This window comes from Capra hircus, chromosome 3, assembly GCF_001704415.2.
Source record: "Capra hircus breed San Clemente chromosome 3, ASM170441v1, whole genome shotgun sequence".
Taxonomy (NCBI): domain Eukaryota; kingdom Metazoa; phylum Chordata; class Mammalia; order Artiodactyla; family Bovidae; genus Capra; species Capra hircus.
The window spans coordinates 335,172-467,192 of record NC_030810.1 but is presented as its reverse complement, the minus strand read 5'-3'; the positions used below and the strand labels follow the sequence as shown (position 1 = coordinate 467,192).

The 132,021-nt window shown below is 59.8% G+C and overlaps 6 protein-coding genes and 1 long non-coding RNA gene across 19 annotated transcripts; 4 read left to right on the top strand and 3 right to left on the bottom strand.

The window, feature by feature from the left end:
- On the top strand, nucleotides 11,658-23,604 carry BOK (BOK, BCL2 family apoptosis regulator). Of its 4 annotated transcripts, none has more exons than XM_018039803.1 (5): nucleotides 11,658-11,911; nucleotides 12,415-12,666; nucleotides 15,180-15,308; nucleotides 22,028-22,191; nucleotides 22,931-23,602. In XM_018039803.1, the coding sequence occupies exons 2-5, from the start codon at nucleotides 12,444-12,446 to the stop codon at nucleotides 23,054-23,056; spliced, it is 642 nt and encodes a 213-aa protein (XP_017895292.1). In that variant the 5' UTR covers nucleotides 11,658-11,911; nucleotides 12,415-12,443; the 3' UTR covers nucleotides 23,057-23,602. The 4 variants fall into 4 exon arrangements, with proteins under 4 accessions (XP_017895292.1, XP_017895298.1, XP_017895297.1 ...); XM_018039809.1 differs by having other exon boundaries at nucleotides 11,719-11,911; nucleotides 15,251-15,308; nucleotides 22,007-22,191; nucleotides 22,935-23,604; XM_018039808.1 differs by having other exon boundaries at nucleotides 11,719-11,911; nucleotides 22,007-22,191; nucleotides 22,935-23,604.
- Nucleotides 25,969-32,082, bottom strand: LOC106502005. Its single transcript, XR_001295563.2, has 3 exons — nucleotides 31,910-32,082; nucleotides 31,510-31,773; nucleotides 25,969-27,141 (listed from the first exon to the last, which is right to left on the bottom strand). It is a non-coding gene; the product is annotated as an uncharacterized LOC106502005 (long non-coding RNA).
- THAP4 (THAP domain containing 4) lies at nucleotides 32,323-67,107 on the bottom strand. Of its 3 annotated transcripts, none has more exons than XM_018039786.1 (6): nucleotides 66,907-67,107; nucleotides 63,820-65,003; nucleotides 46,322-46,481; nucleotides 45,044-45,153; nucleotides 44,251-44,354; nucleotides 32,323-32,579 (listed from the first exon to the last, which is right to left on the bottom strand). In XM_018039786.1, the coding sequence occupies exons 1-6, from the start codon at nucleotides 66,981-66,983 to the stop codon at nucleotides 32,460-32,462; spliced, it is 1,755 nt and encodes a 584-aa protein (XP_017895275.1). In that variant the 5' UTR covers nucleotides 66,984-67,107; the 3' UTR covers nucleotides 32,323-32,459. The 3 variants fall into 3 exon arrangements, with proteins under 3 accessions (XP_017895275.1, XP_017895278.1, XP_017895281.1); XM_018039789.1 differs by lacking the exon at nucleotides 66,907-67,107 and adding an exon at nucleotides 66,181-66,345; XM_018039792.1 differs by lacking the exons at nucleotides 63,820-65,003; nucleotides 66,907-67,107 and adding an exon at nucleotides 52,525-52,643.
- ATG4B (autophagy related 4B cysteine peptidase) lies at nucleotides 67,562-83,806 on the top strand. Its single transcript, XM_018039742.1, has 13 exons — nucleotides 67,562-67,658; nucleotides 74,688-74,789; nucleotides 74,917-74,988; nucleotides 76,062-76,160; nucleotides 76,522-76,623; nucleotides 77,111-77,183; nucleotides 77,681-77,760; nucleotides 79,939-80,132; nucleotides 80,416-80,494; nucleotides 80,647-80,792; nucleotides 81,704-81,760; nucleotides 82,022-82,115; nucleotides 82,729-83,806. The coding sequence occupies exons 1-13, from the start codon at nucleotides 67,649-67,651 to the stop codon at nucleotides 82,800-82,802; spliced, it is 1,182 nt and encodes a 393-aa protein (XP_017895231.1). The 5' UTR covers nucleotides 67,562-67,648; the 3' UTR covers nucleotides 82,803-83,806.
- On the bottom strand, nucleotides 85,696-93,176 carry DTYMK (deoxythymidylate kinase). Of its 4 annotated transcripts, none has more exons than XM_018039762.1 (5): nucleotides 92,998-93,176; nucleotides 91,938-91,993; nucleotides 89,772-89,862; nucleotides 88,197-88,394; nucleotides 85,696-86,168 (listed from the first exon to the last, which is right to left on the bottom strand). In XM_018039762.1, exons 1-5 carry the CDS (start codon nucleotides 93,160-93,162, stop codon nucleotides 86,058-86,060), a joined length of 621 nt encoding a protein of 206 aa, XP_017895251.1. In that variant the 5' UTR covers nucleotides 93,163-93,176; the 3' UTR covers nucleotides 85,696-86,057. The 4 variants fall into 4 exon arrangements, with proteins under 4 accessions (XP_017895251.1, XP_017895265.1, XP_017895244.1 ...); XM_018039776.1 differs by having other exon boundaries at nucleotides 88,197-88,322; XM_018039755.1 differs by having other exon boundaries at nucleotides 91,885-91,993; nucleotides 92,998-93,151.
- On the top strand, nucleotides 100,215-115,178 carry ING5 (inhibitor of growth family member 5). The gene is made up of 8 exons (XM_018039728.1): nucleotides 100,215-100,305; nucleotides 102,402-102,473; nucleotides 107,672-107,838; nucleotides 109,741-109,852; nucleotides 110,015-110,108; nucleotides 112,493-112,628; nucleotides 113,332-113,393; nucleotides 115,024-115,178. The coding sequence occupies exons 1-8, from the start codon at nucleotides 100,269-100,271 to the stop codon at nucleotides 115,064-115,066; spliced, it is 723 nt and encodes a 240-aa protein (XP_017895217.1). The 5' UTR covers nucleotides 100,215-100,268; the 3' UTR covers nucleotides 115,067-115,178.
- LOC108633807 (D-2-hydroxyglutarate dehydrogenase, mitochondrial) lies at nucleotides 120,487-129,600 on the top strand (the record flags this gene model as incomplete). 5 transcript variants are annotated; one of them, XM_018039713.1, is given in 5 exon segments in its annotated part: nucleotides 120,487-120,529; nucleotides 122,023-122,390; nucleotides 127,103-127,160; nucleotides 128,305-128,444; nucleotides 129,407-129,600. In XM_018039713.1, coding segments are annotated over 4 exon segments (750 nt in total), but the record flags the coding sequence as incomplete, so codon positions are not given.

Below are 132,021 nucleotides of genomic sequence, written 5' to 3'. Positions count from 1 at the left end.
CCTGCAGCAGGCTCAAATCTAGAGCCTGGGCAGACCTGGCCTTGCCAAGGGTGATATGGTGCGCCAACTCTCAGAGCTGGGGGGCACTGCCCGCAGAGGCAGGGCTCTCCCAGGAAGGCTCGCCTCGTGGGTGAGGCAGGAGCCTCTGGTTATGGGACCGGAAGCCCACAGCCTCCAGGCACTAAAGGGGTGCCGGCGGTGCTGGCGCCCTGGGGGCAAAGCAAGGTTTCAGAGCCATTGGCAGCGTGTGTGCTGCTTGGACGTGAGGGCAGGCCGAAATCAGACCTGGTCTCTAACAGCAGCGCAGACCGAAACCTTTCTTTCTCTGCACTTTCCTTGTTTTCCAAGCATACTTACTGACCAGGATTCACTGTTACAGTGAATCAGAAAAGTATGTTGTCTTTGGCTGCTGGCCGTGACTTTGAAATCTCAGAACAATGCAGAGTGCTTCAAAATAGCATATTTGTGCATAAAGAGGGCCTCCAGACCTCAGGAAGGGGGAAAAAACGGAAGAAAAAGAACTTTTCTTGGGAAAAGGGATTGTCCCGAGAGGAGGAAGAAGGCCCCGTGGTTGTCCGGCCCTCAGTGCCTGCCCCTGCTGCCGGGGCTGCCCGAGGACCCTGCTTTCTGTGCCGGGTGGGCTGCGGGCCGGGGGCCCCTGGCTGCCCCTGGCCCCACGGGGGTAGGCTTCACATGCGGGCTACCCCCAACCCATTCACCCTGCTGGCGCCTGGCGGGCAGGTCCACACCTGTGGTTAATTTGTTTATCACAGACGAGAGGAAAATCATCCACAGTTTATGGCCTCAGTGGAGCGGGTGTGAGGCTGGCTGCAGGGTCAAGGCCAGAGTCGGGGGAGGGGGGTGCCCTGGTCTCCAGCTCCACAAGGAGGTGGGCAGCGGCAGAGGCGCCCCCCGGCGTGCCCTGCTGCCCCTGGAGCCAGGGGTGGGGGTGGTCAGGGCCCCTCTTCACTGGATCCTCCCATGTGTGGAAACTGAAAGGGAAGGAGGCAGCCCGTGCCCCTGGCAGAGCCCTGCCCCGGGGCCTGCCCTCCGCCTGCCCATCCCTGGGCCCCCTCCCACTCTGCAGGCGCCCCACCTCCTCCCACCTCTAACCCTCCCTGAGAAGGTGCAGAGGTCACCAGCTGCCCCCTGCCCACCTCCCAGAGCCCCTCCTCACCCTAGCCCGACCCTGGGCAGGTGGGCAGAGTTGAGACCTGACCCTTGGGACGCCCCTGAGGGCTGCCTGCCTATTTCTCTCTCTGGAGCTCGGCCTGGGCCCAGCCTCGAAGCAGCCTGGAGTCCTCACTCTGAGACCGGGGCTGGGCGGGGTCCCGAGGGCAGGTCTTCCCTCCCCACCGGCCTCAGCTGGCCTCTCCTAGGAGCCGTTGAACCAGGAGTGTCCACTCTGGCCAAAGGTCAGCCAGTATGTGTGGGAGCTCAGCACCCAGCCTGCAGGGCCCAGGGTGGCCCTGGGTGAACACCCAGGACAAGCTGGATGAAGGGTGGGGTGCAGGGGACAACCTGGCCTCCTGGAGACCGGGACTGACCTGAGCCGCGCTCCTCTCTGCCCACATAGGCGCTGCGTCTGGAGCGCTGGGGGCACACGGTGTTTCCTGAGCCTGCACCCCAGGGAATCCTGCCCCGGGCAGGCGGCCTGCAGACCTGTCAGGACAAGCGCCCAGGATGGCCAAGAGGCAAGCAGCACCGCCGGCCACTTCCACAGGTGTCCCCGGGGCCTGGGCCGCCTTCTCCAGCCTCAGGCAGCCAGCTTCACCTTCCAACGCTGAAGAATGTTGCTGTTCAGTCGCTAGTCGTGTCTGACTCTCTGTGGCCCCACGGACTGCAGCACGCAAGGCTTCCCTGTCCATTTCTTAGAGTTTGCTCAGATTCATGTCTATTAAGGCAGTGACACCATCCAACCATCTCATCCTCTGTCACCCTCTTCTCCTCCTGCCCTCAATCTTTCCCAGCATCACGGTCTTTTCCAGTGAGTTGGCTCTTTGCATCAGGTGGCCAAAGTATTGAAGGATGTTTGGAGATGGTCAAACCCAGTTTGGTGAAGCCGGTGCTTTCTGACTAGCACCAGCCTCTGCCTCCTGAACGCTGCCAGCACCATCTCTCTGGAGAAAGATGGTCGGGCTCCAGCCCGAGGGCCTGCTGTCCCGTGCCCGCTGGACAGAGCCCCACCTGCTGGCCCTGTTTGGGCTCAGATCCTGGTACAGACCTCCCAGGGGGTCCCACAGCACGGCCCAGAGGCGGAGCTTTCAAATTGCCCCTTCCTGCTGGCGCAGGGATGCTGGGCATCAAGGCCAAGAAAGTGACCAGAGACGCGCGATCTAGCTCAACCGTGAAAAAATGTGAACTTCAAAACCCAGTGACATGACTGAGGGAGTAAAAGGCCCATCCAGGGGAATGAAAGTGGTACAGACGCCAAGCTGCTGCTGGGATGGTACAGTGAGGCTTAGGCTGAATGCCCGCAGGGGAAACAGACAGAACCCCTCCCGGCAGGGCTTTCCCCTCCCCCTAGGCCCTCTCTCCTTCCCCCAGGCCTCTCCCCTCCCCCCAGACCCTCTCCCCTCCCCCCAGGCCTCTCCTCTCCCACGGGCCCCTCTCCCCTCCTCCTCCGTGGCTGCCCTTGAGCCAGAGCATGAGTCTTCAGTGCAAAATTTTAACATGTTTTCTATATTTTCCAGACTGTATCAAATGAACCAGTGTGAGTTTTATGACTAAGCTCCTATGGTCAGAGGCCTGCAGTGCAGAGCTCTAAGCCCCCTCCCCCAGCAGGCTGAGGAAGGCAGGGTCTAAACACCAAGATGAAGCCACAGTGCCGTGTTTCCTGCACGTCCTGGGGCCGCAAACCACCACAAACTGAGCTCAAGACCAAGACAAGCCAGCCTTATCAGACAGCCATCCGTGGCGGGGGACGGGGGGCTTTAAAACTGCCAGCAGGGTCAGTTTTCCTGGAGACTCCGGGGAGAGTCTGCTCACTGGCTCTTCCAGCCTCTAGACGTGCCAGCGTCCCCTGGTTTGCACCCTCCCCCCGCCCCCGCCCCCGCCCCCCACCCCCCACCCCCGTGACGGGGTTTCTGTCATACATCCTCCCGCCCTCTGAGCCGACCCCTCCTCCCCACCTGACCATCAGGATGCTCTCCCATTCAAGACCCTCATTCAGTCCCACCTGCTCGGGGCCGTGCCCAGTGGGTGCTGTGGATTGGAGGTGTACCCCCGACAAGGAAGCTGCAGCCCTAGCCCCAGCACCAGTGGGCCTGACTTCATTCGGAAGTGGAGACAGCGGATGTGACCGAGTTAGGATAGGGTCGCCCTGATGTCCTACATACAGTGATCAGCATGCTGGTGAGGAGGACGCTGAGGGGCCACGGGATGGGCCGGGCAGACAGAGCCGTGACTCGGTGCCAGACCGTGGCAGCGGGCACAGCACACCCCTGCCCCAGCGCCCATAGGGCACGGTCCTGCCTCGCCTGGGTGTTCAGATGTCCGGTCTCCAGACCTGGGGGAGAACAGGCGTGTGCCGTTCTCGGCCAGCAGCGTCGGCTCTGTGAAGCTGAGGAAGGGGTGAAGGGCAGGGCAGGGCGGGGGTGGGCGTGAGGGGGAGGGCACAAAAGTCAGGCTGGCGGGCACACCTGGAGTGTGGGAGTGTGAAGCCAGCGGGCGGCGCTCCGGAGTCCACTCTAGCCACAAGCTTTCGAGCAGCCCAGGAAGAGGACCCTCTTTCAGGGACCCCAAGGAAGAGGCCGCCAGTCCCCAGGCTCTGCTCAGACCCCACGGGGACCTGCTGCACCCTCTTTATTCTCGTGGAAGGACAGCCGAGGGTGCCACCCCCGCCCCCAAAGGGAGGGACCAGATCACGCGGAACAGCTGGAGAAACGGGGACCAAGCAGGAGGCCTGGGACGCCGGCCGAGGGCAAGCCCCTGGATCCACAGTCCCATGAGTCCCCCAGACGGAGCCCAGGGTCCTCTGCTGAGGCAGCAATCGAGGAGTAGGAGGAGGCGTCAGAGGCCAGGGGACCGCGGGAGGTGATGCTGCCCGACTGTCTGGAAAAGCGGCTGACACGTTTCTGCAGGGCCGCGATGTGCCTGGCGCATGGATGCAGGGGGGAGGCGGCGACTATACCCCCGGGCAGGGAGCGCGTCTAATCCGCTCAGCAGCGAACAGCACAGACACGGGGGCAGCCAAGGCTAACGGGGGGTCGCTCTGGGAGGACAGGGGACGTGGGGGGGTGGGGAGACTCCATCCTCGCCCACTGTGGGGGCTGTCATCTTCAGCTCAGTTCAGCTCGGTCATGTCCGACTCTTTGCGACCCCATGGACTGCAGCACACCAGGCCTCCCTGTCCATCACCAACTCCCGGAGCTTGCTCAAACTCATGTCCATTGAGTTGGTGATGCCATCCAACCATCTCATCCTGTCGTCCCCTTCTCCTCCCGCCTTCAGTCTTTCCCAGCATGAGGGTCTTTTCCAATCAGGTGGCCAAAGTATTGGAGTTTCAGCTTTAGGATCAGTCCTTCCGATCTTTAGGATGGACTGGTTGGGTCCCCTTGTAGTCCAGGGCACACCTTCAGTGTGGATGATTAAAGGGCACCATTGCACGTGCTTGCTCTGTGTTGCCCTGTCTTTCATTGGATGGGGTAAGGGGCTTCCCTGGTGGTCCAGTGGTTAAGCATTTGCCTTGCGAGTCAGGGTCACCAGTGTGACCCCTGCTCCCGGAGGACCCCACACGCCTGTGCTCTAGGCCTGGAAGCTCGGTGCTCCGCCGGAGAGGCCGCTGCAATGAGAAGCCTCCTCAGGACAAGGAAGAGCAGCCCTCCCCTCCCACAGAGGGAAAGCCTGTGCATCAGCGAAGACCCACCACAGCCAAGAAATTCACACAAAAATAAATCTTAGGGGGAAAAAGCATGGTGGGGTAACAGCAGCCCACAACACTGTGGTCCTGAGGGAGTCCCGAGGAAGTGAGGGGCCGTGGGATGAGGGCCCATGGACGCTGGGTGTCGTCACCTGAGTCCTGGGAAGCCTGGGTGCTCGGACACGCCTGGGGGGACTGTGGGGTGCGTGGAAGGCCCCGAGAAAATTAGAGCTATGAGCATGACTCCAAATTATTACACAGAGCAGAACCCTCCAGCAGCCTACGGGAAAGAAGCAGCTGGAAATTTTAAAAAGAAAGAGAGACCAACAAGAAATAAACCCACACACCTACAGACAACTAGTCCTTCTCAAACAGGCAAGAATATGCAAGAGGAAAAAGACCTTCTCTTCAGCAGGTGGTGCTGGGAAAGCTGGACAGCTGCATGTAAACGAGTGATTCCCTCCCACCATACACAAAAATAAACTCAAAATGGGTTAAAGGCTTAAATATAAGACAAGACACCATAAAACTCTAGAGGAAAGAAAGTGAAGTTGCTCAGTCGCTCTTTGCGACCCCATGGACACCAGGCTCCTCCGTCCATGAGATTTTCTAGGCGAGAGTACTGGAGTGGGTTGCCATTTCCTTCTCCAGGGAACTTCCCGAACCCAGGGATCGAACCCAGGCCTCCCACATTGTAGACAGACGCTTTCCGTCTGAGCCACCAGGGAAGTCCCTTAAATATAAGACAAGACACCATGAAACTCTAGAGGAAACCACAGGCAAGACATGCTCTGACGTAAATACACCAAATGCTGAAATCTGTCTGAGCTGAGCCGCCCGAGGCAGCAGAGACAGAAGCGAAAGTAAACAAGCGGGAAACAAACAAGGGAAAGTGATCCACCTCACAAGCTTCTGCACGAGAAAAGGAATCTGTGCGCAGAAGAGGAGGCCAGCTACAGACTGGGAGAAAATGACTGCAAGTGACTTGACCAGCGAAGCCTTAATCTCCAAAACACACAAGCAGCGCGCGGGACTCAGCGACAGGAAAACAAGCAGCCCAACTGAACGATGGGCAGAAGACCCGACCAGAATTTCTCCAAAGAAGGGATCCAGGTGGCCAGTCGGGTGCCAGTGAAAAGACGCTCAACATTGGTGACGATTAAAGAAATGCAAGTCAAAACCCGCAGTGAGCTACCCCCACCCCACACCGGTCAGAATGGCCATCATTAAAAAGTCCATCAGCAGTAAAAGCTGGAGAGGGTGTGGAGAAAAGGGAGGCACCGTCGGTGGGGAGATAAACGGGCACGTCCACTGAGGCACACAGTCCCTGAAAGAAGCGAGAGCGAGCGCTTCCAGCCGACCCAGCAGCTCCATTCCCGCCCGTGCTCTGCCGCTGTTGCCTGTCGGTCACTGCATCGTGTCCGACTCCTTGTGACCCCAGGGATTGCCGCCCGCCAGGCTCCTCTGTTCACGGACTCCTCCAGGCAAGAGTACTGGACTGGGTTGCCATTCTCTTCTTCAGAGGATCTTCCTGACCCAGGGATCGACCCCAGGTCTCCTGCACTGTAGGCAGATTCTTTACACTGAACCACCAGGAAAGCCTGGCATATATCCGGACAAAACTATAATTCAAAAGGAAGCATGCATCCCAGTGTTCACAGCAGCAGTATTTATAATAGCCAAGACAAGATGCAACCCAAAAGTCCATTGACAGATGCATGGAAGAATAAGGTGCAGTCTGTATTCTGTGTGTGTGTATGTGTATATGAAGTGGAATATTACTAATCCGTTCAAAAAGAGTAAGAACAATGCCATTTGTAGCCGCATACTAAGTGAAGTAAGTCAGAGAAAGACAAACACCTTACGCTATCACATATACGCTATCACATATACGAGGACTCTGAAATACACACCAAAGATCTCCCGACGAAGCAGAAACACTCACAGGCACAGAGAACAAGCTGCTGTTGCCCGGGGGTGGGGGACGGTGGAGTGGGAGTCTGGGATCAGCAGGTGCAAACTATTGAAGGGAGAAGCTCGGTCCCCAAAGAACAGGGAGCACTGCAGTGCGCTGGGCTAAACCGTCACGGAAGGGAGCACAGAGGAGCACGTGGTGAAGCAGCTCGAGGCCAGTACAGGTGAAACTGTTCTTTATCTGCTTGGCTGTACCGGGTCTTAGCTGTGGCCTGGAGGAGCCAGTTCCCAGGGACTGAACCCAGCGCCCCTGCGCCGGGAGCATGGAGTCTCAGCCACTGGTCCACCAGGGAACTCCCTCAATAAAAGATTCTTGAGAAAGAGAGCGAGGGGCCAGGAGGTAGGAGTGTGGCTGGGGGAGCTAGTTCCTTCCCCACCCTGCACCCCGCCCCATAGGCACCCCGCTGGAGAATGGCACAGTGGAAGCAGAGTCACTCAGAGGAGGCGCCTGGAGGAGCCGTGGTTTGCAGAGTGCTTGCCTGGGACGTGGTCTCCGGACGCCTGCTGGTCGTGGAAAAACCCTCCCCAGCCGCTGGATTCTTTCGATTATGGACACGAGAAATGCACACAAAAATGCCTGGAGTTGAAATTCCTGTGCCAGATATCAATCCACACAATAAGGGTATAGGAAGGGCGACGGCCTGAAGCCGGGGTAGGTCAGCTCGGGGGTGAAGCCCTGGAAAAGCACAGGCGTCTCCAGCAGGAAACGCACGACCAACTGCCAGCCTGATTTGGGGCAGAAAAAGAAACAAGCCTCTTTTCAACAATCACAAAAATGGATTTTTAAAAAGCACAGCAGAAGGCCAGGAACAAAGCCTGGGTGGCTGGTTTAGGAGTCCTGGAGGCGGGATGGGGGTGGGGGACATTTGCAGGCAAGAGATTAACACCCAGAAAGTAAAGAACAGGGCCCAGCCAATAAGAGAAAGAGGCCAGGCTGGAGAAACCGAGAAGACCACTCCCGGGGCCTCAGAAGGGCGACGGAAGGGAAGATGCTGGGCCCCATCGGCTGCTGGGGGCCTGCAAGCGCGCCACAGAGCACGGCACCCGTCCACACTGCAGACAGACGACTTCACCTTACTGCTACACCTCACAACTACCCTAGGGTGCTGCCGAAGCGGGCAGGCACGGCCTGGCTGGTCCAGGGGGCCCGGGGCAGGAGGCCACACCGCCCCAGAGCCCACCCTGCCAGCCTCCCCTGCGCACGGCGGGGTGCGCTGGAAAGCTGGGCACGTGGGCCCCTCCCTTGGCCATTCTGCCCTGCATGCTGCAGGCTCCAGGCTGTTTATCTCACTCTCCTCCAAGCTTATACAAAACCCTCTCTCTGGCCTGGGCTCTGACTTCCCGTGAAGAATGAGCTTCGGGCAGAAAACAGACAGGGAGGGGCTGGCCCTGGACAGTTCTGAGCCAGTGATGCTGAAGCCCCCAGGCACACCCCGCCCCCAAGCCCAAAGCCTGGAGGGGCTGCCTGTGCTCCGGCCCCAAGGGGCAGCCCATTGCTGTCAGCCCCTCCGACCCCCGGGAAAGCGGGACTGACACCCCCAGGCAGCATCCTCGGGAGCAGGGCCCGCTCCGCGCCCACACAGCTCTGCAGAGGGGACAGTGGGGGTTCCGCAGCGGGACCCCCAGCACACCAGGAGCTGCGTGGGAGCCAGACTGCGGCCCCACCTCTTAGTCCCTGGGGTGGGTGGGGGCTGCAGAGGCACGAGAGGAGACCCCTGAGAGTCAGCCCACTCTGATCCCGCAACCCTGCGTGTCCCCTGTAAGGCTCTCAGCGGGTGAGGGCTGGATCTGCCAGGGCAGCGGGGTGGGGGTGACCCTGTCAGGGGGGTTGACGCCTCCCACTTCTGTGATTCTTTAAGAGTCTCAGGGTTCGAGGATGCCGTGAACAAGCTCAGGGTCGGGCTTCTCCATCCCTGGGCACGTGGCTCCTGTCCTGAAGGGGCCGTGCTGCACAGACGTGCCCACGGCTCCCGGGTCAGGGCCCGCGTCCCTCCTCAGGATCCCATTTCTGGCAAGAGGAAACAGGCTTAGAGCAGGGCAGGAAACTGCCCGAGGCCACATGCTGGGGGAGGCACTGGTTCCTCCCGGTCAAAGGTCCAGTCCATCGGCCCTGGAATCACGTCTGGCTCTGCTCAGTCCTGCACTGGCGCCTTGGCGAGTCCCTCCCCACTCTGAGCTTCCGTATTTTCATCTATAAAATACGGGTAATCCCAAATCTCACTATGTACTCAGTCACTCAGTCATGTCCGACTCTTTGCAACCCCAGGGACTGGGGCGCACCAGGCTCCTCTGTCTATGGAATTTTCCAGGCAGGAATACTGGAGTGGGTTGCCATTTCCTCCTCCATCCAAATCTTAGGGGTCTTCAGAAATGCCACAGGCAGACTCTGTCCTGCTCCAGGCTCTGTATTAGAGAGTGTGTTAAATGCACACTCACATTTCAGGGTTTTTTCTGAAAAAAACAGCTGACAGTTACTGAGCCCCTGCTCTTCAGTCGATAAGTCGCGACCGAGTCTTGGGCCCCATGGACGTCAGCACGCCAGGCCTCCCTGTCCTCCACTATCTCCTGGAGCCTACTCAAACTCATGTCCGTTGAGTCAGTGATGCCATCCAACCACCTCATCCTCTGTCGTCCCCTTCTCCTCCTGCCTTCAGTCTTTCCCAGCATCAGGGGCTTTTCCAATGAGTCACTTCTTCGCATCAGGCGGCCAAAGTATTGGAGCTTCAGCTTCAGCACCAGTCCTTCCAGTGAATATTCAGGGCTGATTTCCTGAGCCGTTCCTATATGACGAGTTCCTTCATGCACGGGTTCACTGGCTCTGTCCGCAGAATGTAGGTGTTATCATTTTCTCTGCTCTGCAGATCAAGGCAGACAGGCTCAGCGCCTTCCAGCAGCATCAGGGTCAGCGTCGTGACGGGCTCACAAAATGAGGCGGGGAAGGCTCCCTCATTTTCTATAACTTATACAGGTTTGCACAAGGTCAGTGATACTTCTTCAACTGTTTAGAGAAATTCCTCAGTGAAACCATCTGAACCTAGAAGTTTCTTTGTGGGAAGTTTTAAATTGTGAATTAAATTTATTTAAGTGCTATAGGACTATCCAGAATTTTCTATTGCTTCTAGTGTCAGTTTTGGTGAATCATTTCATTTACGTTTTGAATTACTTCTGTGAAGTTGCTCACACTGTCCTCTCGTCACCTTTGAAGAGTGCTTTGACTGTGCCTGGCCTTAGCTGCGGCATGGGACTCTGAGTTGCAGCACGTGGGATCTCGCTTCTCGAGCAGCGATTGAGCGGCAGCTGAGGCAGCTTGTACTGCGACCAGCGGATCCCCAGGGGAGCCTCCTGCCTTTTTAATGTTTGCTATGCCTGTGGTCATGTCCTCTTTTTCATTCCTGACATTGGAATTTATGGTTCCTTTTTTTAATCCATTATTTCCAGGGGTTTATCCATTGCATTCTCTTCAAAGTACCAACTTTTGGCTTGATTGATTTCCCCTGAGTTTTGCTTTTTTTCCCACCAATTTCTGCTTTTATTTCCTCTCACGTTGGACTTTAATTTGTTATTCTTTTTCTAGCTTCTTGAGTTGCAGCTTAGAGCATTAATTTTCAAACTTTTTTCTAAAGCTATAAGTTTTCCTCAAAGGACTGCTCTATCTGCCTTCCACAGCATTTAATGCGCCATATTTTCACTACTGTGCATTTCAAATTATTCCACAACTTTTCCTGTGGTTTATCATTTGGCTCATTGATGATTTAGAAGTGTGATATTCAATTCCACGTCCTTGGAGGCTTTCTGGTAGTTTTCCTGTTTTTGAGGTTTAATTTATTTCAGAGAGGACACACGTGCATAATTTCAATCCTTTGGAATTTGTTGAGACTCCCTGGCCCAGGACATGATCTATTTTGTTTAACATCCTATGCACACATGGAAAGAACATGCGTTCACAGATACCAGGTGCAGTGTTGTACACATGTGAATTCAGGCACATCCTGTTTGTTGTTTGAACTGTGGGATGCTGACTTGTGGATAGAGAAACAGGGATGTCCCTGGCTGCCCACTGGTTAAAGCCACTCTTCCACAGTGTGGGTTCGATCCCTGACCTGGGAAATAAGAACCCACATACCAAGAGAGAGAAATGGGACAGGGGGACAGAAAAGCACCCAGAACAGAGCCTCACGCACACTGTTGCTTGGTTTATCCTGCCGACTGCTCTCCACATCAGTGGGAAGAGCATGGTCTTTGCAATAAACAGTGATGGTCCACTGGACATCCATATGGAAAAGAGGAGCTCTGACCCCTACCACAATATTCACAAGAATTAATCTGCAATCCATCACAGAAATAAATGTGAATGCTAAAACAATTAAGCTTCTAAAACAGGGGAGAATGTCCTAATGAAAAATCACTGAAGGTGAGAAAAGTGATAAATTGGATGTCATGGAGAAAACTGTTCAACATAGCAGCACCAAAGATGGCAGAGGAGAATGGCATTAACTCCAGTCAAAGCGCGCACAAATGTGCGTCTGTCGGTACGATGCCCAGCCACGCGCAAGGCCAGGGACACAGCTCCCGGAATATATAGAGGCTCTCTAGAAATCAATAAGCTAATGGAGCCGGGTGCGAGCCCACGCGGCTGGGGCCCGCGCTAGGTCCTGCTCACCGGGCCGGGCGGGGACAGCTCCCGCCCCCAGGCCCTCCCAGAGCGCGCCCTGGGAACTAGCCCGGTCCTCCTTAAGCGGGGAGGCGGCGGGGAAGCTCCGGCCGCGGCTCCGCCCCGGGGTTGCCTTTCCCTTAGAAGGCAAAGCCCCAAGCCTCGCCTCTAGCCGGAGGAGAGTCGCGCAGTGCTACCCAAGCTCCCCTCGCCCCCGACGGCGCCGCCAGAGCCCCGGGAGGGCCCGAGGCCCCGCGCACTCGGCGCTCCAGCCGGCTCGGCGTAGACTGGGCGGGCACCGGGGCGGGGCGCGCGGCCTCGCCGGTTTGAATGGAAGGATCCCGAGCGGCGGGGGCGGCGGCTCGCAGGTCCTGAAGCCAGCAGTCGTCCCCCCCACCCCGCGCCCGAGACATGCGGCGGGAGAGGTGAGCGGGCGGGCGGAGCCATGGGGACGGCGAGGCCGGGAACAGGCACCGAGGATCGCGAGGCGCGGAGGCGGGCGGCCCAGGACGCGGGGCTGGGCCGGGGTCCCGGCGGCCGCCGGCTGGGCGCAGGTCGGGCCGTGCCCACGCCTCCGTCGCCCGCGCACTAGTCTTCGCGCGCGGGTGCGGCGGCCCCGGAGCACATCGCCATTTCGCCGCGGTCCCTCCTATCCTCGGCGGCCGCGAGGATCCTTGTGGTTGAGCTTGGCATCTGAAAGAATGTGACTCCGCGCTTTTAAAGATCTGGAGCACCAACCGGAGCGCTCACCCGCAGCCGGCCGGAGCCCTGCCCCGGAGCCCAGCCCCGCCCGGCCTCCCGGTGCGCCCCGGCGCGCGCCGCGCCCCCTCCCCGCGCCCCACTGCCCGCCCTCCGCGCGGCCGGCCTTCCCCTTCGCAGCCCGGCCGGGGCGACAGGGTGGGCCCGTCTGAGCGCCGTCTGCCCGCAGGTGCGGCGTCCCCCGCCCTCGTCCCCGCCATGGAGGTGCTGCGGCGCTCCTCGGTCCTCGCCGCCGAGATCATGGACGCCTTTGACCGCTCGCCCACCGACAAGGAGCTGGTGGCCCAGGCCAAGGCGCTCGGCCGCGAGTTCGTGCACGCGCGGCTGCTACGCGCTGGCCTCTCCTGGAGCGCGCCCGAGCGCGCCGCGCCGGTCCCCGGCGGCCGCCTGGCGGAGGTGTGCGCCGTGCTGCTGCGCCTGGGTGAGTGCGGGCGCCGGCCGGCCGGCGGGGTCCCCAGGATGCCCCTTCCAGCCGGTCCGGCGGACACGCAGCGCCTCGGGTACAGCTGTCCTTGCACTGGCAGCCCAGCGGGTGGCCGGGCCTCTGTCTTCCCTCCGGGGCAGGGAGGGGACTGGTCCTGGTGCCCTGAGGAATCTATCGCGCAAGGCGGGCGGGGGTTCCCTCCAGCACCCCCCTCTCCTAGCTCCCCAGTCAGCTGGCCTGTGCTCCCGCCAGACCTCCCATCTGCCTGCTGAGCCCAGATTGCACACATCCTGGCCATAAAGAATAGAAAACTCCGGGAGGAATGATGTTTTCGTGGCTAAATTTCCAGAGTGACCCTTGTACTCAGCTGGGCACAAAAATCCTTTGTCGGACCACGTGTCCTGATGTTTGTTTTGGAAAATAGGTCCTCACAGTTACTGGCTGCAGTCCTGCGTGGGCTGCTCTTTTCTCTGGGTTTGGAGGCCTCCGCCGGCTCCTGCGGAAATTAGCGCCTAGGAGAGCAGAGATGGTGCGAGGCTGGGCCGCTGCGAACCCCGCCTGCACAGCTTGCTGTGTAGGCGTGGGTGGGTCATCGGCTTAACTGGCTCCATCTTCTCCAAGTACCGCAGAGAGGGAGGGACCCTTTCAGCTGACTCATTCAACCCATCTCGCCGCGGGGACTAAGGTTGCCCAGTTCTACACCGCGCGGTGTGACCTTCCACGTGGGGAGTGTGCACTGAGGGGTGTGGGGCTCAGCTGGCACCCTGACTGGGTGGCTCTCCAGGCAGAGTGGGTTGAGAGACTGGCCCAGGACCCTGGGTTGGAGGCAGCGCCCTGTGGAAAGGGACGCCCGCCTCTTCTCGGGTGGGCCTTTGTGTTCTGCGGACCCTGGGGGCAAGGCTGTGCAGACCTGGTCTGCCCAGGAGTGGTGGTGTGCAGCTGAGGGCTGCAGGAGGGTGCTGCCCGCCTGGGTCTTGGGGAGCACGCGAGGCTTGAGGTTTTAGCTGAAGGTCCAGACTGTGTGTGCTCCCCTGAGGCCAGGGCCCAAACCGTTTCTTCCAGCTGGGCTGTAGGGACAAGCCTGGGCTGAGCGTTCCAGAGGGCCCTGGGGAATTCGGTATCTCGGGCTGCTGAGAGGCCCCTGCGGTGGCCGGGAGGAAGTGCTTCCTTTGTCCTGGCCTGCCCTGCAGCCCTGCTGGCCCCCAGCTCCACGGCCTTGCCTGGAACAGGGCCTTAGGCCAGGGTCCCTGTTGTTTGAACTTGTCTGGAAAGCCCCGCTGTGGGCTCCGCTAATCACTGTCCCTTCCGAACTGTGACCTCGGATCCAGGGAGCCTGGGATGCTTCCGGCCTGGACTGGGGGAGCAGAGTCCAGCCAAGTGCCCCACGCTGGCCCTCCGAAGGGCCAGGCCTCAGGGCCCTCCCCAAGCTGCTTTCACGGCCAGTCCCTGGGCTCAGCATCTGTCAGGCGGCCGAGGGGCCCCCAGAGGGAGGTCGCTTGGACTCCCAATGTGTGGCCCTTGTGAGCTGCTCCACGTGAGCCCCCCCCGCCCCCACCGCCTCTTGTCACGGCCTGGAGCCGTCCCTTGCCCCCAGCACCTCCAGCCCCTCCCCGCACAGATGCCCCGCTCTGAGAGCAGCAGCAAACAGGAAGAGGCGGGGGCGCGCCCCCGCGCCTGGTCTCTTGGGGCCAGCCCCCGGTCGCCCCCCGGGTCTGTGCGTGGGAACGGCTGGCCAGGCCCGCCCTGGGAGTTTCCATGCCACTGCCCCCGTGGCCCCACCAGCCTCAGTCCCGCTCTGGCTTCAGATCTTCCTGAATTGGATGGAGTGCAGCTGGCTCCAGGGCTGACGCGTCGCCCTTATCACCGGGACCTCCAGTGGGAAGCATTTCCCTGTTTGCTTTGGCTGGAGAGGCGGCCGGGCTGGGGGACACCCAGTGCGTGGGCCGAGAGGGGTTCCGGCGCGTCCCTGCGGACATGGTGTAGACGGGGCCCTGCGAGGGCGTTCCTCCACTGACGGGCATCCCTGCTGGGCACCAGGAGCCCAGGCCTGGCGCCTCCGGGCAGTGGCTGGGTCTCTGGTTTCCTGAATGATGCTGGGCCTGGCGAGGCTGCCCCTCCCCGAGGCAGCCTCGGGTTCCCCACCTGTGTGGGGTCGCTGGCCCCCACCCTGCCCACGTTGGGGCTGGCTGCCTGCCCGCCCGGGCAGCTTGGTGTGTGCTGTGAGTCACTGAGCAGGCACGCCCGGGATTCCCGCCGCACCGGCCCAGCCGGCTCTGCCCCGGGGAGGGGGGGGGGGCGTGGCTGACTTGTCAGAAGGACAGCCCTCAGGCAGGTCTGGGGTGCCCACACCTCCCTAGCCTTGTCCCTGGGGACCCTGGGGGTGGTGTCAAGTGGGTGGGCATGGGACAGGTCGGGGGTCAGGGATCAGGCTGGGGTCAGGGCCCCTGCTGCGGCTGTGGGCTGGCCCCCGGCCCATGGGACCCCTCTGACCCACCCCTGTGCCTGAGCAGCGGACGAGCTGGAGCTGATCCGGCCCAGCGTCTACCGCAACGTGGCCCGCCAGCTGAACCTCTCCTTGCAGTCGGAGACCGTGGTGACCGACGCCTTCCTGGCTGTGGCGACCCAGATCTTCTCTGCAGGTGAGGCTTCGTGTCCAGGCCGGGGACCCTCGGTGCCAGCGGGGCCTGGGGCCTGGGAGTTGTCGGGGCCGGGGCTGCAGCGCAGGTGGGCTTGTCAGGGAACCTTCCTGGGTCCGAGGGCGGTGGGCCCCTCGCAGGGTTCTGGGGCTGCACTGGCTGGAAGTCCTGGCTGGCGGCGTGTGTCAGGCCGCCAGCTGGCACTGCTGCTCACCTGGGCTTCTCGCAGTGCGATGCCCACTCCCTGGCAGCCTGAGTGGGCGCTGCCAGGCTCCTGGAACCTGAAAAGTCACGGGGTTGCTGCACCGGAGTCTGCTGGGCAGAGGCACATTGCCAGCCGGTCCCCCCACCCCCGCCACAGGAGTGGCTCTCTGCAGTGGGGGTGCCTCACCTGGGTCACCTGGCTGGCCCACAGCCCCTGTGGGTTTCCCAGAGCCTCCCTCTGGGCCCTGGCGGTGGGTGACATCTATCCCTGTCACCTCCTTCCCTCCCTTCCTCACCTGAGAGCACCTCCTGCTGCTCTTGTCCACACACCTGCTTCCAGGCTCGCGGGAGACCCCCGGACTCGTCCCCAGCATCTCCCCCCCATCCCCACGTCCCCTCCTGGGAAGCCCGTGGGCTCCCTGTGGTCCACCTGTGACCCGGTGCCCAGCTCGGTGCAGCCACCGCGGTCCCGGGTCCTGGTACGGAGCAGGTGCCAGGCGTTGCCAGGTGTCCAGGAGCAGAGCCCCACCCGGGACAGCACCTTCTCCTTGGACGACCTGGCGTGCCCCCCGGCGCCTGGAGCCGCATCGGCCGGGGACCCTGAGGCACGGATGGTGGTCCCAGCCTCGGGGAGGGGTCCATGCGGGCCCACAGCTGAGTGCTCCGGGCTGCATCCTGGCTGGAGGACAGGTGTGAGTGGCCAGGCAGCATTGAGAGTGGGGAGAGCCCCCTTCCCCCTGGGGCTTTGGGGCCACAACCTGCTGCAGAGGAGGGCCCCAGGCAGCCGGGAGGCCTCGAGCCCTTAGCTGGCTGGTGGTGGGGCCTGGTGCTCTCCTTGCTTTTGCCCAGCCGAGGCGTGCTTAGCTCCAAAGGGCTTCGGGGCAGAGGCGCCAGGACCACCATCCCTGCCCTGAGAGGGGCCCTCCGCTCACCCACTGAAGATGGGGCCAGATGGCGGGGCTGCAGGCCCGTCAGAGGCCCGGTCTGCTGACCCCACCCTCAGAGTGTTGCCTTCCCGTGTCCCCCTCTGAGGGGCCTCCCGACCCCTGGCGGGCAGGCCGGCACTGAAGGTGCAGGACTCGGGCCCGCCAGCTGTGGGCCAGCCTCATAGGGTCAGCGCACCACGGCAGGACCCCGAGGGGTGAGGAGAGACCAGGGTGCCCTCGGGTGGGGCTCGGGGGCATCCAGGCTGGCCTGGTGGAGAAGGCGGCTGGAGGGGCCAGCCAGGAAGGGGCACGGCGGGCACCCAGGGCTGCCCGCCATACTGGGCTCCCCTCCATCCCCCGGGCCGTCCCTGCCTGACGCCGGCGTGTGGGTGGCCGCCTGTGTGTGTCTCCGAGCTGTCGGGCGGGCAGCTGGTTTATGAGCCGAGGGCTGGCTTTAAAAGGAAGGGTCATTTCTGGGAATGCGGCCGGGCAGGCGCGGGCCAGGGCCCAGGGCGGTGGCGGGAGGGTGGGGGCCCGGCCGGAGCGTCCAGCCCTGCCTGCCCAGACCACTCAGGGCCGGCGACCAGAGGCGAGCCCAGAAAGGCTGTGGGTTCCAGGAGGGCCGGGGAGGCCAGGAGGGAGGCGTGTCCTGCGGACAGAGCGCGGGCGTGTGGCGGCAGTGGCTCCTGGGGCCCGGGCTGAAACCGCCCAAGCTCCCTCCGCCCCCGCCGCCCCCCCCCGCCGGCTGCCGGCACACCCACCCCGGGCCGGGCTCTGCCCCCTCCTCGCGGCAGCCCCCATGTCCACCTGCGCTCTCATCGCTGTGTGTATTGCAGGCAGTTTCTCGACCTCTCTGGACCCCAGAACCCCTGCGGCCTCAGAACCGCAGCGGGGCCTGACCTGCTGACCCAGGGGCTGGACCCGCGTCCCCGTCACCCTCCTGGGCCAGCCCCTCTCCTCTGTGGCTGTGGCCGGTGGGGTGGGCGGCTCGAGGACTGCAGGGTAGGGCTTGGGTGCCCCCCACGTGCCGGCACCCTGATGCTGCTGAGCCCCCCACACTGCGTCTTGGCTGAAGGGGCTTCTCGGTTCCCTTACGTGGGAAAACATAAAGTTGGCAAGTATTTTCATTTTTTTACTTTTCATTACAAGAAGAAAGTATTTTACCATGGAAAGATCAAAAAACACATGAAAGAAACACTCAGAAATCTGTGCTGAAAAGGCAGCCTCATTTAAACATGCGCAAAGGAGCTGAATAGTCATCTCTTCTGAGATGTCCGTGAGAGGTCGCTGACCTTCGTCAGTCGTCAGGGAAATGCACGCCCAGCCACGAGGCTCCAGCTCGCACCCCTTGGGGGTGGAGGCAGGCCGTTGGAGCCCAGCACGCAGGAGGCAGAGCCGCCGCGGTGGACCTCCTGTCAGCGTCTTCAGTGGGGTGACCGATGGCGTCCCCACCTGACCCTGCAGCTCCATGCCCTGGGGTTCGCCCTGAGAAGGGAAGCCACATGTCCATATGAGGGTGTGTCCATGAGCCTTCAGACCCTCCGCCAGCAGCAGAGGGACCCCCGCCCAGGCTCGTCTCCTGGTGGGCGGTCGGTCCACGCGATGGAGCCTTGCTCCGTCGTAACGAGCGCGGTGGTGATGCACAGGATGATATGAGGAACCTGGAAAACGTTTTGCTCCCTGGCTGGAGTCAGACACAAAATGGGACCTACTGAGTGATTTGATTCATGTGAAATGTCCAGAACAGGTCCTCCACAGAGGCGAGTAGAGGAGAGAGTGCCAGGAGGTGGGGTGACAGGGACGCTGTTCTCATGGGGACAGGGATTTGGAGTAAAAATGCCTGGAATTCAGCAGCGGTGGTGGTTGTGGAACATTGTCAACATGCTAAGAACACTGGATCTCACTCTTTTCTTTGTGCTGAAAGTGAAGTCTTGACCATTGGACCACCAGGGAAGTCCCATCTGGGTCTTCTTTTTGAGATTTTTGGATCTCACGCTTCAGAAGGATGAATTGACGGTACTGAGACTGCTGTGTGCCTAGTTGCTTGGTTGTGTCCACCTCTTTTTGACCCGATGGACTGCAGCCTGCCAGGCTCCTCTGTCCATGGGGTTCTTCAGGCAAGAATACTGGAGTGGGTTGCCGTTTCCTCCTCCAGGGGATCTTCCCGACCCAGGGATCCAACCCAGGTCTCCCACGTGGCTGGTGGGTTCTTTACCACCTGAGCCACCAGGGAAGCCCGGTAGCGAGACCCTATCTCCATAAAAAACAACGCTAAGAGCTCAGAGAAAATAGGACATACCCAGGACCCATGTGGGAGACCAGCCTGCTGGCAGCTCCCAGACCAGAGCTTTTCTCTCCAGGTCCAATGTGGCGGTCGCGTGGAGCCCACATGTCCACCTGGGGTGCCAAGTCCGGGAGGGCCTGCCCGGGCTCGTGTGCCGTGAGCAGCTGGTGAACGGGGAGCACGGCGTGATGGCGCCATCCCCAGGACGTGGTGCCCCCGCGGCCTGGGTGCCCCCTGGAGGGGGCCTGTGAGCAGAGCCCTGAGGGTGGGCAGCACTGCGGGCGGTGCTAAGGCTGGCGGAGTGAGTCCTGGGGGCCAGGGGCCGGCACGGGGGCTTCAGACGTTGACCTGCTTGGAAGGGGGTGGGAGTCAAAGCAACAGGTGGGCCTGGGGTGCGACACGGCCCGGTCCATGGGGTTTTTACATTTTCGTTTAATTGAGGTGAAATTCATGTGGTGTCTGATTAACCGTTTCGTTCATTGTTTGACCTCACCACGGGGTGCGTGTGGTCGAGCTCCCCGACACCTGGGCCTGCGCTGGGACCTTGGCGTCTGGGTCACTGAACCCTGCGAGAAGCCCCAGTTAAGCGTCTAGAGTGTGCGACCCGGTGGCATCGGTCCACCCGCAGGGCTGCGCAGCCACTGCTACCCAGGCCCTCTAAGCTGTCCCTGCCGGCCCCGGGGCCCACCGCTCTGCCCGCCGTCTCACGGCCCGGCTGGCCCCGCCACGTCAGGGATGGACTCACACTCGAGTCTGCATCCTTCAGGGACGTGTTGTCTCAGCAGGCGTGGCCCTGGCCCCATCAGCGCTCCAGCCTCTGGAGGCCAGATGGCCTTCTGTTGTGCAGGGGACCCACCTCACGCTCTTCCACTCCTGTATCTTCCCGTCTCGCCCTTTCCGCCTCTTGGTGACTGTGAGCAAGCGTTCATTTGGCTCACTTGTGCCCCTGTGACCGACTGTCCCCGGCAACAGGGGTCCGGGGCCTGCTCTTCCCGCCTGTGCTGTTCCTGCCAGACCAGGGCCCGGCCCCCAGGGGGTGTCCTCTCAGCGGTGATGGCAGGTGCCCGGAGCTGTCCTTCCCATCACGGGGGCCAGGCTGCACAGTTCCCTGGGTCCGCGCATTGCCACTCTGAACTTTCAGCCTGGTAGACGACCCTTTACACCTCGTTTTAATTGGCGCTTCTTTGAGTATCAGTGAGGGTTAGCGGTTTTCACATGTCTAGTGTATGCAGTTCAGTGCAGTTCAGTCGCTCAGTCCGGGGCTCGTGTGCCGTGAGTTTGCTAAAACTCATGTCCATTGAGCCGGTGATGCCATCCAACCATCTCATCCTCTGTCATCTCCTTCTCCTCCCACCTTCAATCTTTCTCAGGAGCAGGGTCTTTTCCAATGAGTCAGCTCTTTCCATTAGGTTGCCAAAGTAATTGGAGCTTCAGCTTCAGCATCAGTCCCTCCAATGAATATTCAGGAATGATTTCCTTTAGGATTGACTGGTTGGATCTCCTTGCATTTCAAGGGACTCTCAAGAGTCTTCTCCAACACCACAGTTCAAAAGCATCAATTCTTTGGCAGTCAGCTTTCTTTATAGTCCACCTTTCACATCCACACATGAGTACTTGAAAAACTATAGTTTTCACTAGATGGAACTTAGTTGGCAAAGTAATGTCTCTGCTTTTTAATATGCTGTCAAGGTTGGTCATAGCTTTTCTTCCAAGGAGCAAGTGTCTTTCAATTTCATGGCTGCAGTCACCATCTGCAGTGATTTTGGAGCCCAAGAAAAGTCTTTCACTGTTTCCACTGTTTCCCCATCTATTTGCCATGAAGTGATGGGACCAGATGCCATGATCTTAGTTTTCTGAAAGCTGAGTTTTAAGCCAACTTTTTCACTTTCCTCTTTCACTTTCATCAAGAGGCTCTTTAGTTCTTTGCTTTCTGCCATAAGGGTGCTTTCATCTGCATAGCTGAGGTTATTGATATTTCTGCTGGCAATCTTGTTCTTCATCCAGCCCAGCATTTCGCATGATATATTCTGCATGTAAGTTAAATAAGCAGGGTGACAATATTCAGCCTTGACGTACTCCTTTCCCAATTTGGAACCAATCTGTTGTTCCATGTCCAGTTCTAACTGTTGCTTCTTGACCTGCATACAGATTTCTCAGTGGCCACAGGACTGGAAAAGGTCAGTTTTCATTCCAATCCCAAAGAAAGGCCATGCCAAAGGCTGTTCAAACTACTGAACAATTACACTCATCTCACAGGCTAGCAAAGTAATGCTCAAAATTCTCCAAGCCAGGCTTCAACAGTATGTGAACAGTGAACTTCCAGATGTTCAAGCTGGATTTAGAAAAGGCAGAGGAACCAGAGATCAAGTTGCCAACATCTATTGGATCATCGAAAAAGCAAGAGAGTTCCAGAAAAACGTCTACTTCTGCTTTATCGACTATGTCTATCGTGTTGTTAGTGTTTTTTATTTTGTGAATCAGCTATTCATAATTTGTGTTCCTATTTCTTTGGAAAATGTTGAAAGTGAAAGTGTTAGCTGCTCCGTCATGTCTGACTCTTTGGGACCCCATGGAGTGTAGACCGCCAGCCTCCTCTGTTTGAATTTCCCAGACAAGAATACTGGAGTGGGTAGCCATTCCCGTCTCCGGCGGATCTTTTTTTCCCCCTTGATGTACAGAACCTCTTTCTGTGTTAAGGAGCTTTTTATGGCTGACAGGCGTTCGTCCCCAGGTTGGCACGCGTCTGTCCTTCCCCCAGGGAGGCTCCGTCTTAGTTCTGCCCTCAGCAGCTTGGTGCCTGGGGATGGCCCTTCCTGCTGGGCCTTAGCTTCTTTCCATGGCGAGCGCCCCGCTCTGTTCCGGGGACAACCAGGCTGGGGCAGGTGCAGCTCAAAGCTGCTTGCTGTTCAGTGCCTCCAGCACCAGGTCCCTGAGCCCCGTTGACCAGCTCAGGTCCCTCTTTGCCGAACTGCTTTTCTCCAGCGGAGGTGGGCTGGGTCCTCGCCAGGCTCTGGCCCAGGTGTGCAGGTGTGGAACAGAAGCTTAGGACACCTAGGAATGGCCCATGGGGCTGGCAGAGCTGACCTGAGCAGGTGGTGGCCGGGACTTGCACGGCAACCAGGTGACGTAGCTCCCTGTCTGACTGGGAGCTGGTGGTCAAGGCTAGCCCTGGGTGCTGACCCCAGTCACCTTTGGGGTGGTGGGCGCATGGCTCCGGGAGGCTCGTCCCTTTCAGGTGGCGCTGAGGGCTGGCCTTAAGCGGGGTCTTGGTGGCCTGTGGTGGCCAGTGTCCCTCTCTCTCGCTGCAGGCATCACATGGGGCAAGGTTGTGTCTCTGTACTCGGTGGCCGCGGGGCTGGCCGTGGACTGTGTGCGGCAGGCCCAGCCCGCCCTGGTGCACGCCCTCGTCGACTGTCTCGGGGAGTTTGTGCGGAAGACGCTGGCAACCTGGCTGCGGAGGCGTGGTGGATGGGTGAGGGCCCCCGCGGGGTAGGGGGGAGGTAACGGGCTGGAGGGGAGGGGGTCGCGGCTGGGGCTGCATCCCTGCCTCAAGGCTGACCCGGGGCGTGCCCACCCCCCAGAGCTAAGCCTGCTGCCCTGCCCACTGGGGGGTCAGAGCCATGTCCCACCTCTGTCTCTGGATCCCCCGTCACCTGCCCAGCGCTGGCCTGGCCAGGGGGCTGCTGGGAGGGGTGCCTTCTTTGTAGAGTGGTGGTGGCAGAGGTGTGTGCAGCCCACCGGCCATGGGGGCGGCGGCCAGCCCTGGGCTGGGGTTGGGGCCCTGGTGGAGGCAGGGCGGCGGGGGCAGGGAGGGTCTGACTGCCAGGGCGACTCATGGCAGGTGGGACACAGGCAGCTCCGTCCCCTGCCTGTCCTGTCCTCGGGCCCGGCGGGGCTGGGCACCGGGGCAGCCAGGACGCTGACTGCCCGCGCGGCCAGAGGTCAGGCTCCGGGGCTGCGCTCCTTGGCAGGACTAGGGAGAAACAGGGACGTGAGGAGTGGCTGTCCGCGGGGCCCCTGTTCTAAGGGGTCGTCCCCCACGGCGTCCGCAAGGGGACACGGGGAGCGCCCTGCGCAGGCTCCTGCCTCTTCACGTCCAACCTCGGGCCTTCGTCCAGCTGGACTGCAGGCACCCCGTCAAGTGGCGTGGCCGCCTCAGATGGGGCGGGACTGCGCCCCGCAAGGCCTGACTGTGCCCTCTCCCCTCCCAGACAGATGTGCTCAAGTGTGTGGTCAGCACCGACCCAGGCCTGCGCTCTCACTGGCTGGTGGCCGCGCTCTGCAGCTTTGGCCGCTTCCTGAAGGCTGCCTTCTTCATGCTGTTGCCGGAGAGATGAGATGCTGGCTCAGGCAGGAGCCCAGGGGGCCCTCCGCCCCACCCCAGCTGGGAAGACCCTCGGAGCCGCCCCTGAGCGGACGCTGGAGGCCCTGCCCTGAGCCCCTCCTCCAAAGCCCAGGCCCTCTGCACAGAGGCGTGAGGGTCTCCCCCAGGCCTGGAGCTGGGCTTCAGTGCCGACCCTTCCGCCTCGCTGCCCCTGGAAGCCCCGCCCGCCCCGTTCTTCCTGGGCCAGAAGGCTGCACCGCGTCCTGGCCCTGAAGCAGGAAGTGGGAGCCCCATCCATGTCGGGACCACATCAGGACTGGAGCTGGCCTCGGTCCTCAAGGGAGGCGCCTCTAGCTTGGCCGAAGCCTGAGGCGCCGTGGGGCCGGCTGACCCTGCACACCGAGTGTGATGCTGCTGCGGTGACTCCTGACCCACTTCCGGGGGAATGTGTGCCCCACGCGTGTGTCAGGGTCCCCGTGTGGCAGGGAACCATGGATGTGAGAGCCCGTGGATGAGGACGATGGTGTGTGTCTGACCCCAATAAAGTGCAGTGGCCGTGGAGGGCGCCCGTCTGCCTGCCTGCAGCCCCCTCCCGGGATGGACGGCGGCAGCCCCGCCATGACTGATCAGCACGGCAGAGCCGCCCCGGGCCCCTCAGGGAGGCCGCCTCACTGCCCTGTGCCTTGCCGGGCCCACGCGGACACGCACGTGCGCATGCTGGCGCCTGCCTGCACGCAGCCCTGCCCTCCATGGTGGCCAGCCTCCCCCGCCCGTGCCTCCCCACGCCCTCCCACTGCAATGTCCTGGCCCTGATGGGGGCGGCCCGGCCGCAGGCACACGGCTGCATGTGGCCTCTCTGCCCTGGCTCCCTTTCTGTACCAGGCAGGGGGCAGCAGACGGCTACCCCGGCCGCCTGGCCCGCCTCCTGCGGGAAGAGCCAGAGGCCAGCTCCTGTGCACATGGGCAGCCCTGCGCCCCCCTCGGGGCCCACCTCCTGGCCCCAGGCTCCCCGGGACCACTCTCCTCAGCTCCCTTCCTGCGGAGCGGATGGGGGGCCAGCACCACCTCCCAGCTCTGCCTGCTCCATCCGTGGGGAGAGGGCGTCTCATGGGTGCCCAAGGCAGGAAGTCGGGGGGGTGGGACGGGGTAGAGGAAGGGTCCCCCAGCGCCCGGCTTCCCGTCACTGGGATCAGCCCCCTGGGACATTTCCAGCCCTGGGAGCTGGTGCCACAGGCACAGAGTCAGAAAAGCAGGTTTCAGTCCCCGTGGGGAGACTGGCCGCGGGGGCGTGCTGGGCAGAAGACAAGGGGGATGCGCCCTTTCCGGCAACACAGAAGGTGACTTTGCGAGGGAGAGACGGAGAAGAAAGGTGAACCCGTGTGAGGCAAACTCAAGCTTCCTCAAGGACACCTTGGACTTGGTCAGACGGAGGGAACCCTTCATTCTAGAAGAAAACAGTCTCATAAAGCCATTTCTCTACAAGCAAGGAAGTTTATAAATTTAACATCATTATGAAACTACCTGTTCCCGCAGATGGTGAGGACTCTGCCTGCAGAGTGGGGGACGCGGGCTAGATCCCTGGGTCGGGAAGATCCCCCCGAGAAGGAAATGGCAACCCACTCCAGTATTCTTGCCTGGAGAATCCATGGACAGGGGAGCCCGGTGGGCCGCAGTGCATGTGGTCACAAAAGAGGGGGACGTGACTGAGCAAAGCATCTTCCCCTTAAGGAAGTACTAGAGTGTGTTTCCCCGTCTGGATCTAAAGCTAATTATAAAGTTCACATGAGGAGGGGAAGGACAAAAACAGCTGAGGAAACCTTTCCAAGAAGAGAAAGGAGGAAGGTCTGGGCCTCCCTGCCTCTGGGTCTGCCCCTGGACCCCGAGGCCCCGGGCACATGCAGACACGCGAGCACAGGGACGCGGGGCCCGCAGAGACAGACCCTGGAGCCTGGAGCACCAAGTCCACGATGAGGTGGAGGAGACCAGGTCGTCAGCAAGCGATGGGACGAGCAGTCAGCACCCGGAAGAAGACCAGACCAAACCCAGGCAACACACCAGACGAGACAAGTCACACGTGGGTCCAAGAGCAAGTGTGAAAAGTGAAGCAAGTGCCAGGAGCCATGTGTGAGTTTCTTTGTAACTGGGGAGTGGGCAAACCTTCCTAAATGTGTTTTGAAATCCGAGAACAAGAGGATGTCCCTGGTGGTACAGCGGGTGAGTATCCGCCTGCCAGCGCAGGGGACAGGGGTCTGATCCCGTCTGGGAGGGTCCCACACGCCGCAGTGGGGCAGCTACTGAGCGCAGGCTCCGCAACAAGAGAAGCTGCCTTAACGAGAAGCCCGGCCTCTGCAGTGAAGAACAGCCCCTGCTCACTGTAGAGAGAGCCTCTGCAACGAGGGAGACGAAGGGCCACTGTGAAACAATACATGAGGGTTTAAGAAATAATGAAACATAAAATCCAGGAACAAGAAAAGACAATATATTTGATGGGAAAAGTGTTTAGGACATTTATATAGATGCTTATAACATATATATCAACATACTTGATGGGAAAAGTGTTTATGACGTTTACCATTTTCAAAAGCTGCTGCAGCCTGAGGCGGGAAGCAGAGGGTGGTGTGCGGGGTGGGGAGGGGAGTGACTGGGGGCCATGGGGCTTCTTCCCGGGGTGACAGGCTATCCTGGAAGCAGACAGAGGTGGCAGCTGCACGCACGCGAGTGTACAAAGTGCTGCTCAGCCGCACACTCGTGTGGACGCTGTGGAACCGTGAACTTCATGTTGTAACCATGTGTTTCACCTCCATTAAAGGCTGTAGTTGAAAATCAGGAAGATTATTTATAAGTCAAAAGAACTTACTCAGCCTCAAAAGTCAAGAAGGAAAGACAAAGTTGAAATGCAGACCCAAACTGCCCCAGGACCCCAGCACCCCAGTCCTCACCTACCAGGTCGGCCGCGCCCAGATCTGACCACAGACTCGCTGGGGGCAGGGCACCTCACACTTGCTGTGGGAGGCGAGACAGCACAGTGCCCGTCGGGAAGGGCACCACCTGGACCAGCCCCGCACGTGCTCGCCCTTGGGCTGGTAACGCTACTTTGAGAAATCTGTCCTGAAGATACACTGGCAGAAGCCCAGAGTGACATGTATGTAGTTATTCATCGTGACGGTATTTGATTAGCAAAAGACTGAGACAGCCCAGAGACCCAGCGTCAGGGCGTCTGCTGACAGAGCGTGGCAGGCCGGCCTGGGCGGGCTCTGCACGCCCGTGAAGCGGGACGAACCTGGATTTACAGGGTTTCTGTCCTTATTTCTCTGTCTGGCTGCGCTGGGCCCTTGCGGTGGCCGGGCTTTGATCCTCCTCGTGGCGTGTGGGACCTTTGGCCGCAACATTCGGGTTCCCACTTGCAGCGTGTGAGGTCCAGCTCCCTGACCAGGGACAGAACCCAGGCCCTCCGCACCGGGAGCGCAGAGTCCCAGCCCCTTGGCCACCCGGGAAGTCCCTGTTTTACACTGTTGACCACAGGGTCCCATCTGTGTTTTGCATAAGCAAAGCTAACTGAAACAGTCAACATTAGAGATAAATGAGTTTGTAGGCTGACTTGGTGACATAAGCAGCCAGAGAAATCAGTTATTCCAACTATAATATTTTTTAACATTATATACTCAGTGTGCAAGCTGTAGAAACAATAGCAAGACACTGACTTCAGTTAGTAGTTTATCGACAGTATCACTGTTCTGAGTTAGCCATATGTGTCCCGCGGTGGTGTGGCCGCTCAGGGGTGCCCAACTCTGGGGCCGCTCAGGGGTGCCCAACTCTGGGGCCGCTCAGGGGTGCCCAACTCTGGGGCCCACGCGCTGCAGCCCCAGGCTCCAGTCCTTAGCACTAGTCACTCAGTCGTGTCTAACTCTTTGCAGCATCATGGAGTATAGCTTGCCAGGCTCTTCTGTCCATAGACTTTTTCAAGCAAAGGTACTGGAGCTGGTTGCCTTCTCTTTCTGTGGGGGACCTTTCCAACTCGGCATTTAACCTGGGTCTCCTGTGTCTCCTGCACTGCGGGTGGATTCTTGACCACTGAGCCATCAGGAAGTCCTAAGTATCCTGTAGGAGGAAGTAAACAATGATAAAGAAGATTTTTTCTTAAAAGAGGTGAAATAGAAGAATTTAAGTAAGAAATTGCATAATCTAAGAATCAGATTGGGAAATGTCAGTGTGGACGCAGTTTTTTCTCTTTCTTAAAGAATACACGTGTCCCATGCTGAAGCACTAGGGAGTGAAGGGCCGTGTGATGGCAGATGGTTCAGTGGAGGCACCTGAGGAAACTGTGTGAAGGGAGCTGATCCTGCCCAGGCCTCTCACCCCCACCCCTGCAGGAGAGAAGGGAGGAGCCGGGCAGGAAGTGGGCACAGAGGCCATCAGGGTCTCCGTCCGGCTAACCGTAGGGTCACGTGGGCCCCTGCTTCTGCCACAGAAAGACTGGACTGAGAGTGTTGGGTTTGTAGCAGAAGCAGGAGAGGGAGGCATGGCGCGAGAAGGCTGGTCCCGGGCCAGCCCCAGCGTCCCTGCACGCTTGCTCTAACACTGGACATCAGAGGGAAGACACGAGCGTTTCCACTGGCTCCAGCGTGAACTGTTTCAGAGGAACTGAACCTGAGCCTAACTGGATGGAGGGAAGATTTTCTAAGAGAATTCTGCCACCGAACGTAGGTATGAGGACAGGCTTAGGAGACGGCCCCTGGGCAGCTCTGCTGAGGTGCTGGTCCAGGCGGGTGGGGTGATCAGCCCCGTGAGGCGGGCGGACGCCGCACAGGCGAGCCGCTGGGCAGCCCTCGGGAAAGGCGACCCAGCCTCCAGGCTGCAGGAAGCAGGGCAGAGGAACGAGGGGGCTGGGAACGCCCTCCAGGTCCCCAGCCCGCCAGCGGCACGAGTGGGGCATGGAGGGGAGGACAGCCAGCGGGCCGTGTGCACTACCTGCGTCTGTCTCTTATGCCCCAGCTTCTCTGCTCTGCTCTGGGGCTGCCCACCCCTCCCGCACCCAGCTGTGAGAAGGGAGGAGCCTGCAGTGTAGGGGGAGGAAGTGGACTTCCTTGGTGCTCCCAGGTGCTCTTAGCATCATTCCAGCAACAGAGATGGCTCTGGCCTTAGCCTCCAGGCTGAGCTTGGTCTGACCTTGGAGCTGTGGTCTGGATGTCTGTCTTCCCTGAAATTCACATGTTGAAGTGCTCCCTCCTTCATGGGAGGAGAAGGTGTGGCCTTGGGGGGGGACTATGTCCTAAAGTCACCTTGTGACTGGGGCGAGCACCTGCCTGGGTGATCCCAGAGAGCCAGCCCAGCCTTTCCGCACGTGAGGTCCAGTGGGCAGCTGTCCAGGAGAAAAGTCCCTTGTCAGCCGGTCACCAGCACTGTGGTCCTGGGCCTCTAGGACGCTGACAAGTAAATTCCTGTTGCTTAAAATCCAGCCAGTCTGTGGTATTCTTGTTAAAGCAGTCTGAATGGACCAAGTCAGAAAGTTGTTACTGAGACGTAGTTCAGTTCAGTTCAGTCGCTCAGTCGTGTCCGACTCTTTGCGACCCCATGAACTGCAGCACGCCAGGCCTACCTGTCCATCACCATCTCCCGGAGTTCACTCAGAGTCACGTCCATACAGTCAGTGATGCCCTCCAGCCATCTCATCCTCGGTCGTCCCCTTCTCCTCCTGCCCTCAATCCCTCCCAGCATCAGAGTTCTTTCCAATGAGTCAACTCTTCTCATGAGGTGGCCAAAGTACTGGAGTCTTGGCTTCAGCATCATTCCTTCCAAAGAAATCCCAGGGTTGATCTCCTTTAGAATGGACTGGTTGGATCTCCTTGCAGTCCAAGGGACTCTCAAGAGTCTTCTCCAACACCACAGTTCAAAAGCATCCATTCTTCGGCGCTCAGCCTTCTTCACAGTCCAACTCTCACATCCATACATGACCACAGGAAAAACCATAGCCTTGACTAGACGGACCTTAGTCGGCAAAGTAATGTGTCTCTGCTTTTGAATATACTATCTAGGTTGGTCATAACTTTTCTTCCAAGGAGTAAGCGTCTTTTAATTTCATGGCTGCAGTCACCATCTGCAGTGATTTTGGAGCCCCCCAAAATAAAGTCTGACACTGTTTCCCCATCTATTTGCCATGAAGTGACGGGACCGGATGCCATGATCTTCATTTTCTGAATGTTGAGCTTTAAGCCAACTTTTTCACTCTCCACTTTCACTTTCATCAAGAGGCTTTTTAGTTCCTCCTCACTTTCTGCTATAGGTGTGGTGTCATCTGCATATCTGAGGTTACTGATATTTCTCCCAGCAATCTCGATTCCAGTTTGTGCTTCCTCCAGCCCAGCATTTCTCATGATGTACTCTGCATAGAAGTTAAATAAGCAGGGTGACAATATACAGCCTTGACATATTCCTTTTCCTATTTGGAACCAGTCTGTTATTCCATGTCCAATTCTAACTGTTGCTTCCTGACCTGGATATAGGTTTCTCAAGAGGCAGGTCAAGTGGTCTGGTATTCCCATCTCTTTTAGAATTTTCCACAGTTTACTGTGATCCACACAGTCAAAGGCTCAATTATCTAAGCATGTGGAGGTGGCTGTGAGCTCAGAGCTGTGAGTGGACGGTTGGGGCGATGCTGGGGACGCAGGAAGAGAGGAGAGCTGTGCAGGAAGCCTCTGCCTTCTTAGAGGAAACCCGAGTGGCCGGAGCCAAGCGCGAGGAGAAACGTGGATGTGTGGACCTGAAACCATCAACAGCAACTTTTTATCGACAAAATGGGTTCATTCAGGAACAGCAAAGCATCGGGTTTCAGGTCAGAAGCTGGTGAACCACAGGCAAGCCCAGGGAAGAGGAGAGGAAGCTCTTTCACCAGAGACAGAGGTCGGCGCGGCTGCTGTGAACAGTCCACTGGAGGCGCGCGGGCCTGAAGCCTGGAGACTTCTCGTTGGCTGGGCTGTTGCCGGGCAGGGAGAAACTCTTCCCCCTGCGGGCGGTGGCCGGCTTCTGGCTGGAGGCCAGGTGGTCCCCTCCTGTGGGGACATCCAGTAGGGCTGGCTGAGAGCGCCCCCTGGGGGCCTGCCCACTCGACATTTTTTTAACTAACTGTTTTGCCCATGCTGTGCAGCTTCTGCGGTTTGAGCTTCCTGCCCAGGGACTGGCCCCAGAACCTGGGCAGTGCCAGTGGGGTCCTAACCCCCTGGACCACAAGGGAATCCCTCCCGGCTCCAGCTCAGCATGGCTTCCGTTTACCGACTTGGACAGGTGTAAAGGCCAGTCTGATGAGATCTCAGATGGAAGCGGGGACTTCTGTCAAGAGCTTGGCTGCAGTGTGTCCTAGGCTGCAGGAAGGCAGAGCGTGTGGACAGTGGCCTGGGTGCCTGGCTGGGCATTCCAAGCAAAGCGCCAGCGCCTTGTTCCCCTCGGACAGTCAGAGCCAAGAAGTGTGAAGACAGAGCTGTGAGCCAAGAAGAAGAGTGAAAGTGAAACGGGAGGTGCTCAGTCGTGACTCTGCGGCCCCGCGGACTGCAGCCCACCAGGCTCCTCCGTCCATGGGATTCTCCAGGCAGGAGTACTGGAGTGGGGTGCCATTTCTTCCTCCAGGGGATCTTCCCGACCCAGGGATTGAACCCAGGTCTCCCGCATTGCAGGCAGACGCTTTAACCTGTGAGCCACCTGGGAAGCCCGTCAGCCAAGAGGAACCAGACCTGGAATTTGGAAAACCTCCAGCCTACTGACATCGAGAGCTCGTTCAGACAGATCACAGTGTGGCCCAACTTGATGAGGAGGTTGGTGCTGGTCAGCGACAAACAAGTCCCCCAGACGGCAGGGTGACAAGCAGCCACCTAACCCGAAGTCAGGGCCTAACATCCAGACTATGGAGAAATGATTCCCGAGGCATGTCGGAGACTGTGCGGTGGGGTGTCCGTCCACGGGGCCCAGAGCATAAGGCTGTGCCTGTCCCCCATAGTCCTGTGGACGGCAAAGGAGGCTGCCCCCGGCGGGGGTGTCTGTCTCCGCCAGTGTGCAGGGCGCAGCAGCCCTGGGGCCTTGCTGGTTGCTGTTGTGTTGTTACGTTGTGTCTGACTCTTTGCGACCCCACGGACGGCCTTGCTACCTTCCCTGGACCCTGAAGGATGGGGCCTCCTGGAGCCTCAGGTTCACGACCTTGGCAGAGCCCCACCAGGGGGACCCCAGATGGGGGCTCGGGGAGGACAGGACCCCACGAAGGGAGGGGGAGCTGCTCTGGCCCAGCCGTGGGGCGGGACCAGAGTGGGGCCCGGGGGACAGGCCTGGGCCAGGGGGGACCCCTGCAGCCTTGAGTTCCTCGCACACCAGGCATTGGCAACTCCAGCGCCCGCGACGCCTATGCCCCTGGGTGTGTGACAGCCGTGTGGCTGCAGCGCGGACCCCCGCCCTCGGCATCGCCGCCCTTGCCCCGTGTCTACTTACGCTCCTGGTGAAACCGGCTGTGCCCCCGCCCCCTCCAAGAGGGCGAAACAGGAAGGAGGAGGGTGCGGCGGAGGCCGAGCCATGGAGAAGAAGAGAGAGGCTTTTTTCGCTTTTGCACACAGGCTGAAGCGTTTCAAACAGCACAGTGTGGAATTCACCGTGAGACGCTTCAGCCACCAGATGGGAGAGAGCACACGCGCCACGGGCGTGGGGCCCGTGCTGGTGGGCGTGGGGCGAGGGCCAGTGTGTGTGTGGAAGATTCCACTGTAAATTAGACACAGGAAGAAACGAAGGTGTGTGTTAGTGAGAATCAGCTCACATCTATGTAACGACGCTTAGGCTCACAGCCACCCTCATGCCTTGGGAACGCCCTCTGTCCACTAGGAAATGGGGGTCTTACTTGCTCAGCTCTTAAACATAACCTCTGTCTTCAGCTTATTACTGACTACCAAATGCTCGTAAGTGTTTTGGCGGTGGTGTAGCTGCTAAGTTGTGTCCGGCTCTGGCAATCCCGTGGACTGCAGCCCACCAGCTCCTCTGTCCATGCGATTTTCCAGGCAAGAATACTGGAGTGAGTTGCCATCTCCGTCTCCAGGGGACCTTCCCGACCCAGGAATTGAACCCAGGCCTCCTGCATCGCAGGCAGGCTCTTTACTGACTGAGCTATGACGGAAGCATACTGTCAAAACTGCAGGAAAAAATGAGAACGTCACCCTTTCTAAAGTTTTTAGGGAAGACTCTGGAAACAAAGAATCACCAGCAGATGAAAGAAATGTAGTCTGCGCAAGTGACAACATTGACGGTGCTCACCCATAAAAATAAAGGCCTTTTATTTGGTTTCTCTACGTCATTACAGGAGCCGAGGCCACACCCTCGACCCACGGTGCCCGACCTGTGGCCACACCCACGCCTGCAGTGCAGCGTCCCCAGGCAGGCAGCTCCACCCGGGGTCACGGGGTCACCTTCTTGTATGTGACGTGCAGGTGTTGAGTCAAGGGCTGCGTAGTGGTTGCCATGGAGACTGTCTGTTCAAGTTTGCCTTCGGAATTCAGCCTGAATTTTCGGGTAATCTGAGCAGAAGAAAACAAACATTTTGGTTTTTATCGTCCAAAGATTCCACAAGGGCTGCCGGGCCAGCACAGGCCACGTGCTCCTGCAGTGGCCGCGACACCCACCTCGGCGGTCAGGGGCCCGCGAGCCGGGCAGTGGCCCTGCCAGGGGGCAACAGACCCTCAGCTGGCAGCCCCGACGGGCGTCCTGACCCCCGGCTTGTGCCCTCCGCCGCCCCCCCAGCTGCCCCGGGACAGTGGAGGTAGGCACGGGCACTGTCCTGCTGTCTGGCCACAGGCTGACCCCAGGGTGTCCTTTCAGCTCCTCCTGCCTTCTCCGCACAGCTGCCACGGAAGCTGGAGGTGGGAACCCGCTCCACCAGCGCCAGACCTCCAACAAGAACACAGAGCCGAGGCAACCGAGCCCGGAAGGGAACCGGGGCCAAGTCCTGCTACCACGGCTTCCAGGTGGCGCCAGTGGTGAGGAGCCTGCCTGCCGACACAGGAGGCGGAAAGGCCGCTACCAGAAGCAGAGCACCCCCAGCTGGTGTCACCTGGTGCCGAGTGGGGCTGGGGACCCCCGAGCGCCACAGCAGGCATGCTGGCCAGGCCAGGCAACTGCTTCTCACTCACCAGCCCTCCACAGAGAGAAAAGCAAAGCCAGATTTCAGAGAGTCCACTTAAAGGCCTCAGAGAACCAGCCGGGCTGCAAGGCCACGGTCTCAGGCAGAAGGGTGTGCCAGGGAGACAGCCTGGAGCAGCTGCCCCCAAGGCCTGAGTGGAGGCCGCCTGGAGCCTGGGGAGCAGGCTGGGGCACCCGAGGCCCGGGGCTGCGCAGCACAGGTCGGGACCCCCGCAGGGCTGCACCCCGGAGTGAGTTACCCAGAAACACACGGGCAGCTCTGTCTCTAGTGAGCAGGAGCTGCCCTTCCTGGCCCACCTGGGAGAAGCAGGGGTCTGCTGGCTGCGGGAGGTAACATCAAGCAAAGCCTCAGGTATGCACTGTTCCCATACACGAGTGTGCCATTCAGGGAAGTCACGGAAGGGAAGGGACCAGAGGAGAACGGAGGGACATCCTCAAAGCCATGAAAGTGAGCACACCCCTGGTGTTCTGGCTGCAAAACATCCTTCAAAGATGACACCAAAACGGACACTTTCAGACAGAGATCCAGAGAATTCCCCACCAGGAGGACCCCCATCCTCCTCACAGAAAACACCAGAGGAAGTTCCTCAGGCTTTACAGAGAGAGGCGGGGAACCTGTGACATGCAGGCAGACCCGTGTGGTCTCCTGTCTGCCTGAGGGCAGCAGAGGCCACACGGTCGGGGGTCCAGGCCCATCCCCTCCAGGCTGCGGGAGAGGTGGGGGCTCAGGCATGACCCACACCTGCAGCCTCGGAATTGGGCCCCTGCACCCAGTACAGCAGCCGCCGTTCCAGATCCATCAGCCCCAGGGCCCTGGACACCCACGGGCACCATGGGACACGCCCCTGGCCCTCCCGCTGGCCACCCGCTGCCGTATTGCTGGCAGGGCACAGGGGGATGCAGGTGGGCCCCATGCTGCGGGCCTTCCCAGGGCAAAGGGGAGGCGTCTGCTCATCTGCCACACAGAGCCTGCCCAACGGGCTGAGGCAGCGTCTGGCTTCTCAGCAGGGGCGGGGCGCCCAGCACCCGCAGTCTTGTCTCCGCGCTGCTGCAACGGCGTGTGGCCACACCACGTGGACACAGCCCGCTTCACTGATGGAGACCCGTGTAGCCTCTCCTGTGGTCTTCAGCTGGAAGCTGTGAACACCCAGTAGCAGCCCCCTCACCCCAGAGCCCGTTGCCGGGCAGCAGGAAGCGGGAGACAGTCCTGGGGGGCCCTCAGCCCCAGGCCCCACCGAGGAGGGTGAGGGACGGCTGCCTACCCAGGAGCACACCTGGGGCTCTGCTCACGTGGCCCACCACCAAGCAGGGCTGCAGGGATCACCTGCTCGGCTCCTCTGGGCTTTGTGGCCCCTTGGATGAAATTTCTTTTGCTGTTTTCCTCTTCAAATGAAAGTTCTTCGAACAATCTACAATTGGGGCAAGTTGTACCTTACATCTCTCGTGCCCCATGGCCAGTGCGGGGCTCGCCAACAGCAAGGGGCAGTCAGCCCACGTTTCCGCTCAGGGTGAGGATCGCTCTGGGCTGCAGACTGACCTCCTTCAAACAAGTCAAGGGGGAAGCAGCTGTCTGCCTCTACAGCCTCAAAGCGGAGCTTGTTCAGGCTCCAGGGTGCTTGGAGCCGTGGGGGCCTCCTTCTGCAGAGAATGCTGCCCAGCTGGGAGCTCAACTCCACTGGCAGACGATGGGCCAGCAGGCCCGGGAGCCTCAGAGGCGCAGAAAGAGAGTCACCGCGACGCCGGCGCGCATGCCCATGTCAGTCAAGCGAGCGCGGCCTCCACGGCACAGCCCCAGAGACGCGACTGCGAAGGTGAGCCTGACTCCGGAACTCCTCAGCGTTCGACGCTTTCTCAGAGTGGCTTCTCCTCCTGCCATGTCCTGTCCACACAGTCAGAGGCTTCAGCGCAGTCAACGGAGCAGAAGCAGGCACTCTTCTGGAACTCCTCTGCTTTCCCTGACCCAGCGGGTGTTGGCAAATTGATCACCGGTTCCTCTGCCTTTTCTAAATCCAGCTTGAACATCTGGAAGTTCTTGGTTCACGTATTGTTGACGCTCAGTTTCAAGGATTTTGAGCATTGCTTTGCTAGCGTGTGAAATGAGCACAACTGTCTGGCAATTTGAACACATTCCGGCACTGCCCTCCTTAGGGACTGGAATGAAAGCTGCCCTTCCCAGTCCTGTGGCCACTGCTGAGTTTTCCAAATTTGCTGGCATATTGAGCACAGCACTTTCACAGCATCATCTTTTATTATTTGAAATAGCTCAGGTGGAATTCCATCACCTCCACTAGCTTTGTTCATAGTGATGCTTCCTAAGGCCCACTTGACTTCGCATTCCAGGATGTCTGGCTCTAGATGAGTGATCACACCACTGTGGTTATCTGGGTCATGAAGATCTTTTTTGTACAGGTCTTCTCTATATTCTTGCCTCCTCTTAATCTCTCCTGCTTCTGTTAGGTCTTTATCATTTCTGTCCTTTATCAAGCCCATATTTTCATGAACTCGTCCCTTGGTATCTCTAATTTTCTTGAAGAGGTCTCTGGTCTTTCCCATTCTATTGTTTTCCTCTATTTCTTTGCATTGTTCACTTAAGGCTTTCTTATCTCTCCTTGCTATCCTTTGAAACTCTGCATTCAGATGGGTGTATCTTTCCCTTTCTCCTTTGCTTTTAACTTCTCTTCTTTTCCTAGCTATTTGTAAGGCAGGTCAAGAAGAATAGTGGTTAGAACCAGACATGAAACAGTGGACTAGTTCGAAAAGGCGTATTACAAGGCTGTATATTGTCATTGCGCTTATTTAACATCATGCAAAATGCTGGGCTGGATGAGTCACAAGCTGGAGTCAAGCTTGCCAGGAGAAACAGCCACCTCAGACACGCAGGTGACGCCGCCCTAACTGCAGAGAGTGAAGAGGAGCTGAAGAGCCTCTGGATGAGGGTGATAGAGGAGAGTGAAAAAGCTGGCTTAAACCTGACACTGAATAAGAGAAAGTAGTTCAGTGACAGAGTTCATTTTCTTGGGCTTCAAAATCACTGTGGATGGTGACTGCAGCCATAAAATTAAAAGACACTTACTCCTTGGAAGAAAAGCTACGACAAACCTAGACAGTGCTTTAAAAAGCAGAGACATCACTTTGCCAACAAAGGTCCGTCTAGTCAAGGCTATGGTTTTCCCAGTGGTTGTGTACAGAATTGAGCGTTGGACCATAAAGAGGGGTGAGTGCCAAAGAATTGATGCTTTTGAACTGTGGTGCTGGAGAAGACTCTTGAGAGTCCCTTGGACTGCAAGGAGATCGGCCCTGAATGTTCACTGGAAGGACTGATGCTGAAGCTGAAGCTCCAATCCTTTGGCCACCTGATAGGAAGAGCCGACTCACTGGAAAGACCCCGATGCTGGGAAAGACTGAAGGCAGGAGGAGAAGGGGACAGAGGATGAGCTGGCGGCAGGGCCCCACTGACTCAGTGGACATGAGTGTGAGCGTGCTCTGGGAGAGCGCAGGATGGGGCCTGCCCTGCCGCAGCGCATGGGTGTGGGAGAGCTGCACGGGACTTCGCGGCCGAGTGGCACCAGTGTCTTGTCCAGCAGGAAAAACGTGGAGGAGGACGGGCTGGGAGAGAGCAGGATAGATTTGATTTCATTCTAGGTCCTGAAATAAACCAGGAAGCCACCCCACACGACGCGTGAGGTGTAAGTGAGGGCTGAGCCGTGGAGAGAGGAGCTGGTGCACATGGGGGCCAGCTGCCGGAGGACTCGTGCGAGCCGCAGAGTTTCTCTCCCTGGTGAGCCCCAACACCAGCTCCTTCCCCCGCTCTGCCCCCGCTTTACTGAGCTGAGACTGGCATGTGACACTGTTCAGGTTCAAGTTTAGACGTGATCGCTCCACACGTGTATACGGCCCGATGTTTACCACAATGTGGTTAGTTAGCACAACTTTCCTGGGTGTGGTGAGGTCGTTTAAGGTCCACTCTCTTAGCAGACTTCACGAATGGAATGGAGTACTGTTACCTGCCGCCCCGTGCTGTCCGCGGCACGCCCAGAGCCAACTCATTTCCCACCTGGAAGCTCACATCCCCTGAGTAACGTCTGTCCACTGCTCCCACCTTCTTGTCTATTTCTGTGAGTTTCCTTTTTTAAATTCCATTTTTAAATGCAATCATGCAGCACCTGTCTTCACATTCCACCTAATACGACATCCTCGAGGCTTGTCTGTCCTGCTGCAAATGTCATTTTCCGCGGCCACGGCACACTCCCCGATGGCGTGCGGATGACGCGCCGTCCCTGTCGTCCACTCACCTGCGGACGCAGCGGCGTCTCCTCACCTTGGCATCCTATGGGCTCCCACCCTGGAGAAGGCGTGCCCTTGCCCCAGCAAGTTCGGTGAGCACAATCTGTTCTACAGCCGTGGAGACAGCTCCTGACTGTAACCACCCCCTCCCCCAAGGCCAGCAGGACCGGCGACCCCTGCAGGGGAGTGCTGAGAGGCAGCGGGAGCAGACGGGAAGGAGGCCCAGGGCCAGGAAGGGGAGAAGCAGCAGCTGCAGAGAGAAGAGCCCAGGTAACGGAGCGGCAGAGGAGACAGGCGGAGACTGGGGCGATACTGAGAAGCCTGCGTGTCTGACGGCAGCTGCGCAGGGAAGACGGTCACAGCGCCGCGGGAAACTGCAGCAGCGACAGCTGGCAACCCCCATACCTGGCAAGACACGGCACAGGCGTTACAGGCCTGGGCTCCGACGTGCAGACAGAGGCGGGCGGCCCTCGGGGCCCTCCTCTCCAGGGGCTCCCGGGGGCTAACAGGCCAACGCCCCTTCCCCCTGCTTCGTATTTCCTCCTGCCCCTGTCAGGAGCCAGACGGCAAGGGCTGGCTCAGAAATAGTGGCACCAATGGGAAATCAGCCAGTGGCTGCACACGGTGGGAGGCTCAGGAGAGACCCGGGCAGACCTGAAGTTCACCCTGTGGGTACCTCGTCAGCACAGAGATGCCAACGCTTACGAGAGGCCCAGAGGGCCAACAAGACCAGCAACGCACCCGGCGGCTCCCCAAGAGGGGTCTCGCCTCCAGGCCCCACACAAGCAGACCCACATGCCCAGTGTTCAGAAAGAACACAACCACAGCGCACATGAAGGAACAGGGAGGTCCAGCCCATTTGAAGAGAAAATAACCACAGAAACTGCTCGAAAAACAAATGCCAGGATCCCAAAGATGCTCCAAGAACTGAAGGAAGATGCGGAGAAGCTCAAGAAAGTGGCGTATAAACAAAACTAAAGTACCGTTAAAGAGACAGAAAACGAAGCCAAGAAAAAGTTCTGAGGCTGAAGAACACGGTTACACGAAAAGTTCACCCAAGGGGCCTGGAGGCGGCCGAGCAGGCAGACGCAGCGGCTGCAGGAGCAGAGGGAAGGCAGGCCGGGAAGATGCGGTGGACCGATCCGCCTGTCTCGGAGGTGCTGCGCGTCTGACCGAGTGGAGGCCTGTGGTGACCTCAAGCCGTCTTCCCAAACACATTTGCTCACTTTGGTTACGTTTTCCCTTTCAGTATTTCTCACACTTCAAATTTTTTCATTATTATGGTGCTTGTGGTGGTATCTGTGATCAGGGCCCTCTGATGTCACAGCTATGACTTGCTGGAGGGTCAGATGGCGGCATTTTTAGCAGTGAGGCATACGCATGCGTTCAGACATCACGCTGTTGCACACTTAACATAGTCACTGTGCGCACCGGGGAAGCAGAGATCCTGGGCACCTCGCTTTACTGCGACACGGCCTTTTCTGAGGCGGTCGGGGCTGGACTGCAGCCTCTCCAAGCTGGGCCTATGAACAGAAGCTTGCAGAGAGCCCAGGGAACCCTACCAGGATGAGCTCTGACACACACAGACACACACAACTTAATCTAAAGCCCAAACCAGAGAATCTCAAAAGCAGCAAGAGAAGAGCGACTCGTCAGAGACAGGGTGTCCTCACTCACACTTGGCAGCCCCTCGCCAGGAAGCCTGGAGGCCAGCAGCAGTGAACCAACACAGGCAAAGTCCTGAGAGAGGACACTGTTGCCAGAGAACCCTGTGTCCAGTGCAACTGTCCTGTAAAGGGAGGGAGCCATCAGGACGTCCTCAGGCCATGAGCTGAGGGGATTCTCCCCAGCAGATGGCCTTGCAACAAACGCTGCACGCGGTCCTTCAGGCGAAATGCAAGGACGGCAGACACGACCTGGAGAGACAGACGAAGCTGTCAGTAGAGGGAAACGCGGTGAGGCACAAGAGCGGCTACGCAGCAACTTCAGGCCAGTCACATACGGTCCCCACCGTAACCACAAAGGAGATATCCACAGTGTATACACAAAAGGAGACGAGAAGGGAATCGAAACATTTCAACACAGAAAATCAACTGGACACGGAAGATAGTATGCAGGAAACGAAGGACAAAAAGGCCATGAGGTATATCAGAAAAGCACAGCACGATGACAGAAGTCCCTCCATTACCAGGGGTTATTTTAAATGTAAATGGTTAAACTCTCCAATCAAAAGACAGAGACTGGAAGAATGGGCAAAAGCATGCTGTCTACAAGAGACCAGCATTAGATCCAAAGACACCAAGAGGCTTAAGGTGAAATGATGGAAAAAAAGACATTTCATGCAGTCACGAAGAGACAGCAAGAGCAACTATACCAGCCTCAGACAAAGCAGACAAGCGGGTTACGAGAGACAAAGACGGGCAGCCGTACTAGTCACGGGCTCCAAGAGCAGGGAGATGTTTGGAGCGCAAAGAGACAGAACCACAGGGAGAAGCGGACAGGGCGGCAGCAGTGTGCACGACGGGCGGGACCACGGGCGGGCAGCGGGCTGTGCCGACAGCGCAACGCGCAACTCACACGCACAGGCGCTGCTTCAGGGCAACCCTGAAACGCGGAGGCCGGCCGCTCGCTCAGTTGCGTCTGACTCTTGTGACCCCATGGACTGTAGCCCGCCAGGCTCCTCTGTCCATGGGATTCTCCAGGCAAGAATACCGGAGAGGGTGGCCACGCCCTTCTCCAGGGGGTCTTCCCGGCCCAGGAACTGGACCTGGGTCTCCTGCCTTGCAGTCAGATTCGTTACCATCAGATCCACCAGGAAGCTCTGAGACACACCACATGTTTAGTGAAAAATAAACCCTCAATGCATTTAAAACGACAGACATCATACAAAGTATCTTCTCTAATTACAATGGGACAAAATTAGAAATCAGTAAGAGGGAAACTAGAGAAATGACAAATCCGTGGAAATCAAACAGCACTCGAAAGGACCAGAGGATCAAAGAAGAAACCAAAGAAGGGAAGTCAGAACATGCTTGAGATGACTGAGAACAAAGCCACAACGTATCAATACTGAAGGGACTCAGCAAAAGCAGTGCCGAGCGGGAAATGCACACGCCACGCGCTTGCATTTTTAACATGAAGAAAGATCTCCAGTCGATAATCTCACTTTACAACTTAAGGGACTAGAAAAATAAGAAGACACTAACACCCACAGCTAACAGGAGGAGGAAATAATAAAAATATGAGCAGAGGTAAGCAGAGAACAGAATAATAACTGAGCGAAAGTTGCTTCTTCAGAAAGATCGACAAAAACGACACAGCTTTAGCTCAGTGGACAAAGAGAACCAGACGGGAGACTCACACTGCTCAGCTCAGAGACTGCACACCAGACGGGAGACTCACACTGCTCAGCTCAGAGACTGCACTGGGCGCTCTGCTGCCACGTGGGCAGGAACGAGGGTTACAAGAGCATATGAGCAGACCAGGCTCAGACCCCTGAGAACAGAGAGCCCATCAAGCCTGAACCGTGAAGGGAGAGAGACCCTAACAGACCTGCACCGTGTACGGAGACGGGACAGTAATAAAAACCTGATGACAAAGGAGAGCCCTAGGTCTGATGGCCTCGTGGTGAAAGGTTAGTGATCTAAACGTGCAGAGGACTGACACCAGGGCGTCCCTGGCGGTGAAAGCCCCCACGCTCCCAGCGCCAGGGCCTAGGCTCGGTCCCTGCATGCTGCAAGCGAGACCCGAGATCCCCCATGCCATAGCTGAGACCCGGCACAGTCAAAGAAAATCCACCTTTCTCAAACTGTGTAAAAAAAATAAAGACGAGGGACTACTTCCTAACTCATTCCAAGAGGCCCGAACTGCCCTAATATCAAAGCCAGACACAGACAACAAGCAAACTACAAACCAACATCCCTTACGCACACCAAAACAAAAATCCCCAACAAAATAAGCAAATTAAGCTCAGCCAGGTAGTAAAAGGGTTACACACCGCGACCAAGTGTGGTTTATTCCTGGAATGCAAGCAAGGATGCTTCCAGATGTGGACATCAGTCAATAGGGCGTGTCACAAAACTACAGCGAAGGAGAAGAACCGCAGGGTCATCTTAACCGACGCAAAACAGCGCCTGACAAAGCTGAGTGTCTTCACGATAAAAGGCTGCACGAGAAAGGCCCCCAGGGGACACTGTGCTCCCTGCAGAGGCTGACGGCTTCTCCTGGAGACCAGGACCAAGGCGAGGACGCCCAATGCCGCCTTCTCCACGCTGCTGCACAGCACTGGAGTCCAGCTGGCACGACGCGCAAGGCACGACAGGGGCCACACGGGAAAGGAGGGAGCAGGACCATTTCTGCAGATGGGCCATGCAGGCATCTTAAGGCTTCCACACACAAAACTATTAGCTCGTAAGTGAATTCAGCAAGTAACAGGATACAGTCAGCACACAAAAACCAGCTGCATTTCTGTAGGTTAGCAGTGAACAGCCCAAAAAGGACATTAGGAAAGCAATTCTATTTCCAGTAGCATGAAAGAAAATTCAGGGACTAACCAAGGAGGTGAGAGACATGCGTAAGGAAACTGCATTAATGTTCCAGAAAGAAATTAGAGAAGACACAAATAACTGGAAACGCAGTCTGTGTTCATGAATTGGAAACCTTGGTATCATTAATAATAAATACTACCCAAAGAGACCTACAGAGTTGACAAAATTCAAATCAAAACGCAAATGATTAGTTTGTAGAAATAGAAAGATCTATCCTAAAATTAGACTATACAAGGGGAAAAGGACAGTCTTTTCAACAAATGGTGCTGGAAAACTGGGTGTCCCCATGCAAAAGAATGAAACCACACCCTTACCTAACAGTAATACAACACCCTCAAAATAAACCACAGCCTTGAAAAGCTAAAACTGTAAAACTCCTAGACGAAACCACAGGGCAGGTTTAATGGCCTTGGATTTGGCACTAATTTCCTGGGCACCAATTTATAGTCAATGAAGAAAACCAAACCGGCATCCATGAAAATCAATCAGCATCATTGGGCAGATGAAGACCGGAACCCCAAGAGGCCACCTGGCACCCACCAGGAAGGCCCCTACCAACCCAGGGAACAGCGAGCGCTGGCAAGGACGCAGAGAGGCCGGAGCCCCGCGCAGCGCCGGTGGGGACCCAAGACCGTGCAGGCGAAGTGGGAGAGGGCAGAGCGGGCCCTCAGAGCATCACAGACCGAGTCGGCCTCACGCCCGCAGATCCCCACTCCCAGGCACACCCCCAGAGAACTGGTGAGCAGGGTCTTGCAGAGGTGACTGCACACCCTCAGGGCAGCGTCCAGGAAGAGAGCCACACACACGGCGAGGGGTCCTCAGTAAATCTACACACTTCAACGAGATAAGGCTAACCTTCTAAAAATGGTGCTGGAACAACTGGGAAAAGAAATGAAAGCATCTTGACCCCTACCTCTTACAACAGAAAAACATAAACTCTCAAATCAAAACCTTAACGTAAAAGGGAAGGCTGCAAACATTCTTAAAGGAAGCACTGGTGCAAGTCTGTGCCTGAGTCAGGCAAAACCGCTGAGATGCCACAGGAGACAGCACCTGTGCGAGGACTGCCTGGGCACAAAGCTCCACCAAAAGTAACACGTCTGTTAAAGAGATGGAACGACAAGCCCCAAGTCGAGAACACAGTCTCAGCACATCTACCTGATGGAGGACCTGTGTCCAGAATATACAGCAAGCTCTTATACCTCAAAGGCAAGGCAAACAACCCACCGGAGAAAAAGGAAAAGGATCTGAACGTTCACACCAGGAAACAGAAAATTCAAGTGGTAAATGAGCCCGCAGGCTGAATGAGCCACACTCAGCCACCACGAAATGTGATTAACACCACAGGGGAACGGAAGGCCACTCGGCAGCCAGAAGCACAGCCTCCGCTTGCGGCCTGGCCCGAGCGCCCGTGGTGACGAGCTGCAGGGCACTCAGCATTCACCGCGGCACCGCGGAGGCCTCCGTGATGGGTGCTGAAGGGTCTACTGGAACACACGCAACCAGGTCCGAACGCCTGCTGACATCCCGTGCCGGCGCGCTCGGCCACCTGGGGCGTCTTTGGCGCCCACCATGTAACCACAGATCTGAGAGAGACGAGCAGGCCACAGGCGGAAAGGGAAGCTGTGAAAGCACCAGGAACGGAAGGGGAATCTCGATCACTTTGCAGCAGAAAACACCTTCCTGAGCAAGAACCCAGACTCGGACAGCGTTACGGAGAGACCCTGAGGGGCCCCTACAGAGAGGCAGGCGTGCACCCATGCGCAGGACACAGCAAATAGCGGGCTGGCGCGAGACCCACACAGCGAACGGCAGTGCGGCGTCCACGGGGCGTGAAAGCCCACCGTGAGCCAACACGAGGCGGACAGCGCAGAGGCAGCAGCCCTGAGCACCGAGCACCCGGACAAGCACACGAGCGCGACACGCCCCTCGCTCATAAGCGACAGCTCGAAGCAGAAGCCAGACTCTGCCTTTTATTTCCCTGACTAAGAAGCCCAGAAGCCCGGAGGACACACTGTGCTGGCTGAGGGGCAGGAAGCCAGGTCCCTGGCAGTGCTGGTGGGCAGGTGACTGTTCAAGACACCTGACCGCACACAGCAGGGGCCGGGCGATCACACCACAGTGTGCGTGCGCGCGAGCAGAGCGCTGCCTGGAGGTGGCCCAGCCCCGGAGGAGGGGGAGGTCAGGTCCAGCTGGAGCCACGGGCCCAGTGGCTCACCTGCTCCACGTGGGGCTCCTTGGCAAAGGAGATCCTGGCGATGGAGTGGGACGCGATGCACAGCTCCTGCCCGTTCACCTCGCCTTCCTCCACCTCCACGATGCCTGCAAGGGAACATGTCAGCCCCGTGGCCTGCGCCAGCCGCCCACCTCTGCAGCCCAGAGCTCAATCCATCTTAACGCCGCAGCTGCTGAGGCAGCCATGGCCCCTCGCCTGCGAGGACCTCCAGGCATCAGGAGGGAAGACACCGCTCCTCCCATTGCTGAGGCCGGTGACGTCTGGGGTGACCCTGCACTCCTGCTCCCAAGAGACCTGACAGGAGGGTGTGCGGCCAGAGGAGGGGACCTCCCTGCCACCCTCCGGGCCGCCAAGAGACCTGACAGGAGGGGTGTGCGGCCAGAGGAGGGGACGCCCCCGCCACCTTCCAGGCCGCCAACCCCCGGGGCAGCGCGGCTGGCCCTGCTGGCCTACCAGCTTCAGGAAGCGAGCGCTCACTTGAGCCAGTGAGCGAGATAAGGGTGACGCAGGCAGGGTCTGAACTCATGGACCTGGTGAACTCTCCCGGGGCAAAGCAGACTTCCAGACAGGACTTTCACTCCTGGTCGAGGTCCCCCCGGAGGCCCACCGGCACAGGAGACGTGGGGCTCGCACAGACATGAGCGGGAGCGCTGAGCCAGGAACCAGGTGGCTCCTGCAGAGGGCCTCCCGCAACGCTCCCGCCGCCTCCCCACCCCAAAGGCGCCCACAGGGCCCGGGCAGGGCGCGAGCGGGGGCAGCCCGGGGAGGCGCCTACCTGTGTTCTGGGCGCTGACGAAGGCCACCTTGTTGGTGTCCGGCTGCAGGCGGATGAAGCCGCACTCCCGGTGCATGGGCTTGCGTGTGTCCGGGTGGAAGGCGCTGAACCTGGACCGGGAAGCGACAGTGGAGCCCCGGCACCCGGTGCCCAGCAGAGCATGTGCAGGCGCGGCGGGCCACCCTCTCCTCACCCAGCGGACGTGAGGCGCCACACGGTACAGACATGTGAAGGACACAGTGGAGACATGGGGAGAATGGGGACGGCCCCCGCTCACTCGGGTCTCCTCTCCCACTGCAAGGCCTGCCTGGACCGTGCTCTCCCGCAGGGCGTGCCCGCCCAGGGCCCGCCAGCACCTCCCACGCTCCTCAGTCTGAGCCCCGACCAACACCGTCAAGTCCATCCTTCCCACGCGGTCTTCCCGCCGCTAAGCTAGGATCCTGCTCAGGGGCGCACAGGCTCATGTGTGAGAAACGGGGTGCAGTCCGCGTCTCGTCACCCCATCTCCGCCGCAGGCCCACAGCTGGGGGGCAGCGCCAAGCCTCGGCCTGAGCGCTGGCTCACGACTCACAGCTCACGGGCTCAGCAGCACCGGGTGGGAACCCCCTGCCGACAGCATGTGACAGGCAGGGGCCCGGCTCACACCCCCGCTGTGAGCATGACCCCTCACGAGAAAGACATCCACTGCCTGCCTGCACACACAGTATCACACTGACCAAAAGCAAGATACTACCTTTTATTTATCTGATTAAAAAGACCAGAAGCCCTACTCTCCTCCCTTTCTGGTAACGGCAGCCACTGAGCGGCCAGTGCCAAGTGGAGGCTAATGGGTGCTGGTCGCGAGTCCCACTAAAAGGCTGTGGCTCAAGGCTCTGCTTCACGCGACCCAGCATTTCCACCTCTTGGTTCATACGCAGGCTGTTCTTTCTTCTCACCCTTGCAGTTAAGAATAAAATGAAAAGGTACGAGATAGTACCTCCTCAGCTACCCCCGCCCGGTGCTACCCACCCGGGCGCCCTGCTGAGCTGCCCCCTGCCCCGAGAGTGGCAGGAGGCCCGGTCAGACTCTGAGACCCGTGATACCCCAGCCTCTCTGAGACCCCGGCTGGCTCAGGGTAGGACCACAGGAAAGTGAGGCCTGGGGTGGCTGATCTCCACAGGGCGCCATGCGTGCTTCCCGTCTGCATTAACAAGCTGAGACTGCGCTCAGTGTTTCCAGCCCGTCCCTGGGGGCGGGCACCAATCCTCCGAGGCGGGGTGGGGCGGGGCGGGCACTCACGAGAAGTTGAGCATGGGCTGGCCCACGTGCGAGATGTGAGCCTCCTCCAGGTACCGGAAGGGCTGCAGCGTAGGGAAGGTCCCGGCTCCCGGCGGCTCTGATAGCCAGGTGCCCAGCATCCAGGACAGCGGCTCTACCACGGGGCTCATCCTGGGGGGCTCTGTGGACAGAGAGGGGCGTCAGCGACTGCTGCTGGTCATCCTGGGCAGCTTGGCGTGGATCGCACACCATGTACCTGCAGGCCCTGGTCATCACAGCTTGACCCGCAGGGCCTGACCTCACCAGTGGCCAACATGAGCCTCAACGTCCTCTCTTGGTAGGGAGAACAAGGCCGCGCCGTCAGCAGACCCCGTCCTGCTGGACGAACTCCAGAGCCTGCAGCTCCCAGGACGTGGAGGATGGCAGGGCGGCGGGGGAGGCCAGGGGCCCAGGGCCTCAGAGGGGGCTGGAAAGGCAGCATTGCCAGCCCCTGGGCTGGGCACGATGCCCCCGCATGGCAGCCTGGCGCTGCGGGTGAAGGCAGGGGGAGACTGTGGGCAGCGCGACAGGGGCCCTGGGCCAGGAGGGCACACCCTGCCCACCAGGCGGGGCCCACGGCGGCAGCACCGGGCAGCGACTGCTACCCGTGGGCACCAAAGGGCCCTGCCACTGAGGGGGAGGGCAACAGCCGGCCTCGAGGGCCGGCGGCAGGTGGGCAACGGGACCACAGACGAGTGTGGGTGTGCAGACCACTCTGCTCGGCGCCCAGGCCCCACACCCCCGCAGTCAGGGTGGAGGTGCTGCTGAGCGGCTTTCCAGAAACCAGCTCGAGGGGTCCTCTGGCCCGTGGGACTCCCTGAGGCCGTGGGAAGGTGGGGCTGGGCCCGCACAGGCCACCGGGCATGGGGACAAGAGGTCTGACTCCCAGTCCACCGGCTTCCCACACCCGGTTGCACCTCAGACTGAGTGTCTTCAGGCAGACACAGTGCACACGACACAGAGGAGAGGAGAGGGGAGGAGAGGCGGGTGCCACCGCGCCCGCCAGGGGCCATGCTTCTTGTCTGCTCAGCACGGGGCCTGTGGGATCTTAGCCCCCCATCAGGGGTCGAACCTGGGTCCCCGCGGCGGGAGCATGGAGTCCTACCCCGCACCCCAGGGAGACCTCGGACCACACTACTGAATGGCAGCTTCTGACAAGCCCCAGATGCCAGCACAAAGGAACCCGCCTCTCAGGCGTACACACCTCAGGGACGCGTGTGCTCCGGAAGCACCTCTCAGGCGCACACACCCCTCGGGGACACGTGTGCTCTGGGAGCGTCTTGGGCCCTAAGATCACACGGCCTGCGACTGCTGCTGGGATGAGGTCTGGGAGAATGACCGTGGGGAACTCAAAGGGCTCTGGCGGTGGAGAAGCAACTCCCTCGACTGAGAACGCTGGGGACGGCGAGCAGGGGGCCGGACCGGAGGGCGGAGGGCGGGGTGTGCCCCCCCCCCGGCGGGCGGAGGGCGGGGTGGCCCCTCCGACTTGAGATCCCCAGGCAACAATGGGGCGGCCTGGGTGGGGGGTGGGGCACGTTCCTTCCTCCTCCAGCCTGGCTGTCTCTCCCGGGACTCCCTTTCCAAATCGCCTGTGGAAAGTCAGAGCTGAGGATGGTGACGCTGGAGCTGACTGACAACGCTCTCACGTTTAGACAGCCAGAAAAACCGAAATCAGGACTGCAGTCACAATCTCTGGTGGAAGTAAAGACCAGGAGCTTCGGACTTGGCGGTCTCAGGGCCAGCAGACCCTGCTGCTCTGATCTCTGGCAACACACGGCTCTGTTCACTCCTCTGGGTGACGCAGCTGACGCTCATCCACGGAGAGGAACTCAGCAGCGAGCTGACGGGAGATGCGCACACGTGCCGGGAGCACACGCGGAAGTGAGCTCACAGGGTGGCGTCTCAGGGACAGAAGGTGCAGCACGAATCCCTGGCTGGCGGGCCGGGTGGGCGGGGAAAGGCCGGCCGAGCCCCCGGAAGGGCCCTGGCCCCCGGCTGCAGGAAGCAGCTGGAGGAGGATGCGGCCCTGCGGCAGCAACGGGCCGCGGCAGCAAGGGCAGGAAACCAAGGCCGGCTGCCCTCCGGCCTTGGAAGCCGCCCCAGAGAGACGGAAACATGGCCCCGAGGCCTGAACACACAGCTCACCCAGAACTCCCCGAATGCCCTCCCATGTCGGGAGGCCAACAGAACACGCAGACACGGCGTGACTTGGTTTCAGAGGAGGGAAGTGCCAGCAAGAAGCTCCACGAGGAAGGCCTGGAAAACATGCCTGGGAGAGGGGGGCCAGACCTACGCAGCGTGCAGCCCAGCTGCAGGGGGCGGCTCCCCAGAGGCGGGGAGGGCAGGCAGGTCCCCACAGCCTTCCTCCCGACACCGAGCCTGTGAAACGCGGCTGCTCCCGAGACGCATTTCCAGCACAAGACCCCCCTGTGGGATTTCAAAACCTCACCCTAAAATACAGAACTTCACCCACCCCAGCAGTCTTGAAGTACTGGTGGCTACGTGTTCAAACGTTTCATACAATATTGAGTTTAACAGTTTATCAACGCTGACTTCACTCATTTTCCTTCACCTTTTTGACGCATTTCGTAGAGAATTTAAATTAGGTGGGAACTCACACCATGTTCCCATTGATAGCACTGGAAAGGAGCGCTCAACACTCAGGGGATGCTGTGCCGTGAAATCTGCTAAGAGGTCACCACGAGCCTTCACTGAAAGACGCGAGAGCAGCTGCGGGAGGCAGGCGTGGGCACGACGTGGGAGCAGCTGCGGGAGACAGGCGCAGGCGCTGGGCTCGGCTTGCACAGGAGGAGCACGTGCCAGGGAGCGGGCCGGGCCCACCGACTCCCAAGCCACTGCCTCCAGGCTGCCCCCCCGAGAGCAGATCCCGCAGGGGAGACTCGCTTTAAAAGCAGCAGAGCAGGCGCACCATAGACGGTGAGAGAGCCAGCACCCCCAAGCACCCGGGGCCACGCGTTAGAAGAAACAGCTGCTTAGACGGAATCTCAAAGCAAGACCCTCAACGTCTGCTGTCAACAAGAGATGCAGCTGAAGTGATCTGGAAAGGCGTCAGAAGGTGGGGCCAAGGCAGACAGCCGGGGTCAGGCATCAGGACCCGACATCAGGCAGAAGGCAGGCCAGGCCCAGCGCGCACAAGCGGATGCGGAGCGGCCCCGCAGCACGCAGGGCACGGTCACCGTGGAGGCGTCTGTGGACACTCAGGCCCCAGACGCAGCAGCAGCATTTATACAGCAGAAGCTACTGAAGACGCGCAGAAGGTGACAGAGAGAAACTACAGGAAACCTCTGCACGTCTCTCCATGCGCGAGCATGCAGGATCCAAAGAACGAAACAGAAATAACTATGCATAGAGCATAACGAATGAGGCGGCTCCGAGGACACACGCTTTGCAGCTTGAAATGAGAATACTCCATTAAGTTCCTCTGAAAGACCCATGAAGACTGACTTTTAACTGGTCAGAGAGCACTTGTAACTTCCAAAAACTGAAGCGTTCTCTTCCCCGTCCAATCACAATGCAACGAGACTAGAAATTAAAACGGTCCAGGCGTTCTTTGAGACAAGTCAAGAAAGAGATGCCAGACACAGAAACGTATGGGTGCCACGCCTCCACTGGTTGGGACCATCCGGAACAGGCACGTGGATCCGGCAGGAGAGCTGCACGCACAAGAGGACGGGCTGCCGGCTCGCCCGCACACAGCTCTGTCTCGTCCCTGTGACCGCTGCGGTAAAGCTGTTCACAGCGAGATGGCCACGAAGCAGACGAGCCTCAGAAGAGAGCAGGCGCCGCCCCCTGGCCCTCTGCCCGCGTCACAGCAGCACAGGGCCGCCCCAGGTCTGGTGTTTTAAGGACACAGAAACGCTGGCGTGGGGGTTACACCCCCCAACTCCTAAAGACGTGCCCACACTAACACCAGAGGGGCAGGCTGCGGCGCCTCACACGCCCTCACCCCAGTGGTGCCGGCATGAGCCGCACGGCCGTGGCCCGTGAGGGGGTGGGGGCCTTCTCTGCCTCTCACCCCCTCCCTCTTCCAGCCAGAGCCTGAGGCTGCTGGCACCAGAGACCCCCTGCAGCCCGAACCTACGGCTCCCAGAGCGCCGAGGGAAGCTGCAGCCGCCTCGGCTGGGTTTCCAAGCGAGCAGGGCTCGGGGCTGTTCGAGACGCACAGGGAGCTGCTGTGGACAGAGAGGTGCTGCCCGCCCAGAGCAGGACAGGCCGGCGGCCCCTTGTCCCCGTAAGCCCGCCTGCCTGGCAAGCGCAGCGGGAACAAGCCATGAACCTGCTAGGGCGCGTGCAAGAACATGGCTGAGGCAGGTCCGCGGAAGCGCAGGGCTGCGGAGCCCCTGAGCTCTGCCTGCTCAGATTCTCCGCTGCCCCGGGGGCCCAGGGACTCACTGGAACCCCAGTGCCTGGACAGCGGAGGGCATGGAGCAAAGGCAGATCAAAGACGCCCCGAGGGGTCTCGACTGTAGGCTCCTTTGCTTGGAGGCAAGAGAGGTTTTCATAAGCGACTCCAGCAGAGTGCAGGGGCTGTCCTGGGACAGAGGTAAGCTGGGAGGAGCCGGGTGGACCGGGGCCCTCGGCGCGTCCCCTGAAGACAGGTCTCCCGCAGACTGGGCAGGGAGGGGAGGGTCGGCAGCTTCAGGATGGCTCGGCACATCCTGTGTATCGGGCCCTTATCTCTGCTATTATTAAGTCAGCTCCACCTCAGTCCCCAGGCATTAGATCCGAGAGGCTGGGGACTCTTGCTCTAAAGGGATAGGATTCCAGCTGCTCCTGAACGGGGAGGTCAGACATGGGGGCAGCTGGTCCCAGGAGAGCTGGGCTGGGGGTCCTGGGGCCGGCCCCGACTGGGCTGTTCACACCACAGGGTCATGGGACAAGGAGACGGGTGTCTGGAGGTCCACTAACACTGGTCCTGCCCCCCATCTTGCTCCCTGACCTCGGCCCTGGGCTGGGTCTACACAAAGGCCACCCACCCGGCGCAAGGCTTGGTGGGGCTCAGGCAGGGAAGGAGCTGGGCATGCAAGCCACAGCCGGGGCGAGAGGAGGGACTGACCCGCTCAGGGGGTGGGGGCCAGGGAGGTGGAGGCAGGAGCCCGAAGGGTCCCAAAACCAGAGCACAAGGAGCAAGGCTGCAGACTACACAGGCTGGAGGTGGGGCGAGCCCGGCGCGGCTGGCGTGCTGGGGGTGGTGCGGCCACAGGAACCACGGTGGACGAAGCCCCCAGGACAGGCCAGAAGCCCTAGAGGCCCGGCCCCTGGACGGGGTGTGGGGGCGCTTCGGAAAGAGTGGGCTGGGGGACTGCTGAGGGTTGGGAGCCCAGCCTCCAAGAGACTCAACCTCGCGCACTGTGCACGGGCTGGCAGGCAGGAGCGCACACGAGGGTGAAGGCCCCCAGCCCAGGCAGCGGCCGCGGGGCAGAGCGCCACCCTGAGCGTGGGGGCAAAGGAGGCCTTCTGGGCGGAGTGCGAGGAGACTCTTTCAGTGCCGGAAGGAGCCGTGTGCGGCGGGAGTGGAAGGGCAGAAGCGCGCTGCTGGCCGTCAGGGGAGTCTTGGTGCCCTCCGAGCGCATGCTTACAACCACAGGCTCCCATGTCCGACTCTGCTCTGAGAGACACTTCGGACCCAGTCCTCTCCGCTTGCCATCACGAGCTCTTAACTGCAATGAATTTAACGCGGGCCAGAACAACACCGAGGCTGGGCAGGTCCCGCTGGCTTCCCGCCCGCTCTGCCCCCTGGAATCGTGGTCGACTCTGGGCCACGGGCCTGTCCCGTGTTTTCCCTCAAGTGCTGCGGGACAGAAAGACCAACACGAGGCTTCTGAAAGCTGAATGTCATGGCACACAAGCCCACACACGTGCCAGCGCCGTCCAGCGACACCCGTAAGATCTGTGTGTTCTACCCTAATCGCACTTCACTAGAGAAACGAAAACAACACAAATTAAAAGTCAGACAGAGGGCAAGCATGACAAACAGGCGTCTGGCTGGCCTACTCGCCACTCCAACCTCTTCAGGCAAATCAGACAGGCCTCTACGTGCTATTTCCCTAGTTTCACTTTTCTTTCATTAAGATCTCAACCAATACGCAGAATCAGACATTTAAATTTCCTCCAAGGAATTTAAACGTTCACCTTAGGGCCTGGGACAGTGAGCGCAGGCTTACCCATCCCTAAGCTTCCTATACTCCAGGCGCCGCCAAGGTCCTTCAAGGTTGTTTTCTGCCAACACACGGGAAACGCTGCACCTGGCTGCCAACAGCTTGCAGGAAGCAACTGCCAAGCCTGCAGGAGGCATGCTGGGAACTGTAGTTCCACAACACAGGGGCCTCTTCAGGACAAAGTGGAACAAAGGGGGACCCGAGACAGCCAAACCATCGAGCTGAGAGGAGCTGCGGAGCCGAGGCGAATTCATGAGAGTCAGCCAGGCCAGAGGGCCAGCCGCCTGGGCAGACTGCGGAGTGGACCTGGCCCTCTGACCGGCACTGCTGGTCAGCGGGGACAGGCCTGTGCAGCAAGGTGGCTCATGCAGCCAGTGTGCAGGAAAGCTGCTTCTGGAACAAACATTCTGGAAACTCCTGGCACACCTGTCAGCAGAGGCCCACGGCCCCCAGGGCAGGAAACAAGCAGATCTGTCCACCGGGACCCAGGGCCAGACGCCGCTGAGGCACTGCGCACCCCACTATCGCCTTGCGAGACTCCAGTGTTCTCCGCCAGGGCACAGGCAGGGTGGAGAGCCTTGGCGGCCCGGCAGCGCTGGCTGTGCCAGGCGAAGGGCCCATGCAGCGCGGGAGGTCCGGCTGGCCCCCCCGGACAGGCACCCAGGGGAAGCGGCTGCCTTGGAATGAGGGCGAGGCCCGCGCTTCATCCCCCAGGAGATGGAAAGGCCCCCACGCGCACCCAGGAACACAGGATATGCCAGGAAGTAGAGCATAGCTTCCATAAAACACAAGACATAATAGCAAGGGGCCAAATTATTATTACTTGCAGATAAACGTTATCGTTGGTTATCTAGTTAATCCAAGTCTCAACTGAGAAACTATTACAACTCATGGGGACGGCAGGCTGGCGGGACCCCAGGAGGCAGCCTGCACGGGACTCCAGGCCAGGTTCACACGGATGTGAGTGAGCACCTCCCGGGGCTGCAGTCCCAGGGGCCCCACAGTGTCCTGGGGTTCCTGGGGTTCACTTCCAGGAACCCGCCTGGTTCTCACCAGAGACAGCAAGAAAAGAAAGGAAAAGAAATCACCAGAGTCCCTGGCCACAAGCCCTGTTTCTCCAAAACAAGGGCCTGGGCTGTGGTGTGAAGACCTCCCAGATCATCTCAGGGGGTGGGGAGGCCCTTCCCCACACTGGCCCCTGGTCTCACCCAAGGAGCGGAGACGAAGGGAAGAAACACTTGTGAAGGTCACAACCCGGGAACACCAGCCACTAAACGGCTGAACTTAATCAGAAGATTAGAAATGCTTCCCCTCCCCCAGACCACTCCTCAGGGCTCTAGCATAACAACAGGGTTACAGGGGAAAGTGCCGCAAGGTACAGACTCTACGAAAAGTCTTTCGAGAAACCCAGAGTCAAGGAGGAGGGAGCGAATAAGGACGAGAACGTGAAGCACTGACAATTGCAGCTGCAGGAGGCGACCGAGGACCAGCCCCAGTCAGGGCACCCCCACGCGCCACGCCACGCACCTGCCTGCCCCAAGTTCCGTGATGACACCGCGACCAGCCCCAGTCAGGGCACCCCCACGCGCCACGCCACGCACCTGCCTGCTGCAAGTTCCGTGATGACACCCCGTACGTCTTTCTACAAAACTACAAGGCCAGGCTAAAAGGCAAGAAAGAACAGTCTGAAGATGCAGAGCAGAAATTCTGGAATTCTCAGAGTTGGATCTGAAGTAACTGTGATTAATATGCTAAGGATTCTAATGGGAAAAGCAGATAAAGTCTAAGAACAGACACGTAACGTAAGAAGAGAGAGGGAACGTGGACAAAGCATGAAAAACACCGACAGCAGGGCTGAGGAAAGAGGGGCGGGAAATACCTGTTCGTAAGAACTTCCCCTACTGAAATGCAGAAAGAAGGAAAGAGAACAGAGTATCAGGGAAATCTGTGACAATAAACAGCGATCCATACAGACGAGAACGGAGAAAGAATAGAGAAATATGTGAAGGAAAAACAGCTGAGAATTTGTCAACGTTAACAATAAACATCAAACTGCAGATCCAGGAAACTCGGAGAACACCAAGCACAGCAAATACCACAATATATGCATCTCGGCGCATCACACCTGAACTGCAGCGGGCCTGAGACAGGAGGACCTTGAGGGAGGCCAGAGGGGGAACCTCATCTGCAGAGCAAGAACGCTGAGAACCACAATGAACTGTTCCTCGGAAGACATGCAAGCTGGACAAGGGTAGAGGCCTGCATCCAGTGACCCGACCCTCCCAAGGAAAGAGGAGATAAAGACTTTTCAAACAGAAACTGAGAGGATTTGCTGCCAGTAGACATGCCCTGCGTGAAATGCCAGAAGTGCTGCAGAGGGAAGGAGGATGATACCGGTCAGAAAACCCGAGTCTCGATAAAGAGAAGGGCACCGGAGAAGGAATAAATGCAGGGAGCAATGAAATGCTTCTTTTTCTTAACTGGCACAGTGGACAAAGGCTTGTTCAAATCTTTGGTAGTACCAGGGCGAGGACAGCATTAAGTGGGAGAAATGACCGCAGATCCTCAGGGACGAGAGGAGGAGCTGGGACCCTTTGTCAAGGCGCCCGCACGGCCATGAAGCAGCGCAGCTGTTTGAAGTGGACACAGGTTGGCGGTAAATGGACAGTGTGAACTTGTGGACGACTACTAAAAACCAGCATAACTGACACGCTAAGAAGGGAGAGAAATCAAGCGAAACGCTCGAATGAAACCAAAGGCTGAAAGGAGGAGCAAAACGAGAGACGCCAACGGCAAGCAGATACAAACGGGGCAGACGGGGGTCCAGGGGAGGCAGTGCCCAGTGGGCACCGGAGCGGCCCGAGGCGCCCCGCCCAGAGGCGGCAGCCACTGCAGCAGACTGCGGACGACGGCCCGCTGCACGCTGCCGTGAGGCCCACCTCACACACAGACAGACGCAAGCAAAGGGGGACAGACAGCCGCACCAGCCAGCAAGAGTTGCAGCCCGCTGCACGCTGCCGTGAGGCCCGCCTCACACACAGACACAAGCAAAGGGGGACAGACAGCCACACCAGCCAGCAAGAGTCGCAGCCCGCTGCACGCTGCCGTGAGGCCCACCTGACACACAGAGACAGCCGCACCAGCCAGCAAGAGTCGCAGACCGCTGCATGCTGCCGTGAGGCCCACCTGACACACAGAGACAGACGCACCAGCCAGCAAGAGTCGCAGCCCGCTGCACGCTGCCGTGAGGCCCACCTCACACACAGACAGACGCAAGCAAAGGGGGACAGACAGCTGCACCAGCCAGCAAGAGTCGCAGACCGTTGGAGTAGCTGGAAAGCAGACATCAGGGTGAGAAAAATCAGCGAGGACACAGAACAGCGTCATCAGATAACAAGCTAGGGGTCAGTTCTCCAAGAAGATGTAATAATTCTCAATGCTTACATACCTAACAACAGCATCAAAGCAAGAGACAAGGAGAAACAGGATCGCAAGGAGAAATGCCCAAATCCAGTTACAGTGGGGACCCCAACACACTGCAAGGAACGGGCAGGTCGGCAGGCGGCCGCCAGCAGGGCGCACACGAGCTCCCCAGGCACGGACCACTACGCCGGCTGATTTTAGGCGTCAGCCTGGCTGGGCTACGGGGCTGCTGAGCCAGCTGGTGGGACACTGTTTCATGGGGTGTCTGTGAGGGGCTTCCAGGAGCAAGTCAGCGTCTGAACGGGGCGCTGTAAGCCCGCCGCCCTCGCACGCCGGGGGCACTAAGGGCCTCACAGGGCAGAGAGGTGGAGGGGGACAGACTCGCTTTGCTTGCACGGGGGCCTCCAGGTGGACCAGGACTTCCCCACCCCCTCCCAGGCCTTGGAGCACAGGCTGAATCACCCCACCAGCCTTCCGGGTTCTCCAGCTTGCCATCCGTAACTGTGGGAGACAATTCCTGTAAAAAACTTCCGTATACTCACAGAGATCCTACTGGTTCCATTTCTCAAAAGAACCCTGACTAACCGCTACTTCAGTCAACATCAGAAGAACACACATTATGCTCAGGCGCAGGCTCACGAGAGCCATTCAGCACGACAGGCCTCATGCTGGGGTCGCAGAAGACACCCAACACGTGCACAGAGCCCAGCTCCCACAAGGCCGCCCTCAGACCACAGCGGAGCTAAACCAGAAACAGGAGCAGCAAGAGAGCTGAAAGACCACCAACAGCTGGGGATTAGGCAAGGCGCGTCTAAGTATTAAGCGGGTCAAGGAGGACGTCTCAAGAGAAACAGAAGAACACTGAAAGTAAACGGAAATGAAACCGCAAAACCACAACTTACCGGAATCTGCGGCATGCAGTGGCGGCAACAGGCGGAAAGAAGCGCATGGAGCCGAATCACGCATCAGAAAGGGAGCGGCGCTGGGAGCCGAATCGCGCATCAGAAAGGGAGCGGCGCTGGGAGCCGAGAGCACAGAAGGGAAGGCAGCGAAGCTGAGGGCAGGAGAGCGAGCGGAAGAAAAGGAAAAGAGCGAGCAGGAACCACGGGAACTGAAAGCAGGGAAACAAAGGCAGCCAGTCACATCTGCACGCGTAGCTCAGAAAAAGAGAGACGACTGCAATCGATCATCCAAGTTTTCACCTTAGGAAAACAGAAAAGGAAAGGCAGTTAAGCTGAAAGCAAGCAGAAGAAAAGGAAAATAAAGAAAGAGCAGGAACCAATGGAACTGAAAAGAGGAAAATAAAATCAACAAAAGGTCGGCTTTTTCAATAAGATCCATAAAGCTGTACCACTCTAGCTGAGTTAACTGAGGAAAGAAAACGCAAATTGCCACACCATAAACAGAAGAGGAGCCTCCACTGAAATCCCACAGACGTTCAACTGTTTAAAGGAGACTATGAACACCTTTATGCCTACAAATCTGATACTTTAGGTAAAATGCATCAATTTCTTGAAAGACAGTACTACGAACATTTATACAAGGAGAAATGATCTGAACAGGCCTATATCTATTATATCAGAGAAACTGAATCACTGACCCGCAGGAAGCATCAGTCCGAGATGGCCTTCTAGAATATCAGTGAATTCTATCAAACGTCTCAGGAAAATGTTACCTATTCTTTACAGTCTCCTCTGGAAGGGAGATGCAGAGGGAACCCCTTCTAAATGAGTCTATGAAGCCAGAATCACTCTACTGCCAGAATGAGACAAAGCTATGAAAAGACAGTAGAACTACGGATCTCTTTCATCAACACAGATGCAAAACTCAACATGGGCAAATACCATCTAACAACATAAAAAATACATATATACTATGATCACTTGGGTTTATTCCAGTATGCAAGCCTAGTTCAGCAATCTAAAATCAATTAATACAACCCAAATGTCCACTGTATGATGACTGGATAAACAGAATGTGGTCCATCCATACAGTGGAATATTACTCAGCCTCCAAAGGAAGAAAATTCTATAATATGCGACAACATGGACGCACTTCGTGGACACGAGGCCAATCACAGATGGACAAATACGGTGTGACCTCACGTACACGAGTCAAAATTACAGAGACAGAAAGCAGAACGGTGGCTGCTGGCGTCTGGGCGAGGGGAGGACAGTGACGCGCAGGGGCAGCCTCAGATGCAAGCTGAGCTGCAGGGTGGCCAGCGTGACGGCTGCGCAGCAGCGTGCAAGGGCTCAGCCCCACTGCACCGAAGGCGCAGACTGCTCCGGTAAACGCTTGTTGTTTATATTTTAGCTCTATAAAAAAAGGCACAACAATGATAAAAACAGAAATGAGCTATCAGGCCATAAAAAGACACAGAGGAGCTCTGCATGCATGCTGCCGAGTGCAGGAAGCAGCCTGAAGAGGCTGCGTGCCCGAGCTCACGGCGTCTGCCCTCCCAGTCCCAGGACCCTCCTGAAGAGGCAAAGCTGCAGACAGTCCCAAGACCAGTGGCGCAGGGGCTGGGAGGGGCAGCGTCAGCAGGCAGGCAGAGCTTCAGGACAGGGACGCCACTCTGCACTGCTGCTCCGAGGACACGCGGCCTATGCGCGCGCCAGACTGCAAGCAGGAGGCATCCCTGGGGTGTGCCTGGGCCCCGGCCGAGCGGCCTGCAGGGCTCGCCTCCCACCAGGCCCTCACCAGGGAGGGGCTAGGGGCTCCTGCATTTGCATTCATTTAAGATTCCTATCTGTCTTTTCCCCACTGTGTTTTTTTTGGTGGTGCAGATTCACCTTCAATGGTCCGAAATTCCAAAATTTCTATCCGTCCCATATTTTGTTTTCTTCTACAGAGTTGGTCTTAAGTAAGATCCTCTTGAGATTTGTATCTTTGAAAGATATTCTTTGTTAACAAGTTTGTCAGTGGGTTAAAAAAAAAACCCTCAAATATAAGACAGTGACCCTAAATGTGACCTCTGAGACTTGGTTACTAGCAACATGTCAGAGCACGGGCTCGTACCTAGTAAGCGTGAAACTCTAGCACAGGTGGAAGTGTGAGATGCTAGCAGCAGGGAAATAGAGGGAAGGGGAATTCCTGTGCTGTCTGTTAATTTTTCTGTAAACGTAAAACTTTCCTTAAAAGAAAAAACCCAAACTATTACAAAACAGGTCTTCCCTGGTGTCTCAGCTGGTAAAGAATCTGCCTGCAATGCGGGAGATCTGGGTTCAATCCCTGGGTTGGGACGATCCCCTGGAGAAGGGAAAGGCTGCCCACTCCAGTATTCTGGCCTGGAGAATTCCAAGGACTGTACAGTCCGTGGGATCGCAAAGAGACACAACTGAGCGACTTTCGTTCATTAGAACATAATCAATGGAAGGCAGGGAGGAGGTAGAAACACAGATGAAATAAGATTATCAGAATACTGCTAAATGTGGAAGCTGGGGTGGGAAGCTGGTTCAGCGGGGTTACTATACTTTTCTGTTTCATCTGTCCATGTCCAAGATTTCCACAATAAAAGCTTCTAAAACTCCAAGTTAATTCAAGAATTGAACGTATAAGGAATAAAAGAATAGGAAACAAACTCAGATTTGAGGCAAGTACTAAATTACTGACCTGGGGCACAGCTGAATCACACTTGGCAGTGGACATCCTCGTCTGTGGGGCACTCACAGGGCATCGAGCACGGTGGGAACAGCGTGGCCAGGGCCGGGCAGCGATGGGATGACGCGCAAAAACGCTCACCCTTGCTGGGCCACACAAATGCCTGCAACGTGCCTGGTGCAGCCACACACCCGGAGCGAGCCTGCGCTCGGCGAGAGCGCCCATTCTGCGGAAACGCCACTCAACAGCAGCTTCTGGGGGGCAAGCTTCCCAGACCCAGAAGCTGCAGCCCCAGTGGCCCGGCTGCTGTTGTGGCTGTTCTGCCCAAAAGAGGGGGCCTGGCTGAAGATGAAGGGCTGAATAAACACGTGCGCAGTCCCTTCAGCACAGAACCCCTGCAAGACAGCCGGAGAGCCCCGCGCTGACGGACAGTCGAGAGAGCCGCCGGTCTGCAGGGCAGTGGGGGGAGCTCGCAGGTGGGGACTCGGGGCACCCGCTCCCCTCCCCGGGGCCCTCTCCTCGTGCTCCCCTCCCCCGTGCTCCTCCCCTCCCCATGCTCCCCTCCCTCGTGCTCCTCCCCTCCCCGTGCTCCCCTCCCCCATGCTCCTCCCCTCCCCATGCTCCCCTCCCCGGTGCTCCCCTCCCCAGGGCCCTCTCCCCGGTGCTCCCCTCCCCGGGGCCCTCTCCCCGGTGCTCCCCTCCCCAGTGCTCCCCTCCTCGGGGCCCCTCCCTCTGGTGCTCCCCTCCCTGGGGCCCCCCTCCCTGGTGTTCCCCCCCTCCCCCGGGACCCTCTCCCCAGTGCTCCCCTCCCCAGGCCCCTCTCCCTGGTGCTCCCCTCCCCAGGCCCCTCTCCCTGGTGCTTCCCCCACCCCCAGGGGCCCCCTCCCTCAGTACCTCCTGCAGCCCCTCCCTCAGGCCCAGGCTATTCTTCTCAGTTCTCAAGGCTCTTGAGCCACGCTCTCTCCCAGCTGCTGCCCACTTTCCCCAGGCCCCTCACGGCCAACCCTCTTAGAGCTTGGCCCCTGGCCACCCTCAGTGGCCCCTCCCTTCACTAGGTCCCCACCCAGCTCTGTCCACATCAGTCCAAGGAGACTGGCCGCCAGTGGCCCCATGTGGCCGAGGCAGCCATCTCCCCTCCACTCTGGTTGGAGCTGCCGTGGCCCAGCTGGGCATCCCCTTTCTGCAACACCTTCTACCTGACGCTGCAGACACAACGGCTGCCACTTTAAGCGGCTGGGCGCTGGCTCTCTGGCTCCAGACCTGAGGGCCGTCTCAAACTTGACTCCTCTCAAAACGTCACTGTCACGGGAGCTCCCCTCAGATCATTAGCTGTTTCCCCAAAAAAGGGCAAAATCGCTAGTGATGCACAGCGGTGGGTAAAGCATCCAGCTACGGGGGTGATGGGGACCCGCGGACACAGCGTGCAGATCAGACAAGACGACACCCGGGCGGGAGGGCAGCTGGGGGCCGATTCACTCAAGCATTTACAGAAAGACAGGACGAGCGCTGGCAGTCACCCACCAGCGTGGAAAGCCTAACAGATTAAAGGGTGAAGAAGCAGGCCCAAGTTTCAATTTACCAATCATCCCAGTTGTAAGTGTATTAAGTTACTATATAAAACGGCTCTCGGGTTGAGTTAAAATAAAGGTACAAAATAAAGGCACAGACTGGTTCCAAATAGGAAAAGGAGTACGTCAAGGCTGTATGTTGTCACCCTGCTTATTTAACTTCTATGCAGAGTACATCATGAGAAATGCTGGGCTGGAGGAAGCACAAGCTGGAATCAAGATTGCCGGGAGATATATCAATAACCTCAGATATGCAGATGACACCACCCTTATGGCAGAAAGTGAAGAGGAACTAAAAAGCCTCTTGATGAAAGTGAAAGAGGAGAGTGAAAAAGCTGGCTTAAAGCTCAACATTCAGAAAATGAAGGTCATGGCATCCGGTCCCGTCACTTCATGGCAAATAGATGAGGAAACAGTGTCAGACTTTATTTTTGGGGGTTCCAAAATCACTGCAGATGGTGACTGCAGCCATGAAATTAAAAGACACTTACTCCTTGGAAGAAAAGTTATGAACAACCTAGATAGCATATTCAAAAGCAGAGACATTACTTTGCCGACTAAGGTCCGTCTAGTCAAGGCTATAGTTTTTCCTGTGGTCATGTATGGATGTGAGAGTTGGACTGTGAAGAAGGCTGAGCGCTGAAGAATTGAAGCGTTTGAACTGTGGTGTTGGAGAGGACTCTTGAGGGTCCCTTGGACTGCAAGGAGATCCAACCAGTCCATTCTGAAGGAGGTCAGCCCTGGGATTTCTTTGGAAGGAATGATGCTAAAGCTGAAGCTCCAGTACTTTGGCCACCTCATGCGAAGAGTTGACTCATTGGAAAAGACTCTGATGCTGGGAGGGATTGGGGGCAGGAGGAGAAGGGGACGACAGAGGATGAGATGGCTGGATGGCATCACGGACTCGATGGACATGAGTCTGAGTGAACTCCAGGAGTTGGTGATGGACAGGGAGGCCTGGCGTGCTGCAGTTCATGGGGTCGCAAAGGGTCGGACACGACTGAGCGACTGAACTGAACTGAACTGAAAGGTATAGAAAAGGTTTGAAAATAAGGAGACAAATAAAACTTTAAATGGGACAAAACTGGCTTTTCTGTCGGATCACATGCAGGCACACTCACGCCTAATAAATGCAGGTGAAACTGCAAAGACTTTCCCGGGGCAGCAAGTGAGAGGCCTGCCTCCCTTCTCAGAAGCCCAGAGCAGTGGATACAATAAGTTAGGAAGCAGATCAGCTGACCAATGAAATAAGCTAGATTCAGCGCCGACAAGAACAATGTAACCAGCCTGGGGAGAGCACAAGCTCTCCTCCCTGCTGGGGAGGCTCAGGGAGGTGGCCACGCGCAGACTGTACTGGGCCTCCCTGAAACCTCAGAAGATTCTCTAAGGTTGCCAAAGCACTGGGCCTGAACAATGAAACACAAATCAGCTCCCTTCCCCCAGGCTATGCAAGCGAGAAACCATGGCACCCTCCTAAATAACGCAGGTTAAAGAGGGAATCAGGCTAAAATTACAAATGCTGTAGAAACCAACTGCCCAGAAAGCAGCGGGAGGTGGGTGTGTGGCGCACAGCCAAAGCAGCAGAAGGGGCCAGCCTCACCTGCAGGATCGGGAAACACGCACTGTCTCAACCCAGTCAGCACTGCCCTCCTGAGCAAAAAAGCCACGGATATAAGAGGGCAGAAAGAAATGAGGGTGAATGAAGGAGAAAGAGCAGCAGAGACCTCATCAGCGCAGGCGGCGTGGAAAGAACTGCTACAGTGATACACTGAGGGCCGTTTGACCAAGAAGAACAGAAAAAGTGCCAGAAAGCAGTTACTAGGTACGAGAAACTACAAAACCGCTTTAAAACACTAAGAGAGAATGTAGTCTGTGACTCTGACCAGTACATCAGGATGGGTTTGGGTTTTGCTCATTTTTGGTTGTTGATCTGGGTGGGCGGCAGTGCGGGGGGGGGGTTTAGTCCAGGAAACCATGAAGACCCTGTGTCACACGCCAGCCTTTTCTCACCTGCAATTAATTACAACCTGGAAGACAAAGGCGGATTGAGACTAAATGCACAACGTGGGAGGAAAATGGTTTCCACCTTCATCTACTTAACGGGCAAGAGACACTATCCTCAGAACAAATTTTCCAAGAAACAAACAGTAAACTAGGAGGGAAAGCAAAAACAAAAGTGATAACATATAAAATATATATCCAACCTATTTGTATGGATACAAAAATACATAAATAAAAGCATAAAAACTAGTCTAGCCATCTGGGAAGCCCAAATGGGAAAGTGGAGTCTTCACCGTTTCTTGGGTTACAAATTTCTGAATTTCCGTAGTGTTCTTACTAGAACGTACTCTACTTCAATAGGTGTTTGCAATTTCAAGGTTAGCATTAACATTCAAAACTACCTAATGTCAGGGATAGCCATCACAATGCAACCGTGAAGGAGCTCCCTCTGATTTAGACTCTCTTCTCATCTCTAGCAGGTTGAGTTGTCTTAACTCACACTCAGACCTAATTGCCCAGGACTCTGCCTGCAGTGTGCACCGGAAGGGCCTCCCTGGCCAGGGCCCTCCCGGCCGCCCTGGGTCTCCCGCACCTCCTTCTGCGCTGCCTAAAGCCCTCAGCTACAGCCGCCGCCCCGGCTCCCATCCCTCCAGTGGGGCCTGGAGACAGCGCACGGGGGCCCCAGGGCCGGGGCTCGGGTACTGACCGCGGCCAGGGGGCAGCAGGCTGCTCAGGTGAGGCAGGCTCAGCCTCCGCAGCTGGTCCAGCTTCTGGCGCAGCTCGCGCACCTGGCTGTCCGAGCGGCTGACCCTCTGGCGCAGGGTCCGCAGCTCGCCGTTCTTCTTCTCCACCTGCTCCCGCAGGCAGCACACTTGGCTCTTGCTCTGGCGGGAGGAGAAGCAGTAGGAGTGCAGTGAGTCGATGAGCTTGCAGGCGCCCGACGCCGACAGGATGACCTCGTTGATGGACATGGGGCTGGCGTCGCTGTGCTCGCTCTGGACGGCCTCGGCTGCCGGCTTCGGGGTCACGTCGGTGGGAGGCGCCGAGGCGCCCTGGGCTGGCTTCTGCGGTGTGGCCGTGAGCGACGAGCTCGCGGAGGGGCAGGCGCGCGGAGGGCTCTGTGCTGGCCCCTTCTCGGGCCCGGGGCTGCTCCCGCTGTGGCCAGGCTCGGCGTCTCTCCTCAGCCGCTTCCGCTCCACAGGCTCCCGGGGGACGGCCGGCTTCTCTCGGGCATGCTTGGAGGAGAAGCTATAGGAGTGAAGCGAGCCGATGAACTTGCAGGCCCCGGAGCCCGGGGGCGTGAAGTCGTCCGCGGAAACGCCGCTCCTGTCCACCTGGCCGCCGTCGGCGGGGTTGGCGCCCTTGGCGCCAGCATCCACGGCCCCTGTGCCGGCTTCTCCCTGGCTGCTGGAGGTGGCGGCGGAGGCCGGACCGTCCTCCGCGCGTCCTTCCGGAGGCTGCCGCGACCACTCCTGACCAGCGGTCTCCCGGGCGACCCTGGCCGCAGTTCGGCCCTGCGGTACGGCCCGCTTCAGCCTGCGGGGCTCTGGCTTGGCCATTGGGCTTGCGCTTGAGGACGACGGTGCCCCTGCAGCTGCCTTCCCTACCGCGGTGTCACTCGCCTGTGCCCTCAGACCTGCCGAGGCCCTCCCGGTGTCCCTTCTCCGGGGGCGGCCATGGCCTCCAGCCCCCCTTTTCTTCTCCGCCAGGTGGAAGATGGACGGCACGGCCGTGGGCTTGAGCAGGCGGTGCTGGTCCTCCAGTCTCTTGGAGAAGCTGTCTTTGGTGAAGTGCTCACTGCAGAGGAAAGAGTACTTGGTGGGGGTCCAGTTATCCCTCTGAACAGCCTTCAGCCACTGCATCAGCCGCTTTGAGTCCTTTAGGGGGAATCTGCAGGACAAACAGCAAATTACGAAAAAATAATTAAAAAGCCTCCCCTAATACTATCAACTGTAACAGGAGAATAACAGTCTTTACAAATACCCAGACCTGTACTGACTTTCCCATTTACAAACTTGGCAAGGATCTAAGAACACCTTGTACTTGCAACTTATTAGTGGAACAGAAAGATGAGACTCACACTGCCTACCCTTAAGAAGCTAGAGTCCATGGGCAAATCAGAGGTGAAGGCGAATACCTCCTCCTAGGCTGCGGTAAATAACCTGCAAGGGCAGAGTGCTGGGAGAGACAGAGCCGAAGGCATCGCGACAGCAGGAAGGCTCCCGGAAGTAGTTCCTGGAAGCTCGCAGCAGGCCAGCCCTCACGGTGAACTGGGATGCAGGACTCAAGGCGCCGAGAGGAGGAAGGATGGCTGCCCATAGGCACCCAGCCCCCCCCACTTAAAAGCCAGGTCCGGAGTCAGCCAACAGAGATGGGGGCAAGAGGCCAGGAGAGCACTCCACCCCAAGGTGCCCCAGCTGCCGCTCACGGAGCCGAGGGTGTGAGACAGCTCTAAGAGGGGGCGCCTGTGCTCCCGACAGACTTCCACCACGAGTAAGACCACTCTCTTTAAAGAACAACCAGCCCCCGGAAGATACTGAATAAAATACTTAACATTTTTTTCTTCATTCAGGCAAGATCTCTATTTAGAAAACCCTAGTGAAACTGCACCCGCAAGTGTGGGGGTGGTGCGGCCACTCTAGACGGCTGTTCGCCACATCTGAGGCCACCTAACCCACCTGAGCGCTGCGGGACCAGGCCCGGCGGCAAGTGGGGGTGGGCTGCTGGAATACCAACTCCTCAGCAAGTCCCAACCACTCCGACCTTCTAAATTTCCTCGTTGCTTTGGGAGCCCATTACCCTAAGACTCTCGCCCCACCCCCAGTTCCCAGGTGAGAAAACTACTGGCTCCGGAGGGAACGTGAGAAACCAGGGAGCTGGCATCTGCAATAACCTATTATATCTTAGCAGACTGTGACGATTTGAGACTTAGCGCTAACCAACTTCAACTTCCAGTGAGATTCTAAAGAGCCTTCGTGCAGGTACTGGAAACTTAAACATCCCCCTGAAACAGCAAAGAGAAAAGTCTGCGGCGGGAGGCTGTTCGGGCAGAGGTTCTTCTGCTCACGTTCTGATACTGCAGGCGTGGAGGTCGCAGAAAACCACTCGCTTTTGAAAAGGGCTGAGTCCCAGCGCCTTCCTGGTGCGGGCCAGGCCAGAAAGAAGGCCGACCCCCCACCCCGTCCCGGGCCACCCTCCGCGACGCCACGACTCGCAGCGGCGCCCCGGCGGGGGCGGGCCGGGCCGGCAGCACGCGGCCGGGCGCCCCCCGGGACCCGGGGCCGTCCGGAGGGCCCCCAGGACACAGCGCCCGGGGGCGCGTCAGTCCCCGGGGCGCGGGGTGCGTTCGCTCGGCCTCGTCCCGATCCAGAGGTCCAGGCGGGCTCCCCGCGACCGAAACAGCAGCAAAGTGACCGCGGGCGCGAGAGCACGGCCGCGCCGAGGAAGCGCGTCCCCCGCGCGCCCCGTCTCCGGAGCCTGGCGGCGGCAGCCCGAGCCCCGGCGGCTCAGGGCACCCGGCGGCCTACGACCGCCCGAGGGTCGCGGGCTCCGGGGGCCGCGGTGGCCCGAGGAGCCCGGCCCAGAGACGCCGGCGGGCCAAGGTCACACAGCGCCGCGCTGACTCACTCGCGGGGCCGGCGCCCCGAGCGCCCCAGCGTCCGGCCGGGCCGCGCCGCACCGCTCGCCCCGCAGGGCCAGGCCGGGCCGGGTCGGGCCGGGCCGGGCCGGGCGGGGGCGTGGCCGGCGGGCCGCGCGGGCGGCGGACCGGCGGCGGCAGGCGGAGCCCGCTTACCTGTGGAAAGAGACGGCGCGCTTCTCCCCCTTGCCCTGCCGGTTGGAGCAGTTCGCGGCCGCGCAGCAGATCACCATCTCGGGCCTCGGGCCGCCGCCAGGCTCCGGCCCTCGTCTAGCCGCGCCGAGCCCCGAGCGGGACCGCCCCGAGGGGAGGGCGCGCGGCGACACGGCTGCGGGACGTGGGAGCCGGCCCCGCGGCCCCCGCCGTACGGCAAGATGGCGGCGCCCGGCCGCCCGCCGCCCGGCCGCCCGGCCCGGCTCTCGGCGCGCCCCAGGGCCCCGGCGCCAGGAGGGCCGCCGCCCGAGACGCGCGGGGCCGGGGGTGGCGGGGGCGGCGCCCCGGGCCCGCCGCGCCCGCCGGCGACATGGCGCCCGGGGCGCGTCCGTACGGCAAGATGGCCGCCCCGGCGGGCGCGCGCGCGCTGCCGGCCCGCCGCCCGCCCCGGCGCCCTGCGGCTCCCTGGCGCCGGCCTCCGCGGCCGCGGGGAATCGCCGCGGGGATCCCCGGGGGCGCGACGCAGGCCGCCGGGAGGCCGCGCGCGCGGGCCCGGGCCGCCGCGCCGGGCGCGCCGTACGCCAAGATGGCGGCGGCGCCGCGGCCGCGCACTTCCGGCCCCGCACTTCCGGCCCCGCCCGCGCCCGCGCCGCGCGACCCGGATTGGCCCGGGCGGCGGCCCGTCGCGTCGCGCTGCGGGGCCGTCGGAGCGACGCCGCGCTCAGTCGGCGGCCCTGGAGCGAAGATGGACGCAGGTGAGGGCCGGCGGGGCGCGGGTCCGCCGGGGAGGCCCTCGCCGAGCGGCTGCGCGCCGGCGCCTGGGCTGGGGCCTCGCGGGCGCGGCGCGGGGCGGGGCGCGGCCCTGAGGCGGCGCGGGCGGCCGGCGAGGCGCTGACAGCCCGGTCGGGGTCGGCGTGTCTGGCGCCCCGGCGGCCGCTCCCGGGGGCCCGACGGCGGCCGGGACGAGCAGGGGCGGCGCGGGGCGCGGGCGGGGGCGCCGGGCGGCGCGGCGGGGCAGGCGAAGCCGGTCTCTGACTCGGCGGCGGGAAGCTTTTGTCCCCCCCCGCCCGGCGTTAAGAAGGGGAAACTTCAACTCTCACGAAGTTAACGTGGGTAGGCTGCAGGCGAGCGGCATGCTTCAGTACTCACAACGCACGGATGTTTTCTTCTTCAAATTCAGTAACTAATAAATGATCCCATCGTTCCCCTTGATTGAAAGGACAGACGGACTCCGCCTCATCGTGTCTCAACTTCTTGGGAGCTTAACAGCAATGCAGAACGTGTGGGCCTGGGTTGGGAGGGTGTGTGCGCATCCGTGTCTCTCTGTGCGCTGTTTCCGTCTGTTTTCATCGTGCTTCTGCTGCGGAGGGGACATTTCTTTAATTTTTGCTGGCACGCTGTTGGGGATCTTTGTCCAGTATCCTTGAAAGCATTCTTACACCTTGAAAGGTCTTCTTTTTCCATCTCACAGCAGGGTTACTCTTTTTATAAAATCTGTAGGAAGTGATCTGTGTTAAGAACCTTCCCAACGGTACAGACTCTCCTCTGGCTTAATTCCCCCTGTTATCCTGGATGACATTGTTTTTGCTTCATTTTTTCTTCCTGGACAGCAGCTGCAATGGGCATTTACTGGACTCTCAATTTGGAAGCTGTGATATAAACCTTTATGGCCAATATTTCAGTGATTTGTGGCATCTTGTTAGTTCAACGTGTTAGGTAGTAGTAGGAGATGGTAGCCATGATTCCCAAAATGTGATGTTAACCAGATGTGTTGTGAAGCTGTTTAAAACAAAAAGGACTCCTCCCCTGGATGGGGGAAGGAATAGAGTTACTTACTAAGACCATCCCTTGAGAGACTCGGTTAGGGTGGAAAGCACAGTGTTCTGGTGGTCATTTTACCTTAAACGTGGAAGCGGTCCTGTTCAAGTTAAGAGCAGCCACATGATGGAGGCTCCATGGAACCCTGATCCCTGCTTCAAAGCAGAGCTGTTTGCATGTGAAGGCCTTTGCTGATGCTGACAGAAACGTCTAGGGTGTGTGGGTCAGTTTTCTTTCTGACCTGACGCCGTGCATCCTTTGGGATCATTAATGTCCAGCCTGCCCTGATTCCTGGAGTCCTTACAGGTTCCGCCTTCCTGGCCAAACATTATGCAGTCCTGGTGGTTTTTACAGTCATCTGTTCAATAGCTGTGTTTATTACTGAGTGTGCGTCTGTGTCCGGCATTGTTCTACATCTTGGGACTAGAGACGAGAACGAAGTAGACAAGAAGTGTGTGCTGGCTGGCGTGTTAGACGTGACACGCACGGAGCGGCTCGTGGGAGAGTGCTGTGGGCCTAGCAGGAGGGAGCTGGAATCACCAGAATGGCCTGGAAAGGTCTCACCTCAGAGGCAGCCAGTTGACTGGGACTCAAAAGCGGTGCAGGGGGAAGGGCCTGTGGCCTGCTCCGCCAGTGGCCAGGGCGCAGTGGGTGGGGGTGAGCGAACTGAAGGCGGGGCAGCGAGAGGGTCTGGTCGTTGGCCTTGCTGGCTCATGGCATGTGAGTGGGACGGGGCTGCTTCGGGGGCCTTGTCAAGGAGCAGCATGGCTTGCACTGGCTGCTCTGCTGCAGAGGAGCAGGAGGCCGCCGCAGTGAGCCAGGCGCGGGCCTGGAGCCCCGGGTCCTCGCAGGGAGAGGGGGTTGGGATCTGGTACCTCTGCAGGTCGGGGCAAGGAGGACAGTGGTGGTGGGAAGTGTGAGGGCCAGCCACGTGTTGAGAGGGGTTTGAAATGCCGCGGTCTATGGCTTGAGCTGGGAAATGCACGCGGGGAGACCTGGGGAGCCCTGCTTGCTAGGGAGATGTTAGGAGGTGGGTCTTGCAGGGGGTGAGAGTGAGGCACCTGCTAGACGTCTGTGTTGTATCGTCCAAGGAGCCTCGGGTCTGCGGGCCTGGAGCTGAGAGCGGAGGCCTGGGCTGGAGGTAGAAGTGTGTGGGGCTGGTTTGGGCAAGGGCTCTAAGGGCCTGAGTGGGAGGGGAGGCGGGGCTGGAGGCCCAGGGCTGCTGCCGGGCTGTGGGTGGCAGGTCACACCCCAGGCCCGTCCTCACAGCCTGCTCTGGTTGGCACTGGACTTGACATGCTGTCGGCTCCTTGAGGACAGAGTTGGTGTCTTGTGCTTCATCTTTGGGCTTTGCCTGTGTCTGACAGGTGGTTGGTGATGGAAGAAGCAGAACTTGAGTTGCTGGTGATGCACACGGTCCTGTCCTGTGGGTGTTCCTGGGCTGCAGGGTTTGTGTATAATGGAAATCCGCGTGTTGGTGTAATGCGTAGGGGATGAGGAGGGCAGTCAGGCTCACTGAGGGCCGGCTGGAGTCTGTTCTCTCCGGTGTGTTCACTGGGGTGCCCTGGGCAGTGTCCTGGTGCCCCTAAAGTTCCAGCTTTTCTTTCCTTCCATCTGTCTCCCTACCTTGCTCCATCTCTCCATTGAGAGCTCTCCCTTGAGAACTCTCCATTGAGAGCTGCTGCTGCTCAGCCGCTCAGCCGCGTCCCACTCTTTGTGGCCCCAGGGACTGCATCAAGCCAGGCTTCCCTGTCCATCAGCAACTCCCGGAGCTTGCTGAAAGCCATGTCCATCGAGTCGGTGGTGCCACCCAACCATCTCATCCTCTGTCATCCCCTCTCCTCCTGCCTTCAATCTTTCCTAGCATCAGGCTCTTTTCTAATGAGTCGGCTCTTTGCGTCAGGTGGCCAAAATATTGGAGCTTCAGCATCAGTCCTTCCAATGCCAGCATTTTCATATAAACTATTTGGGATTTGAAAAAAACTACTTGCAAACTTGTGATTTTAAACATAAGCATTTTCGTATGGAAGAAAAGAAGGGAAGACCCTTCTTTTGGTTTTGTTTTAAAAGCATACATAACACATGTTTACAAAGCATAACACGTATTTATAAAATATAATCTCCCAGAAATATACACGTTGGGAAAACGTCTTTGAAGTGTGGTACGTTACACTGAGCTCTAAAGAGTTCTCATGGTGTGTGCTTTCGTGCTCTTCCCTGCTTGAGTTACTGTGCAGTTGAGACCAAGTCATCTGGTTAAGTGTATTGAGCACAGTTTGCTATTTTTCAGTCATGTTAATAACATTAAATTGAAACATTTAAAAATAGAATTGCCATCCTATCTGTGGACTTTCTGTTTTCCCTTCCTGGTGTGATCAGGGACACCCTTGGGAGGAAGAGGTGGCTGGGAAGACAAAAATGTTTCTAAAAGCCTTCTTTCTCAGAGTGGGTGGCACCTGTCTTGCGTCTACTGTGTTCTCTTACTTCAAATCAGAGTCACTACCCAAGCATCTGGAGACTGGCATTCTTTGGGAAGTCGGGCTCCTTATAGCTCAGGAGGCCTGTGAGCTTCCTAGACGAGGATCCCGAGGTTCCCCTTGCAGGTCTGTGTTGTGAGACGAGGCGCCCTCCGGGCCGAGTGTGGAGACTGCTGGTCCTGAGCTGGTGGAGCTGGTCAGTCTGAGGACAAGTCACTGCAGGAACTTCCGAGGATGGACTCCTCTTGTGGATCGGTCTGTGTGAGGCTTAGCGATTGTGAGCGCCCATTTAAGAATGGAAAGGCATCAGGGTTTCTGTTGGAGTCCCTGCTGACCTTGTGCTCTGCAGTGCTTTCTGCCCTCCAGAAGCACGGAAACATACTTTGGCGAAATCAATACTGAAAACGAACAGCAGTGGCGTTCAGTTCGGCGGAGGGCGATTGAGTTTCCTCGGGCACACGTTATGGCCCGAGCTCACGGGGAGGGGGCAGGAGGGGCTGAGAGCCGGGCTGGGGTCCTGCGTCCCTGGCGCCAGCCTGCAATCTCATCCCGTGGGCAGAGCTGGCCGCTTGCCCTACTTCCTGGGTGAAGAAACGGAGGCTCAAAACTGCGCGTCGTGTGTCGGCCAGCAGGTGGGTTCTCTGCTTGCAGAGTTAGATCACAATAGAAAGTCGAACAGTAGAAGTGACTGGGATTCGGAGAGGTCTGTCCTTCCTTCACCGCAGAGGCCGAGCCTCAGGTCAGGGGTTGCTGGGGGCTTGTGGCGGGTGTCGGGGGCAGGGGGGCTGGCCCGTGCCCCCCAGGCTGAGAAGCCCTTGGCTCTGCCCCTCTGGCTGCAGCTGCAAGTCCGCGGACTCCGTGCTGGCGCTGGGGGCGGGCCTGTTCTCAGGGCCAGGGCTGCTCAGATCACCTGGGTGACCGGGCTGATTCTGGAGGACATTGTCCCGGGTGTCACAGCTCAGACTGTGGAGACGGGTGTGCTGCCCTCCCGGCGACCCCCTGGGAGGACCAGGGCCTTGTTGCACGTGCTGATCCGTTTCTCTCTTTGGCTCCAGCTTTGCCAGTGAGTTAACTGGCATAGGGGAAAAGGGCGTGGGCAGAGACTGCAGGATGCAGAGAGGGGAGCCGGGCCTGGGGTGTCCTAGGCCGATGTCATAGGAGCCGTGACCTGTGCCCAGAAGGGTCCCGCCTCCAGGAGGAGTGGGAGGTGTGGGCTGCGGGACCCCTGTCAGCTCGCGGCTGCTCAGCCTGGCGGCTTCCTGCCCACGTGGTTCCTTCAGGAGCCTCGGGCAGTGAAGGCTGCGAGGCTGCCCAGCCTGTAATGTTGTTAGTCACGGCGGGGGACTCAGTGACATGTTAACAGGGAGGACACGTGTTTCCCCTTCCCTCTGAAGTTGGCTGTGTGTCCTGTAAAGTCGGCGCCTTACCCTGAGGGCCGTGCCTGCTTCCTCGCGTGTCCCTTCTTGGATGAGAACCCGCCCACTGCGGGCGGCTGCTGTCACCGGCGTCAGAGCAGCTGCGTCTCCTTTCCTTGCTCATCTCACTGGAAGCTGGTGTCTCCGGAGCATCCCAGAGCCCTCTGATGTGCGCGTGTCCCGCTGCCCTCGGAGCACTCCGGGGCTCAGTAGGCAGGGCCACCTCGGGTTCTGAGCTCTGATCCTGCAGGGTGAGCGTCACTGCCCTGCAGCGCTGCGGGCTGAGACCAGACAGGTCCTCTTGGCCCTGCACGCTTGGAGTCATCCTGGCGGGCGTGAGTCCACAGGTGTGTAAGCCTTGAGGTCTGAGAAGGCCGTGCCCTCTGAAGATGTGGGGATGGCTTCCACAGGCAGAGACACAGGTGTGTTCTCTCTTTGAGAAGACAGAACTGTAGCTTATTCCTGCGCGGTGCTTGCAGTCACGTGCACAAACAACCCTGCATGGAAAGGGCTAGAGAGAAACTTGGAGGTTAAGTTACTAACCCTTGATAGCAAGCCAGCCTGGTGGATGCGGGGGACGCGCGGACAAGGCAGGCCCTCAGAGCAGGGCAGCCTCGCCCCGGGCCCTCGGGAGCCGCTATGGAAGCGCAGGGCCCCTCTGTGCCCATGGGGTTCTGGGCGACGGGCAGGAGGCAGGGCTGGCCCCGGCGCGGAGGGCTCCTGGTGCGCACTGAGCACGGGGCCTCTCGCTGCGGGCGTGTGGTGTCGCAAGCGCCCTCCGCAGCCCTGGGGCGCAGGTTGGTTGAGCAGCAGTGCAGCCGTTCAGGGCCGGCAGACCGCGTGCCTCTGTCCTTGACGTTGGTGCCGCATGCCACCCTTGGAGCCTCTCGTGAGCCCTTCTCGGGAACGGCTCAGGGCTGCGTCCCGGCTGTGCTGCAGGCATCCTCTCACGTGTCCTGGGTGATGGGCGAGGAGCTTTCCCCACCCAGAGGCTGACTGCCCGGGCACCGCCAGCTGTGAGGGCTCCGCAGGGACCTGTGCCTCTCTGCCCGCCTTTCCTGGGGCTGGCAGTGCAGGCAGGACGCTGTGAGGCGCCAGGACTCTGGACAAAGAAACGCAGGTGAGTCGGCACAGACGGCTCCTGCAGGGAAGCACGCGGCTGCAGCTGATACTTTACGTCCTGTGGCCTTTGGATTGTTTTAGCGAACTGTTGTTTACCAAAAGGTAGGGCTGTCATTGAAAAATAAAGTCACGTGTGGGAGAAGCTCGTGCATGTCTTTGATTTTCTGGAGAGCTGAGTGGAGGGGGTGGGGGCGCTGTTGGAGCTGGTGAGGCGGCAGCCGGGAGCGGGGTGCCCGGGACGCCCCGTGGGCGGTGGCTGAGCTGCCACGTCGGGAGCCCAGGGCAGAGGGAGGTGTGTGCCAGGCTCCGGCCTCTCTGAAGCTGCGCGGTGGGTGGGCCGCAGGCGGACACAGCGCACACGCAACTCGGCGGGAAGCGGGGGGTGCGCCCCAGGTTCCAGGGCGCCCGCAGCCCCAGGCCCTGCGCTGGCTCCTGCAGTGGCGCCCTGCGGGGTCAGGTGGCCCGGCCAGACTGCTGCTGCTCCGCAGTGTGTGCCGTCCAGATCAGCCCCCCATGCAGAGATGGAGGTCTGGGCCCGTGTGCGTCTGTCTCTTCGGTTCGAGTCTGAAACAGTTAGGGGCTTAAAGTGTTAGTCGCTCAGTTGTGTCCCCGTGGACTGTAGCCGCCTGGTTCCTGTGTCCGTGGCGCTCTCCAGGCAGGAACACTGGAGTAGGTAGCCATGCCTTCTCCAGGGGGTCTTCCTGACCCGGGGATCAAACCCGCGCCCCGTGCACTGCAGGCGGCCCCTCTGCTGTGCGGACTGCTCCTCCCGCCCCTCTGGGCCTGGGCCTGGCCCCTGCTGCCCAGCGCCGAGCACCCCCTTCTCCCTGTGGTGGCCACGCGGAGGCCCTGAACTCCACGTGGGCTCTGTACAGAGACGCTGTCCGGGATCTCTGATCCTCGTCTATAAAACCAGGAAACGGCCATCAGAGTGTTTCTTTGGTTTCCGTAGCTACTCTGACCTACGACACGCTCCGATTCGCTGAGTTTGAGGATTTCCCTGAGACCTCGGAGCCCGTCTGGATCCTGGGGAGGAAGTACAGTATCCTCACAGGTATGGCCCGCGGAGCTGCGCTGCTCTCCTGCAGAGAGCGGCGTGACGGTGAGTTGCCTGTGACTTCCTGAGACACGGGTCTGGGCGCTTACTGCCGTGTGTGCGTGTCCCTTCTCTCACCCTCTAGAAAAGGACGAGATCTTGGCCGACGTGGCGTCGAGACTGTGGTTTACGTACAGAAAGAACTTCCCGGCCATTGGTGAGTGCCGCCTGCTGCAGGAGAGCTTTGAGCGGGAAGCGTAGAGCTGAGCACCTGGGCTCGTCCCTGGTGTCGCCCTCAGGCTGCCTGCTGGCTGCAGAGCTCGACCGCAGCCCAGGGCCCCAGCCCTGCCGCGCCGGGGATGCTTTCGACAGTGAGCCACGCTTGCTCCCTGGGGCCTGGGGCCTGGGCAATGAGCCACGCCTGGCGTGGGCAGCGCAGAGTGGAGTGCAGCGGGAAGCGCGTGGCCCCTCTCGGTGCTGAGGCCGCCTCTGCTCCTGGAGGCTCTGGGCCTCCGTGCTGGGCCCGGGTTGGAGCTGGTGGCGCTGTGGGTTGGTTGCTGGGAAGCACTGGTCACACCCCTTTGCTGCCCTCACGGGTCCCACTCTTGGTTGTAGGCCCTGAAGGGCAAGGTGAAGCTCCTCCCTGTGTCCCTGGCACCCGGTCTCCATCAGCTCCCTCCTCAGGGGGCTGCCGTCTGTCCCCAGAGCTCAGGAGCCTGGGGCGCCTCCCTGTCCAGGGGCCACGTCCTGTGGCGGGCTTGTCAGACATCTCAGGCGCTCTCTCACTCCTGCTGGGCCCTGATGGGGCTGGAGCCGCTGGGCTGGCAGCGCTGTCTGAGCCCCAGGGCAGGGCAGCTGGCGGCAGCCTGCGCAAGCGGCCGTCGGGGGCGCTCGGCGGCTCTCCTGGCCGTGATCTGTGCCGCTGACCGCCGCACGAGACCACCATGCGCGGTGGGGCGACCCGCGTGCAGCCGAGGCTGTGCCTGCAGGCGCTCGGCCCGCTCTGAGCCCGCCGTCCGGGGCAGGCTCCGTCTGCTGCGTGTCTGCAGGTCCCACCGCCTCCACCTCGGGGCCTGGCGCACACCCGGGACGCCGCTCCCACTCGGCCTCCCTTGTGAGGCTGAGGTCTCTCCGCGTGTGTCTAGACGTTCTGTTTCTCTGAGACTTGTTCACACGTCGGCCCCTGATGAGGGGAGTGAGGGCGTGTCCCTCGGCGGGTCGTTGGCACGGTGAGCCGCGCAGGCCCGGCCTGGGCTTGACAGTGCGCGCCTCTCTCGCTCTCCACGGCAGGGGGCACCGGCCCCACCTCGGACACGGGCTGGGGCTGCATGCTGAGGTGTGGACAGATGATCTTCGCCCAAGCCCTGGTGTGCCGGCACCTGGGCCGCGGTGAGTCTCCCAGCGTCAGCGCGTTCTCGGGGGCGGGGGCATCGCCATCACTCTCGGGGCTGTGGGGTTTTCTTTGTAACAACCTGCAAGTTTTCGTTGATTAAAGAAAGTGGCTCTGAAGACGCTCATAAGCGTTTGTGTTTCAGAAGCCATTTTTAAAGCACCGAACCAGTCTCCATTTTCGTGTGCATCTGGTTTGATGTGTTGGCACGTGTATATTTGAGATCCTGAAGAACTTGGTTCTCCCACTCGGGGAATTTCTCAGGAAGTTTGGGCACCGCGCATGTTTTGAGTGCTTTATAGCAATGACGGCCTCTTGCCTGTGTTTGGGGAGACTGAACTTGCGTGTCTTCCCCCGTAGACTGGAGGTGGGCGCAGCGGAAGAGGCAGCCCGACAGCTACTGCCGCGTCCTGCAGGCGTTCCTGGACAGGAAGGACAGCTGCTACTCCATCCACCAGATAGGTGGGGGGCGTGGCACGCTGGGCACGGGCCTCCAGGGCGCCTCTGTGGGGAGGGCTGGGGCCTCCGTGCGCCTCTCTGCCCGAGCTCCCGTGCTGTCAGCCTGGCGCTGGTGAACAGCAGCTCGCAGGCCTTGCGGGCTGCTCCTCGGCACCCGCGATGGCAGCACTGCCTGTCCAGACACCCGCCGTCTAGGCCAGGTGGTCGTGTCCTGCCTCCACCCACGTGGAGGGGGCGGAGCTCTGTGCTCACCGAGCTGCACGCCACCTCGGTCCGCTCCCCCGACGGGGCTAGGGGTCGGGGTCCGAGGGGGCGCACCTTGGAGAGAAGGGTGTCCCTGCGGGCGGCGGTGGCGCATCCTGGCACCAGTCAGGAGCTGCCGTGAGGCAGGCTTCCCGGCCAGTGTTCCCGGCCTCTTGGCTGGGTAGGGGGAGGGGTTTCGGGACGCGGGGGGGGGGCGAGGGTCGCTAACCAGCTCTGTTTCCTGCAGCACAAATGGGCGTTGGCGAGGGCAAGTCCATTGGCCAGTGGTACGGGCCCAACACCGTCGCCCAGGTCCTTAAGTACGTGCCCGGGGTGCGTGGACTCACCTGGGCCTCTGCTGCTGAAGGGAGTGAGGGGCCTCTTACTCTCTCAGCCTCTTCAGAACCCTCAGGAGGGTCCTCAGAGGTCACCGTGCCGAGTGGTCTTAGGGGTTGGAATCTGTTTCTAGTGAGGGTGTGCCCACCTGGGTCCTGGGAGCCCCTGCAGAGCCCCCAGATTAGACAGAGCCCCCTCCTGTCAGGCCGTGACTCCTCGGCCACAGGCGCCTGCCCTGCGCGGCGCCTCCCACTGCGCTGTCAGCTCAGCGTCTCGCGGGGCGCAGGCGGGGCTGATTGGGGTGGCCGGGCTGCCTCAGGCTGGGCAAGGCCTGGGCTTGGCGTCTGACTCTTGCCCGTGTGCTGGCCTGATTGGGAACGGCTGCTCTCGCGACCTCCCCTGCACAGCCGCGGCTGGCAGAGGCCAGGAGGCTCGAGCCGGGCAGGCTCATCGGGGCGCCCTCCCCTCCCCTCCCCGGCAGGAAGCTGGCTGTCTTCGACGCCTGGAGCGCCCTGGCTGTGCACGTAGCGATGGACAACACGGTGGTGATGGCGGACGTCAGTGAGTGAGTGGGCCCCGGGCTGAGGGCCCTCGCCGGCCCCGGGCAGGGCGGGAGGGCACCGGGCGCCCGTGTGCTGGGCCTGTGTGTGCTCTGACGCCCTGCGAGGAATGCCGCCGCGTCTTCCTGGCCCCCAGACGCTGCGAAAGGTTTAGAGGTCCGAGGAGCACCCGGGTTCACAAGGTCTGGAGGCAGAGGCGTGGTCTGCCTGTCGTCTCTGAGGGAAGAGCAGAGCTCAGGCACGCTGGCAGTCTGAACGGGGCTGGAACGCACAGACAGGGCCTGTCGGCGCGGCGCGGGGTGGGCTGCGTGGGGTGTGCGAGCCGCTGCTGTCTTGGGCCAGGCGTGGGGGGACCCAGTGTCAGCAGGAAGGTGTCCTCCTCACAGAAGGGCCTCTTGGTCGGCAAAGCAGAACTGAGACAGAGTTGAGAGACGGCGCGGCAGGGCAGGTGCGTCCACGGGGCAGTCGCGCGAGCCTGCGTGGAGCAGGCAGGAGAAAAGGGCAGGACCTGAACTACCTAGAAATGTCGAGCTTTCTGTCTCAGCTTTTGGGTTGAAAAAGTCAAGCTTAAAAGTTACACGTCAGAAGGTGATTTGTGCAAGACTCAGGGAAGAGCACGTACCTTTAATGCTGGGGACGGCACAGTGAACAGTGGCGGAGTGAAGTCCAGTTCGAGAGCCTAGGGAAGGACCGGGAACGGCGACGGAAGGAGCTTCAGAAATGTGGCGTCAATAAAGCCGCGTGCAGAGAGAACGCTTTGAGAGGAGGTGCGGTAGCAGCACTACCTTTTAGAGCTGGCTCTTCGCAGCAGTGTCACCGCACCAGCAGCTGCGTCAGGGGTCAGGAGAAGCCCAGAAACGTGTTTGGAAATCAGGAGGGGAGAGCCTGACGCCGACCCCTGTGCGTGGGTTTTCCTAGCCCAGCAGTTCCACAACACCCACTGGGCGTGGTGCAGTTCAGCTCAGTTCTGAGCCTGTCTGCAGGCCTGCAGAACCCCCCGCCACACACACCCCCCACTGAAGACCCCAGGGCAAGTCCAGGTGGTGGACTTGCGCTTCGACAGACTGGCTGGAGGCTCCATGACCCTGTCCTCGGGTCTGTGACTTTGCTGGAGCAGCTGAGAGACTCAGGAGCACTTTACTCACGAGAGCACGGGGGTTCCCAAGGACAGGACTCAGAGGCAGCCAATGGGAGCGACGCTGGAAGTCCTCCCAGCGTTTATGGAGGCAGCACCAACAGGCCCGAGGGACCAGGCCGTCATCTGCTGCCGACTGGACAGCTCCCCTCCCTGGAGCGGCGTGGAGGGGTGCCTGCACCCAGCCCCTCCCTCAAGGCTCTCCAGAGCCCCCAGTAACAACCAGGGACGGCTCCATGGCGCTCCTCAGGAAGGTCTGAGGGGTTGGGGGCACCTGCTCAGGACGCACCCCTGGCCCCTTCTGATCTGTGAGTGGACGTGAGAGGGTGTTTGATGGGCTCTGAGGCGGTGCCCAGTGGGATCTGACTCCTCGGTGCACCCATCCCTGCCTCGGGTACCTGTTGGCCCTCTTCGAGCAAGTGGACTCACGGACCTTTTTCTAATTCAAGGTGTTTTCCCTGTGGGTCGTGCCTCCCGCCCCAGGCGTGGCTGGCTCCTTGACGGTGGCCTGTGTGCTGTTGCAGCCCCTTTCCTGGCACACTCTCGCCCTGTGCTTTTGGCCCGTTAGCGGGGATGGGTGTCCAGGAGCCATGGCTGGGTGCCCGGGGTGCTTGTGGCTGCTGGAGGGTCTCCTACACTGAACTCGGGAGTAAACCTGTTCCCTGAGGGATTAGCGGATGTGTTTAGACGGAAGAAAAAGCAGAAACGTTTCCGCTTGGTGCTCTCCTTGCTGAGGGGGCCTCAGGCCTGCGGTCAGTGCTGCGTCCACCTGGCTGGTGGCTCCGCAGGGCTGGCTTTACCATGCTTCCCAGGTGCACGCAAGTGTTCCCTTGCTGTGTGTATGCTGCGTCTCACACTAAGAGTTTCCAGCTGCACACACGCAGGGAGCGTGTGCTCCGTCTTTCCCTGTAGTGGCAGCTTTACCTTAGGCTCAGTTTTCAGGTCTGAGCTGTACTTGGCGCACTGGACTGTTCACAGCTGTGTCTTGGCGGTGGACTCGCGCCTCCTCCCGTTCAGGCCCTGAGAACAGTCTGCCTCTTGCAGGGAGGTTGTGCAGGAGCGGCCTTCCGTGTGCCGGGGCTGAGGCCTTCCCCGCAGACTCCGAGCGGCATTGCAACGGCTTTCCGGCGGGGGCCGAGGGCGGCGAGTGCACGGCGCCCTGGAGACCCTTGGTGCTGCTCATCCCGCTGCGCCTGGGGCTGGCGGACGTGAACGCGGCCTACGCGGGCACGCTCAAGGTGGGTCTGTGCCGGCCCCTCCCCTCCTGCGGCCGGGGCTGCTCCCTGGAGCCCCCCGCCATCCCCTCTTTGCGCCCTGGTCGTGCCAGCTCCTCCCCACAGCAGCCTGCCCCACCCGCGGCTGGGCCGACCCGTGTGCGGCTGCTTGCTGCCCTGCCGTCCCCGTCACCCCGCCTGGAGCTCCCCCGAAGGAGCCGCGCCTCGGGGTCGGGAGCCGCGCTCTGCGAGGCTGTGCTCGCAGCCCTGCGGGGGGAGCCCCTGCTCACAGCCCTGCTCCCCGCAGCACTGCTTCCGGATGCCCCAGTCCCTGGGGGTGATCGGAGGGAAGCCCAACAGTGCCCACTACTTCATCGGCTACGTTGGTGAGTGGGGGTCTGCTGCGGTTGAAGGAAGAGGGTGGTCTAAAGGGTGCCCCCCGCCACTGGACATGAAGCCGCCTGCGCGAGGCCAGCGTGGCTTTGGGGGCTGCGGTGGGGCCGCCCTGCCCTCGCTGACCCACCCCCCGCCCGCCCAGGGGAGGAGCTCATCTACCTGGACCCCCACACCACACAGCCGGCCGTGGCGGCCGCTGACCGCTGCCCGGTCCCGGACGAGAGCTTCCATTGCCAGCACCCGCCCGGCAGGATGAGCATCACGGAGCTCGACCCGTCCATCGCCGTGGTGCGTCCCCCGTGTCCGCCGTCAGCGCTGCCCTGCTGCTGCTGCTGCAGGAGGGAGGCCCCCGGTTCCCGGAATTTCACTGCCATGCGCTTGGCATGACGTCACGCGGTTCAGAGCCCGCGCAGGGCGGCCCTGGCCCGGCCCCCGCCGCGGCTCCTCCTCGGGCTCCCCACCCCGCGCGCTTCCGGCTTGGTTTCTGAGCTGCTATGTCTGCTGGGTGGCCCCTAAGAATGTACCTGCTCGCTCACGCTCTGCTGACGGCAAGGCGGGAAGGGTTGGTTCGGCTCAGAAAACATTTGCGGGAGGCCAGGGACCCCGTGGAGAAGGCAGTGGCACCCCACTCCAGTACTCTTGCCTGGAAAATCCCGTGGATGGAGGAGCCTGGTAGGCTGCAGTCCGTGGGGTGGCTAAGAGTCGGATACAACTGAGTGACTTCACTTTCACTTTTCACTTTCATGCATTGGAGAAGGAAATGGCAACCCACTCCAGTGTTCTCACCTGGAGAATCCCAGGGATGGGGGAGCCTGGTGGGCTGCCATCTATGGGGTCGCACAGAGTTGGACACAACTAAAGTGACTTAGCAGCAGCAGCAGGGATCCCTAGAAATCAGAACAACATACGGGTCACCCAAGCTGTGGACATGAGGCATTTGGTCCTGAGAAGGGGCGACCCCAGACGCACTGCCTATGGGTCTGGGTCACTCCCAGAGGCCCGTGGCCCCTGGGAGGGCATCGGCAGGGGTCTCGCAGGAGCCGGCCTGTGAGCTCGTGAGAACGCGGCTGGGTCTGAGTCTGTCTGGGCGGAGGGGGGTGGGCACCGCGGCCAGACACCAAGGCAGGCCCGGTGTGTCCAGGGTGCGCCTGAGGGCCCACGGGCCTGGTAGCCCCACTTACTGTGGGTGTTGGTTGCAGGGATTCTTCTGTAAGACTGAGGATGACTTTAACGACTGGTGTCAGCAAGTGAGAAAGGTGGGTGGTGGCTCCCGTCCCGTGGGGTGCGGGCTGGAGGCTGGCTGGGAGTCTGGGGTCCGGCTTCCCACTCAGCTGCCCCGCCCTGTGCGGGGCCACACTTGCCTTGCCTGCCTCGGGATGCCCGGCCATGCTTGCTGTGGTCGCAGGCCCCCTGGGGTCCCCATCCCTGGGGTCGCCCAGGAAGGCCGCTCGGCCTGGCGGGTCCTGGCCCCGCTTGGCCCCCCCTTGGCCGTGGCCTGACGCGTAGCCTCCCGACAGCTGTCCCTGCTGGGAGGCGCCCTGCCCATGTTTGAGCTGGTGGAGCAGCAGCCTTCCCACCTGGCCTGTCCCGACGTCCTCAACCTGTCCTTAGGTGAGTCCAGAGGCCCAGGGTCTCGGCCCGGGGTGCAGTTTGTGTGGCGCTGTCCTCCCCTGCCTCCCCAGGGCCTGCTCTGCTGAGCCGTGGCCTCTCGCGCTGGCCTGAGCCCAGCACAGTTCCCTGGGGCTTTGTGAGGGACCCCTGGGGACACAGCACGCAAGTCCACTTCATGCTCCCCCGGGCTCCTGGGAGCCAGGATAGGCTAGGCCTTCTGTGGTGAAGCAGCTGCTGGGGCTCGGTCCCTGCAGCCCTGTGGTTCTGGGGACACCTTCCCAGTGTGAGTGGAGCTTGTGTAGAGGGGGCCCGCGTGGTGCGGCTGGGCGCCCTCCTGTGGGGGGTCCTTGTCCCTGAGTCCCAGTGCTGGGCTCTGCTGCCTTTTCAGACCCTGGCAGGAGCAGGGCGCCCCAGCTGGGCAGTCTCGGTTGCCCCGCCCCCCAATCTGCATCCAGGCCGCCCTGACAGTCGGGCCCTGGGCAGGACGTGCTCCTCATAGGGCACGCGGGTGGGACATGGGATGAGGCCTGTGTGCCCTCGGGCACTTGACCCTCAGCCCCAGACTGAGCGATCCACTCCGGCGTCTACCGAGGCTTTGTCTTGCTTTGTCTAGATTCTTCTGACGCGGAGCGACTGGAAAGATTCTTTGACTCAGAAGACGAAGACTTTGAGATCCTGTCCCTCTGAGAGTCCTGCAGGTGGGATGGTCTCACTAGCCCTGCAGGGGCGCTTGGCCGCCGCGTCTCATCCACCCGCTGCCCTCCGCCCAGCGCCCCAGCCCAGCTGCCTCCGCGTGACGGAAGCCCCGGGCGCACGCTCCTGCCGCACTGCCAGCCCTGCCCGGTGCCCCGTGCCCTCCTGGCCCGGCCGCTCATCTCGGAATTAAAGCCCTGTCTGAAGCTCCATGATGGACATGGCTGCCGCTGGGCGTATCCCTAGACGGGCTCTGAAGATGCAGTCTGCAGGGTGCCATGGGAAAAGGGCCAAGGAGCACGGTGGGCATCCTGCACTAGGAGGAGAGGCGTGGGGGCAGGCGGCCAGGCCCACAGATGCCGCTGCGCGCCGTGCCAGGCAGCAGTGCCGCCCGGCCAGAGCCCCAGGGAGGCCACGGGCCCCTGCTGCCGCTTGCTTGTCTCACCCGCTGCCCCTGGAACACCCCCCCACCTCACCCCTCGTCAGGGCCTCCCTCCTGGTTGGCACAGCTTCAGATGGTTTGGGGCCCGAGGGTCAAGCCTTCCGCTTGTGGCGTGAGGCGGGTGTGCCGCCCCTCACAGCGGGGGCACACCCGGACTTGCTCACGTTGACCCGGGGCCACCTGCCACCTTCAGCCTGCGTTCGGGCCCCACCGACGGCCTGTGTCCCACCCGGGAGTGCAGACCGGCTGGGAGCTCAGGTGTGGGCAGCCTCCCTCCCAGGAGCCCCCACCCGCCGGGTGTTGTCCACCTAAGTTATTTCATCTCCTTTTGTCTCCTCCCCCTCTCCGTCCCTCAGGCAGAGCTGGGGGGTCTCTGTTCCCGCTGGCGCACGGGGTCTCCTCTGCTCAGCCGGCAGCAGGAGTGCCGGACGGGACCACAGACCAGAGGGGACGGTCTCGTGTGTGTTGGGGAAGGCTTATTGAGGAGTATTCACTCTTAGTGATATAGTTCGCGGTTCCTTACTGCAAATAATAACAGTTTCAATAGAAAACAGAATTCGTGTGTGTCTTGATTTTCCCAGAGCTGTAATTGGACATAGTGAGAACAGGGACGGTGTTTTCCCAGTTTGTCAGGACCCCTGGGAAGGACCTGGTGGACACGCATGGCGAGCTCGTGGCTCCCAGGCCTGGGCAGGTGGTGCCCCCTGCGTGGACCTGCTCTGCACGGCGCTGGTTCTTGTGTTCAGTCGCTCAGTCGCGTCTGACTGACCCCGTGGACAGCAGCACTCCAGGCTTCCCTCCCACCACCATCTCGTTTCCCCAGATTCATGTCCATTGAGTCAGTGATGCCACCCAGGCATCTCATTCTGTCACCCTCTTCTCCTCTTGCCTTCAGTCTTTCTCAGCATCAAGGAGTTAGCTCTTTGTATCTGGTGGCCCAAGCATTGGAGCCTCAGTATCAGCATCAGTCCTTCCAGTGAATATTCAGAACTGGCTGGATCTGCTTGCAGTCCAAGGGACTCTGAAGTCTTCTCTGACACCATAATTTGAAAGCATTAATTTTTCAGCGGTCAGCCTTCTTCGTGGTCCAGCTCACATCTGTGCACGACTGCTGGGAAAACCACCCAGTTGCTTGGCTGTAAGGGATCCGCCTACAACGCAGGAGAACGGGCTCCATCCCTGGCTCGGGAAGATCCCCTGCAAGAGGGCATGGCAAGCCACTGCAGCGTTCTTGCCTGGAGGATCCCATGGACAGAGGCGGCTGGTGGTGGGCTGCAGACCACGGGGTCGCAGAGTTGGACATGACCGAGATGGCTAAGCACCCTTGCCCTCCTGTGGTTTGCGTTTAAAGCAGGACGTGCAGGGAGGTCAGACTGTGTTGCTCCCTCACGGGTGGATGCCTCAGTGGGTCACCTAGTTGAGCCACCAGGAAGGACTGAGCGAGGCCACTTGCCACGCCCAGGAGGTCCTGGCGGGAGTGCTGGAGCTACACTGAGCCCTCCCGCGCCCTGCTTCTGCCCCCCTGCCCGCTGTGGTGGGCTTGCGGGGACCAGGGCCAGACAGGAAGCGCTGCGGCCGGAGACTGAGGCCTGGCTTCTAGAAGCAGCCTGTTTGGCTTCTGGAGCCTCCACACTCCGGCTGAGGATCCTCTTAGAACCCTGGAGGTCAGTGGTCAGCAGTGCCATCCCCGGGGCCCTGGCTCCTTCCCTTGCCAAGCTCCCACACCCCACACGCTGCACGCAGCAGCATCTCCCCTGACCAGACCTGCCTCCAAAGCCTGCGGGGCCCCATCTTAACCTGGGCCAGAGGGCTGCCCGGCAGGGGCTCCCGCCCAGGCCCATGGCCTCCGTGATGGCCAGCCCTCAGGACCCCTGCCCCCGCTGCGTTCTCTTCCCTCAGCACGTGGCCTCGGTCGTGTGAGAGGTCAGAAGGCAGGTCAGGGTTCGCCCACCATCCCCGCGGATGCCCTCAGGACTCTTGAACGCAGTGGTCCAGCTGCACGCGTGGCCCCTACCTGCTGCCCCGACCTCAAGTGGGTGCTGCCAGGTGGGTGGACGCCCCTGAGGCTGGCCCAGCACCTGCGGTGGGGCCCTCTGTGAAGCAGCCACACTGCCATCCAGGTGCAGGGACCCTGGCCGCTCTGCCCTCCCATGAGGGCTGGGCTGCTCCTCCTGCCCAAGCCCGTGGGCGGGCAGCCTCGTCTGTGCAGCTGGGCTGGGGGGCGCCCTTGCTGTGCAGGAGCAGGGCCTGGGCACCTCTGCCATGCAGGGGGCACGGGGGCCTTCCCCCAGCTCCAGACCCTGGACCTGGCACCTGGTCTCGCTCTGCTTGGGACCCAGCCTCCGGCCCACACCCTCGAAGCACTGAGCCCCGGGGCGCCCTGTAGACAGGGACCCTGCCCGCCTCCCACCGCAGGGCTCGTCCTGGAGTAACTGCGGGACAGGATGCAGAGTTATACAGCTGCGTCTTCCATCTCAACAGAATGACCAACATGTATCAGACGCATTCAGATGAGACAGATGCTGCCCTGACAAGGCTGGGCTGGGCCCTGCAGGCCAGGTCGTGAGGCTGGCACTCAGCCCAGGCACGGCCAGGCCAGCTGACAGCACAGGGGCCCCAGGCAAGGATGCTGCACCGCACTGGGCCCCCAGCCGCCACTGCTGTCTCCAATTGTCTTTATTGATGGCACCTGAGGACACGCTGAGGGTTTCAGCGACCCCGATGGGACTGCTGAGTGCAGCTGTGAGACCTCCGTGAGGAAAGCATAGTGATTTACGAGTGTCTCTGGAGCACAGGGGGCCGGCCTCCTACGCCCACAGCTGCCCCAGGGGCCTGTGTGCGGCGGCTCGGATGGCGTCCTCAGACAGCGCGCGGATCTCCCGATGGACCTCCTCGATGCTTCTGGAGGCGTTGACTGTCTGTGCGAGGTGGGGGACACAAGGCGTTAACGTTCTCAGTGGGCGGGCTAGGCCAGAGGGCACAGCTTTGGCTCCTCACCCCCAGCCTTGCCGGGGGCCCAAGCTGCCCCGCGGCACCCTGGTGCCAGCAGCAGACGTGCTAAGGGCAGCCACCCCCTCCACGCTGCGCCTGGATCACCCGGAGCCCCAGGCAGGCCCGCACCCGCTCCTCCCCACCTGCATCCCCGCTGCTGAGACCCCGCCGCCCAGTGAACAGCACGGGACCCTTGGTCACCAGGGAGCCAGCCCACAAGGAACCGCTCTCTGCCTGAGAGGGCCATGCACTGGGCACAGCCTCTCGGCAGCCGCAGGGCAGCAAGCTCTGGAAGAGCCCCAGGAACAGAGGCCCTCAGCTACCGCAACCCCCAGCGCGGGCCTCAGAGGTGGTGGCTCCCATGTGAGCTTGTGTGTGGTGCCCCACAGCCCCGCCACAGGGCGGAGCCAGGGTCACTGCAGACGCTGGGCCGGGGAGGCCCAGGATGAGCCCTGAGACCGTAACGCGTGGGACTGGAAAGGGCCCCGAGGTGAAGTGGCCTCCTGGAGGCCAGACCTTGGCAATGTGGGCCTCGGACAGCGAGGAAGGCAGGTTGCTGGTGAGTGAGCCCTGCACACCAGTCTGTGGGCGCTGTGGTTTCATGTAGACTCAAAGCCCCTCCTCAGAGGGACGCAGCGGGACGTCACCGTGAACCACCTGACTGAGGTGGAGGGGAGCACGGCTGGAACGGAGGTGCTGAAGGCGCGCGCCCCATGAACTGGCAGCGACCACCCAGCAGAGGCAACAACCTGACCCCAACCACGAGGCAAGCGGAGGCTCCGCGACGAGGAGCCCGTGGGCTTCAGAAACACCGAGCTGAGACGCTCAGAGGCAGGAGGCCAGCGACAAGCGGGCACCATGTCCGTGGTCACAAACGTCAGTCCGGGTCCCGCATCCGGGCCACAGGAGAGGCCCCGTGTGAACGGCCCAGGCCCACATGGGACGGCGGCAGGCACTGACACGTATCGTCAAACAGTCCCCAGAAGAGTCTTCTCTAAGTCTGTTACTGCTTTAAAGATGTGAAAAATGCTAAAGTAAGCTTCAGATCAACGGAAGCCAAGACTCTGCGAGGGGACCTGCCCTCCGAGGACCATCAGCGAAGCTCCTAGAGCTCTGGGAACCCAGCTGAGAGGACAGCTTGGCAGAAAGGCAGCCGCGGCCCGCTCCCCCCCACTCCCCCCCACTCCCGAAGCTGTGGGTTCCTGTCTTGTTCCCAGGAGGTGCCGAAGCACAGCGTGAGCCACGGATCATCTACACCACGTACAATAGAAAGAAAGCCAGAGGGGGAGTTCCCGGGCGGTCCAGGGGTTATGGCCCTGCAACCTCCACTGTAAGGGGCTGAGTGCCGCCCCTCATCGGGGAACTGAGACCCCACGCGCCGCAGGGCAAGGCGAAAAATAGAAAACTGGTGAGAACAAATTAAGGAAAAAAACGAAAGTGAAGAAAACCAAAAAAATAGAGAACTCTGGCATTCGGTAGCTGATAGAACCGTCCAGCAGAGGGCAGGGCAGCTGAGGCCCCACACTGCAGCCTCCGCCTGGGTAAAACCACGCCCTTCCCCCAGCCCTGAGCACCCCGAGACACAGCAAGGTCAGGGGGTGCTTTAAACCTGCACGGGGAGCCCTGGCCACACCGCTCAGCAGGGCAGTTGGGAGGCACGGACACAGGGCAGGGAGACGCGTGAGCCCAGCTGGCAGGTGTGTGGCCCGTTGCAGCCATGGACACTGGCTTCAGGGAGGCTGGAGATGGGCCGGAGACCACAGCAGAGGTGGTGGCCAGGGCGACGGGGGAGGCCCCTGGCCTGCACGGCCCAGCGCTGGAACCACGCTGAGAGCCTGGGAGGTCCCGTGTTGGACCCAAGCATGCATGAGCTGCTGCACCGCAGCCCCAACGCCCCTGCCCTGGCCTGGCGGCGGCCCCTCCTGCACCAGCTCCAGGGCCCGGGCGGCACTCACCTTCCAGGGCAGACTCGGGTCTGCCAGGAGCTGCTGGAAGCGCTGCAGGGCACGCTGCTGGAAAGGGCCACTCTCATAGCGCTCGCGGCCAAACTCGCCCCGCGCCGCTGCCTCCGCAAGCTGCAGCTGCAAGAAGACGACCAGGTCGGGCTTGGGGAGGCCCACGTCCGGCTGCTTGCACCAGTCCAGAGAGAAGTTCTGGGGACAGAGAGCCGCCCTGAGAGGGAGCCAGCGTAACGCGGTCTCCGGTTCCAGACTCCCCAAGATGGGGGAGAGGGAGCTGGGGTGTGGGGGGAGAACTCTCACTCGACAGCGGGTGTCCTTTAGGCTGTGTGTGGTTTCTCTTGAAACAGTGCTCTGTCCATGGGCTCCCGGGGCCCAGGACCCCATACCCTCCAGCCACGCAGCAGCCCAGGCCAGGGCGGCCCCCTGTCCTGAGGAGAGGGGGAGACCCTCGCCAGTACCCCACGTGCCCTCTGCGGCACATCCACTCTCCTTCACCCTTGCAATTCTAGGAGCAGTGTTTCCATTCTGGAGGAAAACCCAGGATGCATGTGACCTGGGGCCACAGCGAAGCCTGAGGGTTAGAAGCCAGCTGTGGGCTCAGAGCCCCGAGCACAGGACGAGGGCCCCTGTCCACCCTTCCCGAGCCCGTGTGACGTTCACAGACGGAGCCGAGGGGCCAGACCCTCGGGAGGACTCTCCTAAAGGGGGACCCAGCTGCTTGTGCCAGGAAGACAGGCAGAATGAAATCGTCAGCATTCTGCAACCTTTTGTGAATTAACCACGATCAAAGACTGTTACAAGACTATCGGGCAGAGTGTGCCTCTTGGCAGGAGCCTTGCGAACATCAACAAACATTTAAACAGAAGGAAAGGGAGGCAGAAACCTACACATTAAGAGTGTCAAGGGACATCTGAAGAATGGAACTTAATTAGCCAAACTCTGGTTCAACCTAACTGTAAAAACCTAAGGTGAACAAACAGTATCTGGGCACCGGGACCCCTGAGCATGGACTGAAGGACTTTGGGGGATGGCTGCCCACTCGCCGGGGTTGGGACGAGGGTCTGGAAAGCGCTCCTGGGGACGTGCACCGAGACGCTCACAGGGGCTGACACCGTATCTGGCGGGTCACAGAGACGAGCGCGCTGAGGCAGGAGCTGGTGCTGGAGGTGCCCTTTCTCTGCTGGGGTCCGTCTGAACACCCTCAATAAAAGGCAGGACAAAGGGCCGTGCGGTCACACGGGCCATTGTACCTGTGAAACAGCAGCTCCCTGGAACGGGGGTTCAGAACAGCACCCTAGATACTCTCACCGTCTCTCCTGAAAACAAGGCGCTGGATGAAACCGGTCTGCCCACCGACCCCTGCGTGACTGATGTGAAATGTGTTGGCCGTGTCTGCGGGGACAACCCGCACCTACAGAGGCTGCTCGTCCTGTCCACGTGGCCGGGAGAAGAGGGGATCACAGGGCCCTGGGGGCTGACGCGGGGCCTCCGCTCTGATGGCTCTGCACCCACGGGGACCGCTGAGCCCACATGGGGCACAGACTATGTGCCAGGCCGAGTGGCACTCACCTCCTTGGCACTGGTGAAGGCCACCCCGGAGAAGGCGTATCTGTCCACGACCAGGGTGATGCCCTGGCTCAACTTCTCCTTCATTAATGGCCTACAAGAGAGGGGATGCCTGTGAGCCCTGGTCCCAGCTTCTCAGCTCCCGAGTCTCAGACTCAGAGAGCCCTGCAGACACATTGCAGCTCAGGAAGCAACGTGGACAGGCTGCACCCAGGCAGTGTGTGGCCGGGCTTTCACTCCCCGAAGCTCTGATCCTCCCCCTAGGATGCCACGTGGACAGCCCAGCAACAGCAGGCGCAGAAAGGCAAGTCCACCAGGGCTGTGAACACAGCTGGAACTGGCAGAGACCCAGGGGCAACTCGGCCGTTGGGCACAGGGGGCCAGGCCCTGCCAGGAAGGGAGAAGCCGGAACAAGGGGAGAGAAGGGTGGGCGCGGCCTGGAGGGGACGACAGATGCCTGCCTCTCCTTCTGGGAGGGGGCTGAGGACGCCCTCCACAGGGGGCCCGGGGTCTCAGGAAGACGGGTACTCAGTGGGCTCACATGGGGACTTCCTGCCCTCGAGAGGACCCACGTCACTTCTGTGGTACCGCGCCAAAAATGTAAACCCAAATCCACTTGGGAGGAAACATAAACCCAGCATCTCGCTAACACCCTGCGATCTTTACAAAGAGAGGAAGAGGTAAAACAAACGTGATAGCACGTTGTTGCAGGTGAGGCTTGGGAGGCGCTGCTGAACTGCGCGGAAAGCGAGAGAGAGCTTACTCCTCAGGATAAATCCTTGGACGGCCCTGGAGGACCAGCAGGTTCTGACAGGCGGGGAGGAGGTGGAGGCAGCGCCGCAACACAGCACCGCGGGCCAGGGCACTCTGCCCACGCACTGCCCAGGAAGCTCCGGCTGAGACGCCGAGCAAGACCAACGCCACGCAGCTGGCGGACGATGGCGCCAGACAGCGGCCCAGAATCCAACCTGTCAGCCAAGGACTTCCGCGGGTCAGAAAACTGCTCTGATGGGAGTGGCTGGGGCGACCTGAAGGGGACTTGTGGCAGACAAATGGGCCGGGGCGCACAGGCGGCACAGCTGGGCAAGGCTGGGGCTGAGGCGGCAGGCGGTCCTGTTTCTCATTCCGAACTGGTCTGCCGTTGTTTTCTACTAACCCACAAAAAGCAAAAATCAAAATACCCAGGTCAAGAAAGCCCAGGTGTGCTGAAGGTTATAAATACGACCTCACTGGGACTTCCCTGGTGATCCCAATGAAGCGAGATGGTTAAGACTCTGTGCTTCCACCTAGAGGGCACAGGTTCAATCCCTGGTTGGGGAACTACGATCCCACAAGTCTGAGTGCAACCAAAAAGAAAATTAGAAACAAATAAACCTGTCCTCCTTTTCATCTGACACGTGGAAGGGGTAGGCCTTTCCAGACAAGACCCTGGCTCAACCCAGGCCAGAGGGAGCGGTGCCAGCCTGCTCGTGGGAGGGCGCCAGGCACAGCCCCTCGCGCGCCCACCCGCAGGAACTGCTCCATCCACAGCGGAGCAGCCTTTCGGGACAGCAGGCCGCAGGAGCTGAGAGAGTGGAACGCAGATCGCAAGGCAGTTAGGAAGCACGCCGTGAGGTGATCTGTCCCCAAGGGCCCCGTTTATTCGTTAGAACACCTCCTGTGACATACGTATTGCTGACACACACGTGTGCAGATGGGAACAAAAGCACCCAGGAGTGCGCCCCACAGGCTGTCAACAGCCATGCTGGGTACAGAGGGATGCCACCAAGGTGATGTAAAGAACAGAGGGGGCGGGAGAGGGCAAACCCCAACATCAACTGTCAGCCTCAGTGACGTGTTACACCGCTTCATCCAAGGCATGAATAAGAGAGACTCCGGGAGGGGGAGGACGAGCTAGGGACGCTCTGTTCGTCTCCATCAGCTTTTCTGTGCACCTGAAACGACCTAACATCACAAAAGGAGTGGGGTGGGGGGTATTAACTAGAGCTTTGGGGATGTGTGAATAAAGGATGTGTAAAGGGACAGCCTCCAGCCTGACACAGCCACTCAGAAACAAGAGCCCAGAGTCGCGGGGGGAAGCACAGAGCAGGAAGGGTGGCAGGGCCAAGGTGTTTACACGTGCTCCCAGCGATTCGCAGAGAAGAGAAGGTGCACCGAGTGATCCTCCACCTCGCTCTTCTTCTCCAGGTATGAGCTGAGCAGCTTGCCAATTTCAGTTGATCTTTCTAAAACGAGAGAACAAACACAGAAAATGAGATCAGGCTCGCCATGGACATCAGGAACAGTCTGTGCGGAACTTCTGGCCCTGACCCGTCCAACTCTGAAGTTTATTTCACTGCAGCTTTGGACAGGCTTACACCTTTACCCGAGGAAGGGCAGCAGCGAGCAGCCACTGGGATGAACAAAGCTTGAGGAGGAAGGAGCTCAGGTAGGAAGCAGCAACCAGAGGCAGAGCCAGCCAACGGGGACTGCTTCCAGGACCTGCCTTGACACCAAAAGGATTTTTAAGTGCTGCAGCTGGCTCTTAGTATCCGAGGTCCTCCGTCCCTGCAGTCCACCAACCCAGGACTGCAGAGTACTGTTTATTGAAAAAAGGTGTCTGTGTGGACCCAAGCGGCTCATACCTATGTCATTCAAAGGCTCAACTGTATAACATTTGCAGACTGTCTTGCTTAAAAATTAAAACGATAAATATTCAAGGAAGCATTTTCCCTCTACCGCTGCCACCTCTGGTTTGTAAACCTTGAACTTCTCTTGAATACCTAAGCATTGATGATATTCTTACAAGCGTTTTCAAGACCAATGTGTTACGTTAAAAACTATGACACAAAACCAGTCAGAAGGTAAACACTCAAGGGCGGCCGGGCGGGCGGAGGAACCCCAAAACAAAACGGAGACTTGGGTTACAAAGCAGCGCCAGGAAACTTAGGGGTTGACGGTCATTACTCTGGCTGTGAAGACGCCTTCTGGGCTGTACACGTGTTGAGACTCACTAAACAGAGGACTGACTGACTGCAGGTCGGCCGCGCGTTGATGACCACAGACGCGCCGGCTGAGGCTCAGGAGCCATCACACGGGCCCGGCCCCTGCGCCCCGACCCGCGGATCTACGAGGGCGGGCCCGGCCCGCGAGGCCTTCGCTTCCCACCCTCAGGGCCCGGAGAGGCCCCGGGTCACGTCCCCATCCCCGGTCCCCCGGAACCCCCGCTCGCCCGGCCCGCCGCGCCCACCAGGGAAGCGCAGCAGCTCGGCGCGGTGGCCTTCGGCGCACAGCGCGTCCACCAGCTTGCGGCTCTGGGTGCTCTTTCCAGCGCGGTCCACGCCCTCCAGCACGATGAGCGCGCCGCGGCGGCCCGCCATCGCCGCGCCTTCCCGCCACCACTGCCCCGGACCATCCGGACCGCCCATTGGCTGCGGTCGTCCGCGGCGCGCACGGGGATTGGCTCACGCGGGCCGGCGTCCGCGGCGCGCACGGGGATTGGCTCACGCGGGCCGGCGTCCGCGGCGCGCACGGGGACTGGTTCACACGGGCCGGCGTCTGCGGCGCGCAACGGGATTGGCTCACTTGGGCCGGCGTGGCCGGATTGGCTGGGACTAGTACAGCGGAAGCGGGGCGACTGGTCGGGAGTGCCTCTGTGGCACCGCCTCTTCCGGGTCAGAATGTCGGCGCGCAGTGTTCCGCGCGGGCCGCCGTTTCTGGCGCGGGCGTCCGCTCTTCCAGCGAAAGCACGGGGCTGCAGCCTTGGGGCCTGCCTGTTGCCCACTCGTCGACGGCGGGAGTCTTGAGGGCCAGCGGCTCGGCCCCCGGAAGCGCTCCGTCAGGGTGGCGGCTGTCGTCTTATGGGCGCGAACACTGCCTTCCCGTCTAGGGGTCCTGCCTTCAGGGTTTCGTGGCCTCCGACGGCTCGTCCCCAGGCACACTCGTGGGGTTCCGACCTCACCCTAGGAGTTTGGTGCGGATAGCAGCGTCAGGCCCGTTACGTGCTGGGAGCCGCGTTTCCCAGAACGCTCGAGTTGGCCGCGGAGGACCTCGGAGACGGCCGGAAATGTGGCCGTGGACTTGAGGGCTGCTCTCCGGGGAGTCCTCGAGAAGCGCCGGCTTCCCGGACGAGAGGCGGCCGAGGGTGCTGGGGGCAGCCGCGGACCCCCGCGAGCTGCAGACTGTCTACTTCAGTGCTGAGGCCGAGGTCCTGGCAACCCCCACCTCACTTGTGCAAGCCCTTGATTTCGCTGTGACCCAAGACCCCTGTGGTAGCCTTCCGTTTTCCTGATGGGCCCTTGCTTGATTGGGTTGTGGATCCTGGAGGGGTGGTAGATTCCGTTATTCCCAATTGGCTTTCGTCCTTCATGTTGAGCTTGTAAAGTAACCGGAGCCGACTTCCAGGAAGAAAGCTGTTGTGCAGGTCATCACCCTCGTCTTCCAGTCCCCAGTCTGAGAACTGCACTTGCGCAATTACGGCTGCTTTTTCACGCTGGGTTCTGGGCTTCCCTTGTAGCCCAGTTGGTAAGGAATTTGCCTGCAGTGCAGGAGACCTGGGTTCGATTCCTGGGTTGGGAAGATCCCCTGGAGAAGGAAGTGGCAACCCACTCCAGTATCCTTGCCTGGAAAATCTCATGGACAGAGGGCTGCAGTCCATGGGGTCGCAAAGAGTCGGGTACGACTGAGCGACTAACGCTAACTTCTGGAATGAACACAGCCAAGCTACACCAGTGCCGCTGATAGGGAGCACCAGCTGGAAATAAACAATTTTGAGCCGAGTCCACCGCGACTTTGGGGCCTTTTGTTACTGCGGTACAATCTACAAAAGGTCGCTGATACGCTAACAGCACAATATTGCCTTAGATTAACTTTTTCTGAAACTTAACATCTTGCCTTCAAAAGGGTGATGGGCTTACAGTAGAGACCCTCCTGAGGTGGGACAGCCTTATACCACATCAGCAGGATGAGTTCACCAGGCCGACAGGCAGGGACACAGGCAGTACCTCAGCTTGTGAGAGCTCAGCCTTCCTGGTCGCCCATGGAAATGGGGGCAGCCTGGCTGGTCTGCCCCTGCATGCTGGGGAGCCGTGGATGCCCTTTTAACAGCAGGAAATACTAGCAAACGTACAGTGAAATTTCTTACTTGGCTAAAAGAAGCAGCACTCAGCGGCTAAACGCCACCAACAGCCGGAATGCCAGCTTCAGGGGCTTAAGCCATCAGGAAATCTAGTTATTTCGCATAACAGAGTCCAGAGTTAGGCCAAGAACTGTCTCTGCTGCTAGTCATCTCGGACGCTGGGTCAGCCACTCACCTGTTCTGTTAGCTTGTCCCTCAGCCCCAGGGCGGCTGCAGCACCTCCACGCATCCGGTCCTGACCTCACACCCCTGACACAGGAGTAGGAGAGCCTAGGCATCTGTGTGTCCAGTTCCTCTGTGCCCTGCTGCGCTGACAGTTAAGTCTCGTGGCAGGTTTTTAGCCCAGTCTGCCCTGAACAGTGCGAGTCCACCAGGGAGGCCTGACAGGTGGGCAAAGCGCATTGCTTTGTGCAGGAGATCCTGGCTAGGGTGCTGGGCCTGCCTGTGCATGGAGGCAGGTGAAGGGAGGTTGGTAATTGTTGAAACTGGCCCATGGGCACATGGAGTCCGTTCGGTTCTCTCTGCTTTTGTGGGTTTGAGACTTTCCATTAAGTAGAGGCCCTATAGCCCTGACTGTACCTGTTGCTTGGTGCACCTTCCATCCCAGGGATCGGTCAGTCTTCACTGCTATCCACCAAAACCTCTCCCTGTTTTAGCTGCGTTGCAAGAACAAAATGCCACAAACTGGGTAGCTTAAACAGCACATTTTCCTCACAGTTCTGGAGGTCCAAGTTCAAGGTGCCAGGAGGGCTGATGTCTCCCTCTGGGTTGCATGCAGATGACCACTTTTTCACTGGGTCCACACACAGCCTTCCCGCTGCACAAATGTGGAGAGGTCTGGTTTCTCTTCCTCACATCTCTCAAACACAGTCGCACTGCGGGTTCAGGGATTCAGCCTGTGAATTCTGAGGGGGGATATTCAGTCTGCAGCACTCGTGTACTTGCAGAAGAACGAGATGCGCTGGGCACACCACTGCCCTGTGGGACGCCGCCTCCCAGCCGTGCCTGTGAGTAGACATGGCCCTCTGGCTATCCTGCCCCGGAGCCGCGAGCAGCTGTGGTGTGTCTCCTTCATATAGCAGACTGCGCCTCTGCCTCTGCCCCCAGACCTGTCTTCGCGTTTCCAGGGTTGACTGCAGAGACAATGGCAAGGCCCTTTGGGGGCAGATGCCACACTGGGAGGAGTCCAGGTCCCTGAGTGACCCCATGGAACATGGCTGCCCGCCTCCTGGACTGTTCCAGAAGAAGTAGAGCTCCACCTTTTCTGCGTGACTGAGCTTGGGTGGGTTTCTCTGTTAGAGTAGCTTAGCCTTACCCTCAAGCACCGGCTCTCAGCTGGGGGACATTCTGAACATCACGACTTGGGGTGCAGGTCTGGCAGCATCGAGTGTGAGAGGCCCGGCATGCTGCTAGCCCCCGACAAGCACGGGAGAGTGCCTCCCCCGCCCCAGCACAGGCCTGCGGGGCTGAATGTCAGTAGTCCTAGGGATGAAATCTGTCATCAGAGATTTATCCAGAGCACACAGAAATAGAAAGCAGGGATGAAAAATGCTGCCTGCTGTATCAGTCAACAAAGGATGTGGCAACCGTCAAGCCAGCAGCAGCTGCAGCTGCCCCTAAGAAGCAGGATCCTGGCCCCAGAGAATTAAGGCGCACACCAGAGGAGTGAGTCCAAGGAGCCCACGCTTGCATCTTACCATACACAGAAAAGCGTTAAATCGACTCACTTGAGATGTCTGGTTAATCAATAGTACTCTCTTGATGTTTTGACTATGTGGTTTTTGCTCAAAAACTCTCATGTATCCTGGTTCCTTCCTTACCTCCTCAAAGCAGTCTCTCAGTCCTCCAGATGAAACTTGATCCTTAATGTTTAGGTTGTGCAGTTTTTTCCTTCAGTCGACAACAGTGAGGGAGTCACCGCTCATCTGCAGTTTCTAAAGCGGCCTTTGGGCTTCCCTGGTGGCTCGCTGGTAGAGTCTGCCTACCAGTGCAGAAGATGTGGGTTTAGATTCCTGGGTCGGGAGGATCCCCTGGAGAACGAAATGGTGGGCCCACTCCAATATCCTTGCCTGAGAAATCTCATGGGCAGAGGAGCCTGGCGGGCTACAGTCCGTGGGATCGCAAAGGAGTCGGACCTGACTTAGCAACTAAACAGCAAAGTGGTCTTTGTAGCAGAATGCATCAAGTCTTCTTATGTGAATGAAAGAAGACAGATTGTTTGTGTCTTTGATATGTGAAGGCCACTACCCTATGTTTCTCCACAGATGGTGGGGAAGAACATACCGTGATGGAATAACTACAGCCAACAAATTGTGAAAATCTGCTTAGCCACACTTAGAATCAGAGAGACACAGACACTGAGGTTCTTTTTTTTTTCCCCATATCATGTTAAGCAAAGATAATAAAGCCTGATGAAATCTAGGGTTCACTGTAGTAGAAACATACTCAGTTGAGTGTCAGTTTAACTGTCCCCTCGGCCAGTGCATTTAGAAATACCAGCACTTACAACATGCCCTCTGAGCCAGCAATACAATTTCTGAGCTTAATCTTAAAGAACTAATAAGACGATGTGCTGATTAATATGGCCACAACAGTGCTACTCCTCCCATTGAGAAGTATGGGTCTACCTTCCCCTCCCCTGGAGTGTGGGTTGGCCCCAGGGACTCACCTGACCAACAGAATGTGGTGAGGTGTCATCTTGGGATGACCCAGGTGAGGTCACAGAGTCTGGCAGCTTCCACTGGGGCCTCTCAGAACTCTAGAAGCTCTGGGCTGGAGAGGCTGCACTCTAGGTGCTCTGGTGCAGGTACCAGTTGAATGCCACCTTCTAGCTGCTCTGGAGATCTTTACCGTATTGCACAGAACAAAACAATAACCCAACTGAGCCTTGCTGGGATGCCTGACTCATATAAGTTGTGAGCTTCAGTAAACTGTTTCTTCTAGACGACTAAGTTCACAGGTCTCCCATGTAGCAGTAGATAACTAAACAAACACAAGCAGCTGTCTGAGCAAATGTTCACCAGAACGTTCATGGAGGTGAGAAGCTGGAGACCATCCGAAAAGTGCTCTTCTATAAGGGGCCTGTTAGAGTATGGCACAGTGACCCAGTGAGACGCATCCAGTAACCAGGATGACATGAAGCTGGGTGAAACATGAGATGGCTGGCTGGCATCGCCAGCTCAATGGACATGAGTTTGGGTGAACTCCGGGAGTTGGTAACGGACAGGGAGGCCTGGCGTGCTGCAGTTCACGAGGTTGCAAAGAGTCAGACATGACTGAGTGAACTGAACTGAACTGGCCAGAATTTGGGAAGAATATTAAGTTAAAAATGTAAATGGTAGAAGAGTGGATAGTATGACTCACCAGTTAAGAAACCCAACAGCTCAATTTTAAAAACTGGGCAGAAAATCTGAACAGACTCCTCACCAGAGACATACCGGCAGCGATACGCATGTGAAAAGGTTCCCAACACTGCATGTCATTGTTTGGTCGCTAAAACACGTCCAGCTCTTTGTCACCCCATGGACTGCAGCATGCCAGGCTTTCCAGGATTGGAAATAAAAGGAGATACCACTACACGTCTTTTCGCACGGCCCCAAACCAAAACACTAACAACACAAAATGCCGGTGACGATGTGAGCCACGGGGACTTGCATTCATTGCTCGTAGAAATACAAAATGGTGCAGCTCACTCTGGAAGGCCATTTGGCAGTTTCTCACAAGGCTAAACATCACAGTCTGATCCAGCAATGATAGTTCTTGGTATTTATCCAAAGGAATTGAAGTGTGTGCCCCCAGAAACCTGACATGTATGATTATAGGAGCTTTATCCCTAATTGACAGAACTTGGGCACAAGCAATTGGTGAAGAGTAATCTGGGGTACAGACAATGAAATGTTTATCAGTGTTAAGAAGAGATGAGCAGGACTTCCCTTTTGGTCCAATGGTTGACAATCTGCCTTGCAATACAAGGGACCTGGGTTCAACCCCTGGTCAGGGAACTAAGATCCCACCTGCTGTGGAACAACAAAGTCTGCTTCCTGCAACTACTGAGCCCAAGAGACACAACCAGAGTCTGTGCCGCCCAAGGACAGACCCCACATGATGCAGTGAAGACTCTGAGGGCTGCGATGCTTGACGCAGTCGGATGAATTAAAAAAAGACGCTGTCCGGCCAGGAAAAGGAATGGAGGAGACTCAGAATGCACGTTACTAGGTGGAAGAAGCTAACCTGAAAGGGCTACACATTCTATGATTTCAACCACATGACATTCTGAGAAAGGCAGAACTAGAGACAGTGGCAGGATCAGCGTTTGCCAGGGGCTCCCCAGTAGGGAGAGGGAGAAACAGCTGATTTTTAGGGCAGAGCAACTACTACACTTGATACTGCAATGGGTGCCGCTTGACATAAATGCACAGCGCAGAATGAACCCTAATGTGAACGTGGACTTCCGTTTGTTTAGTCGCTAAGTTGCGTCTGACTCCTTTGTGACCCTACGTAGTGGAACCCGCCAGCCTCGTCTGGTCCATGGGTCATCCCATGGCAAGAATACTGGAGTGAGTTGCCGTTTCCTTCTCCAGGGGATCTTCGCGGCCCAGGGATCGAAGCGGGTCTTCTGCGTTGGCAGGTGGGTTCTTTACCAGAGCTAGCGGGGAAACCTTAATAATAATGTATCAATATCGTTTCATCTATTGTAATAAATGTGCACCAGCCATGGAAAATGTTCATAAGGAAAACTGTGTATGCGTGGAAGGGGTATATAAGAACTCTTGTATTTTCTTGTCAATTTTTCTGAGAGCCAAAAACTGCTCTAAAAATAAATTCTATTAATAAGAACACTTATCTACTCGAAACAATAAAATAGGGGTGGTGTGCAACAGTGCACTGGAGTGTGCGTGTGATTTTCACACCAAGCATTAAATGGAGCGGGGATGGTTGCACAGACATTGGTATCACTTGGATCGAAGGGTGAGCAAGACGATCGCAGGCCCGCGCCTCCGGGAGTGGGGAAGCTGTACATCTCCGTACAGCCCGAGCTTGTATAACGCAGGTAAAGCTAGCAAACCAGTGAACGCGTTCCCCCTTTTACACGTCTGCCCGGGGTTTAGAACGCCGGCCCCCGCCCCGGAAGTCGCCCCCCCAGGCGCTAGGCGCGCTCCCGGGCCCCCCGGCCGAGCACCAGGCCCGCCCGCCCGCCAGGGCCGCGCAGCCCGCCCAGCCCCCGCGCGAGGCCGCGCGCGGCCCGGCCGGAAGCCGAGGCGGGGGCCCCGCCCGGCCGGCGCCCAATCAGCACGCGCGGCTCATTAATAGTGACTAGCCGGCCCCGCCCCCGGCCCTCGCGGCGCCGCCGCCCGCGCAGACCCGGAGCGCGGCCGCGGACGAAGATGGCGACCGCCATGTACTTGGAGCACTACCTGGACAGTAAGCGCCCCGCGCGCCGCCCCAGCCCGCCGCCCGCGCCCCGCCGCCCCTGCCGCGCTTCCCTGAGCGCCGGGCTCCGCGCGCGGGCCCCGGGGCACGCGGGGGCGGCGGGGTGGCCTGGCGGCGGCGGGGGCGGCGGGGGCGCGCGGGACGGGCGGGGCGGCGAGGGAGGGGCGCGGGGCGGGCGGCGCGGGCCCCGCCGGCACGGCCGCGCCAATTCCAGGTGCGTCACGGCGGGGCGGGGCCGGCGCCAAGGGGCGGGGCCCGCGCGGCCCGGCCCCGCCTTCCTGCAGGCCCCGCCCTCCCCGTCCTTGAACCCGGCCTCCTGGGCGGGGCCCCGCCCCTTATCGGCTGGGCTCCGCTCTCTTCCCTGTCGGACCCGCCCCCTCTGGCCAGGCCCCGCCCCTCCGAGCCCCGCCCCGCCTTGGGGGCGGGACTGGCCCACCAAGATGGTTGAGTCCCAATCGCCTGGGACTCTGGGTCGGGTTTGGGGGGGCCCAGGGCCTCGGAGTTCGGGGTTCTTTGCCTGCTTGTGATGTGACTTTGCTTGTGCCTCAGTTCCAGGCCTCATTTCATGCATTTGCGAGGCATGCAGGCGCAGAGGGTTACTGAGGGTACCGGTCCGAGCCCAGGGGCTGGGGGCGCTACTTACTGACCGGGGTTAGGGTGTTCAAGGCAGGGGTCATCGTCGTGGCCAGATGTCCCGACGCGTTGCACATGTTGCCCTCTCTGCAGAACTCCTGAGCGGGTGGCTTTTTTCCTCCACATTTCACAGAGCAGGTGATGCTGCCTGCAGAAGCCGGGTAGCTTGTTAAGGTCTCTTGCTGGAGAGCGGCGATCCCGCGTGGGAGTCCTTCGTCCTGACTCCAGTCTGGCCTCCACTGGGGCATGGCCTGGGGAGGGTGGGGCTGGTGGGTGTTGGGCCCCGTGGCTCTAGAGCACTGTGCTGTACTGGGGATCACAGCCCCCAGACCCTCACCTGAGGGTGATGAGAGCAGGGATTGAACCTCTGCTCTGGGGAAGACTGTGGTGATCCGCAGGGGATCACCCAGTCCTGGCCCAGCCTGAGCACAGGTCCTGGGTGGGAGAGCACCCAGGTGCCTGTAGGGGGGGCACTGCGGCTTGCCCTCCTCTTTCCTGGTGCTTGCCTGGTGGGGCCCAGGAGGAGAGTCCGAGGAATATGATCCTGGCCTTTGCGGGGCACCCGTGTGAAGGCTTGGGGACAGAAGCCCCTGCTCACTCCCTAAGCACCTGCTGTGCACCAGGAATTTTCCTGGGACATGCTGTCAGATGGGACACAGGAGTTTAAAGGTCATGAAGGAGCCTAGCACGTCTGAGAGTGCAGGGGTACTGCTGCAGTAGGAACCTGGGGGGGGCGGGGTCCCACAGAGAGGCTCTGAGGGGTCCGCTCGGTGTCTGCTGAGCCAGGGCGCCATGGGGCTTAAGCACCAGCTTTGTTTGATGAGAGGGGCCCATCCTGGCTGCAGGCAGGGGCCTGGCTTGGCCCAGACCAGGAGCCTGGCAGTGGGGACAGGAGACCAATGTCGTGCAGGGTCCTCCCTGTGCTGTCCTTCCTGGTCTGTTTAATTTTAAGTAAACTCTCATAAAATGGGAAACTCAGTCCGTCTGTGGTACTGGCCCCATTTCAGGTGCTCAAGTAGCCCCATGTGGCCAGTGCCTCTGTGTTGGGCAGCTCCATCTTTGCATCACGTTCCCCCACACAGCCCCGGTTGGTACTTCCCCATGCCCCAAGTTCAGAGTAAAGTTGGAGGAGGACCCTGGGGTTTGGGCTGGTTCGCTGTGAAGGGGTGTCTGCAAGGGAGGAGTCTGCAAGGCCTGGGGTCTGGGGTGGGAGAGTCGCATGGGCACCCTCTGTCCTCTGTTTGAATCTAACTTCTTGAGTTTCTGACAAGTGCTCAAACACGTCAGCTTGTACCAGGGTGTGTTCAGTGTTTAGAGCACGTCGCTGGGAAAAGATACCCTGATTCTTCTTGTTTCCAAACCCTAGCAAACAGAAGCTGGAGTGGGCTTACCCCTTGTGGCCTTGAGCTGTGAGGCTGGGAAGGTGAGCTTTTGTCCTGCTGTGTCTGTTTCAGGTATCGAGAACCTTCCCTGTGAGCTTCAGAGGAACTTCCAGCTGATGCGAGAGCTGGACCAGAGGACAGAAGGTGGGTGCAGGCCTTTCAGTGCGGCCAGGGTGGGGAGAGCAGCTCCCCAAGGCAGGACCCTGGGGGTGGTGCTGCGCTTCCAGGTACCTGGGGCAGAGGTGCTGCGGGCATGGGGTGACGTCTCAGAGTGCCAAGTCTGTGCAATCAAACTGAGTGCCTGTTGCTCCTGCGTTTCGTCTTTATGACCCTCATCCCCTCTTGCAGTTAAAGTACTTGTTACCTTCTCTTTAAAAGATTTTCCCTTTTCACACTCTGTGTGTAGTTTATACCCTGCTTTGGGGCCTTTTGGTGTTAACTCCTTATTTCTGAGCAGCTCATTTTTGCTGCATTTCTTTATTTCCTTTTGGTTTTAGACTTTAGCTGTTCAGTTATTTCAGAAAGTGAAGACTGACGTCTTTGGTTGCGCCCAGCCAGCTCATGTGCACACAGCTCCTTCCCGCCATCCCCTGGGTGTCGTGGGCCAGAGTTCGCACTGTCCTGACGTCCTGTCCATCAGGGCCCCTGTGTCGGTAGCTGGCCGCCTGCTGTGCGCACGTGGCCCGCTTGGCCTGACTTCCTCTCGGCGTCTCACTGCTCTGCTGGTCGGTTCGTCTTCCATGCTCCCTGGTGCGCGGCGCCAGGCACCTGCCAGCCCTCGGTGTGCCCTCCGTGGGGGCCGCCGGAGCGCGCCGGCTGGCCTGCCGTGCACACCTGGCCCCAGGCCTCCCTCTCCCGCGGCTGCTGTTCCGTGTGGGGCCCTGTTTGCTGGGCTGTTAAGCGTGCCGCGTCTTGATTTCCCCTTTGTTTCAGGGGAGCCTTAAAGGGTAGAGGGGAGGGTGAATAATGTTGCGTGTCTGAAGCTGCAGCAGTGAGCAGTCGGCCGGGTGTAGAACCCCAGGTTGACCTGCGCTTCCCCCCGAGCGTGGCAGCTGTTCTGCATCGTCCGCCAGCTTCCGCGCTGCTACTGAGAAGGCCGCTAGCATTCGGATTCCGGATCCTTTGAAAATGTGATCTTTATTTCCACTTTCCTGTTTAGAAGCTTTTAGGCTTTCTCTTTATCTGTGAGGTTTTACGTTTGATGATGATGTGCTTAGGCGTGGACACTTTTATCACATGTTGTGTTGGGCACATATTTTGTGAGATTGGAGTAACTGTGGTTTTTGACTGAGGTACAGCTTTCTGACTAGTGAATACAGAGACCTGTTTTATTGTGAGATAGACCACTTATATTCAGAAATAAGCGTTCAGTTCAGCTCAGTCACTCAATCGTGTCAGACTCTTTGCGACCCCATGGACTGCAACACGCCAGGCCTCCCTGTCCGTCACCAACTGCCAGAGTTTGCTCAAACTCACACCCATCGAGTCGGTGATGCCATCCAGCGATCTCATCCTCCGACATCCCCTTCTCCTACCTTCAATCTTTCCCAGCAGCAGGGTGTTTTCCAATGAGTCAGCTCTTCGCATCAGGTGGCCAAAGTATTGGAGTTTCACCTTCAACATCAGTCCTTCCAATGAACACTGAGGACTTATCTCCTTTAGGATTGACTGGTTGGATCTCCTTGTAGTCCAAGGAACTCTCAAGAGTCCTCTCCAACACTACAGTTCAGAAGCATCAGTTCTTCTGTGCTCAGCTTTCTTCACAGTCCAGCTCTCACATCCACACATGATCACTGGAAAAACCATAGCCTTGACTAGACGGACCTTTGTTGGCGAAGTAATGTCTCTGCTCTTTAATATGCTGTCTAGGTTGGTCATAACTTTCCTTCCAAGGAATAAGCGTATTTTAATTTCATGGCTGCAGTCACCATCCATAATGATTTTGGAGCCCCAAGAAATAAATCTGCCACGGTTTCTCCATCTATTTGCCATGAAGTGATGGGACCAGACGCCATGATCTTGGTTTCCTGAATGTTGAGCTTTAAGCCAACTTTTCCACTCTCCTCTCTCACTTTCATCAATAGGCTTTTTAGTTCCTCTTCACTTTCTGCCATAAGGGTGGTGTCATCTGCATATCTGAGGTTATTGATATTCCTCCCAGCAATCTTGATTCCAGCTTGTGTTTCTTCCAGCCCAGCGTTTCTCATGATGTACTCTGCATATCAGTTAAATAAGCAGGGTGATAGTATACAGCCTTGACGTGCTCCTTTTCCTATTTGGAACCAGTCTGTTGTTCCATGTCCAGTTCTAACTATTGCTTCCTGACCTGCATGTAGATTTCTCAAGAGGCAGGTCAGGTGGTCTGGTATTCCCATCTCTTTCAGAATTTTCCACAGTTGATTGTGATCCACACAGTCAAAGGCTTTGGCATAGTCAATAAAGCAGAAATAGATGTTTTTCTGGAACTCTCTTGCTTTTTCCATGACCCAGCGGATGTTGCCAAGTTGATATCTGGTTCCTCTGCCTTTTCTAAAGCCAACTTGAACATCAGGGAGTTCATGGCTCACGTACTGCTGAAGCCTGGCTTGGAGAATTTTGAGCATTACTTTACTAGCATGTGAGATGAGTGCAATTGTGCGGTAGTTTGAGCATTCTTTGGCATTGCGTTTCTTTGGGATTGGAATGAAAACTGACATTTTCCAGTCCTTAGGCCACTGCTGAGTTTTCCAACTTTGCTGGCATATTGAGGGCAGCACTTTCACAGCATCATCTTTCAGGATTTGAAATCGCTCCACTGGAATTCCATCACCTCCATTAGCTTTGTTCATAGTGATGCTTCCTAAGGCCCACTTGACTTCACATTCCAGGATGTCTGGCTCTAGGTGAGTGATCACATCATCATGATTATCTGGGTCATGAAGATCTTTTTCGTACAGTTCTGTGTATTCTTGCCACCTCTTAATATCTTCTGTTTCTGTTAGGTCCAGACCATTTTTGTCCTTTATTGACCCCAACTTTGCATGAAATGTTCCCTTGGTATCTCTTATTTTCTTGAAGAGATCTCTAGTCTTTCCCATTCTGTTGTTTTCCTCTGTTTCTTTACACTGATCACTGAGGAAGGCTTTCTTATCTCTCCTTGCTATTCTTTGGAACTCTGCATTCAAATGGGTATATCTTTCCTTTTCTCCTTTATTTTTCACTTATCTCCTTTTCACAGCTATTTGTAAGGCCTCCCCAGACAGCCATTTTGCTTTTTTGCATTTCTTTTTCTTGGGGATGGTCTTGATCCCTGTCTCCTGTACAATGTCACGAACCTCCGTCCATAGTTCATCATGCACTCTGTCTATGAGATCTAGTCTCTTAAATCTATTTCTCACTTCTACTGTATAATCGTAAGGGATTTGATTTAGGTCATACCTGAATGGTCTAGTGGTTTTCCCCACTTTCTTCAATTTAAGTCTGAATTTGACAATAAGGAGTTCATGATCTGAGCTACAGTCAGCTCCCGGTCTTGTTTTTGCTGACTATACAGAGCTTCTCCATTTTTGGCTGCAAAGAATATAATCAGTCTGATTTTGGTGTTGACCATCTGGTGATGTCCATGTGTAGAGTCTTCTCTTGTGTTGTTGGAGAGGTTGTTTGCTATGACCAGTACGTTCTCTTGGAAAAACTCTCTTAGCCTTTGCCCTGCTTCATTCTGTGCTCTAAGACCAAATTTGCCCATTACTCAAGGTGTTTCCTGACTTCCTACTTTTGCATTCCAGTCCCCTATAATGAAAGGGACATCTTTTTGGGGTATTAGTTCTAGAAGGTCTTGTAGGTCTTCATAGAACCGTTCAACTTCAGCTTCTTCAGCATTACTGGTTGGGGCATAGATTTGGATTATCGTGATACTGAATGGTTTGCCTTGGAAATGAACAGAGATCATTCTCTCATTTTTGAGATTGCATCCAAGTACTGCATTTCAGACTCTTTTGTTGACCATGATGGCTACTCCATTTCTTCTGAGGGATTCCTGCCCGCAGTAGTAGATATAATGGTCATCTGAGTTAAATTCACCCATTCCAGTCCATTTTAGTTCGCTGATTCCTAGAATGTTGACGTTCACCCTTGCCATCTCCTGTTTGACCACTTCCAATTTGCCTTGATTCATGGACCTAACGTTCCAGGTTCCTATGCAATGTTGCTCTTTACAGCATCGGACCTTGCTTCTATCACCAGTCACATCCACAGCTGGGTATTGTTTTTGCTTTGGCTCCATTTTTTTCGTTCTTTCCTGAGTTATGTCTCCACTGATCTCCAGTAGCATATTGGGCACCTACCGACCTGGGGAGTTCATCTTTCATTGTCCTATCTTTTTGCCTTTTCATACTGTTCATGGGGTTCTCAAGGCAAGAATTCTGAAGTGGTTTAAACATTTATAAATTGCTTAGCAAATAACACCCAGAGACCCTTTCCCCAGAGGGACAAATAGGGCCCCTGGTGCCCAGGGCCTGTGAGACTCCTGAGCAGGCCCCCTTCCCGTGAGGAGTGCACCCTGAGTTATCACCTGCAAGAGTGGCTTTTTCATCCTTCTAAACTGAAGCATAACGGCTGCGTCTGTTTCCACCCTTAACGACAATGGGATTGTCACGTGGGGTGTGTTTTCCTTGCGTCAGTGGGGTTGGCTGGTGTTGCCGTGTCTTCTTACTGCTGGGTAGCGCTAAGGGTCGGGCACGCTGAGCGACTTCCCTTTCACTTCGTACTTTCACGCATTGGAGAAGGAAATGGCAACCCACCCAGTGTCCTTGCCTGGAGAATTCCAGGGACAGGGGAGCCTAGTGGGCTGCCGTCTGTGGGGTTGCACAGAGCCGGACACGACTGAAGCGACTTAGCAGCAGCAGCGCTCTGTTCTGTGAGTGGACCGCAGCTTGTTTGTTTTATCCTAGATTGGACGTTTGAGTTGCTTCTTGTTATCTGTGGTTATGACTGTTTCCCCGTGTGTATCCTGGCCTCTAAATCTTTCGGGTGTGTCCCGGAGAGTAGCATGCTGGTCATAGGTGAGGTGAGCACGTCATCTATTCAAATGGGGCCTCCTGCGAGCCCAGGGAGGCGCAGGGAGCCCCTGCTGGCGCGCATCGTTCGCGGGCTGTCCTGGGCACGCTGCCCCGGCTGCGGTGTCTGCCTGTGGCCCCGAGCCGCCGTGTCTGGGAAGGCTGCTCCCCTTGCCACCACAGGCGGCCAGCTCGAGCCAACCACTTCTTTGCTGGAGCTGGTCACCATCAGGCTTTATTGGTTGCCAGTCTGGTGAGCTTGTCCCGGATCGCCCGCGGGGAACAGCTCTTCAACCGTTTCTCTCTCAGATAAGAAAGCTGAGATTGACATCCTGGCCGCGGAGTACATCTCCACCGTGAAGACGCTTTCCTCGGACCAGCGCGTGGAGCACCTGCAGAAGATCCAGAGCGCCTACAACAAGTGCAAGGAGTACAGCGACGACAAGGTGCAGCTGGCCATGCAGACCTACGAGATGGTGAGCGGGCGCCCCGGCCCGAGGCGGGGAGGCGGGGAGGCGGGGAGCGGGCGGCCAGGCGGCGGGGAGGCGGGGAGCGGGCGGCCGGGCGGCGGGGAGGCGGGGGGGAGCGGCGGCCGGGCGGCGGGGAGGCGGGGAGCGGGCGGCCGGGCGGCGGGGAGGCGGGGAGCGGGCGGCCGGGCGGCGGGGAGGCGGGGAGCGGGCGGCCGGGCGGCGGGGAGGCGGGGAGCGGGGCGCCGGGGCGGCGGGGAGGCGGGGAGCGGGCGGCCGGGCGGCGGGGAGGCGGGGAGCGGGCGGCCGGCGGCGGGGAGGCGGGGAGCGGGCGGCCGGGCGGCGGGGAGGCGGGGAGCGGGCGGCCGGGCGGCGGGGAGCGGGCGGCCGGGCGGCGGGGAGGCGGGGAGCGGGCGGCCGGGCGGCGGGGAGGCGGGGAGCGGGCGGCCGGGCGGCGGGGAGCGGGGAGCCGGGGAGCGGGCGGCCAGGCGGCGGGGAGCGGGCGGCCCAGGCGGCGTGGAGGCGGGGAGGTGGGGAGCCCAGGCGGCGGGGAGCCGGGGAGCGGGCGGCCAGGCGGCGGGGAGCCGGGGAGCGGGGCCGCCCAGGCCCACGTGGCGGGGAGAGCTGGTGAGCGGGGCCGCCCCAGGCCCGCGGGGCGGGGAGAGCTGGTGAGCGGGGCCGCCCCAGGCCCGCCGCGCCCCACGCGCCGAGGAAGGCTGCCCCGGGCGGCAGGGCAGGCGGAGGCCAGGCTGGGGCAGAGCGGTGCGGCTCGCAAAGGTGCGCCGTGGAGGGGTCCTCCTCCTGGGAGCCTTAGCGCAGCCTCGCGTTCTGTGCCCTTCGGCTTGTTCAGTTACGCGTGTGTATATACATTTGCTGTTCGTTTTTATCAGCTTTCCGTGAGGCCCTAGAGCTTGTTCTGGCCACCTCCCTCTCAGGTCTGCCTCACTTGAGGCTCACGATGTGGCTCACATGGGGTTCTGTCTGATGTGCCCCATCCTCACCTCCCGCAGGAAGACTAGTGATTTATTAAAGCCCGAATTCGGTTGTGTTTGAGAAAGAAGCCTCTCAAAGGAGAGCTTAATGCTTATGTTTGGGGTTTTGATGCTCTAAAGCAGTAAGTCCTTTGAGTAAGCAGCCTGTCTTCCTGAGAGTTAGGTGCGATCAGCATCCTTAAGGCAGTCCTGTTTTCTCTTTGATGTATAATGAAGGTAAGGACTCTGGTTCACTCGCAGGAGGGGCCGTGTGGCTCCTGCTTGGGAAGCTGCCGCAGGGGGCGTTGGGTGCCTGTCAGTGCCAGCAGGCGCTTTTCTTGTGATGTCCCTGCAGCTGCTCAGCAGGAGCATCCCCTCCCGTGTTATCCTGTGTGGTCACGGGTGATGTCCCACCTCTTTCTCCTTCCTTCCAGCTCCATCCGGAACCTAAAACTTAAGTCATTTTCTACTTAAGGACCTGAGCGCTCTTCACATTTTACGTTAAGATTCAGTATCTAGTGTACTCGGCCCTTACTCCACGTCTCACAGCTGTTTCTCATCCCTTCAAGCTTTTCTCCCCAGTAGGCTTTATTCTCAGAGAAGGCAGTGGCTCCCCACTCCAGTACTCTTGCCTGGAAAATCCCATGGACGGAGGAGTCTGGTGGGCTGCCGTCCATGAGGTCGCACAGAGTCGGACACGACTGAAGTAACTTAGCAGCAGCAGCAGCAGCAGGCTTTATTCTGTTGATGGGTCATATGTGGAGAAAAAAGACCTTTGCATCAACTAGGAAACAGTGGGCCTTGTTCTAGCAGAGCTTTGTTAAGTCAGGACTCACCCGAGAGCATACGGCACTCTCTGGCTGGCGCTGGGAGCGTCTGTGATCCCCAGGGCGTTTGGCCCCGAGAGCCACGTGGACTGTGTGATTGTCCTTCCATGCAGGTGGACAAGCACATCCGGAGGCTGGATGCAGACCTGGCTCGCTTTGAGGCGGACCTGAAGGACAAGCTGGAGGGCAGCGACTTTGAGAGCGCTGGAGGACGGGGGCTAAAAAGCAAGTCTTAATTTTTCTTCATTTTGTTACTGTTAACCATGGAGTTTTGAAGAAGTTTGTCTGATAAATGTGTTAGGAATATCACGGTAAATACTGTATTTGGGTAAACCTTGTCCTGCTTCAGGAATTCTGTGAACAAAGTTGAGGTCTTTCTTGTTTCAGAAGGTCGAGGTCAGAAAGAAAAGAGGGGCTCCAGGGGTCGCGGCAGGAGGACCTCAGAAGATGACACCCCAAAGAAGAAGAAGCATAAAGGAGGGTGAGAGGTGCTCATTTTCTTTTTCCCCAGAGAACATTTGTGTTTGCTCAGGATGACAACACCAGTCACTGCTGAGGCTGCAGATGTGCTCACCTGTGCAGGTGCGCTGTGGCCTCTCCCCCCTCACCTGTGCAGGTGTGCAGCGGTCCCTCCCCCTCACCTGTGCAGGTGCGCCGTGGCCTCTCCCCCCTCACCTGTGCAGGTGTGCAGCGGTCCCTCCCCCTCACCTGTGCAGGTGCGCCGTGGCCTCTCCCCCTCACCTGTGCAGGTGTGCAGCGCCCCCCCCTCACGTGTGCAGGTGTGCAGCGGCCCCTCCCCTCACCTGTGCAGGTGTGCAGCAGCCCCCCCCTCACGTGTGCAGGTGTGCAGCGGCCCCTCCCCTCACCTGTGCAGGTGTGCAGCAGCCCCCCCCTCACATGTGCAGGTGTGCAGCGGCCCCTCCCCTCACCTGTGCAGGTGCGCCGCAGCCCCTCCCCCTCACCTGTGCAGGTGCGCCACGGCCCCTCCCCCTCACCTGTGCAGGTGCACCACGGCCCCTCCCCCTCACCTGTGCAGGTGTGCAGCGGCCCCTCCCCCTCACCTGTGCAGGTGTGCAGCGGCCCCTCCCCCTCACCTGTGCAGGTGTGCTGACCTGATACCCTTTTGAATTTGAGGTTCCACATCCAAGGGTCACATAATACTGTAGCACATATTTACTGAAAAAAATCTACGTGTAGGTGAAATCACACAGTTCAAACCCATGTTGCTCAAGGCTCAGCTGTTAATTTCACATACTGTGGTTTTTGTTCTAGAACATCATTTGATCCCTTTTTTTTTCACATAGTTTAGTTAAACGTCTCCATACATGAACGTCTTAGTTATGCTCCTTTCATAACATGTGTTTAAAGCCCTTGTTTGTTCATCAAAACCTCTGGTCTTCTGTGCATTTGATGCTTTTTGTACACACTCTTTCTGGTTGGTGGTGGTTAGCCTCTTAAGTCGTGTCTGACTCTGCAACCCCATGGACTCTGCCCGCCAGGCTTTCTGTCCATGGGCTTTCCCAGGCAAGAGCCTGCCGCCCAGGGGTCGAGCGTGTGTCCGCTGCACTGGCAGGCGGCTTCTTGGCCACTGGCCCGGCAGGAAGCCCTCCTGGCGGCCATTGCTGTGTTCTCGGTCCCTCAGGGCGCACGGTTTGCTCCTCGTCTGACCTTGCGGGCACACGCAGGTCGTGGAGAGGGCAGCGCCTGCGCGTCCCCGAAGGCTCGCCCTCGTGCGGTGCAGGTAGACGGAGCCGGGTGGGGGCTGGTGGGAAGGTGGTGAGGCAGGGAAGCCAGAGCGCCCGTCTGCCGCCTGCGGGCGAGGCTCTCCTGCTCCTGCTCCCCCGGTTGGTCACGGGGCCTGGGAGAGGCTGGCTGGTTGGAGTCCAGGGGCTGGGCTCTGCAGCCTCTGTGTGGCGGTGTGCGGTAGATGGACCGCGGGTGTGGCTGTGTGCGGGGCCCGCGGTGTCGGAGCGGCCCCGTGGGTGCGGGCCACGTTGAGGGGCTGGGGTGCAGCTGACCGGGGCACGGTGCCCGAGGAAGGGGCGAGCAGTCAGTCCCTCAGGGACCTGGATCCCTCCCGTTAACCCGGTTGGTGTGTTCACGTCGCCCGGTTGGCCGCTGCCTCTTAGCTTTCCCTTTGCAGCATCCCTCGTGTGATGCGCCGTCTCTTTAGCAGATGAATATCTGAACGTGCCTGTAGTTTTTACCTGGGGGTAGGGGAGGGAGGATTTTCCTTCTGTGCTGATGGGAAGGTACTGTTTCACTCACTGAGCTCGTGGGATTCTTTTAGAAGGCTGAAACCCAGGCGAGTCGAGTCCCTCCGAGCCCCTTCCCTCCCTGCAGCTGTGGTGGGCAGCGGTCTCGGGGCTGGCCTGGGTGCTGTGGGGGCCTGGGGGTGGTGTGGACGGCCCTGGTCTGGCTGGGCTGCTCGGGGGCCCTGGGGCAGCCGCCGGGTGCAGGGTGGTGGGCTCCTTCCTGGGGCCGGCAGGTGAAGTGGCCCCGCGCACAGAGGGTGGCTCTGGTGCTGCTTGGTTCCCGAGAGGCAGAGCCCAGGGGAGGCTGGGGCAGGGATGCTGCGGTTCTGAGCTGAAGGTGCTGGTGGAGTCAGGTGGTGGGTGGGGCTGCAGGGCTGCACAGACACCGGGCGTCTGGGTGGGCTCGGGGGTGCTCTCGGGTGTCGCCGGGCGCCCACGTGGTGCTATCGGCCTTGGGGCGGGGGCGGGGCTGGAGCAGGCCTGCTTCTGGGGGACTGCTCTGGACTTGTGGTGACCGCCTGCCCCGCACCGGCCTGCGCCGTTGTGCCGCGCCCTTGCCGGGCGCTGTCGCAGGCAGTTTGTCCCCAACCCCCCACCCGTCACCCCGCAGGTCGGAGTTCACCGACACCATCCTGTCTGTGCACCCCTCTGACGTGCTGGACATGCCCGTGGACCCGAATGAGCCCACCTACTGCCTGTGCCACCAGGTGTCCTACGGGGAGATGATCGGCTGCGACAACCCAGACGTGAGCGCGGGCTGGGCTGGGCTGGGCTGGGCTGGGTGGCGGGCGGGCGGGCGGGCAGCACTGACCGCCGCCTCTGGACAAGGGCGCGGGCCGTGGGCTGGGCTGGGCTGGGCGGCACTGACCGCCGCCTCTGGACGGGAGTGCGGGGCAGGTGGGCGGCAGGTGGGCAGCGCTCACCGCCTCCTCTGGATGGGAGGGCTGGGCAGCGGGTGGGCAGCGCTCACCGCCTCCTCTGGACGGGAGTGTGGGGCAGGTGGGCAGCGGGTGGGCAGCGCTCACCACCTCCTCTGGACGGGAGGGCTGGGCAGCAGGTGGGCAGCGCTCACCGCCTCCTCTGGACAGGAGTGTGGGGCAGGTGGGCAGCGGGCGGGCAGCGGGCAGCGCTCACCGCCTCCTCTGGACGGGAGTGCGGGGCAGGTGGGCAGCAGGCGGGCAGCGGGCAGCGCTCACCGCCTCCTCTGGACGGGAGGGTTGGGCGGTGGGCAGCAGGCGGGCAGCGGGCAGCGCTCACCGCCTCCTCTGGACGGGAGGGCGGGGCAGGTGGGCAGCAGGCGGGCAGCGGGCAGCGCTCACCGCCTCCTCTGGACGGGAGGGCTGGGCGGTGGGCAGCAGGCGGGCAGCGGGCAGCGCTCACCGCCTCCTCTGGACGGGAGGGCTGGGCGGTGGGCGGGCAGCACTGACCGCCTGCTCGCTCTCCTTGCAGTGCCCCATCGAGTGGTTCCACTTTGCCTGTGTGGATCTGACCACGAAGCCCAAAGGAAAATGGTCAGTATGGCGCCGGACTTGCTTGTGGGCTGGGCGGGGGGACTGCCTGCTGCGCCCATCCTGGTGCCCGGGGCTGAGCTACAGAGGGGCAGCTGCCCACCTCACTGGGTCGTGTCTGTCATCACCCCTGTGTGACAGCGACCTCGAGTCACGTGGGTTTGAGCCGCTTCCACGCGGCTGTTTCTCAGTGGTGAACACCACAGCACCGTGAACTCCCTGGTGGGCGGAACCCGTGGGTGCTGGACGGGTGTGAGGAGCCGGGGGTGGGGCGGCTGGCTGAAAGTTACTGTGATTTTCGACTCTTAAATATTGGTGCCCTGACCCCCGCCTTGTGCAAGCTGGGCTTCCCTCTGGCAGCAGCTGCTCTGGTTCTTGAGGGAGTCCGAGGTGACTGTGGGTCTAGACAAGGCACAAAGGACTCTCCCTGGGGAAGCTCTGATGACAGCTGAGGGCCAGGCTCGGGCTGGGCGCCCCTGGAGCCCGGGTCCTCTGTTCCGGAGAGGTGCGGGCGGCCGCAGCTCTGCTGTGCGAGAGAGCCTGGTCCTGCTGGCTGTGCCGAGCGAAGGCCTAGGGACGCTGTCCTCCGCGCGTCCGCGCGTGCCTGCCTCCCTCCAGCAGCACCCTGTGTAGACCCGGAGCGTGGGCCGTCCGAGGGACTGTCCGTGTCGTCTGCCTGCAGTGGACGGCCGGGCAGGGGGTGCAGGCGCGCCTCAGAGCCACGTGTGGTGTCCACCCGGCTGGGCCCTGGCAGGCAGAGCCGGTGGAACCTGGTGGCCCGGAGCAGGCTCAGTGTGGGATGGGGTGGGGTCCTGTGCTGAGCTCCCCGGGAAGAAGGGGTGAGAGGGCTGGCCCTGGGGCGGGAGGCAGGGAGAGCGACTTGGGTTTGATTTTGCACGTGGTGGGTTTGAGTTGTTTGCAGGACTTTGCTGGTAGGCGCTAGAATATTTTTCCCTTCTGTGTAGGCGAATGCGCGCCCCACTGGGTGCAGGGAGCAGGACAGGCGGGGCGGGGCGGGGCGGGGCTGGGCCCAGCCACCGACCGCCTGACGCTTGGCCTCCCTGTCTCCCTTCAGAGGGGGCAGAGTGCAGGCTGCTTTCCAGCTGGTCTGTGACCCTCAGTGCAGCGAGGCTCCTGGCCCCCCACCCCAGGGCTGGTGGGCTGTGCTCAGGCCCTGGACCAAGCGCTGGGAGCCGGGGGTCGGGCGGCCGCATCGCAGGTGCATCAGCTGTTCCCTGGGAGGGGCCTCGGGAAGTTGCGTGCCCAGAGCCGTGGGGCCGCTGAGCCCCCTGGGGAGGGCGGGGGTCTGCGCCTGCCTGGTGGGGCTGCCTGGCACCTGCAGCTTGCTTCCCGTGTGCTCCTGGGGCGACGTCCTCGCACAGGGAGCGCCGATGCGCTCGGGTGACGGGAGTGCTTGTGTGTGCACGCCGCTGCGCTCGCTGCCTCGGGTCTTCCCCGGCCTCAGCGTGTCGGGCGGACCTTCCCCCACGGCAGGGTTGCGCCGTCTGCGTCTCCGTGCCGGCACCGGCACCAGCACCAGCACCGTGGCTGCAGCGTCCCGCTGTGCCGGGAGACTGGGAGGGGCCTGGCATCCTGCCTCCTGGGGCCCCTGACGGTGCCTTTCTGGTCGCAGGTTCTGTCCGCGCTGTGTTCAGGAGAGGAGGAAGAAGAAGTAAGGCTGGGTGGACACTCGACCGGAAGAGCAAGCTGACGGATTCCCTTGTTCATGTTGCAATATTTTACATTCATTTTTAAACTACCTTGTTCCCGACGATGTTTAATAACTCAGCGGCCAGTTGTCATTCTGGATGTTTCCTCAAACAGACGAGACGCCACCTGAGCCCTGTTGCACAGAGAAGCAGTCTCAGGGGACTTGCCTCAGCGACTGATCTCGTGACTTTCGCACAGACCCCGGGCCCTGCGCGTGGTGGCCAGCCGCCGGCCCCGGGCTCCGTGGGTGCGTGGCTGGTGCGCTGCCGTCACATTGCATCTGGCCCGTGAGCCCTGGCGTCCGGCTGGCTGCCTGGGGTGGCTCGCCGAGGCCCCGGTGGCCACCGCGGGCACCTCTGAGCCTCGCTGGGAGCCCAGGACGCGCCTGGAAGCGCCAGCTCTCCCCGGGGGCTCCGCCTCGCTGCGTGCCGCCTTCGCGCTGGAGCTGCCTGTTCCCTCCGTGAGGGGTTTTCTTTCCGGAGCAAACGACTCTGCACTAGCAAACGGGCTGTCGGGGCCGTGACCGGTATGGATAAGAGATGGCCCAGCGGAAGGGCCGATGGTCCGTTTCTCCGGGAATTCTGACTGTGCTGTGAAGATGAGTTGTGGTAGCATGAAGATGGTGGTCTGTGTGAGTATGAGGTGAGCCCACGTGCCGGGAGCTGGCCTGAGACCTGCTGACTCGCACGGCAGGCCAGCCGCTTAGACTGGGGAGTGACAATTATGTGATGTGATTTCTGAGCCTCCCGTGCCGCAGGAGCAGTTCTGGGTGAAGCGAGGAAACCTGCATGTCTTTCCTCCCCAGTCGGCACATGGTCTTGAACGCGCCTTGCTGGTCACAGTAGGGGTGGTCCAGGCGTGGACGCCTCACGTGGCTTCTGCAGGCGCCCTTTCCCCTGAGGCCGTCCAGGCACGCATTTGGAAGGCGGCGGGCACAGCGGCTCTGCCTCAGGCCCGGAGTCTACGGCAGACTGGAGGCCCAGCTTCCCGGCGTGGACGAAGCGCGTCCTGTCTGTGAGGAGGGCCATCGACAGGAACCCACCTGCTTCCCCCTGACGGCCGCCCGTCCTGTGCGCTCCCAAGAGAGGAGACGGTGGGCAGGAGCTGCAGAGGCCGCGTCCTGTGGGGCCGCTGCCCATGGGTCAGCTACCGTCCGGCAGGCGACGGGGGGCCGCCCTGGGTCCGCATCCGAGCGCCCTGCGTCTGGCCCTGTCCTCGCCAGAGGGAGCTGGGAGACTGCAGGCGGTCTGTGCAGCGTGCGGCCCCTGGGGCTCCCGTGGGCCGGCGCGGGGTCTGGCCGCGGCTGCCCCTCGGCCCCAGGCTCATCCAGGCCATGCGGCGTTCCTGAGGAAGGGGCCGCTGGCACCCTCAGCCTCTGCCTCAGCCAGAAACCGTGGGGGGTTGGTGTTTAGCGATTTAGCTTTTTGTTAGCACGGATGTTTAAAGATTATGGGGAGTAAACTGTGGGAAGGCTCTTGCTTTTCACTCCTTTATGCGTTTTCGTGGAGAAGATAGGTAAGTACAGTACGTTTGTGGTGATTCCTCACAAGCTCATTTCATCTTCGACCCGTTCACAGCACTGTTTCCGTGGGAGGGGGGATTTGTGGACGCAGCTGGACGGCGGTCCTGAGCCTCAGCGGGGTGCCCGCCGCCCCGGCTGTTCCCCAGGAGGGTGACTGGCTTCCCTGCCGGAAGCTTTCGTTTAAAGTTGGTTGGTGTCACCCTGCTTGTCACCGGTAACATGCCATCCGTGGACCTTTTTTGCAAAGTTTCTGTGCTTATATGTTTCCAGCGTTTACTTTTGCTGGTTACAGTAATATCACCGAAATAACATGCACGTAGCTTTGGAGAAAATGGAAAACACGAGCAGAGCAGAGAGCATCCCTGGAACGTGTTTGGGCCCCGGCCGAATGCCTCCCGACCATGCGGCTGCCCGCGAGGCGGAAGACGCTGGGGAAGCCCTGTGGCCGGGAGTGCCCGGCCCGCGGGGCCGGCGGGAGCCCGAGCTGCCCGCCCCTCGCCTGGCACCCCCGTCAGGATGAGACATCCGCTGGTCTCGGGCACTGGCACCAGCGGCAGGCGGCCACTGCCGTGGCACTCCCGGGCCAGTGAGGGGCGGGCCCCCAGGTCCTCTTCCGGGTCTGCCTGTGCGGGAAGGGGCTTCTGGTGCGGAGAAGGGCGCTGTCCGTTGCCACTGGTGCTCGTATCTGTCAGCAGTGGTTGAAACATCCTAGTTTTCCTGCAGGAGGGCACGCGCTGCGCTAGTAGGGGCAGGTGTTAAGCCGCGCCCCCGCCTCTGCGGCGGAGTTTGAGGGGCTCGCGGCTGGCACATGAGGCCTGTGACCATTCCTGCCGCGGGCTGGGCCCCTGAGCAGGCGGATGCGACCCTGGTGCTGTCGGGGCCTCCTGAGCCGGGCGGCCCCCGTCTACCCCGAGGCGGCAGCCGCCGGGACGCAGCCCCTGGGCAGTGGCGGGGGTGTGTGGGACACTGGCCAGCCATGCGTCAGTCCTGCCTCCTGTCCCGTCGCCAGCAGCCCTTGGTGAGGACTGCTTTGAGCAATAACACTGTCCAAAGAGCAGCTTCCCCGTGTGCCCACAGCCAGGGACTGCCCTGTGCGGGGCTGGCACGCTTAGGGTTTCAGGCTTTCCTCAGCTTTTTGTGAACGGTGAGGTTGATCTTCATTACCTGTGCCGAGAGGAATTTTAAAATGGGAAGTCTAAGAAAAGCGTTCTCATTCAGGAGAGAGTTCTGTGACGTGTCCTCCCCGCTAGTATGTATTTGTGGTATTCATCTTACCACATCTCATCCAAAAAGACGATGCAGCTTTAACCTGAACGTTACATTGTGTTTTCAAGGAATTGTTATTGATGTTCTCTTTGTAAAAGAAAGAAATATTGTAAATCTTTTTATTAAATAATGTAAAGATGTATATCTGTATTTTTGGATCATGTTATAGATGATGGATATATTGTTTAACAAATAAAGTATTTTTTGGAACAAACATTTGAGAACCCAGCCTTTCTGGAAATAAGACTTCAGTGTCGTGTCGAGAGCTGGGACTGGATGCTGTGTGGACTCTTGAAGGGGGGCGTGCAGTGGGCAGAGTGGGTGAGTCCCACCAGGGGCCTGGGTGGGATCCTGGGCCTCAGCTGTCTCATGGCGTCAGAAGGCAGTCCCAAGCTCACGAGAAAGACATGTTCTTAGTGAGGGCACTGGGGGTCGCTTCCTAGGGGCGTAAGGTGCCTCCTCTGGAACAGAAGCTTTGCCTTCTAGACCTGCTTGGGTGCCAAGGCCCTGAGGAAACTAAACCTCTCTGAGGACATCCTTGACGAGTGCTAACAGTTAGTGTCCAGAAAGCCAGCTCCGTCAACCACGGTGAAAGCATGGCTGGGCACCCATTTTCAGATGACGCCCTGTTCCCAGACTTAGCTCCTTGCTGGAAGGGAGACTGGCTCTGGAGGAGGGCCTGTGACCTGCCTCTGCCCACACTGTCCCCCACGTGCCCCAGTGGTGCCTGTCTGGGAGGAGGAGGAGGAGGAGGCCAGGCGCTTTGCTGCAGGAGTGGGGAGCTCAGGTGCATTGCTGCGGGTTCCCAGGGGCCAGGATGCCACTGGTCTGTGGTAAGAGTGAGGCCTGTGGCGATCGGGTAATAAGGTGACATTGGATGGCTGTCCAGGTCCCTCTGGTTATCTTCCCAGTGTCTGTGTCATTCAGATAGATGGACTTGACCACTGGCAGGATGGCCACGTCGACCTGTGGAGCGAGGACTGTCACAGTAGGAAGGGCCAGGGGGAAGTCTCTCGAGTGTTCTCTCCCTGCCAGGGCGTAACCCAAAGGCAGGGTGCGTCCTAGCGTGCCCCCACTGACTCACTGTGAAGAGGCAGGCAGATCTTAGAGAAGAAGGTTTACTGGAGGTGGTGAGGCCCCCGCTGCAGCTGCTGTTCCTGATAAGGCATCCTTACCAGAGCGGCACTCGCGCTCTTGGCGGGTGGCAGGTGGCAGGTGGCTGGTTGTGGATCCAGTCCTCGCTTGTACTCTCTGCCAATCTGCAGGGACCACCTGGATCTCTGTTCTACTTGGCAGATCCTGCAGCACGCCTTCCCAACCCGGCCTTGGGCCACGTACACACTCTGTCGTGCCCTCCGCCAGGGGTCATCATCTTAGCGTCCCACAGAACGCCCCTCCTGTCTGCCGCATCGAGGACTCGAGCTGGTGAGCCAGACGTGTCCTGGAGCCGCCTCGGGAGGACACAGGGGCCAGAAGGTGAGAAGAGAACTCTTCTCCAGGTACCAGTGACTGTGTCAGCCATCAAAGGGTGCATGGAAACCACTGTTTGAGTACTGTAACCATTTAATGGAGGATATCCAAGGGCTGAAGAAGCAAAAAGGGACATTGAGGTAGCAATAATTGGAGGAAGCAAGTTGAGTGTGGATTTGACAGCTTGGAGGAGGCGTGCTGACTGGGATTCAGAGGAGGAGGAGGAGGCCAGCTGGCTGCATGGCCGCCTTGGGTACCTCAGCCCCAGGAGCGCTGGGAAGAGGAGCTCCACGGAGCTGGGGCTCAGATATCTGCGGAGACCTGCCGCTCAGCCTCTGCCGGCGCACCCGGGGGAGGGGGAGGCAGCTGGGAGCTGGCCGCTGGGTGGCTGGGGCGGGGAACACCTGTCAGGCCGGGAGCCCCCCAGCCTGGTGCCCCCGATGGCAGAGCCCAGCGGGCCCACAGAGCAGATACCTTGGAGCTGTGGGTGGCAAACTGCCACCGGGCGGGCACGACCTGGAGGGGCTGGAGGAGGCGGCAGTCCCGAGAGGCGGACTCTGCGTCCTCCGGGGCAGAGCGGGTGGGGGTGGTCCGGGCCTTCCTGAAGCGGGATCGCCACCGGGCGCAGATCCTAGGGCCCCTCACTTGGGGCACTGGGGTTCTCAAGCGCTTCGGGGCGCCCTCGGGCTCTGCCTGCAGACTCGCAGGGATGTCTGCCCTTCTGCCAGGGGCGGGGCCAGGGGACCGGGGCTCTGCGTGCCAGCGTTCCCCGAAGCTGAGAGGGTGAGTCACGGTCCTCTGGGGACCCTTTAGGAGGACAGAGTGACGCCCTGGGGTCAGGCGGGATGTACACGCGGGCCAGTCCTCGTGGAAGGGGTGGGAGGCTGTGCAGGGACCACGCTAGGCAATGCTAACGCGACTAAAGGCCCGCTGTGCTCGCGGGGAAAGCTGGAGGAAGCCGGGCCTCACGGCGAAAGGGGCGGGGCCCTGGGTGGGCCGAGTCCGGGCAGAGGGCGGGGCAGTGGGGCGGACGGAGCCAGCAACAGGGGCGGGGCCCGGGCGGGCGGGGCCCGGGCGGGCGGGGCCCCCGAGGGCTTCCGGCGCAGGCGCAGTCCCGCTCCGCCCCGCCCTCTCTCCACGGCGGCGCGAAGCCTGCGGCGGGGACGCGGACGTGAGTGCGTGCGGACGTGAGTGCGTGCGCGCGTCCGCGCGGGGTCTCGGCGGAGGGGCTGAGGGCCGCGGGCCGGGGGCTGCGGAGGCGCGCGGTCGCGGGGCGGCGGGCGCCCGCGGGGCCCTCGGATCCCGCCGCCCGGGCCGATCCGGTCACGCGGTCGCGCAGGCTGCGCGCCCCGGGCCTTCCGGACGAGCCTGGGTGAGCGCGCGCGCGGGGCGCCGGCGCTTGGTCGTCGCCCCCTGGCTGGGGCGGCCGCTCCTGGCCCCCGGTGGCCCCCTAACGGCCGTGACCCCAGGCGCCCGGCCCCCGGCGGGAGTCCGGCCCCGAGCCGGCTGCTTACCTGCCGTGCGCAGCCCTAAACAGGGGGGGGTTGGCCTCCGCGTCTCCTGTAAGCCTCACCCCCGCTGGTGCGGCGCCTGCTGCCTCCAGGCACCCGGGGCTCTGGTCGTGTCCACAAGGTCACTCGGAGGTGTGACCCCGCGTGAGGGCGCTGCCGCTCGAGCCGCCCAGGTGGTCTGAGCGCCAGGTGAGCTGGAAGCAACCAGAACACCGGTGCTCCACCCCGCTCCCCTCCCCGGGGGTTTCCTGGCGAGTTGCCCACTCCCGGGTCCCCACGACGGGGGCCCAGAGGAGCTTCCCCCTGCCCCGCGCTTTTTGTGAACTTGTAGCATATCCACAAACAAAAGGTTTATCATTTTAACCACTTGTTACCCTGGTGGCTCTGTCGTAAAAGAACCCACCTGCACATCCAGGAGACCCTGGGTCAGGAAGATTCCAGGGAGAAGGAAGTGGCAGCCCTCTCAAGTATTCTTGCCTGGGCGATCCTAGGGACGGAGGAGCCTGGCTGGTCTCAGGCGACGCCACTGAGCGATTAAACCACCACCTTCATGCGCAGGCGCGCTCAGCCGTGTCCAGCTCTGCGACCCCAGTCTGTGAGCTGTAGCCTGCCGGGCTCTTCTGTCCAAGGACTTCTCCAGGCAAGAATACTGGAGCAAGTTGCCATTTCCTTCTCCAAAGGATCTTCCCGACCCAGGGATTGAACCCGCATTTTTTGCATGGCAGGCGGGCTCCTTACTAGCTGAGTTACCAGGGAAATGGCATCTGCCCCTCACAGCACCGTAACTGCTTGTTCCTTGTGAAGGAAGAGGGGCTGAGAGGGAGGCGTGGTTGTTGCAGATGTTAAACCTAACACAGGGGTGGGGGTGGGGTGGCCTAAGCCAGGGGTGTGTGTCTCGTGACTTGTCAGGGGGGTCACTCCTGCCGGGGGCCATGCCGCATCAGCTGAAGGCCTTGTGTCCCTGGTGCCCACCCAGCCCGCCTCTTCCGGGTGGTCTGAACCTCACTCTGCCCCCGCAGCCGTGGAAGCCAGTGTGCGTCTCTGGGCCCTTGAGGGGCTGGGGCCCTGCTGAGCTGCCTCCCCCCCCTGCAGGTGCTCCCCTTGTGTCTGCTCCGAGCTGTTCCAGAGTCAGGTCCACTCACTTACTTTGTAGGGCAGGAGTGATGATGCCCCCTCTGGTGCCCAGGTGGCCTGCGTGGCTCTTCTGCTGGCGGGCAGCCTGCATTCAAGGAGCCTCCGTGCGACAGAGGATGTGGGTGGGGCCGTCCAGGATCCCTGGGCTGGGCGGCCCTCGAGGGGCCTGGGGCACCAGCCCCCTGGCTCCACGAGGCAGCTGCTCGGCCTCCTCCCGCGCTCCTGAGGTGACGCTGACCCCGGAGCGCTACCCTGTGCGGCGGCTGCCCTTCTCCGTGGTGTCTGAGGACGACCTGTCTGCCCTGGAGCAAGTTGTCCCTGGCAGGGTCATCACAGACCCGGAGGAGCTTGAGGCTCCCAACTTGGACTGGCTGAGGACGGTCCGAGGTGAGTGAGGGTCTGTTCACACTTCATGCTTGGGGTGGGCAGGGGTTGAGGAACAGCCTGGGATTCCATGCGGCCAGCGGTGAGCACTGGGTGCAGGAGCTCCGGGCGGCGTCACAGACGCTTTTCTGACGCAGGACATCTGCAGATTAAGATAAAACAGCTGACCGCCCCCCCTGCCCCCCCAGCTGCTCTGAGGGGTGTGTGTGTGTGTGAACTGCTACTCACTTCCTCGCAAGGCGTCGGTTCAGTTCAGTTGTGTCTGACTCTGTGCGACCCCATTGACTGCAGCACACCAGCCTCCCTGTCCATCACCAACTCCCGGAGTTTACTCAGACTCTTTTCCACTGAGTCGATGATGCCATCCAACCATCTCATCCTCTGTCATCCCCTTCTCTTCCTGCCTTCAATCTTTCCCAGCCTCAGGGTCGTTTCCAGTGAGGCAGTCTTCGCATCAGGTGGCCAAAGTATCAGAGTTTCAGCTTCAGTGTCAATCCTTCCAGTGAATATTCAGGACTGATTTCCTTGAGAATGGACTGGTTGGATCTCCTTGCAGTTCAAGGGACTCTCAAGAGTCTTCTCCAACAACACAGTTCAAAACCGTCAATTCTTCGGCGCTCAGCTCTCTTTATAGTCCAACTCTCACGTCCGTACATGACCATTGGAAAAAACCATAGCCTTGACTGCTGCTGCTGCTGCTGCTAAGTCACTTCAGTTGTGTCCGACTCTGTGTGACCCCATAGACGGCAGCCCACCAGGCTCCCCCGTCCCTGGGATTCTCCAGGCAAAAACACTGGAGTGGATTGCCATTTCCTTCTCCAATGCATGAAAGGGAAAAGTGAGTGAAGTCGCTTCTGTCATGTCCGACTCTTAGCAACCCCCTGGACTGCAGCCCACCAGGCTCCTCTGTCCATGGGATTCTCCAGCCTTGACTAGACGGACCTTTGTTGGCAAAGTAATGTTTGCTTTTTAATATGCTGTCTAGGTTGGTCATAGCTTTTCTCCCAAGGAGCAAACGTCATTTAATTTCATGGCTGCTGCCCAAGGCCTGGGCTAATGTATATCGAGGAACCGCAAACTGGGCTCAGACAACTGGAGTGTCTCCTCTCTGGTCTCAGCTGTGGGTAGGACTCCCTCTAGTGGGGGGTCCTTCCTGCCTCTTCCAGCTCCTGGGGCTCCAGGCGACCTTGACGTGTGGCGTCTTCCGGCACTTGTCCCCCTCACACAGCCTCTCCTTGTATTTCCCTCTCTGTCCTCTTATGAGGCCACTGTCCTTGGATTGGGGTGGCACCCTCATCAGGATGATCTCAAGCTTAGGTCCTTAATTACATCTGTAAGGACCCTTTCTCCAAGGAAGGTCATGTTCGTGGGTTCTGCGGGGTGGGGTGTCTACACGTCTTTTGGGGGGCCTGTTGTCCCCTCTGCAGCTCGCTTGGGCAGGATGCGGGCCCTGCAAGGTGGCCTGGCCGCCCACACCCCCCACACCAGCTTGGAGATTCTTCTGGACTCAGGTTGCCTTCTTAATAGCAGGTTTCCTAAGGCCCTGTGTTGTCTTCCCTGGTGCTCAGATGGTGAAGAATCCGCCTGCAATGCAGGAGACCCAGGTTTGATCCCTGGGTCAGGAAGGTCCCCTGGAGAAGGGAATGGCAACCCACTCCAGTATTCTTGCCTGGAAAGCCCATGGACAGAGGAGCCTGGCGGGCCACAGTCCCTGAGGTCACAAAGAGCAGGACACGGCTGAGCGACTCCACTTCCACTTTAGTGTTGTCTCTCGAAGTGATTTCAGAGGTCACGTGACCTACTTAGTTGTAAAAACCAACAGTGTTTCTGCTGCATATTAAGAAGATATGGAAGAGAAGCAGCTTATCGCCCGATGCCATGTTTAAGCCTGAACTGCCAGGACGCTCCCAGGTCCTCAGGCTGGGCCCAGAGCCAGCGCAGCCAGGCTGAAGGCGAGCCCTGGCGGGTGTGCTGGGCTCTTGGCTCAGGCACCGCGGGGCCATGACAAAGGCGGCAGGAAAGCTGAGCGAGGCTCCAGACCAGAGTGCAGCGTCAGGAGCAAGTGCAATTGGGTGTGGGTGCAGGTGACGGGCCAGCCCTGCCCCATGGGGAGGCTGGAGGCGGTGGAAGCCCGTCTGCTGGGCTTCTCTACCAGGGTGCCCTTGAGGAAGGCGCCCAGGCCCACCCCGCCCTCATGGGCAGCCCCGCCCCGCCCCGCCCAGAGCCCCCTGCCTAGCCGCAGGGCCACGTGGTGTCTCTGATACCGAGACAGGAGGGACGTCCTGAGGAACGTGGGGGCCCGCAGTCCTGTGGGCAGTGTGGATGCTGGGCACAGCCTGTTCTGTGGGCCACTTGGCTCGAGAAGGCGGCTCTGAGTCCTGGAGCAGAAAATCTCCACAGCCTGATCAGCAGGCTCCTGCCGAGGATGGGGCAGGAGGTGTCCACTCTGCAAGGTCCTGTGGGAGCAACCCCGAGGCGGTGGGTGCCGACCCCGAGGTGCCGTGCGCTGACCCCCAAGTGGTGTGTGCTGACCCCCTAGGCGGTGTGTGCTGACCCCTAGGAGGTGTGTGCTGACCCCGAGGTGCCGTGTGCTGACCCCCAAGTGATGTGTGCTGACCCCGAGGCGGTGCACGCTGACCCCGAGGCGGTGTGTGCTGACCCCGAGGTGCCGTGTGCTGACCCCCAAGTGATGTGTGCTGACCCCGAGGCGGTGTACGCTGACCCCGAGGCGGTGTGTGCTGACCCCGAGGTGCCGTGTGCTGACCCCGAGGTGCCGTGTGCTGACCCCCAAGTGATGTGTGCTGACCCCGAGGCGGTGTACGCTGACCCCGAGGCGCCGTGTGCTGACCCCGAGGTGCGTGTGCTGACCCCCAAGTGATGTGTGCTGACCCGAGGCGGTGTACGCTGACCCCGAGGCGGTGTGTGCTGACCCCGAGGTGCCGTGTGCTGACTCCTAGGAGGTGTGTGCTGACCCCGAGGCGGTGTGTGCTGACCCCTAGGAGGTGTGTGCTGACCCCGAGGCGGTGCACGCTGACCCCGAGGCGGTGTGTGCTGACCCCTAGGAGGTGTGTGCTGACCCCGAGGTGCCGTGTGCTGACCCCCAAGTGATGTGTGCTGACCCCGAGGCGGTGTGTGCTGACCCCGAGGTGCCGTGTGCTGACCCCGAGGTGCCGTGTGCTGACCCCCAAGTGATGTGTGCTGACCCCGAGGCGGTGCACGCTGACCCCGAGGCGGTGTGTGCTGACCCCTAGGAGGTGTGTGCTGACCTTGACTGGGGGACCAAGAGCCAGGAGCAGTGCTGTGTGTGTGTGTGGGATGAGGGTGCCTGGATGAGGCCCTGAGGTGAGGAGGGTGCCTCCCTTTCCTCAAGCCCAGAGGCACCTTGACTGAGAGAGGGGGCTGCAGCGGAAGCAAAGCGGAGGCAGGAAGGCTCAGCAGCGGTGGGGGCAGCTGCTCCAGGGACAGTGGGCAGACAGCCTCCGGGAGGGCCGGCAGGGGGACGGTCCACTGAAGTCAGGCCCTTGGAGCCCTGGGGATGTTCCTGGCAGGTGGCGCGCAGGGTGAGGAGGGCTGGATCAAGGGTGGCCCGCCTGTGAGCACAGCAGGGTGTTCGGAGGGGAAGGGAGGCTGCAGTGGGGGTGGGGTGGTGGGGGGGGTGGGGGGGTGATGGTGGCGGTGGCACCCTGACCCTGTGTGGCTGGCCCTTCTGCCTGCCCCCTTGCCAGCCTCTCCAGGCTGGACGTCCCTTCCCTCCAGTCCTGGGGGCTTCTCCAGAGTTGGCCTCTGATGGCTTCTGCCCTGGGCTTTGCTCTCTTTGTAGCCCCCCCTTATTAACACATCGGACCATTTTCTTATCCTTTTCCCAATTAGAGAGGTAATCCCTAGGGCGGGAGAACTTTGCCTTTCTCTCTGTGCCTGGGCCTGGGCACACGGTGGGAGCTCAGGTATGAGAAACACCAGTGAATGAAACCAACAGGGTCCCTGCACTCGGCCGCCCAGAAGGACCTGGAGGCCTGACGGCCAGGCGCCTGGGCAGACACGGTTCATTTGATGAAAAGCAAACGAGACATGGCTTTCATAATAAGAAAGTAAGCTAGAAACTACAGTCCAATCTCAGAACACCGTAAAAGTCAGTGACGCAGCAGGAAACGTGCAAGACAGCCTCCTGCTCTCCTGCAGCCTCTTAGCTGCTTAAAGCACTTTCCGCAAAACTGAGCGTAGAGAGAAACTTGATTGTCTTGGAGGCAGTGGTCAGAAATGCCGACAGATAAGGCCGCGACCGGGCATCAGATAACTTGTGATAACCAAGCACTGAGAGTCCACAGCCTGCACTGCTGTGGACAGATAGCCAAGATGATAAACATGCAAGGTGGGGAAAGCCCCTTCCTGGAGCAGGAGGTGGGTTCATGAGTGCAGGTGAATGGGTGCGTTCGGAAGCTGAAGCTCACGGGGGTCGGCTCGCAGGGCGCCGGATGTTCACGTGGCCTCAGGTGTCGCCACACGATACAGGTTCCTTCCCGGGGAAACCCAGTCACTTGCAGTGGAGAGGACTCCGGGCTCCTGCCACTGAGGTCCCCAGGCCCAGCTCCAGCCCACGGGCTGCCCGGGCGGGCCCCCTTCCTCAGCGAGTCAGGCTCTAGGCGGGGAGGCTGGCAGGCGGGCTTCCCCAGGAGGCGGGACGCCCCTCCTAGGTGGCTGTGGCTTCTGTCCCACAGGCTCCAGCAAGGTGCTGCTGAGGCCGCGGACGACCCAGGAGGTGGCACACATCCTCAGGTAGGCGCCCTGCCCGCCCCACTGCCTCGTCACCAGCGCGGGGCAGAGAGCACGCGGACCCCGCGGCCAGGCAGGCGGGGGCGGGAAGGCGGGGCGACGGGAGGGCGGGCAGGGCAGGAGACTGAGGGGCCGAGCAGGCTGAGCAGAGCCGCGGCCTCCAGGGGGCGCCGGGCAGCCTCGACGCCCAGGGCGGCGGTGGGCACAGGCCTTTTCTTGAAAAACGCCTGCTTTGAAGTTTTCTATCCCTGTACGCTCGTGTTTACTATAGAAAAATTGGAAAACATAGAAAGCCATCAAGAAAAAAAAATTGCAAAAGCAAAATTTTCCTCTCCAAATATAACCGCCGATGACATTTTGGTTTGCCAGCTCAGCGCTTTCGTGTGTGTGTGGGCTGTTAAGCATCATCACATTGTATCTCCCACGTCATGGCCTTTCCCTTCCATGTGGCGATGCCCGTGGTCTGATTCCTATTCCACGCCACTGTCGATGCGTGGAAGGTGAGCGCCGGAGAGTGCTCCGTCCCCGCCACCTGTGGAGGTGTGTGCGGGGCCCCAGGACACCTGGCGCTGCTCCGACTGAGCTGCGGCTGGAGGCTGGCTGCCTGGCAGGTGGCTCACGTGGCGCACGTGGGCAGCCTGCCCCTCGGGGTGGGGGCCCCAGTGCCCAGATCTTGGCCCATCAGGGCCCGGTCCCTTCAGGTCCTCGCTCGGTAGGAGGCTGGCCTGCCTCTGAAGGGCAGTGGGCAGGGGAGGGGTGGGCAGCCCAGGCTAAAGGGGAGCAGGGATACGGGGTGGGGGGCGGGAGGGGCCCTGAGTGCCCGGGGCTGCCGCTGTCGAGATGAACAGGCAGGGCGGCAGCGGACGCTCTGTCTGTGCTCGGAGACGCAGCCTCGGGGTGGCCCGGACCTCGTCTGTGACCTGGGAAGACCATGACCGCCTGTTCCCCCCCGCGGTTTGCGGGGTCACTGCCCCTCAGACTCCTGTCGTGTGTGGGGATGGAGGAGGCACCCCCTTGAGGCTGCGGCAGGAAGTGGCTTGGCTCGGTGGTGGGAGAGGCTGGGGCCCCATGGCCCTGACGGCGCCCTCCCGGGGTGCTGGCGTGGGAGTCGGAGGCAGCCCTGACCCTGGTCCTCGGCGTGTCCCAGGTACTGCCACGAGCGGAACCTGGCCGTGAACCCCCAGGGGGGCAACACAGGCATGGTGGGCGGCAGCACGCCGGTCTTTGACGAGATCATCCTGTCCACCGCCCTCATGGACCAGGTCCTCAGCTTCCACGACGTGTCGGGTGAGGCCGGCCGCGCCGGGACTGCCCTCGGCCGCCGGGCTGGGCCGGGCTGGGCGGGGCTGGGGCGCTGGGCCGGGCCGGGCCGGGCTGGGCGGCTGGGCTGGGCTGGGCTGGGCTGGGCCGGGACTGCCCTCGGCCGCCGGGCCGGGCCGGCGGGCCGGGCCGGGCTGGGCTGGGCTGGGCTCGGGCCGGGCTGGGCCTGCCGGCTGGGCCGGGCGGGCCGGGCTGGGCTGGGCTGGGCTGGCTGGCTGGGCTGCGCTGGGCCGGGACTGCTCTCGGCGCCGGGCCGGGCCGGGCTGGGCCGGGCTGGGCTGCGCTGGGCCGGGCCGGGCTGGGCTGGGCTGGGCTGGGGAGGGGGACCAAGCAGGCACCCAGGCCCCTTGGTCCTTGGGGCGACTTAGACCTTGGACTTGAACGGCTGTGCGGCCCCTCCCAGCCACGCCGACCCTCCCTGAGGCCTGCAGGGTGTATAAGGGGCTCCACAGTTTCGAAGCTCCAGGCCCCACAACTGTGTGGGTGCCTCTCGGGCAGGATCCCTGGGCTGAGCATGCTCTCTGGCCAGGGCACCTGGACACTGGGGGGCTGGGCAGAGCCCCAGGATCCACCCACTCAATGCCAGCAGCATCTCCAACCCAGATTGTCTCCAGACTTGTCACATGTCCCCTGGGGCAGAATCCCACCCGCACTTGAGGGCTCTAGCCTTGTAGGAACCCCTCTTCACCGCTCCCTTGCGTGAGCCTGTGTGTGTGAGCCCTGTTCCCCCCCCCCGCCCCCCGCCCCGTGGCCTCACTGGCCTTTCCTCTTTTCCCATAAAGCCATCTTCTAGGGGAGGGATGAGGGACACCCGTTTTCCTCCTCACCCTGGTTCCTGGATGGGCAGATGCCCCTCCCGGGGTTTTTGGCCTGCTGGGCCCCCTGGGCTGAGCCTGACGGCCCCCACGGGGGCTCTGCTTGCTCGGCAGGGGTCCTGGTCTGCCAGGCGGGGTGTGTTTTGGAGGCGCTGAGCCAGTACGTGGAGGAGCGGGGCTTCATCATGCCTTTGGACCTTGGGGCGAAGGGCAGCTGCCACATTGGGGGGAATGTGGCTACCAACGCAGGCGGCCTGCGGTTCCTGCGATACGGCTCCCTGCGGGGGACGGTCCTGGGCCTGGAAGTGGTGAGCTGGGGACACTTGCCGCCAGGCACTGGCCCTGCTTCCGGGGACCTGGCCAGACCTGCTCTGGCTCCCGGGTTGGTCCCAGGGGCCTGGCCTTTCCCAGTGGTCGGCATGCAAGGTCTCTGGTGAGACCCCCTGGCTCAGAGGTCAGGTGCACCCTTGCTCCCATACACGGGCACCCAGGGTGCTGCAGGCCCAGCCTTGGTGCCACCTTCTCGGGCCTCAGGTGGGCAGCGAGGCCACCTTGGGGTGCAGCCTGGTCTCCCCTGGGCCTCACCCGGGCCGTGGGGGTTACACGCGGCACCCCGCTCTCTGGCTTCCCACGAGGCAACGATGCACCTCCTGCCCCCACGAAGGGCTGCTGTGGGGGCTGTTCCCCTGAGCAGGTTCCCGGGTGGTGGCATTCCGCCCGCCAGCTCCCTGGGAGCCCGTGCCGCCACAGCTCCTAGGGCTTTTCTAAAGCGTGGCCTCTGTGTTTGCCCACGGAGGGCGGGGGGCCGCTCCTGTCTGGTTAGCCGCAGGCCCCTGAGCTGCTCTCTGGCTGCAGGATGCTTCATCGCAAGTCTGCTGGCTTCTGCACGCTGTGCCGCTAAGCTTCTGACTAAATTCACCAGAGAGAGCATGACTGAGGCGCCTGTGGATGAGGAGTGCAAGGGATGGGCACTGGTGCACTGCCTTTCCCTGCCTTCCTGCATCCTGGGTGCTTCGTGCTCCACCCGAGTGCCTTCCCTGCCTTCCTGCACCCCGGGTGCTCCCTGCTCCACCTGGGTGCTCCCTGCCTTCCTGCATCCCGGGTGCTCCCTGCCTTCCTGCACCCCGGGTGCTCTTTGCCTTCCTGCACCCCGGGTGCTCCCTGCTGCTCCACCTGGGTGCTCCCTGCTCCACCCGAGTGCTCCCTGCCTTCCTGCACCCCGGGTGCTCCCTGCCTTCCTGCACCCCCTTCCTGCACCCTGGGTGCTCCCTGCTCCACCCAGGTGCTCCCTGCTCCACCCGAGTGCTCCTGGCTCCACCCTGGGTGCTCCCTGCTCCACCNTTTCTTTTTTTTCTGACAAACCTCAACGTGAATCAGTCATCATTTGAATTCAGTTCAGTTGATCAGCCGTGTCCGACTCTTTGCCACCCCGTGAACTGCAGCACGCCAGGCCTCCCTGTCCAACACCAACTCCCGGAGTTCACTCAACTCACGTCCATCGAGTCGGTGATGCCATCCCGCCATAGGTATACATATATTCCTTAGTCCTTTCAACCATTTTTAAAAACTGTCTTTAAAAGATCATATGTACTTTCAGTTAAAAGAAAATAGATGTGATAGTAGAGAATTACATAAAGTTGAGACTTTGAACTTCAGCATAGTATGGCTGGAAAACTGTGAATAGATTATCAAAATCTTTGCTACATCTTTCAGATCCAGTGTCTTCAACCCCACTTGGAGACATTGTCTCTTGGGTGACTGTCCTCCTGCAGTTCCTCTGCCCTGCCTCAGCACTCGCCATCGCCTCTCACTGGTACAGTGTACCCAGATACTCAAGGCTCACTCTTCTCTTCACTCAAGTCTTTGCCCTAAAAGTCACTTTGGAAGAGCTTTTCTACATAGTTTTCTCTAAAAATATCCTCACACATCACTATTATTTGCCTTGTATCTGCACGTGAGTGTGTGTGTGTGTGTGTATGTGTCTGCGCGTGTGTGTTTGTGCAAACTCCCTTCAAGCGTTTAGGTGGAAAAAGGACTTTAGTCACGATCCTCATGTCCCTAGCACATATGAGACTGCCTGACACGTGTTAATAATTGGGAAACATTTGCAAATAAATTAATTTCTATGAGTACACTGAGTTGAATAGAGTCTGTCTATTGGTTTTACAAATAAGGAAACTGAGACTGAGAGGATTCAATTCTTTCCAAGATAGACAAAGATAGAAACAAGTCTGAAACCACTGAAGGAATTCTTTGATGGATCCAGTCCAAACATACATAATTCAGACAAAATGAACTCAATGGTGGAAAAGTCTAATTCCGATAATTCAATGGAGTGAAAGGAACACTCAGAAGAATACCTGTAGCTGACAGAAGAGATGAAAAACACTATATGCAGAAAAAAAAAGAAAGAAAGAAAGAAAGAAAGCAATACTAATGGGCTATGAATATGCTTTATTGGAGAAGCAAAGGAATAAACACACTATTTGCTCATGGAGGAGAGATCGCAACATGGATACAGACACACAGATGGCAAAGAGAGATCAAGCAATGATCCTACTGCTCTTCCACAAATGTGGTGTCAGATCAGAACCAAGGCTTTTCTCTGTTCAGCTGGCAGTCCAGGAGGGAGATTAAGGAAGACGCAATCCATCACCATGGCCGAAAGAAGGACAATGGAAGAGCCTGGAACATGGTGCTGTTACTTCCACTTGGCGTGGACACTTCTG

Excerpts from the sequence above, each read along its gene's own strand:
- BOK (XM_018039799.1), top strand. The coding sequence starts at position 12,444 with ATGGAGGTGCTGCGGCGCTCCTCGGTCCTCGCCGCCGAGATCATGGAC. Across the intron at positions 12,667-15,179 it reads CGCCGTGCTGCTGCGCCTGG|CGGACGAGCTGGAGCTGATC; the intron begins GTGAGTGCGGGC and ends GTGCCTGAGCAG. Across the intron at positions 22,192-22,930 it reads TGCGGAGGCGTGGTGGATGG|ACAGATGTGCTCAAGTGTGT; the intron begins GTGAGGGCCCCC and ends CTCCCCTCCCAG.
- DTYMK (XM_018039755.1), bottom strand. The coding sequence starts at position 93,127 with ATGGCGGGCCGCCGCGGCGCGCTCATCGTGCTGGAGGGCGTGGACCGC. Across the intron at positions 88,395-89,771 it reads CCTTCACCAGTGCCAAGGAG|AACTTCTCTCTGGACTGGTG; the intron begins GTGAGTGCCACT and ends CTCTGTCCCCAG. Across the intron at positions 86,169-88,196 it reads ACCCGAGTCTGCCCTGGAAG|ACAGTCAACGCCTCCAGAAG; the intron begins GTGAGTGCCGCC and ends CACCTCGCACAG.
- THAP4 (XM_018039786.1), bottom strand. The coding sequence starts at position 66,983 with ATGGTGATCTGCTGCGCGGCCGCGAACTGCTCCAACCGGCAGGGCAAG. Across the intron at positions 46,482-63,819 it reads CCTGCTGCCCCCTGGCCGCG|AGCCCCCCAGGATGAGCCCC; the intron begins GTCAGTACCCGA and ends CTCTGTCCACAG. Across the intron at positions 32,580-44,250 it reads AGGAGCCCCACGTGGAGCAG|ATTACCCGAAAATTCAGGCT; the intron begins GTGAGCCACTGG and ends TCTTCTGCTCAG.
- ING5 (XM_018039728.1), top strand. The coding sequence starts at position 100,269 with ATGGCGACCGCCATGTACTTGGAGCACTACCTGGACA. Across the intron at positions 112,629-113,331 it reads TCGGCTGCGACAACCCAGAC|TGCCCCATCGAGTGGTTCCA; the intron begins GTGAGCGCGGGC and ends CTCTCCTTGCAG. Across the intron at positions 113,394-115,023 it reads ACGAAGCCCAAAGGAAAATG|GTTCTGTCCGCGCTGTGTTC; the intron begins GTCAGTATGGCG and ends TTCTGGTCGCAG.
- ATG4B (XM_018039742.1), top strand. Across the intron at positions 80,793-81,703 it reads TCGACCCGTCCATCGCCGTG|GGATTCTTCTGTAAGACTGA; the intron begins GTGCGTCCCCCG and ends TGTTGGTTGCAG. Across the intron at positions 82,116-82,728 it reads CGTCCTCAACCTGTCCTTAG|ATTCTTCTGACGCGGAGCGA; the intron begins GTGAGTCCAGAG and ends TGCTTTGTCTAG.